The sequence below is a fragment of the Pelophylax lessonae genome (genome assembly GCF_965119305.1).
Source record: "Pelophylax lessonae genome assembly, chromosome: 5".
NCBI lineage: Eukaryota > Metazoa > Chordata > Amphibia > Anura > Ranidae > Pelophylax > Pelophylax lessonae.
The window spans coordinates 517400500-517544678 of NC_138772.1; the positions used below are offsets into that span (position 1 = coordinate 517400500).

A 144179-nucleotide genomic window follows, 5' to 3' on the forward strand; every position below is an offset into this window, starting at 1 on the left:
CCCCGGGGCTTCAGTCTTCACCCAGTCTTCCTTCTGGGTTCCTGGGCTGCGGCTGTTTGACTGGCCAAGCCGCGATGATGTCGCTCCGGTGGCACAGCTCTCAATGGACGGCATGTGCCAGTGACATCATTGGCGCTGCTAAAGTAAATCTCTCCTAAACGGTGCATGTTTAGGAGATATTCATAGTACCTACAGGTTAGCTGCCTTATAGGTTTACCTGTTGGTATAAATAAATAAGAAGCCTTTACTACAACTTTAAAGCGGTAGGATCCCGCTTTTTGACACTTTTAACTACAGGTAAGCCTATAATAAGGCTTACCTGTAGGTACAAATATATCCTAAACCGTCACTGTTTAGGAGATATTTGCAGTGCATGCAGCCGCTCACGCGAGCGGCGCATGCGCTATGAAGGTCCGAGGGGGAACTTCAGCTTTCCTTGCCGGGAGCTTGCCAGAAAATCACTCCCATGAGCATGCACAGGAGTGACGTCATCGCGGCTCCGGCCAATGACAGCGCCGGAGCCGCCGAACCCGAAAGAGTCGCCGAGGGATCATGGCAGCGCCCGCAGCGGTGTCCGGGGGTCTGTGTCGGGGCTTCGTTCTAAGGTAAGTAATACATAATGAGCTAGTATGCGATGCATACTAGCTCATTATACCTTTTTGTCTTGCAGGTTTTTTTTTTTTTTTTTTTGGGTATACAACCGCTTTAAGGAGATTCATTCTCGAGTTGTTTCTTGGACTAAAATGTGAGGAGGAAATCGAGCATTTTCAGTTGTCACCCAAACAGGAAGAGATGTGATATTTTTTTGTGAGGACATCTGTTCTGGTGAAGGGAATTCCCTGCACCCCCTCCCTGTTTTTCTTTTTTTTACTGGACAGGAAATGAAGAGAAGCACAGAGATTGGGGGGGGACCTGACAAGTTTTAACCACTTCCCTACTCTATCCATGGGAAAAAAGGTGGGTCTCTAGTTCTACATATAGATGTGTAAACGCGTAGGTCACGTATATGTACATAGTTTACTTTTCCCCTTGTTTAGACTTAATTTACACGCTTACAAGCATGTATACATACATGCATGAATACACATTTTAGCATGCATGTAAAGCGCGTGTTCCTATACACAGATTTTTGGGGTTCTGTTTGGCAAATGCAATGATTGCAGTAAATGCAATGCAATGTTTACGCATCTGTATGAGTGGCTCAGTTGAAAACAATGCAGCTGTGTTAAGGTCTGAAGCTGAAAAACACTCGTTTATGCGTTTTTGTTTTGTTTTTTTCGACCTAGTGAATGAGACCGAAGTCTTGATTTCTGATGAAGGACACATTCAGATGTTTCTATCAATAACCACTTAATGACCACCCTATAGCAGATTTAGTGCTACAGGGCGGCCATTCTGTGCAGAATCCTGTATATATACGTGGTTCTGCATTTCCACCCAAGGGTCGCACGTCGCTTCTGCCAGATGCTGATCAGCGGGTGGCGGCCAATGGATGTCCGCTGGCATTGGCTGATTGTCGAGGAGAGAGGCTGGAGGGAGTGCTGCATATGTAAACAAGACGGAACTCTGTTCTGATAGCGGGGGAGTGATGGAGCAGGGAAACAATCCAGCACATTCCTTTGTAAAAGCAGCACATAGTACACACAAGCACTGGTTGGGCACACAACCCTTTGCTTTCCCCTGATGTTTAACCCTTTCCCAGCCAGTGTCATTAGCACAGTGACTGTGTGTATGTTTTAGCACTGATCACTGTATTAGTGTCCATGGTTCCCACAAAGTGTCAGTTAGCGTCCGATTGTCTGCCGCAATATCGCAGTCCTGCTAAAAATTGCAAATCTTTGCCATTACCAGTATAAAAACCAAATTCTAATCTATATCACATAGTTTGTAGACTCTATATAAGTTGTGTGCAAACCAATCAATATACACTCGCTGGGATTACTGAAAATATGTAACTGAATACAGATTGGCCTAACTTTATGAAGAAACTTTGATTTTTGATTTTTACATTTTTTATTTATGGAATATGTTTTATAGCAGAAAGTAAAAAAAAAAAAATTTTCTTTCTTTTTAATTGTTGGCCTGGTCGTGAAGGAGGGGGGGGGATCTTCCAGGAGGTCAAGTGGTTAAAGACTGTCCATAATGTAAATAGGAGCTCCAATCCCCCCCCCCCCCCCACCACCATTAATTAAAAGTCAGCAACTACAAATGCTGAAGCTGCTGACTTTTATGTTTAATCAATGTTATTGCTTTATTTTTTTGAGATGGTACAAAACACATAAGCAAGAACCATAGAAATGAAGTACGAACGTATCTAAGGAGGGCAATCAGACTAAATCCTGTATATACAGGTCATGTATAACATGGCCACAAAAACCATACACAAGCCAGGATTCATATAAGTAAGACAAACATTCCTCCTGCCCCAAGTTAACAAAGTTCATATTAGGTCTGATAACACGAGTCCTAAAGGTGGAAAATAAAACAATTCTCCAAAATAATTCATCCAAGGTAAAGCAGTTCGAGCCGGTTCACACTACTCCGACTTGTCAGGCGACTTGGTCACCTGACAAGTAGCGCTCCATGCTGTGCAATGGAACCGTTCTTAGAAAAAAGGTTCCTGCGCTACTTTTCGGTGAAGTCGGAGCGACTTGCATTGACTTCTATTATGAGAAGTCGTTTGCAAGCCGCGATGAAGTCGTGCTGCACAGGTGACTTCAAAGTCGGGGCGACTTTGAGTCGTGGTAGTGTGAGCCGGCTCTTATAGCGTGGCTGTCAGACTTAAAAGTCACCACTGAAGCCCAGTGTAGCTGCTGACTTTTAATATAAGGACACTTAACTGTCCAAGGATCCAGCGCTGTCCTCACCCAAGCCGTATCTTCAATCTGTTTCAGGTCCAGGCACCGGCCTCTTACATATAATGAAAACCAGCAGTGCAGCCGACCTCCCACTGTGCCTGCGTGACCAAAGCTGCGTTTTTGTGAATGGTCCTGCAGTCTTCTGGGACCTGTGATGTGTCCCAAAAGGCTGCGGGGGGGGGGAGGAGGAAGTGGGAGTAGATACCTGTCAAAACCAGTTACCCACTACCCCAGGGCTTGACAAACTTGCTTTGAATCTAGGAGCCAGCAAAAAAAAGTTGGGAGCCAGTTTTTTTTTTTTTTTTTTACCCAACAAATCTTACGGGTGGAAAATGTAACATGTTCCCGAAGGTGAACTTCTCCTTTTAATCACATACCGACCAGCCGCCGTCAATATAAAGGTGGCAGGTTCCCGCGAATGGCTGTACCTGTATGGCAGTTTGCGGGAGCAATCCTGGGGGCACACGCGCCCACTCACCATCATGGCAGCTGATCCATGGGGCCAATGACTGCAATTGCCGCCTGGCACCTGCGATCGCTCCCCGTGAAGAGAGAATGGCAGTCTGCTGTTGTAAACACAGCTGACCGTTTCTTCTCTCTGCTATCAACACAGAGCTCCTGTGTTCCTCCTATTTAGTAACACAGATCTGTGTTTATTTCACAAGCCCATCCCCGTCAGTTAGAAAATACCCCCGAGGCTCACATTTAACCCTTTGATTGCACCTGGGTTAACCCCATTCCCTGCCAGTGTCATTATTACAGTAACAGTGCATATTTTTAGCACTGATTAATTACTGTAGTAATGTCACTGGTCCCCCCAAAAGCATCAAATGTCAGGGGTCCAATCTGTCCGCCGCAATATCGCAGTCCCGCTAAAAATCGCTCATCTCCGCCATTAATAGGAAGAAAAAAAAAATAGACAAATCTTTCCCCTAGTTTGTAGACGCGATAACTTTTGCACAATCCAATCGAAATACGCTTTTTGGGATTTTTTTTTTACCAAAAATAATTAGCAATATACAAATTGGTCTAAAACGATTTACATTTTTTTGATTCTGAATGTTATAAAGCAGAATGTTAGTTTTTTTTTTTTCAGAATTGTCGCTCTTTTTTTTATTTTTTATGTTTATAGCGCACAAAATAAAAATAACACAGGTGATCAAATACCACCAAAAGAAAGCTATATTTGTGGGGAAAAAAGGACATCAATTTTATTCAGGTACAGCATCGCACGACCGCGCAATTTTCCATTAAAGTAACGCAGTGCCAAATCGCACAAAATTGACTGGTCATTAAAGGGGAAAATCCTCCGGTCCAGAAATGGTTAAACCTTTTGCTGCCAGAGCAGTTTTTTTTTTGCACACTTTTAAAAAATAATTTTGGCCAGAAGATTACATTAAAACCCCCAAACATATATTTTCTGAAAGCAGACTCCCTAGAGAGTAAAATAGTTGCAGTTCCAATTTTTTATGTCACATTATATTACCACAAAAGGTAAAAAAACACAATAAAAGTTAATGTTAGGGGGGCACAAAAACGCAATAAGTTACCCAATTTTTTTGCAAAATATAAATGTAAATACATACCCAAGATGCAAAACCTTAAACATGTCAGTACCCTATATTTTCCATATGCCATGCATTAAAAGCCCCCTATAGGTCATCAGTTTAGTGTTGCAAAGGAGGTGTGGTGCTAGAATTATTGCTCTCATTCCAGCGTGGGCAGCTATATGGAATATGTATGGCAATTAACGCTTTCAGGCATAGGCACCCTGACGCGTATGTTTGTTCCTATATGTGGGTAGCAAGCCTCACATTTTTTTGGGGGGGGGGGGGGGGATTTGTGCTTGTGTGTAACTTTTAATTTATTACAATTTTCTTTATTTTTTTTTTGGTGACAAATTCTCTTTATTGAGACGTCCAGGACCCAGCATGTCTCCACTGAATGCAATGTATTACATTCTTTCCTGGCCTTGATGGCTGGAGGAACTGTAAACGGGGACCTGGAAGTCACATCACTTCCATGTCAACAACTAGAAGGGAGGAGTGTGTCCGCTCTACTCCCACCTGCCCCCTCTACCCGGCGGCACCTGCTATGCCTGTCCCGGGCCCACAGATGGGCAGGGGGAGCCTGCGATACATAGCAGGGCGATGCACGCAGGGTGTGGTGAGCATACGGACCGCAGCCTAGGCGCCAGGCCTAACCTTCTGGCACCTGGGGTTTGTCGAGCCTTGCGCTGCCCCCCCCCCCCCCCCCTTCAAATAAAAGTGCCAGTAATTAAAGGGGAGGGGAGGATGCAAAGAAACAGAGCTTCCCCTTTTTGGTTGAAGTTTTGCTTTAAAGAGGAATTTGATACACACACCCTGTGCAGTTTATAACTACCTTTTTACCTTTTCAAAAAACGATTGCCATGCTCTCCTGCAGCAATCCAGCGCTCCACTGCCACCTGCCCGGTTTCGTGCCGCTGGTTTCCCTTTTTTTATATCATCTGGAACTGACTTTCTCTTCTGGTTTTTGCAGCCGGCCCCGATGTCCTGCTGTCAATTTCATCCTCCGGCTTTTGTCCCTGCTCCCTCCAGGGATGTATGACTGGGGATATCACAGGGGGCTGCAGAAGCAGGGACGTGTGATTATCACCTAGGTAGGAATGGAAGCAACGCAGGCCAGAGTAAAAAAATGTACACAAACATTTAAATCAGCTTTTCGAATAGTTAAGAGGAAGAGTGTTGCTACTTAGGCAGTTCACGCATGCTCTGAAACCGGTTACTGCCCCCCCGCGTCATCACATTCGTGCGACCCTCCAGTGAGGTATGGGCTTCACTGCTGCCTCAATCGGACTGAGTCCCCTGAATGGTTCTCCCCCTAGTGTCATCTCCCGGCGGCTGGCCAGCCTCAGGGACGGAAACACAGCAGATGCCGAGCTATGAAGTTTTTAATGTGTCAATAAAATGATTTACTTCTGCTACACTGAGTGGCGCCTTTCTCTCTTTTCTGCCTGTTCGTGGGACTGTTGCTTCGGCCTAACGAAGATCTGCCCTCGATGTAAGCGCCGCATCTGTGACATCCATACCAGTTCAGCTGCACCTTATCCTTCATGACTGTACACTACAAAGCTTTTCATTTATTTTAGTAAAAATATGCTCGCCGCTGTACAGAACACTGGTGAGACCTCACTTGGAGTATTGTGCGCAGTACTGGAGGCCATATCTCCAGAAGGATATAGATACTCTAGAGAGAGTTCAGAGAAGAGCTACTAAACTAGTACATGGATTGCAGGAAAAAACTTACCAGGAAAGGTTAAAGGACCTTAACATGTATAGCTTGGAAGAAAGAAGAGACAGAGGGGATATGATAGAAACTTTTAAATACATAAAGGGAATAAACTCGGTAAAGGAGGAGAGCATATTTAAAAGAAGAAAAACTACCACAAGAGGACACAGTTTTAAATTAGAGTGGCAAAGGTTTAAAAGTAATATGAGGAAGTATTACTTTACTGAGAGAGTAGTGGATGCATGGAATAGCCTTCCTGCAGAAGTGGTAGCTGCAAATACAGTGAAGGAGTTTAAGCATGCATGGGATAGGCATAAGGCTATCCTTCATATAAGATAGGGCCAGGGACTATTCATAGGATTCAGATATATTGGGCAGACTAGATGGGCCAAATGGTTCTTATCTGCCGACACATTCTATTAATCATGCTGGGTGTAACATGGATTTTCTTCCTATTTAACATGTATACATAGACATTTCATAAAAAATTAGGTCATGAATATTTACTTAAAGACATGGAAAAGTCATGGAATTTTATTGGTAAAAATGTGTACGAGCCCTGCCTGCCTTATCTGTTGTCTCAGTTCCTGATTCGGCCGTCGTATATGTAGCCCACCCTGCGGGGTCTGCGGGCACGCTCCCTGAATTATCGGATAGTGAAGATGATTCCTCCACACCTGTAGCTGTGCACGCAAAGGCGCTGGTGGACGCACTGATTGTATCTGTGTGTGAAACTATTGAAAATGTAGGATGCAGCTGAAGCTGCGGCTGAGGTGGCTTTCCCCTTCGGCACTCACAAGCCATCTTGCACGGCAAAAGTGTTTCCAAATCCCTCCTATTGCGACAAATCTGGCAAAAAAGAGTGGGAGCATCCAAAACTTCCCTTTGTGGTTCCAAACACTTTGCGTGAGGTACCCCTTTGAAGAGTCCCTCCTTAAAAAGTGAACTGTATCACCGGTGGTGGACCCCCCGATTTCCAGGTTGAATAAGGCGACCATGATTCCAGTTGAGGAATCGCTGGTCTTTAAAGACCTGGCTGACAGGAAAGCAGAGGCTGTGGCCCGCAATATGTTCACTGTTGCTGGTCGGCGCTTAAGCCGGTCTTCACAATTGCCCTGGTGTCGCAAACTGACCAAGTGGGCTAAACATTTGCGCCGTAACCTAGAGGGTCCACCAGTGTCTTTGCTGAACTGGGAGACCAGTTAGTCCAGGGGCTGCAGTTTATCTGTGATGCCTCTTTGGATGCGGCTCCCCTGATTTCTAGACTGTCTGTTTCAGCAGTGGTACTTAGGCGCGTATAGTGGCTTAAGTGTTTGGTCTGCGGACCAGACCTCTCAAAAAAATTCTCTTACTGATTTACCCTTTCAGGGTGATCGATTGTTTGGAGCTACCCTGGATGACATCATTGAGTCTCACGGGGGGAAGAATACCTTTCTTCCACAGGCTGGAAAGGGTAAGAAACCTTGTCGCAGATGTGGCCCATCTTTCTCTGCTCACAAGACGTTTTTTCGTCTCTAAGGGTCCACTGACAAGGGTTCAAAACCTTTCAAGTCCTTTTTAGGAGGTTCCAAGCAGCCCTGGTTTGGCAAGACGAGTGTGTGTTTCTCTAGACTCGCGGACAAGGCTCCTTCAGCATGAAGGTGCGCCCTGACCTGTTCTGGGGTGGGGGGGGGGGGGGGGGACGTCTTCACTGGTTTCCCGGGCCTGTAGACCCCTTTGGTAAACAACAAATGGGTCCACGAAGTGATACAATCTGGCTACAAGATCGAATTTCGTTCTTACCCTCCAGGAAAGGTTCTTTCCTTCCAATGCTAGTCTGTCCCTAGACCAATTGCAAGCTCTCTTTGGGGTGGTACAAGACCTTCTTCAGGGTGCGATTGTCCTGATTCCAGCCTCAGACTGGTTTCAGGGTTTTTATTCAAACCTGTTCACAGTCCCGAAGAAAGAGGGCAAAGTATGTCCAATTCTGGACCTCAAGGCCCTGAACTTCTTTGTGTGGGTACAGAAGTTCAGAATGGAGTCCATTTGCATGGTAGTGGCATCCCTACATCAGGGGGATTTTCTTGCCTCTTATTGACATAAAGGATGCTTACTTGCACATTCCAATACGCTTCCTCCATTTTGCTGTAGGAGAGGAGCATTATCAGTTTGTGGTGTTACCCTTTTGTCTCGCCTCTGGTCCTTGGGTATTCATGAAAGTGTTGGCCCCTTTTCTGCCATTCCTACGTCAGCGAGGGATTGCAGTACTGGGATATCTGGACGACCTCCTCTTGAGAGCAGAGAGTGTATTGGCAGCCCTGGAAGAAGCCGGCATTCTCTGGTGGGCAGAAAGCTTTGTTCCGGCTCTCTACCATACATATTTCAGGAGTGGAAAACTGGCAGGCGGACTATCTGTTGGCAGGCGTTGGACCAAGGGGAGTGAACCCTTCATTCGGACGTGTTTTTTTTTTAGATATGTCTCCGGTGGGGCACCCCTGAGGTGGATCTATTTGCGTCCTGGCTTAACAGAAAGGTACCGAGGTTTGTGGCAATGTCTAGTGATCCTCTGGCAGACGCCACAGATGCTCTGGTGGCCCCGTGGGGCCAGTATCGTCTGATCTACACTTTCCTTTTTCTCAAGCTTCTTCCGTGGCTCTTGCGCAGAATCGAGGCAGAGGGGATTCCAGTCATTCTAGTGGTCCCAGACTGTCCTCGCCGGTCTTGGTACGCCGACCTAGTGGAGCTGGTTGCCGATGTCCCTTGGAGACTGCTTCTTAGGGCGGATCTGAATCCACTAGTGCGGTCTCCTTTATCGCCCTGGGATCTGAACTTGGTGCTTTCAGTTCTCCAGAAGCCTCTCTTTGAAAATATTTGGGAGATTCCCCTGCTTACGCTGTCCCAGAAGGTGGCTTTTTTTGTGGCGATCACCTTTGCTCGCGTGGTGTGGGAACTGGCGGTGTTATCTTGTCGTACCCTTTACTTGGTGGTTCTTCGCCCGTGTCTTATCGTTCCTTCCTAAGGTAGTCTGATTTCCATTTTTAAAGCTGTTGTATTCCCCCCCCCCCAAAAAAAAAAACCTGCAGGACAATGGCATAATGTGCTAGTATGCATTGCATACTAGCACATTATGAAATACCATAGAACGAAGCCCCCATACACTTGACCCGACACTGCTGAGGGAGCTGACATGTTCCCTCTGCGTCTCTTTGGGTTTCAGTGGCTCCGGCGCCGAGTGGCCGGACCGTGATGACGTCGCACATGCGTGCAGGAGTTAACTTTCCGGCATGGAGTTCTGAAGGTCCGGCAAGATACGCCGGACCTTCAAAGTATGTGCGCCGCTGGTTTCAGCGGCTGCATGCAGGTTGAATATCTCCTAAACAGTGCAGGTTTATGAGATATTAATTTTACCTACAGGTAAGCCTTATTGTAGGCTTACCTGTAGGTGAAAATAAAAAAGCGGAGTATACTACTGCTTGAGTGAACACATTGCGTTGCTTTCCCTGTGTCCCAGACCTAAACATCCTAAGGAATTTGCATTGCATGCCCTGAATGTGGTTTGGGCGATTTGGGTGTATCTGGCAGCTACGGAGTCTTTTTGGAGGTCAGACTCGCTGTTTAATCACAGATGGGCCAAGAAAAGGGCTGTCCGCTTCTTCGACCATTTACAAATGAATTAGAAAGACAGTGACTCAGGCCTATTCGATCAGAGGTTGGGTTCCTTCTTTCCCTATCAAGGCACACTCTCTACGTGGGTGCTTAGTTCTTGGGCCTTCTGTCATCAGGTGTCAGTGGCACAGGTTTTGCAAGGTGGCCATCTGGTCGTCCGTGTACACTTTAACTAAATTCTATAAAGTGGATGTGTTGGCATCTGCAAATGCTTTCTTTGGTCGCAAAGTTTTGTAGGCTGCTGTTTAGAGGGTTGGTTCCCTCTTTCGGGGAGTATTGTTCAGGTTTGGCTCCCGTTTGTTTTTTTTGTTTTTTTTAGCTTGTTTACCAGGTGGATTGTTTAGCCTGGGGATTTTTTTTGTCCCACCCCCCCATGTTTGGCACTGCTTGGGGACGTCCCAGTGGTTCAGAATCCTGGAGCGCTGTCAGTCAATGAACGAAAGAGAAAATGGGACTTTTGACGTGCAGTAAAATCCATTTCTCAGAGTTCATTGGTGGACACAGCACCCACCCTTCTTTGGAGATGTTACTTCTGACACTGCTTTTTACAAAACTGAAGACCTGTAGCAGAGAACGGGAGTATACCACCTAGGACTACCCATAGGCGTACCCAAGTTTTTTTTTTTTTTTTTTTTTTTTCTGCCTAGTGTCATTCCCCTGTAGGGGGCAATATAACCCAATGGTTCAAAATCCTGGAGAGAGAGTTGTCTATCAATGAACTCAGAGAAATTGATTTTAGGGTAAGTCAAAAATCCAATTTTTCGGGGGAAAATACTTTTTTGAATTTTAATGCAAAAAACACAATACAAAACCCAATTTTTTTTGTAACATTTAAAGGTGATGTTAAGCCAAGTAAATAGATACCAAACATGTCCCGCTTTAAAATTGCACATGCATGCAACGGTTAGTTTTACTATCCATAGTTGACGCTTTTTCAGGTTACCACTTAAGATTTACAGTGGTTGTCTGGTGCTAGAATTACTGCCCATGATCAGATGTTTGCAGCGATACCACACGCGTGGGACATGCGGGATCAGTGTGCGTGTTCGCCTTTGTGTGCTTGCTTTCATTTTTTTGCTGCCACAAGAAATGTAAACCTCCTTTGTGACAGCAATAGGCACGTGACAGGTACTCTTTATTGAGATATCTGGGGTTTAGAAGACCCCAAATCCCTCCTCTGCCCAAGATCAGCGTTTTTGAATACTTTTGATTTTTAAAAAATATTCCGTTGACATACGGATAAAACGAAAGTGATGTCAGGTTATCGCTTCTGGGTTACCATAGTGGAGACCTGATCCCAGCTTTGTTTGGGTGTCTGACTAGCTAGCTGGCTGATAGCTTGGGTCTCCCGGTGGGATGGGAGAGTGTAAGCAAGCAGGGGGAGGGGGGAGCGTCCCCTCCTGCTGCTTGTAATCGTAATTGAGCGGCTAGTTAGCCCCTCCAATTGCTTTTACATGAGAACCGACCACTAAAAAAAAAAAAATGCTAGGTACGGGATTTGGCGCCAAGTTGAAGGTTTTTAAATGGATTGGGGAATGATTGGACCCTGTCTGCTTTTTGCTTCTATGCAGGGTTATGTTGGAGACATTTTTTTGTCACTTTCTCTTAGCAGACAGGAAGTGAGGGAAAATCTGCAACTGGGACACAGACAAAAAAAAAATAAAAATCTGGGGTTCCGTTTCTTCCAGTGTTATGCCTAGTACACACACTGAGAAAATTGGATAAAACTGCGATCGTACGATAATCTGATTGTTAGTACGCAGCTTTCTAAAGCTGGTCACGACTGTTCATGCGAAATATGCAAAGGGACAAACATGAAAAAGTTTCTCGTACAATAACCGAACAAACGATTTTCGTGTTTTTTTTTAATAATATTTGTATGAGAAAGATCGAGTGACCAAGACCACGCTTGCTTGGAAATAAAAGAATACATTACAGCACATGTGTCAAACACGAGGCCCGTGGGCTGAATCCGGCCCTCCAGGCTATCTCATGTGACCCTCGCACCTCTCCTGCACCTGTGGGAGAGCTCCAGTATTGCTTTTGGTCCCCCTCCAGACCCTGCACTTTCTGCTTCCCAGCAATGCCCCCAGCCTTTTCTCAGCAGCAGCACAAGATAAGGAGGAGCACTGTGATGTAAGGGAGAGTGGAAGACTCTTGACTGCTGATGGTGGGGGTGCTCTTGACATCTGGTGTAAGAAGGGGGGGGGTACTCTGGTCTTACAGATATATCCGGCACTTTCAGGGTAATCCTAATGCTGATGCGGCCTGTGATGAAATTGAGTTTGACACCCCTGCATTACACTATAAATACATGACAAAATTTCCGAAGTTGTATTCGGTCATACGAGAATTTTCGTAAGTTTAATAACCTCTTCGTTTTTAATATGAAAACTAGCATGACAAAAAAAAAAATGGACGCTCATTTGTCTGATATTCTTATCGTGTGTACGAGGCATTATGTTTGGAGAGCTTCTTTAATTTCCTGTCTGGCCTTTTTTTGGTAACTTTTACATAATTCTATGCGCTGCAGCGCACAAATGGAACAGATCCACCATGTCCAGCATATTGGTGTGGATTAAAACCATAGGACCTAAAGCAGATTGCTTTGTTCTTGCGTTGGGCAATGCCGTTGAACACTCCCTGGTGTGACTGAGTCTTAGGTCCGGTTCACACTTATGCGAGTGCAGGAAGGCTGCGAATCTGCAGCCTGTTCCCGCATCGCGCATGCACCCCCGGCAGTTCACACTGCCATATGCGATACGCTGGGGGTGTCAATGTAATCTTAACGACACCCCCAGTTTGATCGCATATCGCAGTGCGATCGTGCTGTTCGCACAGGATCGGATCGCACAAGTGTGAACCGCTGTGCGATCCAATCCTGATGCGGCTTCCAAAAAGGGTCCCTGTGCGTGTTTGCTGCGGTGCGAATTTAGCCATACAAAGTGTATGGCTAAACTCGCACCGCACAGCCGATCGCATGTAATGAAGGAGCAGTGCGCTCCGACATTACATGCGAACCCGACACTCGCAGAAGTGTGAATCGGGGCTAACTACAGATCTAGACAACTGTAGAAATCTGACTAATTCTAACCCGTCATTTCTCAATCCAAACTTAGAACAAAACATTCTGGCTTGGCGTACACTTTGTCCCCCTGGGTGTGAATACTTGCTAAATACTAAAGGGAGAACTGAAGAGTGCTTGCATCATGCTACGTATTGCCTGTACAGACCGCCTTTTGCTAATAACATTAACCTTTGTACCTTAACATTTAGCATATATATTTTTATCTGTGCCAGAGCTGCCAGGACGTTTCATCTGTGTTTACTGCCAGGAATACTCTTCACAGAGCAAGAATACTGGAGCATTGTTCAACACAGGTTCTGTTCTTTCAAAGTGGTCTTTATTGTTTAACCACTTAAGGACCAGGCCTTTTTTCTGGCACTTTGTTTACAAGTAAAAATCTGTATTTTTTTACTTGGAACCCCCAAACATATATTTCTTTAGCAGAGGCCCTGGCCTAGAGAATAAAATGGCAGTCATTGCAATTTTAGTACATAGATACCTAACATGTCACGCTTTTAAAATTGCGCGTGTTAATGGAATGGCACCAAACTACGACACCTAAAAATCTCCATAGGCAACTCTTTTAAAAATTTCTACAGGTTACCAGTTTAGAGTTACAGAGGAGGTCTAGTGCTAGAAATATTGGTCTTGCTCTGACGTTAGTGGTGATGCGTCATGTGTGGTGCGAACACCATTTAGGCAGTGACCTACGTATGCGTTCACCACTGTGCAAGAGCATGAGGGGCGGGGCCTTTAAAAAAAAAAAAGTTTTATTTTATTACTTATTTTTTTTTTTTCACACTGTCCCTTTTAAAAAAAGTTTTTGATCATTTTTCTTGTAAAAATCCCTTGCGATAACAAAACGGCATGACTGGTCCTTTTTTATGCAGAGATCTGGGGGTCTACTTTTAAAAGCAAAAGCTAAAGTTTAAAAAAAAAAAAGCTGTGTTTACATTGGGCGGAACTGGAAGTGATGTCATGCTGTTGCTCCAGTCCTCCTAGGCCATAGAGATGGGCTGAGGCCATCTTTCCTTCACTCGTCTGTGACCAGCTGCCGCCAGCATCGATTTGGTTCCTGGAGCTGCCGATCAGCCCGGGAACCACTGGAAAGTGTGTGTGTGTGTGGGGGGGGGGGGGGGGGGGGTTGCTTCTGAAAGTGATCCAAGTGGTTAAACTGTATTCCTGTATTGCAATGCAACCAGGTAGTGTTGGATAGTCGTATGAAAAGTGTCCACCTGGGTTATTTTTATTTTATGTTCGTTCATTAACGGACACAGCTACTGATCTTCATAACCATTGGGTTATACTGCCCCCTACAGGAATAGGACACTAGGCAGAAAATGAATCTGGCTATGCCTATGGGCAGTCCCAGGGGGTATACTTCTTCTCTGTGCTATAGGTACTCAGTTTTATTCTGTCTAGTTAGGAGTAAGGACCTAGTTCCTTGCTGGGATCTCTGGTCCTTGCAAATTTTTTTTCTTTTTAGATGGAACTTTTTTTTTTTTCTCCTGTTTTTTTCTGTGAGATTTACAATCAACTGTCAGACTGGGCAACGGGCTGTATAATCTAGATCTAGTGGTCACCCCAGTCTGGTAGACCTCAGCTCCGCTGCGACATAGCACCACTGAATGACGCCTCGCGAGGTCGCATACTACTGGGTTTCGGCCCGCATCGCAGCCTTCCTCCTGGCTGACAGCCCCCCCCCCCCCGTTGCTATGGTGAGGGGTACTTTTTGCAGCGGTGCCTATCTGGTTCTTGGTATGGCGAGTAGCTGTCCCCCCCTCTCCCCCTGGAGGGTTTTGGAGTGGACATGGGCCCCTCCTTGGGATGGTCAAACCCCCGGGTTCCCCTCCTTCCCATCAGGCATCCCCTTTCATCCCATCCCACCCCTCCACCCCCACATATGCTGGGGCTGTGTGGGTGGTCTGGTCCACATCCTGGGGTGGGGGCAGGGTGCTGTGCTAGCGATGGGGGCCGGGGGGGGGGGCGCCGCTGGCGAGCAGAGGATCAGCTGTGCGGGGGAGGTTGTACCTAGTTGGGGCTCCTGCCTGGATCTTTTCTTGAGGCCTAGTGCCTTTGCTTTCGTTGCCTCCGATTTTTCATTTTAATGAAGACGTGTTGCCTTCCCTGTGTCCCAGGCCTAAACATCCATAGGAAATTGCCTTGCATGCCTTGGATGTGGTCTGGGCAATTAGGATGTACTTGGCAGCTATGGAGTCTATCCCGATTCTCGGCGTAACATCCTCTTTCACATTATGCAAAAAATTGGGCTAACTTTACTGTTTGTTTTTTTTTTTTTATATACATTAAAGTGTATTTTTTCCCATCAAAATGCATTTGAAAGATACAGTGTGACATAAAATATTGCAACGATTGCCATTTTATTCTCTGGGGTCTCTGCTAAAAAAAATATATATGTTTGGGGGTTCTAAGTAAAAGGCTAAGGACTCGTTCACTTCACACACGATCCGCTGATCCCCCACTGAGCAGGCAAATGACAGCTGTGTGCGGAGACACAGCTGTCAGGTCCCCATTCATCTCTATGGGGGGAATCGGATGGGAATAGTCCGTCTGTCAGTTCTGATCCGATCCGATAGACGGATGGAAAATAGGGTTTCCATCCGTCCGGTTTTGACAGTTTGGATCGGATGTCAGCGGACATGTCTCCGCTGATGGCCGTTGCCCCATAGGGATGCATGGGGCGTCCGTTAAGATCCACCAAAAAAACTAACAGGCATATCTGAACGGATGTGTGAAAGGGGCCTTAGTCTTTAAAGCGGAGTTCCACCCAGGGGATACTTTTTTAATAAAAATACCCCCGGGACAGTCAGGGCTAGTACATTTCACAATGGCTAGCCTCTGATCTGTCCCGGGTTGCACTTACCTTTTTAGGAGAAATACTTACCTTGAAAAATTATTCTCCGGCGCTGCCATCTCAGGTGTGGGCAGCTTGAAGCCAGCGCGATCCTCTTCTGCGTCCTCTTCGGTCCCACGATGCACTGCACCGGCCCCGACGTCACTTCCGGTGCGCGCGTGTCATCCCTCCACAGCTTCTGGGTATGCCCAGAAGCTGTTTAGAAGGGAATGACGCGCGCGCACCGGAACTGACGTCGGGGGTGGTGCAGGCGCATTGATTCCTGGGAGCGATGATGTTCAGCTCCCAGGAATCATTGCAAAAGCCAGGAAGTGACGAATTGCCGTGGCCGCCGAGGGGAGGAAGAAGGAAGTAAGGTGAGTATATTTTCTCTACAAGGTAAGTAAAAAAAAAAAAAAAAAAATTGCGATTATCCATTTGTTTTTCAGGTGACCCGGAGCGAGAAGATGGAGGAAAGTATAAATTTAGGGTGGAACTCCACTTTAATTGTTTAAACTGACCTCATTTACAAACCGAGGTTCATCCATTTGATCTAAAATAACCAAATGCTACATTGTTATTGTTAATTCTCTCCCAGCGCTGCGCAATGTTCACAAACATTTTCTGGAGGCTTTTTTTTTTTTTTTTTTTTTGACAGCTGTGAGCAGAGAACGGCATTGCACTGTATGAATCCTGGAAATGCTGGATTAGGATTGTGAGGGGGGTTGATTAGAGTTTACGTTTTTTGTATTATTTTAATGATTAATCAAGCCCAACCCCTGAAAAACAACCCCACACCATAATCTACCCTCCACCGAATGATAAACCCAAATTACAGTTCCTCTTCCACAACTGCTTAAAGCAGAGCTCCAGGCTCACTTCTAAAAAAAATTAAGTTTGTAGCTACAAATACTGTAGCTGCTGACTTTTAGTATAGTATAAGGACACTTATCCAATCGGCTTCAGGAGCAGGTGCCGGCATCTGAAGGGAAACTGTAAAGTCTTACAGGTTCTCAGCCGGCTTCCTGCTGCGCATATGTTAGTCACGATGCACCTTGTGAATATTCCCGTAGTCTTCTGTGACCTGCGATGTATCCCAGAAGATTTGGGAAGGAGGGGAGCCCAAAATTCCGTCTCACTAAGACGTGATCTAACCCGGGAGTGGTTACTTGACAGAACCAGGTACCTGCTCCCCCCTCGCCCCCAAAAAGTGCCAAATGTGTCAGTGGAAGGGGGAGGGTGCAAATAAGCCTTTTGCCTGGAGCTCCGTTTTTAAAGTAGAGTTTTGTATGAACATCTAGATACACTGTTGAAAGACATATGTTTATTTTAATTTTTTTTTCTTGCTAAGGTATTTGCAGTTAGGGCTACCCACTCCTAGGCTCTATTCACACATAAACGTAGCAGGAGTGCCATTTAGCGTTTTATTTGTTCACATGTGTCATCACCTGGGGCAGCCCATACTTGTTGTGTCCTACGTGCAACAAATACCCTAAAGTAGCCCCTTTTTGGTTGTGGAGTTTTGGACACTTTTTTTTTAATGCACGTTTTGGCTCCCCTGTAGTGCAAAAAACACAGAAAAATGGGTGCCTGCTACCTGTGCTTGCATTACGAATTAATGGCACCGCAAGTTTTTTCCCAAAACGCCCATTTTTCTGTGTTTTGTTGTGCATTTAGGTCATGAGCAAGTATGAATTCAGCCTTTGGCCCCTTTCACACTATCCGTCCGTAGGACGGATTCAGTTTTTCTCAGCAGGGAATCGAGCCGCCGATCCACCGCTGAGCAGGAGGATGACAGCTGTGTCTCCGCGCTGTGTGCAGAGACACAGCTGTCAGTTCCCCATGCATCTCTATGGGGGAAATCGGATGGGAACGGACCGCCTGTCCGTTCTCATCCGATCCGCTGGACGGATGGAAAATAGGGTTTCCCTCCGTCCAGATTTGACGGATCGGGTCGGATGTCAGCGGACATGTCTCCGCTGCCACCCGATGCCCCATAGGAATGCATGGGGGGACCGTTCAGATCTGCCAAAAAAACGAACAGGCGGATCTGAACGGTCCGCATGTGTAAAGGGGCCTAACAGTTCAGACTCATCTGTCATGCTGCACAGCCAGGATTGACGAATCATGGCTATACAGTGTGACAGGAATAAAGACATTCCCTGGAATTCATAAAGACTGGCTCAGACAGATTTTGCGAAAGTCTCTCTCATGCATTCTAAAAGTGGCGCTGAGTGTGCCAAATTCATGTACCTGTCTAGAACTTGTACTTGAACACGGCTCATGCTGCACCACTTTTAGAATGCGCTCAAAACACTTTTGCATAATCTGTCTGAGCCACTTTTTCTCTGTATACCAAAAGAGTTGTTCCTAATTGGCTCCACGTTTACATTTGGCACATTTGATGTGACCTATTGAATTTGGTGCACAAGTCGCTGTCAGAAAGGTGTTGCAAATGCTACATGAATTTGGCGCAATACATTAACCAGAGGGATTAATGCCAGAAAAGTGGTGCAGCAGCTTTATTGAATTCCTACAATGGTCTCTGCAGCGCCCTCCCTGCTCCCCTTATAGTTTCTTTGGCTGTGGTCCCTCGCTGCTTCTCCCTGTGTTGCAACTGGCTGAACTACCCAGCACTTCTGGGTGTGGAGGAGAATGTGATCCCCCTCCCCTGTGTTAGTGCTTGGGTGCAGCAGCCAATCACTAGGCCCAAAACTGTTGCATCTCAGGGAGTGAGGTCACTGCTCACCTAGGTTTTTGACGCAGCTAATTTTAAGGCTGACTGTAATAGAGAGAAGATTTTGTGGGAATATAAGCGGGTCGGTGTCTGGGAGGCCCATTACAGGATCACTTTTCCCTGCATGGATAAGGTGACTGTGCCTTTTTAAGGGCCAATTTGGTCAAACTACAACCTAACATTTATTTATTTGGATGGGGGAATCTTAAACCCACACAGGCATGAGTTAAACATTTACTTAGTTCCTAGTGTTGTAAGTGAGTTCTCCTAGTTACTGTGTTGGCCACTTTCTTGAAGCAGGTAGGCACAGTTAGAAATCCATGAGAGACAGAAATGCCCACTGAGTGACTTTACTAACCGGTGCCAAAATCTGAAGGGATTGCTTTCTCTTTTTAATTGTATTCCATGGAACAGTTGGCATTTTCAAAGACTGCCAGTGAACTGCTGGAAGGCCGCAAAATGGCACATAGACTTGTAACATTAAGGGGTCATTTAAATCTCAATGAGCTGCCCCTGAAATGGGGCTGAATTGTGTTTGTTTTGGGTAGTGGTATCAGAGTGGTACCATGAGGACAAGGAGAAAGGGCAATGATAAGTTTGACTTTATGTAAACATCCCTTGTAATATAAATAAGCAGGACAGGTTCTCTTTAATGTGAGATCTGGGGTCAAAAAGACAGCAGATCTCACATCTAAACTAAAAAGCAAAAAAAAAATAATACATTTTCATCATGAAAAAAAATAGGCCCTTTAGGGCCGTTGGGAGGAAGTGACATATGACAGTATAGACACTTATTTTTAATGTTTTATATGGCTATACCCAGTGGTGTATTTAGGTTTTGTGCTGCCCTAGGCCTGACTAAACTTGAGAACCCCCTAATTTAAATATGACCACCCCTTCCTGTTAAGGCCAGACCCCTTCCTGTTTATGACCCGCCCTGTCATCTGTAGACCACAACCACAGTCTCAATGCCCATAAGTTTGGCCTCACCAGTGCCCATAAGTTCGGCCTCACCAGTGCGGCCTCATTTACTGCCCATCAGTGCGGCCTATCAGTGTCCCATCAGTGCGGCCTATCAGTGTCCCATCAGTGCGGCCTATCAGTGTCCCATCAGTGCGGCCTATCAGTGTCCCATCAGTGCGGCCTATCAGTGTCCCATCAGTGCGGCCTATCGGTGTCCCATCAGTGCGGCCTATCGGTGTCCCATCAGTGCGGCCTATCGGTGTCCCATCAGTGCGGCCTATCGGTGTCCCATCAGTGCGGCCTATCGGTGTCCCATCAGTGCGGCCTATCGGTGTCCCATCAGTGCGGCCTATCGGTGTCCCATCAGTGCGGCCTATCGGTGTCCCATCAGTGCGGCCTATCGGTGTCCCATCAGTGCGGCCTATCGGTGTCCCATCAGTGCGGCCTATCGGTGTCCCATCAGTGCGGCCTATCGGTGTCCCATCAGTGCGGCCTATCGGTGTCCCATCAGTGCGGCCTATCGGTGTCCCATCAGTGCGGCCTATCGGTGTCCCATCAGTGCGGCCTATCGGTGTCCCATCAGTGCGGCCTATCGGTGTCCCATCAGTGCGGCCTATCGGTGTCCCATCAGTGCGGCCTATCGGTGTCCCATCAGTGCGGCCTATCGGTGTCCCATCAGTGCGGCCTATCGGTGTCCCATCAGTGCGGCCTATCGGTGTCCCATCAGTGCGGCCTATCGGTGTCCCATCAGTGCGGCCTATCGGTGTCCCATCAGTGCGGCCTATCGGTGTCCCATCAGTGCGGCCTATCGGTGTCCCATCAGTGCGGCCTATCGGTGTCCCATTAGTGCAGCCAGCAGTGTCCCATTAGTGCAGCCTATCAGTAAATCATATCAGTGGCCATTAGTACAGCCTTATGTCACTGGATTAGTAGGATTACTCCTTTCTTTTAAGATATTTGGACTTGTTTTTGCTGCCACTGATTGTAATTATGGGAATATTTCACTTATTTGTATAATGACTAGGAAGTTCATTGTCGTTTATACAAATACGTGGAATAATTAGTGGCAGCAAACACAATCCAAATATCTTATAAGATAGGAGTAATCTTACTAATCCAGTGACATATTGCGATAGGACATATGAGGTGAGCAAGTCTAAAATATTATTGCCATCATATACAATTAAGTCTTAATTGCATATGATGCAATTCAATATGCTCGCTCAAGGACAAGGATGTTTAAAGAAATTAAATTCTATTATTGACATGATGCCTGCCATACCTGAGGGTGGAGGAGGGTGGGCGGAGCATGAGGCTGCAGTGGGGGCTGTGGGGCCAGTTTTTTATTAAGTGTGGTCGGCAGCCTGTCTGAATGTCCTGATCGGCCGGTATTCTCATACCAGCAGGTAGCAGTGTGACCACTTTATGGGGGTGCCACAGTGATTTGCCTCCTGGACCCTGCCCTTGGCCCAATTTTCCCCATAAGACTGGCACTATACTAAAAGTGTAGCGCAACGCGGCGTGGGACCCTTCTCATGCGAAAGCCAGGAGCAGGCTGTTTTTTTTTCGTGCAGGCTGCAGCTTTTTTGCTGCTGCCCTGCAAAGTGCCGCCCTAGGCCTGGGCCAAGATGCAGCACTGGCTATATATGTAAAAGGGGTCAGCCTGAAGTGACCTAGCAGGACTTCATTTTCATAGTAAAGATCCACTGTAATGAAATGAGTAAATGGGTGGTTTAATCACATTGCACTTAAAATTATTGTGGCTCCATTTTTCTTTGTTATATCCTTCCTGATTTATGGAACTCAAACTTTAAAAGGAAGAACTGGTCTGGTTACTTATTTAAAGCGATTGTAAGGTTTTAGTTTTATTTTTTTTAAACACTTAGCATGTCATACTTACCTGCTCTGTGTAAAGGTTTTGTCTCATGTTGTTTTTTGACAGCACCTACCTGTTCCTGTCGTTGCCAGCATAACAGATCTGCACCACTCTAGTTTTTCATCCACTTTACATTGGCGATGAATACAGCATGTTGTGGTATCTGGATGCAGAGGTCATTAATGCCAGCATGCTGGTTCACATGACAATAGCCTTAATATTTGCATACCTGCAAATTCATACATTTATTTTTGGGAACATATAAGGTTTTATTTGGTATGCTGTCTTAATAAAAAATATGTTCATTGTTTTTTATTATAGGCTGACAAATGTCCAAAATGAAGGGGAAAAAAAAAGGGGGGGGGGGGTGAAATGTATTTTTGTTTTTAATTCCCTAATTGTATTTGGCAATGACAGTATTAAACAGAGGCTGAAGGTTTATCTCTATATTTCTATTAGACCTCTGAAGGTTTGCTCAGATATCTGGCACCAAGCTGTTAGTAGCCAATCATTTTAGCCCAGTTGTGAGGTGGGGCTTCCATGAATCAGACTTTTTTTCAGCATATCCTACAGATACTTGATTTGTTTTGAGATTTGAAGGCCAAGTTAACACCATGAACTTGTCTGTAGTCCTCAAACCATTCTTGAATTCATCAGACTAGGCCAACTTTTTCCATTGCTCTGTGGTCCACTTCTGATGCTCGTGTGCCCACTGTAGGTGCTTTTGGCTGTGGACACAGGTCAGTATTGGCACCCTGACCAGTTCGTGGCTACACAGCTCCACTTACAGCAAACTGCGATGCATTGTGTGTTCTGACACTTTTCTATCCGAACCATTATGAACTTTTCCAGTGGTTTGAGCTAGTGTAGCTCTTATATTGGATCAGACTAGCTCCCCATGTGCCCCCAATGAACCTTGGCCACCCATGACCCTGTCGCCAGTTCTCCTTCCTTTGTCCATTTTTGTCAGTCCTGACCACTGCATTTTGAGAACATCCCATAAGAGCTGCAGTTATGGAGTTGTTCTGGCTCAGTCGTCTAGCCATTACAATTTAGCCCTTCATACCGCATTATATTATTTTTCTACAGGACTTGTATAGCGCCAACAGTTTGCGCAGCACTTTACAACATGGGGGCAGTACAGTTACTATACAATTCGAAACAGGAGGATACCATATGTGCGCCATAGTCAACAGGAAGTGAGGAGAAATCTCCTCAGTGGGACATGGGGGGGGGGGGGGGCTGTTAAACATTCCCTACTTTTGACCTTCGATAACTACATTTTTTCAATGTTAATTGGGTCGACATAAAGTGGTTGTAAGTGAAAATGTATTCTTTTAGTAATGCACATGTCTTTGCTTAACTGCTCTGTGCAATAGAATTGCACAGAACCGCCCCGTTCCTCTTCTTCTCGTGTCCCCCACAGTGCTCCTAGCTCCTCTTCTCCTGCTGGTGGCCCCAATAGGGAGCTGATCCCCAGGGGGGTACTCATACGTGCTCACTCCTGAGAACAGCAGCTGCGTCCATTGGCACACAGTGGGTTGCGGCCCTGCCCCCCGCTCCCTTGTCACTGAAGTGGAGTAGCAGGAGCCAATGGCTCCCAATGCTATCATTATGCCCAGAGAGGAGGGACAAAGCCAGGAAAGCATAGCGCTGCATTGTAATGGGTCTCAGATAAGTATAAGTGAGACTGTTTTTACCTTCATGCATAGAATGCATTAAGTTAAAAAGCCGTGAGGCTTTAGAACCACTTTAATGTTATGTATATGTGGGGTCTCTATGTAAAGGTTGTAAAAATACTGAAACCTAAAATGCTTATGTTGTATTGAATATTGCATTCAAGAAAACTTTACATGTAAATTTAGTCATTTTTCAGTTCTCACCTGAAACCTATAGTTGTGTGATGGTTGCATAAAATATCGATTGCTATCCTTGGCTAATACCTGTCTCTTTCTTTTGCAGGTATCCTGGCATCTACCGTTGTGCTGGTGTTATCACGTAGAGCGCTTTTCAAATTTTACACCATCAGTATGGCCCTCGTGATTGCTGCAACTTCAGTGTTGGTTAATTATTATACCACTTTGCACATGAACTCCAACTCTGCTTATAAACTGGAACCCCTTCCTCCTAGTGGCCCATCGCTATGGATGCCACTAATTGTCTTACAGCTCATATTTGGTATTGGTTTTGTCACATTGCTGGAGATCCAGTCCACCTACTCCCAGCTCATCATAGTGGATCTTTTAGTCCCCAGTGTTGGGTTTGTCCTAGAACTTCCAGCTGATGTTCAAGAGACCTTAGTTATTATTTCTGGCCTTGTGCTTGCCATTTATACTACAGTATGCCTGTTGCTCAGGTTTAAGTGGTTCTATTATTCCACAAAATATACAGTGCTCCTGCTCAAACATATGTACCAGGTTTATGGAATACAAGTGATGATTGAAGATGCCTGGAAGAAGATTCATTTTCCTGATGTACTTCGAGTGTTCTGGCTGACCAGGTTGGCCACCCAAGCTGTATTTTTAGTCTACATGGTGAAAGTGTCAAGCGCCAACGCTGGAGAGGCATCTTACTCTTTACCTTGGAATGACTTTTGGGAACTTGTCTGCACCCTCATAATCAGTGGTTGTGATTCCACTTTGACCGTGCTGGGTATGAGTGCAGTGATTTCGTCTATGGCACACTATCTGGGACTAGGAATACTCGCCTTTATTGGCTCTACTGAAGAAGAGGACAAACGTCTAGGTTTTGTTGCTCCCGTTCTGTTTTTTATACTGGCCCTACAAACTGGCCTGAGCGGTTTACAGCCCGAAGAAAGACTCGTACGCCTTTGTCGAAACATGTGCCTTTTGTTGACAGCCATCTTACATTTTATCCATGGAATGACCGACCCAGTGTTAATGTCACTCAGTGCCTCCCACGTGTCTTCTTTCCGTAGGCATTTCCCAGTGCTCTTGGTTTCGGCCTTTCTTTTTGTGCTTCCAATCCTGCTCAGTTGTGTCTTGTGGCATTTCTATGCCCTGAATACCTGGCTGTTTGCTGTGACGGCCTTCTGTGTTGAACTTTGTTTGAAAGTAATTGTATCTCTGACTGTGTACACACTGTTTATGATTGACGGCCACTACAGTGTAGTGTGGGAGAAGCTGGACGACTACGTTTACTATGTGCGCTCAACTGGCAGTATCATTGAGTTTATTTTCGGAGTCATTATGTTTGGTAATGGAGCCTACACCATGATGTTTGAGTCAGGAAGCAAAATCCGAGCCTGCATGATGTGTCTTCATGCCTACTTTAATATATACCTTCAAGCAAAGAACGGATGGAAGACGTTCGTCAACCGTAGGACAGCTGTCAAGAAGATCAACTCACTTCCTGAAGTGAATGTTTCTGAAGCGAATGAAATAGACGATGTCTGTGCCATTTGCTATCAGGAGTTCCGCACATCCGCCCGTGTTACGCCCTGTCATCATTATTTTCATGCACTTTGCCTTCGTAAGTGGCTGTACATTCAAGATACTTGCCCAATGTGCCATCAGAAAGTATATATTGACGATGAGCCAAAGGAGAGCTCAGCCTTTTCTAACAACAATGGAAATCTTGCCCCCAATGAGGAACCCATTCCAGATATTGGAGATGGGGAGCTGGAGCAGGAGCTTAATGATCATGATCTTAGTGATGATGATGAGGAAGAGGAATGGATAGCCGAGCAGCACCATTTAGCCGACGAGGAAGAATTTATCAATGATGATCATACTTTGGGGGACTGAACTTTATTTATTTGTTTCTCTTTGCTTTTGTGTGTCAATACAAAACATCGAAATATGGGTTTTCTGATGCGTTCTTTTCCTTTAGTTCTTTGAAGTATAACTAAAGGCAAAACTTTGGATAGAGTGGTAAGGGAATAGGTCAGGTTTTAATTGCTGTCTGTCTCTTTTAGAGCGATTCCCCCTCTGTAATTGTTCTGATTATTAGTGTAACTGGGAATGGTAAAACCTAAATTTTTAGGTTGTCACCAGAAGAGAAATAGAGGAGAAATCACCCATTGGGAACACTTGTTCCCATGAAAGTTGTCAAGGGGGCCTTCCCTTGCATTGGAAAGATATCCTTTCACTTTAGGCCTCGTTCACATGAGTGTTTATATCCGTGCCCTGAACACACAGCTGCTGCTCCAAATGTATCCATGCGGGTGTACGGACCTGAACGCACTCCAGGTGAGTTTGGGGGCACACCCACACGGATGGCATATTGGGGCACAGTGCCTGTGTCCGTGCAGCTGCTATATCCCTATAAGCATGAATGGGTCTGCCAAAACCGGAATGCCTAAAACATCCATGCACCCCATGCCAGTAAAACATCACCCTGCATGGGGCACAGATGTAATTGCCCTATGTGAATGAGACCTTACAGGAGAAGGCAGTGAAGGGAAATCTCCCTAATGAGACAGATTGCTGACAAACCTGACAATGTTTGTGACCATTTCCTACTCTATTCCAAATAATACAGTGTTTGGCTTTGGATATACTTTAACTCTGAAAGCACAATCAGAATCTTGAAGCAAGGCCTGGATGGATAGTGTCTAAGTGCTATTGTAAATATATTTCTTGGTCTCTTTTGTGACCTAATTAATTAAAATGTGTACATTCTTGTACATGGAATAAAAAAAAGTTGATTTTGCATCACTTGTTGTCTTGAAAGCCCATTAAACTGTTGCATCCATTTTATTCTCATGAGCTAGTCCCAGCACTAGTAGTCAGATATGGGTGCCTCTGTTGGCATGGCATACGTAAGCAAATGTTTAACCTCACTGGGGTTTTTTTTTTTGTTCATATACAGTGCATCCAGGAAGTATTCACAGCACTCCACTTTGTTACATTACAACCTTCTTCCACAATAGAGTAAATTCATTATTTGCCTAAAACGTCTACAAACAATACCCCATAGGGACAATGTTAAAAAGATGTTTATTTAAAATCTTTGCAAATTTATAAAAAAAAAAAATCACTTGTACATAATTATTCACAGCCTTTGCCATGACACTCAAAATGTTTAGCTCAGGGGCATCCTGTTTTCACTGATTATCTTTGAGATCTTTTTACAACTTGCTTGGAGTCCATCTGTGGTAAATTCAGTTGATTGGACATAATTTGGAAAGGCACACACCTGTCTATATAAGGTCCCACAGTTAACAGAGCATGTCCAAACACAAACTAAGCCATGAAGTCCAATGAATTGGCTGTAGATATCTGAGACAGGATTGTATTAAGGGGACAGATCTGGGGAAGGGTACAAAAATATTTCTGCAGCATTGAAGGTCCCAATAAGCACCGTGACCTCCATCCAAAAATGGAAGAATTGCAGAACCACCAGCACTTTTCCTAGAGCATACTTCCTGGCCAAACTCAGTAATTGGCAGAGAAGGGCCTTAGTCAGAGAGGTGACAAATAACCTAATGGGCACTCTGACAGAGCTCCAGCATTTCTCTGTAGAGAGAGGAGAACCTTCCAGAAGAACAACATCTCTGCAGCAGGCCTGTAGGGTAGAGTGGCCAGACGGAAGCTACTCCTCAATAAAAAAACACGACAGCTCGTCTGGAGCTTGTCAAAAGGCTCCTGAAGGAGTCTCTGCCCATGAGAAACAAAATTCTCTGGTATGAACTCTATAGCCTGTATGCCAAGTCTGGAGGAAATTAGGCACAGCTCATCACCTGGCCTATACCATCCCTACAGTGAAGCATGGTGGTGGCAGCATCATGCTGTGGGGATGTTTCTAAGTGGAAGGGACTGGGAGACAAGTCTGGATCAGGGGAAAGATGAATTCAGCAACGCACAGAGACATCCTTGCTGAAAACCTGCCCCAGAAATCTCTGGACTTCAGACTGGGGCAAAGGTTCATCTTCCAACAGCACGACGACCCTAAGCATGCTGCCAAGATAACAAAGGAGTGACTGGGACAACTGTGAATGTCCTTAAGTTGCCCAGACTTGAACATCTCTGGAGAGATCTGAAAATGGCTGTGCACTGACACTCCCCATCAAACCTGATGGAGCTTGAGAGGTCCTGCAAAAAAGAATAGGAGAAACTGCCCATAGATAGGTGTGCCAAACTTATAGCATTATACAGACTTGAGGCTGTATTTGGTGCTTCAACAAAGTTTTGAGCAAAGGCTGTGAATACTTATGTACATGTGATTTTTTTTTTTCCCCCACTTTTTAATAAATTTGCAAAGATTTCAAAAAACTTCTTTCACAATATCATGGGGTATTGTTTGTAAAATTTTGAGGGGAAAAAAAAAAATAGGATTTTTGTACTCACCATAAAACCCTTTTCTCTGAGTTCATTGACAGGCGCTTCCATATTCTTCACTATAGGGTTATGCTACCCACTACAGGAGTAGGACTAGGCAGACAACACAAAAGCTTGGGTACGTACTACGGGCTGTCCTCAGCTGGCATAATCTCCTTTTCTGCTTAGAGATACTCAGTTTTGTAACAATCTGTAATAGACGCATAAAAGCTCTTTAGAGAGGTGGGTCCTGTCTGAACATTAGAGAAAAGGATTTTATGGGGAGTACCAAAATTCTATTTTCTCTTGTGTTCATTGACACACAGCTCCATATTCTTCACAATCGGGACATTCCAAAGCAGTGTCAAACATGAGGGGTGGGAAAACCAAACCTAAGATTAAATCCAATCCAGGTAATAAGAGCTCAACCAGAACAGGAACCCAACCTGCAATACACCCTCAAAAAGGAAAAACAGACCCTCTAAAATGCATCCTGCAAAACTTTGTGGCCAAAGGAGGCATCCTCAGATGCCAAAAATCCACTCTGTAAAACTTTCAAAAAGTATGCACCGACGACTAAGTAGCCGCCGTGCACGCCTGATGCTGGAAGGCCCAAGAGGCACTAAGAGTAGAATGTGCCATCACAGGGAATGGGGGAATAAGCCTGGGTCACCGGCTATCTGATCCATATGGAAAAGGTAGCAGAGGAAGCAGGAAGGCCTGTCCGTAATCACAAAAAGTGAGTCTGACCTCCAACATGACTCAGTGGCTGCCAAATAGACCCGAATAGCTCGAACAACACCCAAAATATGCAAGGCAAATTCCCTGGGATGAGCCTGCCTGTGACACAAGGATGGCAGCACAATGTCCTCATTCCAATGGAAATCAGAGACAACTGTCAGGAGAAACGATGGCTGTGGTCATAGGACCACCTGATACCTGTGAACCCTCAGGTAGAATGACAAGACAAAGCCGCCAACTCCTATACCCTGCGAGCAGTCACTTTTGTGACCGCTTAAGTAAAGTGATCTCCTGTATGTCTTCAAAGGAAGGTTTTTGAAGAACTGACAGAACCAGGTTCAAATCCCATGGTGGCAGAGGAGAATGTACAGGCAGGATTAAAGTGACAAACACCTTCAAGGTATGTATGCACCAATGAATGGGAAGCCAAATTTCTTTGCAAAAAAAGATTGGGAAGGCAGACACTTGACCTTTCATGGTGCTTAAGCCAGTTTCTGATCAACACGCCGTTGAAGAAAGGCCAAAACCTGAGCCACCGAAAAGAAACGAGGATGGACTCCTCAAACCTTACACCAGGAAATGTATGCCTTCTGCGTCCAATGATAAAGCTTTTGATAAATAGATTTTCTCGCCTTCAACGTGGTTGGAATCACTGAGCCAGACAAGCCCCTGTCCTTCAGGACCTGACCGGAAACAGCCAGGCCACCAAAGACAGCGACCGTAAAACAGGATGGAAGATTGGCCCTTGAGACAACAGATCGGCCCTGCGAGGAAGCCTCCAGGTAACGTTGGCGACCAGTCCGGAGCCACAAGAATGACTGAAATCTCTTTGGCCCTGATCCTGCGTGGAAGAAGTTGGAGCGGAGGAAAGGCGTAAATCAGATGGTACCCGCTCCATGAAGCCACCAGAATGTCCATGGCGTCTTCTAGAGGATCTCTTGACCTGGCCATGACCCTCAGCATCTTTCTGTTGAGCCAAGACGCCAACAGAACCACCTGGGGGGTGTCCCACCACAGACAAATTTGATGAAACACATCCGGAGGGAACATTCTGCCACGTCTGACGACTGAATTAATCCGCCTCCCAGTTTTCCACGCTGGAAATGTGCACAATCTGAGAGGATCAGAACGAACCGTTCTGCCCACCAGAGAACCCCAGATAGCTCCAGGGCCGCCAACACACTCTTGCCGCCCTGGTGATCATCCTAAGCTACGGCCGTGGCGTTGTGCAACTGAATCCTCACCAGGAGCCCCCGGAGCTACTCTGTCCAATGATCCAGGCATAGCCTGATCGCTCGAAGTTCCAAGACATAGATGGGCATCTGTAGCAAGGTTTAAGAGCGCAGCCACCAGACCAGAGAACATTTTATTGCACGACTCAGGAAAATTACCTTTTCCAGCGACTTGGACACTTGTCCCATTTGACCAGAATCTCCTTTTGAAGCAGTCTCGAGTAGAACTGTGCAAATGATGGACTCCATCAGGCCAAACATTCGAATGCATGTCCAAAGAGATGACCGCATGTGGGCTAGCAACAGTTAAATCGCAGAATGCAACCTCCAACTTTTCCAATGGAAGGAACATTCCAGCTAGAGCTGAATCCAGACAATCCAATCTCCTGGTTGGAACCAGGGGAAACTCCCGAAAATTCAGAAGCCACCCAATCGCCTGCAAAGTCTGGAGAGTAATTTCCACATCAGCCGACAGAGGCACTGCTCACAAGAAGAGGTTGTCCAGGTCCATCGCAACCCCTGCTGACGCAGCAACGCTAAGACCGGGGCCAACACTTTTGTGAAGAACTGAGGAGCAGAGGCTAGACTGAAGGGTAACGCCACAAACTGATAGTGCTCCTTTCTCACAGCGAAGCGGAGGAAACGCTAAGGCTGGGTGAAAATTGTAATGCGCAGGTTTGCATCTTTGACGTCTAAAGAAGGCAGGGAACCCCCTTGGTGCAGGGACACTACCACCGTCTGAAGGACTCCATCCTGAATTCTTTCACCACCACAAACCGGCATTGCCCTCCTTCCTGGGAAGCATGACTGGGTATGATTAAACCCACCCCTCTCCAAAAAACTTACTGGGACGATCATGCCCTGTGGCAACAACAGAGCTTGCAGCCTATTCAGGTGCAGGTGCAGGTGCACAGTGGAAGGAATCAACCCTTCCGCAGGACAAGAATGGAATTCTATCTTGCATCCGGATACACTTACCTCGTGGACCCACTACAGGTCGCTAACAGGGGAGGTCCACGGCCCCGGAAGCAACAAAGTAGTTCCCTTACCCCAGATATGGATAGGGGCAAACCTTCATGCCAAAGGGACCATGTCAGCAGATCTGGAGACTCCTCCTCTCTGATTTCCAGACCAAGGCCCCTAGAAGAGGCTTTGAGGGACTTGTAATCTTTTTTTATTTTTTTTTTTTTTGATGTCCCTAAGAGATGAAAAAACTTATGGGCTGAAAATGAAGTCCCATTCCGCAGGCGAGGCACCTTGCCCTTCACAGAAAGTGGAAGGAAGGTACTCTTACTCCCTGTCAGACACCTAATGATGTCATCCAGGGTAGCCCTAAAAATGCAATTCAATCAGGGCCTTTTTTGGGGGTTTGATCCCCAGACCAAAACCACTGCTGAGACAGATAGGTTAAAGACTCACAGGAATTGCATCCAAAGATACATCGCAGACAAACTGCAGACCCTGAACCAACTGATCCGCCAGTTTGCCATAGGAGGGGGAAACTGGCCGCACCCCATGGCCAGATGCAAAAGTGTTGCCCACATCTTCAGTGTCTGAGACACCAGAATGGAGGACAAAATAGGCCGCAATAAGGCACCAGCCAACGGACCTTAGAGATTTTGCCCACCTGTCAGCCGGATTCCTAAAGGCTGGGGATACTACCAGCGGAAACATGGTTGCCTTAGTCAGCCTGGAACTAGGGGAACCCACCGCCGATGGGACCTTCCACTTCCTCAGAAACAACAACTCAAGGGGATACCAGACAGCAAAGTGTCTTGGGGACTAGCAAGGCTCGTATAGGATGCACCCAGCACCTATAGACACAATTGTTAAAATAAGCTGGATAAGAGAATATCATAACAGCTTGTGAGTGACAAACGGAACAGATATGCTAGCAGCAGCCTCGGCTGCATCCTCCTACATAAATGGCACCTACATTGACACAATTAGTGCGTCTATCAGCACCTTTTTGTACAGTACAGCAGGCATGGAGGAATCATCCTCACTGATGGGTCAGGGAAACTCCTTCCTATCTGAGGATTTATGGCGTGTGGTCGCAGAGCCTGTCACCAAAAAGCCACCTCCACCAAGGACTCCAGGACCGCCGTCAGTGCATCGATGGATGGTTGGGATCCGGATGGCCCTGCAGCCTCCAAGAGGGGATCAGGTGGGGAGATGTGCTCCAAAGACTTCGAGTCCCCAGGGGGACCCCACAAAAAAGTGTAACACTGCTAAGGGATAACCCCCACCGCTCTGTCAGTCCACCCAGTTGCCAGCCACAGAGCACCAATCGATCCTCAGTAGAGAGGGAGAGGACCCCACCAGACTCACCACCCTGCAGCAACCAGTCACCGCAGCTACCAGGAGAATCTGCACTGCACGAACAGCGATCAGGAAATTAAAAGATCCAGGAGACTGCACCAGGGGATGAGGTGCTTCTTTGTCGCCGGCTAGAGAGCTCCACTGTCATTTTCAATGGCAAACCACTGAAAAATGGCCACCAGTCTACACAAACATGGCCGCTGTGCAATACGCACACAAGCTACAACAAAGTGGTGGCACCATGAGGCTCTCAGGAACCCAGAAGGGATGACTAGGCCTCAGAAAATGACACAGGCAGGAAGGGGGGGGGGGCCCTGCTCCCACCCTAGGCGGTGGACCAGACCACAGCCCCAGTGTCAGTGAAGGAGGGGAGTGGCGAGATGGCCCACAAGAACCACCAGACCAATAAGGGTGCATAACGGGAACCCAGGGTTTCGACCAGCCCATGGAGGGGCCCACAACCACCCCAAAACCCTCCAGGGGGGGGGGGGGGGACAATTACTTACCATACCAGGAACCAGGTAGGCACATCTCCAGACAGAACCTCCTCTCAATTGAAATGGGAGGCTGTTGGCCAGGAGGAATGCTGTGACTCGGGCCGAGACCCGGTCATATACGACCTTGCGAGGCGATTAACTTGCAGGCCAGCCCCCCTCCAGTTGGGGTTACATCGCAGCCGATCAAGCAACGGAGCTGAGGTCTGCGCGCGCTCGCTGGCCAGACTGGGGTGACCATTGGACCTAGATTATGTAGCTCGTTGCCAAGTCCGACAGTTAATTGTAGATCTCACAGGAAAAATCCAGGAGAAAAAAATTCTATCTAAAAAGAAAAAAGCTAGAGCAGAGAGAGAGTATACCCCCTGGGACTGCCCATAGGCGTAGCCAGACTTTTTCTGCCTAGTGTTCTACTCCTGTAGGGGGCAGTAAAACCAAGTGGTAAAGAGGATCAGGAGCTGTGTCTGTCTATGAACGAAAGAGAGAGAGTGCATTTTTTATTATTAAACAGGAACCGTCAAAATATTGCACCCACGATCAGCAGAGGTGCAGTTTCAGGCTCCTCTCTCTCCAGCAGTCAGCCCATACCTGCACAGGCTGTTAGCTTGTAAGCTGGAGGGAGTGTGAATGGACTAGGATTGTGCTAATTAGTACGCTTGCATTGCAAGGCTGTCTGCCACAGTGGCAGCTTTACAGTTGTTTCTCCTAAATAAATAAAAAGTTTTTTTATAAACCATACCTTCTTCAATTTGTTTGTTTTTTTGTTGAGGGTAATTTCCTGGGCCCCTAGGGTTAACATTAGGGGCCCAGGAGATGTCAGCACTGAGAAGAGGAGGGACTTCTTTTCCTTTTTCGGGGCGCAGGCAGACAAGCTTATGTGCTGCCATATAGTTCCGGTCACGGCCATCCACTGCCTAGGTTTTCACTGGCGGAGTGATATTTTTCTACACTGCTCCCTCAGTAAGTTCCACGGACAGAGGAAGAGACTGATGTGAGGTGGGCTGGAGGCTGAGAGGGCACTGCAGGCTTAATCCGATGGCTGGGGGAGGTGCACAGCCTCACACACTGACACTGACTACCAAGGAAGGAAGGTACACTCCCCGACTCTCCACTGTGTGCTTACCATCATTATGACGATCAGATCACAGCAGCTGCTCTGTCACAGTGTCACATTGCTGTTGGGTGCTGATTTTGTTAACTTTATGGCTGTACTGTGTTGCAGATTGTAAGACAGTACAGCCATAACAGAATCAGCAACCAACAGTGACACTGTGACAGAGGAACAGAGCAGCTGCTGTGCTCTGATCATTAGAATGATGGTAATCATAACCATGAGATGCTTGCTTACATTTCTGTTTGGAGGGCAGTAAATGGCTGAGCTGTGTTTTTAAGACCTCCAACAACTCCCCATAAGAGTTATTTGCCCAAGCTTTCCACTTAGATCCACCAGTCAATTTTTTTGTGCAGACCTCTATGTAGGTCTACAGAAATCCACATACACCACACAGTGGATAGGGGTGGACTGGTGATGGCTCTATGAATGGACAGATATAAATGGAAATGTGTCCATTTACATCAGGCTATGTTTAATCTGTCATGTTTAGGTTTGGAAAAATAGATAAGGACTGCTGTCTGTTTACATCCACCTAAATCTGGATATGTCCAGTTTCCGAAAAAAAAAAATGGAAAAGGAGTTCACCCTTGTCTATTTTTCCAGACCTAAACATGACAGATTAAACATAGCCTGATGTAAATGGACACATTTCCATTTATATCTGTCCATTCATAGAGCCATCACCAGTCCACCCCTATCCACTGTGTGGTATACGTGGGCATAGACTGAACTAGCACAGAGGTTTTAACACTGCCATCTATGCCGAGAAGCTCCAGTTCAGCAGGGAATCCACTCATGGATCCCTTGCTAAGCAGATGTTTCAAAGAGCCTTTATGCTGGAAAGGTAGCGGGATGGAAAGTACATATGTCACAACTGCAAAGCTTTTTGCACAGCAAAAATTGTCCCCATTGGACCACCCACCATGTTGCCTACTGGCCACGATCCTATTCAACTGTTATCAGGATTTTGAAGTGGTTAACAGGTGCTGAAGAGGTGATACAATGCCTCCTCCCACCAGCCAAATGCTCTCTGAAGAGAGATCTGAATGCAGATCACTCTTCAAAGAGCAATGCTAGTGTGAAATAGCTCATAAAGATTTTAAATAATTATAATTGCATGCTTCAGCTGATTTAAAGGCATCATAGATGTACTTTAAGGCTTCAAGGATAAGTTCACCTTTTAAAAAAAATAATAAATGCACATTTTTTTGCAGTTAAAAAAATGTGCATTTATTTTTTTTTCTTTTGGAGCCTGTAAAGCATTGCACCAGCAATCAGCAGATCCCTGGTGCCATGTAGGTCTTCTTCAGATCGTCAGTATATCTGTGTGCCTGTACATCCCGTATGGGCTTGCAGATACACTGACAGGAAAAAATCAAAGAAATACCACGGTGCTCCACAGCACCATTGTAGTTCTTTGAGAACTACAATGGCGGGGGGAGAGGCGGCTGCAGGATTTGGAACATGTTACATGTTCCACACAAAATCGGGTGGTTAGGGTCAACCTATGCTTTAAAGAAAATCTACAGTATGCCTTAAAGTCATCGGCAGCATTCTCATTAAAAAGGGATGATCTCAGGTGTCTTTGAACACTAGTCTAATCAAATTTATAACAGGCAGGAGAAAAATAAATATCACTTGAGGACCAAGGCTGCATTTTGTTGAGGTGGGTGGGGTCAGGGTGGGGCCCGCTGAGGTGGGCGGGGTCGGGGTGGGGCCCGCTGAGGTGGGCGGGTCGGGGGGCCCGCTTAGGTAGGCTGTACGGGGCCCCGTGATTTCTAACAGCGGCCCTGATGGTGGCCAATCAGCTTCTAACTTCAGCTTGTTCAATTAAGCATTGACAATAAAAACTGGAAGCTGATTGGTTTCTATGCAGAGCTACACCAGATTTTTCACACTCCAGTTTTAGTAAATGAACCCCTCATGTCTCTTAGTAATGACTGTGTACTAGGGAACGAACGATTATCGGCAAGCCGATATATCGAGGGCCGATATTGACTTTTGCTGATATATCTGTATCAGCCCCGGAACTGCCCGATATTCCAAATATTGCTCATGTAAGGGTAAAATGATGTCACATAGCATAATTCCTTTTACAAATGTTATTGAGTATGCCACTCACATATGTACAAATTAAAGATATAAGCAATTCCACATTAGCAGATCGGTATCTCTCACCCACTTGCCGCAAGTGACAACCGGGTGATACCGCTCCGTCCGGCATGCAATGACAATCTCGGAGGTCACGTGGTCAAGCTGGGAATGACCACACAGGTGTCCTCCGAGATCGTATGCAGGACGGCGCGGTATCACCCGGGTGTCACTTATGGCAAGTGGGTGAGAGATACCGATCTGCCAGCAGATCTGCTAATGTGCAATTGCTTATATCTTTAATTTGTACATATGTGAGTGGCATATTCAATAGCATAATTCCGTTTACAAATGTTATGTGACATCATTTTACCCTTACATGAGCATCACCACCTAATGGTTGGAGGAGAAGACCAGTCTCGGACCCTGACATAGGATGTACAAAATATCGGCCCATACCGATATGCGATGACCAAAATATCGGTATCTGCAACGAAAAACCGATATTGGTCGATCCATACTGTTTACCAATGTCACCACGCTGTGTCTTAAGATGTTTCAGCATCATCATAGTTTCATATGTTGTGGGAGTAAAGATCAAGATGGAGTATTGTTCTTTGGTTCAGCTCAGGCTTATTTCTGTATAAGTAAAGGCCCGTACACACGTACCGATGGTCGGCATACAAATGTTCCTCTTTTCTCCCCGGGATGTCGGTGTCTGCTGAAAAGTGCAAAGACAGCACAAGGACAGCACAAGAATTTTGTCCGCCGACTGCAGAAGTGATGTCATGTAATGGTTAACTTTCCCTGTGTTTTCTATTTTCTGAGCATGCCCAGTCTTGCAAATCTGCGGTCTGTCGGCCGAATTGTGTACTGACAGGCGAACAATCATCCGTTCTGGTGTCGGCATACAAACATTTTCATGTTTGCAAGAAAGACTTTTGTCCACGGATTGTGCGCAGACATCTGTCGGAGGCACCATACTAACACGCGTACAATCGGCAGATCCTTCGTCCACCGACGTTTGTATGCCGACGATCGGTACGTGTGTACGGGGCTTTAGTGAGATCACCCGTCATAGATATTGCCAAAAGTAAGTGAAAGGAAGCATGGACACAGGAACTGTGTAAGGTTTGCATAATAGCACACACTAGGAGAGATTTACTATAACTGGAGCACTCAGAATCTGGTGCAGCTCTGCATAATCACCAATCAACTTTTAAGGGTCCTTTCACACGGGCGGGGCGCCCGGCGGACTCCGTTTTGCTCAGCAGGGATCGATCCGCCGATCCCTGCTGAGCAGGCGGATGACAGCTCCAGCTCTGCTTAATGTACTGAGACAGACCTGTCAGATCCCTGCTCTCCTCTGTGGGAGATCGGATGAAAATGGACCACCTGCCCGTTTTCATCCAAACCGATCCTCCAGACGGATTTCACGGCAAGAATCGGATTGGAGCGCAGCGGGTGTCATCGGACATGTCACCGCTGACATCCGCTGCGCCATAGAGGTGCATGGAGCATCTGATCAGGTCTGCCTGATAAGACTGACAGGCGGACCTGATCGGAAAGCCCGTGTGAAAGGGGCTGAACTTAAAGTGGAGTTCCACCCAAAAGTGGAACTTCCGCTTTAGGGAGTCCTGACCCCCCGACATGCCACATTTGGCATGTCATTTTTTGGGGGCGGGAGTGGGTACCTAGTTTTGACAGGTACCCGCTCCCACTTCCGCTCGGAGCGCCGCGGCGCCCTGAGCGGAAGTTCTCCTCTCACCCTCCCTCCCTGCAATCTTCTGGGACACGTCAGAGGTCCCAGAAGATTGCCGGCCAATCACGGCGCGCAGCGCGACTCGCGCATGCGCAGTGGGTACCCGGCTGTGAAGCCGCAAACTGTAACAGCCGGGTGCCCACAGCAGTGATGCCGGCGCCGAGGATCGAGGCTTCGGGCGGCCGCATCGCTGGACCGTTGGACAGGTGAGTAAATGGCTGGAACTCCGCTTTAAGCTTGTTCAATTAAACTTTGACAATAAAATCTGAATGCTGATTGGTTACTATGCACAACTGCACCAGTTTTAGTAAATCCTCCCTACCATGTTTCGGGGCTCCCAAGACACTATGAATGGAATGCCCCCCCCCCCCCCCCCCCCCGCTTACCCTTTTTAAAGTGACCATGTGCTAACATCAAACCTAAGAAGAGGTCAGTGAAACTTTTATAGCTGAGCTATTTTATTTCCTTGCTAAGAAATCCATGAGCACTTCTTGTTTATTCTTACACATTATAACCTGTGCTCTGCCTAGCCTTACCTTTCCTTTGTCTCACTGCCTAATCCCTTTATTTGCCCATGGGGGCAAAAAAACAAAACAAAAAAAACAACAACCTGTCCCTCACATTGCAGCACTTAGGCCTGGCAATTGGCTACTCAGGCATGCAGTACTGAACTATGGGAAGAAGTGGAAATAGCCTCACGCTCCCCGTATGTCAAAGTACCACCTATTTATATTCACATCTGCAGTTAACATGCTATAAGCAGCATCAGGGGCTAGCATATAAAGTCGAATTGCAACTTTAATATCACTTTAAAAAAATAGTTTGGACCAAGCTGGCCCAAATTTAACTATTTCTATTACATAACAAAGCAGCCGCTGTGTGTGTTGCATTGTACTGTAGGTAGCATTAGCTCCCTACAGTATAGTAATGTTGTACTGTGTTCTGCTCACAGTACTTCCTGTCTGCTGCTGGGTTTAAAGACAATGGGGCTCAGCACTTCTTCACCATTCAGGAGAAGCCTTCTGTTTTTACCAATTAAAGTGGAAGTAAAGTTTAAAGTGTTACTAACCCCAGGAGCCTACATTCACTATATCTGGTCTCCCACAGTACACAGAAATGCAATTATTTTAGTAAATATAAACTGCTATATACCTTTTCTCATCAGTAGTCTTCTATAAGTGTCTGGCCAAGCACTGGTTAAAGCCTGTAGGAGGAGTTTTCATTCTCCTCTGCCTGTCCTATGAGGCAGCAAGACCCCTGACCCTCTGTCTGGACAGTGCTGATTGGCCCTGTGCTAATCACAAGCACTCTTCCAAGAAAAAAACTCTAGCTATACACACCAAACTGAGCATGTGCAGGTTGCCCCCAAGGCTCTGTTCTATCAGGAGATGGATTAGGGACTGTGGAAGAATGGGAGGATCAGAGAAGACGAGATCAAACAGCCTTTCACACAGTGAGTATAACAAGCATGCTTTACTGGATATACAGACTGATTTTACTGTTGTGAGTTTAGTAACATTTTAATAAAAAAAAAATGGCTGATAGGCAGGGTATTTATGACAGAAGAGACCCTATTGGTCTCTCCTGCTATAAAGGCATCCTCCTGCCTGTCAGCTGTTATGTACACTGAGCCACACATGTGTAGCTCAGAGAACATTTATGGCCCAGAACCGCGCCGTGGCGGTGGAACTCCTGTTCGCCTGTGTGGGAGTGACGTCATCGCGGCCTGGCCTATCAAACAGCCGAAGGCACGGGACCCGAAAGGAAGACTGGGCGATAATGGACGCTCTGGGGGGCCTGCAGGATTGAGCCTACCCCAGCGCTGGAGGGCACTGTTTCACAGGTGCGTCTGCCATAGGCCTCTTACACACAGGCGCACCGCCCGGCGGATTCCGTTTTGCTCAGCGGGGGATCGATCCGCCAATTCCCACTGAGCAGGCGGATGACAGCTCCGTCTCCGCTCTGTGTGCAGAGACGGAGCTGTCAGATCCCCGCTGTCCTCTATGGAGGAATCGGATGAGAACGGACCGCCTGTGTGTTCTCATCCGATCCTCCAGACGGATGGAAAAAAGGGTTTCCATCGGTCCGTATTTCACAGATTGGATCGGATAGCAGCGGGTGTCAGCGGACATGTCTCCGCTGACACCCGCTGCCCCATAGGGATGCATGGAGCATCCGATCCGGTCTGCCTGAAAAACTGACAGGCGGATCGGATCGCCCGTGTGAAAGAGGCCATAGTGTACTAATATGCTGTGCATACTAGCACATTATGGCATAACCGACCTATGGGGCCCTAAAAAGCAAATTGTGTAGTGGACTTTACTTCTGTTTTAATACAATGTATCCTCCGATTGGCTGGAGTGGAGAAAGGGGGTGGATGATTTCACTATTTCCACCCTAGCCAATCAAAATAAACCTTGTATATTCATTGATAAAAATACAAGGCTTCTTCTGAAGGTCCGAGAAACACTCCGCCTGACTTCTCTTCAATGTCTGCAGCAGGCAGACAATCACCCATACTGCTGCCAGGACATAGCCCAGTGTACTGTATGTAGCTAATGCTACTACACTATATTACTGTACAGCCACAGCCGTATCATTACACAATGGGAATAGTTTACTGGGGCTAACAAACTATTTAAAGTGATATTAAAGCTGGAATTCTACTTCAAACCTATTGCTTTGCCCTGTATTGGTAAAAAGCAGGTTCATTGTAATTGAGCCCCTAAACAAGTGTAAAAGTGCATGATCTCTATGATTAATGGAGGTTACTGCAGGGTACGGACTTAGTCCACACATCAGCAGACCAAATATGAATACAACTGGAATTCTGGTCCACCATTATGTGGGCATGCACTAACATGCGGTGGAACTTCTGTTTATCATAGAGATGATGCCTGAGAGTCAACAGAGCTTATTATTCAGATGACCTCTGTTAGCCCATGCTAAAACTACTGATGCTGCATAATCATGCATTTTTACATGCTTTTTTATGCAGTTTCATGCTTCTTTTTTGTTTTTGTAGGAGGAAGGGACATTTAAGCTGTTAAGCACAAAGCCCTTCAAGTGTAAAGTTGGTGCAGCCATTGTGCCTGCTCCTCCTCCTGCCCAATGACAGAAGCCTTTGTATTGTGTGACCTCGTTCACAAAATACAAAGGCTTCTGTGAATGGGCAACAGAAGGGAGGAGCAGGCATAGCCTCTCCTCTCTCACAGACTCAAGAGTGGAGTGTATCCTCTAGCAGAGCTTTAAACCTGTCATGGCAGGCAGATATTAGGACTTAAATTTTTTGTTGAATTCAAGTTTTAAGTCTATGGGGCCATCTATGGGGCCAAATATGCAGTATGTTGCACTAAAAGAAGCACCTGCATCTTTTCAAAAACCGCACTGCACCATGTTGCATTAATGTTAATTGGCACCAATGTGTTCTCCAGTATCGTGCAGTGCAGATGCAGGAAAAATCGCACTAGTGTGAATGGGGCCCACATGGAACCTGAAAAGAAGTTACTTTTTAATAAGTTGGAGTCGAAGTACTGGGTGAGCTGAGCTGATGTATCTATTCTATTTATCCGGGAAGAAGACTTTGCTAGTGTTGTTGTAGAAGGTTTTGGCGAGCTCCTCTGGATCTTCTTCTCTGACTGCCGCAATAATCTCCAGGACTTGTCTGCAAAATCATGAACAATGTTTTTATTAGAGATACCTGTCAGGCAACCAAGCACCAGGAAAGCTAAAGATATCTGCCAGAAAAAATATATTTGCAGTTTCACAGTAGCTTTATCGCATCATCTTTTACAGAAGGACTTAAGCCTTTGTCTTGGGTCTATCTGACTATTATAGACTAAGTAAGGAGAGACAATTTTACAGTATGCGTAAACTATATTATCAAAAGTATTGAGACACCTGCCTTAACACGCACGTGAACTTTAATGGCATCCCAGTCTCAGTCCGTAGGGTTCAATATTGAGTTGGCCCACCCTTTGCGGCTATAACAGCTTCAACTCTTCTGGTAAGGCTATGCACAAGGTTTAGGAGTGTATCTATGGGAATGTTTGACCATTCTTCCTGAAGCGCATTTGTGAGGTCAGGCACTGATGTTGGAGAGAAGGCCTGGCTTGCAGTCTCCGCTCTAATTCATCCCAAAGGTGTTCTATCGGGTTGAGGTCAGGACTCTGTGAAGGCCAGTCAAGTTCCTCCACCCCAAACTTGCTTATCCATGTCTTTATGGACCTTGCTTTGTGCACCGGTTTGCAGTCATGTTGGAACGGGAAAGGGCCATGCCCAAACTGTTCCTACAAAGTTGGGAGCATACATTGTCTGAAATGTCTTGGTATGCTGACACTTTAAAGTGGATGTAAACCCCCACGTATACCCAGTGAAGTGAACAGCCTCAGACGATGCACAGAGATGAAACAAATCTCCCTACATAAGTTTTACTTATGTATATCTGTGCAGTCTTCCCTTTTCTACACTCTTTGAAAAGTGCAGATCATGTTGGGAATCTTTCTTCCCCATTCAGCAGTGGGTGGGGAGTATGGGCTTATACAGTGTATGAGCTGATTGGAGGAAAGGCACAAACTCCTCCTCCACATAGACAGAGGAATGAAGGAACATGGAGAGCTGTAGCCTGAATAGATTATCTCTCTGCTAAGCTACCTCTATGCTTTCTCCCAAACAATATTTTCAGTTGCTGTTTATCTCATGTGTTGGAGAGCTTGTCAGAAGTGAACCTTGCTTTGTGCACTGGTGTGCAGTCATGTTGGAAGAGGAAGGGGCCATCCCCAAACTGTTCTCACAAAGTTGGGAGCATGAAATTGTCCAACATGTCTTGCTATGCTGACACCTTAAGAGTTCCCCTCACTGGAACTAAGGGGCCAAGCCCAAGCCCTGAAAAACAACCCCACACCATAATCCCCCCTCCTCCAAATGAAATGTACCAGTGCACAAAGCAAGGTTCATAAAGACATGGATGAGCGAGTTTGGGGTGGAGGAACTTGACTGGCCTCCACAGAGTCCTGACCTCAACACGGTAGAACACCTTTGAGATGGATTAAAGCGGAGAATGTAAGCCAGGCCTTCTCGCCCACACAAATGCACTTCTGGAAGAATGGTCAGACATTCCCATAAACACGCTCCTAAACCTTGTGGACAGCCTTCCTAGAAGTGCTGAAGCTGTTATAGCTGCAAAGGGTGGGCCAACTCAATATTGAACCCTACGGACTAAGACTGGGATGCATGAAGTTCATGTGTGTGTAAAGGTAGGCGTCCCAATACTTTTGGTAATATAGTGTATGTCCGGCAAATCCAGAACTTGTTCACACTGTAGAATTTTCTCATGTTCTTCTAACCACTGCTATGCACTATACATACATGAGATCGCTCAATTCACATTCCCCAGCTGGGGTATTGAGCTAGGCAACTATACTGAACAACAATCAGCGCTAAAGGACAACAGGGACTATCAGTCCATATTAGGAAAATACATTTTCAAGACAAATTCTTCCGATATTCCAGAACCGACTTTTTTTTCAAATATTCCCAGTAATGGATAGGCTTTACTGCTGTCTTCAGACTGTCTAAATCCTTACACACATGGCTAAAACAAAAACAAAAAAAGGAGGGTGTACCGGCCTCGGGCATTACCATAAAACAAATGAATAAAAAAAACTGTGAATACATCCAAGGACAATGCTCTAGTGATGCCTACCAACAGGAGGTAAAGCTTACAGGTTTCAAGGGCAGAGCCCTCTTCATCAGAGCTACTGGTGAAGAGGGCTCGGTCGTTGAAATGCGTACACTATACCTCCTATTGGTAGGCATTACTAGAGCATTGTCTTTTTTGTTTTAACCATTGAGCTAGGCAGGCAAATGTTAGTTTGTATATGAGTACAGCCCATAAACCACAGCTGTCGCCAGACTTAAGTAATTGAACACAGTTAAATGCTATTCTGTACCAGACACAATGGGGGAGATTTACTAAAACTGTAATGAGCAAAATCTGATGCAGCTCTGCATAGAAACCAAACAACTTCCAGGTTGTATTGTCAAAGCTTAAAGTGATTGTAAAGGCAGAAGGTTTTTGGCTGGGTTCACACTTATGCGAATTGGAAGTTGGTTTACCTGCATCCAATTTGCATGTCAGGAGCCTGTGACCGGCTCTCAATGGAGCCGGTTTACACAGCTCTGGGACGGTGCGGAGCGAATTGCATAGGAGTCCTGTGCGTCTTCTGGTCTGTTTCGGGTCTGAATTCAGCCAAAAATTTGGACCGAAATCGGACCTGAAACGGTGAACAGGGATGCACCGGACCCCTGCCATGAGCCACTCTGAATAGTGTGAGAAACCAGCCTCATGCATCAAGATAAATAAACCTTCTGTGTGCAGAAGCCCCCCTAATACTTACCCGAGTTCCATCTCGGTCCAGCGATGTTGCAGGAGAAACTGGGCCGCTCGGGACTCTCTCTCCTGATTTGCTGTAACACAGTAGCGGCGCCATTGGCTCCCATTGTTGTCAATCAAAGTCAGTTAGCCAATGAGGAAAGAGAGGTGGTGGAGCCAAGCCACAGCACGGCACGGCTGCTCCCATAGCAACACTCAACACGAGGGAGGAGCCAGGAGTGCCAGCGAGGGACCCGAGAAAAGGAGGATCCTGACTGCTCTGTGCAAAACTACTGCACAGAGCAGGTAAGTTTAACATGTTTGTTATTTTTAAATAAAAACTAACGAGACTTTAAAATCCCTTAAACTGAACTTAGAAGCTCATTCGCTACCATGCAGAGCTGCACCAGATTCTGAGTGCTCCAGTTTTAGTAAATCAACCCCAATCTGAACAGAGTCTAAGACCTCATTCACACAAGAAAGAAGTGTGCTACACCGTATGTGTCATTTAAAAAGAATGTGCTGCCAGTATGCCTCAACCCGCAAAAAAAGAAAAAAAGGTTTTACTGCCAATGATCTGTTAATGGTCTGTACACCTCTATCACTTACACAATGTGGCAAGGCTCATTCCTGTCCTTCAAGCAATGACCTGCCTCCCATTTCTTCTTTGTTGGGAAAGTGGTTTTCACATACTTGGACCCAGCGTGTGTATTCTTTACTCCACACCAGGGGGCGTCTGTTCATAACACAGAAAATGGCTGTTACGTCAGTTTTATCACAGACATATATAGAAAATTAAATAGCATATATTTGAGGACCTTTTTGCACAGTTATTTTGTATTCAGCATTTTATCTGGATGCTGCTGTATGTATATACTGTATCACCATTTATTGTGTTTTGCTAACAGGATATGTTTTCATATTATGGTGGAATAGATACACAGGTTGTAGTAGTAGAGCATGGCACATACAGTACTGTGCAGGAGGTTTAGACAGGTGTGAAGCAATGCTGTAAAGTAAGAATGCTTTCAAAAAAATATTTCTCTTTCGGTCATTGATGGACACAGCTCCTGATCTTTTTGACCATTGGGTTATACTGCCCCCTACAGGAGTAAGACACTAGGCAGGAAAAAGCTTGACTACGCCGCCTATGGGGCAGTCCCAGGGGGTATACTCCCCATCTCAGCTATAGGCACTTAGTTTTCTTCTGCCTAGTCAGAAGTAAGGACCTAGTTCCTTTCTAAGATGTCTGGTCCTAGCAATTTTTTACCTTTTAAATTGAACTTTTTTCTTATCTTTGTTATTTTGTTCCTGTGAGCCGATCTAGTACGGCTGGTCACTGATGCTCCTTGGAGACTTACTCTCAGGGAAGATCTGCTGTCCCAAGGGAAAATCTTTCATCGTCGCTGACTTTAACGACTTGGCTGTGAAAGGCTAGAAAATCTACCTCTAGGAAGATCTACCATCATACTTGGAAAACGTACATTGCGTGGTGAGTGTGTTGGGGTTCTCCCTCGCTCCTTTTCGATGGCTCGGATCTTAGCTTTCCTCCAATGGGGGGGGGGGGGTTTGCAGGGCATGACCTTGAGTACCATCAAGGGCCAGGTTTCGGCCTTGGTGTTTTTTTTTTTCAACGTCCACTGGCCACACATTCCTTGGTAAGTACCTTTATCAGGGAGTTCGACACTTGGCTCCTCCGATGCGGTCCCCATCGCCGCCGTGGGACCTTAATTTGGTGTTCTCAGTGCTCCAGGAACCTCTTTGAAAATATTCGGGAGGTTCCCTGCTTACGCTGTCCCAGAAGGTGGCCTTTTTGGTGGCTATTACTTCTGCACGCAGGGTATCGGAGCTGGCGGCGTTGTCTTGTTGTTTACCTTACCTGGTGGTTCACAGATATAAGGTGGTTCTTCATCCCTGTCCATCTCTGATTTCCATTTTAATGACGACATTGTGTTGCCTTCCCTATGTCCCAGGCCTATACATCCTAAGGAAATTGCCTTGCATTCCCCGGATGTGTTTGGGCAATCAGGGTGTATCTGGCAGCTATGGAGTCTTTTAGGAAGTCAGACTAACTACTTGTCCTCAGGGATGGACCTCGGAAAGGGTTGGCCGCTTCTGCTGCAGCCATTTCAAGATGCCTCAGACAGATAGTGATTCAGGCCATTCAATTAGGGGTCAGGTTCCTCCTTTCCCTGTTAAGGCGCACTCTACTCGGGCGATTAGTACCTCCTGAGCCTTCCGTCATCAGGCATCAGTGATGCAGGTTTGCAAGGTGGCTACCTGGTCATCTGTGCACACTTTCACATAGTTTTATAAAGTGAATCTGCGGATGCTTCTTTTGGCCGCAAGGTTTTGCAGGCTTCTGTTTAGAGGACCTGGTCCTCTTTGAGGGTGTATTGTTTTTTTCAGGTAGGTTCCAGTTGTTTATAGTTGAGCTCCATGTTACCTGGTTGGCAACAGTTTAGCCTTGGGAACTTTTTCTTGCTGTTCCCACCCCTCATGTTTGACACTGCTTTGGGACGTCCCAATGGTCAAGAAGATAAGGAGCTGTGTTTGTCAATGAACAAAAGAGAAAATGTGATTTTTGACTTACGGTAAAATCCATTTGTCTGATGTTCATTGACAGACACATTACCCACCCCTCTATGGAGTTGGCTTTCTTCTGACACTGCTTGTAACAAAACTGAATGCCTACAGCTGAGAGTGGGAGTATACCCCTTGGGACTACCCCATAGGTGTAGTCAAGCTTTTTCCTGCTTAGTGTCCTACTCCTGTAGGGGGCAGTATAACCCAATGGTCAAGAAGACAAGGAGCTGTGTCTGTCAATGAACCTCAGAGAAATGGATTTAACGGTAAGTCAAAAATCCCATTATTGTAATTGTTTATTTTTATCAATTTACAAAATGCAAAGTGATTGAACAGAAGAAAAGTCTAAATCAGATCAATATCTGGTGTGACTATCCTTTTGGATTTGAACCAGCATCAGTTCTTACACTTGCACCAAGTCAGGGATTTTGAAGGATTAGAGTCAGATGTATAATAAACCAATTATACCAAGCAGGTGCTAATGATCATCAATTTTACATGTAGGTTGAAACACAGTCATTGACTGGAACAAAAACAGCTGTGTAGGAGGCTAAAAACTGGGTGAGGAACAGCCAGACTCTGCTACAAAGATGAGGTTGTGAAAGACAGTTTCATGTCACAGGCAGGACTGAGCACAGCAACAAGACACAGGGTAGTTATACTGCATCAGCAAGGTCTCTCCCAGGCAAAGATTTCAAAGCAGGCTGGGGTTTCAAGATGTGCTGTTCAAGCTCTTTTAAAGAAGCACAAAGAAACAAGAAACTTTGAGGTAGACACAGCGGTCGGCTAAGGAAACTTAATGCAGCTGATGAAAGACACCTCATGCTTACTTCCCTTCAACATTGGTAAGGAGTCACTAAAAAAAGGCGGCTAAGTCAGATATTTACTGCCCTCTAACCACTCCCCCTTAAAGGAGGCAGAAGGGGGTGTACACATGCCGTGATGCTTTGCGGCAGATAACTTTCCCCATCACAATTGCAAGCCAGTACCACCTGCCAAACATGACTCATTCAAATAAACAGGGCCAGGTTTTAAAGGGCTAAAAGAGGCAGTGAGGAAGCAACATAACTCCTCACTGCTTGCCAAAGATCCTCTTACAAGCGATTCACCGTTGATCGCTCTTTAGAGGGCGGCACGAAGTGTAAACAAGCCCAAAGGGAGTCAATTACATGGAGCTGTCATAAATTGTATTTACAGTGCATACAGAAAGAATTCACATTGCTTCACTTTTTCCACATTTTGTTAAGTTACAGCCTTATTGCAAAATTGATTAAATTCAATATTTCCCTGAAAATTCTACAAGCCACACCCCATAATGACAACATGAAAAAAGTTTGTTTGAAATCTTTGCAAATTTATAAAAAAAAACATGTACATAAAGTAATAAAATGAGGAAAAGGGAAGGGGGAGGGGAATATAGGGAATAGAGCTCTAATTGCCTACCAACTGAATTCTTTCAGACCCCTATGAAGACCCTCATACCCCTACATGAGCCTTATGCTCTAGCTTGGGCATGGGTTTTGCTCCCTCAGTTCCCATCTGGACTTATTGCTGGACGGCTTGCAACCTCACCGACAGCTAACACTCAATTGTGAGTTTTTTCTCAGTTATTTTTCCCCCCCTTGTTTTCGGATACAGTATTATATATCCCTTCCAGATATTGGGACCAAGCATGCTCCTGATGAAGTGAATTTTTCACGAAACGCGTTGAGCATTAGAAGGCAACCCACAACTGCAAGCTCTACTATACACTCCATCATCTGTTTCCGAAAATTATCTACATTATATACATACATCCAATATGCTACCTTATTATTATTGTTATTTTTTTATGTACTGAATTATCATTTCAGTACCTCGATTATCGTGTATTGTTTCATTATATAATTCATTAATTTTCTTCATATGTGTTTTCCATTCAGATATACTGTTGTTACCCGATATGGATCTGTTAAAAAACGTATTAAACGTTAATTTATCTACTTTCTTTGTGCTTACCAGCACAGGTTTCTGTACCATTATACACTGGGCGCACCTCATACAAAGTCCCAACCTTTTTGAACACTATGTGTTCCTATTTTATACACATCTACATAAGTATTCACAGCCTTTGCCATGACACTCAAGGTTGAGATCAGGTGTATCCCGTTTCCACTGATCATCCTTGAGATGTTTCTACAACTTCATTGGAGTCCGCCTGTGGTCAATTAAGTTGATTGGACATGATTTGGAAAGGCACACACCTGTCTATATACAGTCCCACAGTTAACAGTGCATGTCAGAGCACAAACCAAGCCATGAAGTCCAAGGAATTGTCTGTAGACCCCTGAGACAGGATTGTATGTAGATACAGATCTGGGTAAGGGTACAGAAAAATGTCTGCAGCATTGAAGGTCCCAATGAGCACAGTGGCCTCTATCATCCACAAATGGAAAAAGTTTGGAACCACCAGGACTCTTCCTTGAGCGGGCCGTCCGGTCAAACTGAGTGATCCGGGGAGAAGGGCCTTAGTCAGGGAAGTGACCAAGAACCCAATAGTCACTCTGACAGAGCTCTATCGTTTCTCTGTGGAGAGAGAAAAACCTTCCAGGAGAACAACCATCTCTGCAGCACTCCACCAATCAGGCTTGTATGGTAGAGTGACCAGACGGAAGACACTCCTCAGTAAAAATGACATGACAGCCCGCCTGGAGTTTGACTAAAGACACCTGAAGGACTCTCAGACTATTAAAAAAAAAAAATTCTCTGGTCTAATAAAACAAATATTGAACTCTTTGGGCTGAATAGTAAATGTCATGTCTGGAGGAAACCAGGCACTGCTAAACACCTGGCCAATACCATCCCTACAGTGAAGCATGGTGGTGGCAGCATCATGCTGTGGGGATGTTTTTCAGGGGCAGGAACTAGGAGACTAGTCAGGATTGAGGGAAAGATTAATGCAGCAATGTACAGAGACATCCTTGATGAAAACTTCAGAGCGCTCCGGACCTCAGACTGGGGGCGAAGGTTCATTTTCCAACATGTCAACGACCCTAAGCCCACAGCCAAGATAACAAAGGAGTGGCTAAAGTACAACTCAGTGAATGTTTTTGAGTGGTTCAGCCATAGCCCAGACTTGAACCCGATTTAATATCTCTGGAGAGATCTGAAAATGGCTGTGCACCGATGCTCCCCATCCAATCTGATGGAGCTTGAGAGGTCCTGCAAAGAAGAATGGGAAAAACTGCCCAAAAATAGGAGTGCCAAGCCTGTAGCATCATACTCAAAAAGACTTGAGGCTGCAATTGGTGCCAAAGTTGCTTCAACAAAGTATTGAGCAAAAGCTGTGAATAACGGAATTTTTGTAAAATCTTACCTGTAAAATTCCTTTCTCTGAGTCCTCCGACAGTCGCCGCCTCTTCATATTCGTCACATATGGGGTATTAGACTTTGCTCCGAAGGAGTAGCTAGGCAACAGAATATGTTAACAATAAAGCTTTAACATATCCCACCCTCAAGGGGTGGTCCCCTCAGTCAATACCCTCCTACTTCCTGCAACCATATCTCAGTTTTAGTGGAATAGCAGTAGAGTATACATTCAAACCCCAAAAGAGGGGCGGGGGCGGCGACTGTCGGAGGACTCAGAGAAAGGAATTTTACAGGTAAGATTTTACAAAAATTCCGTTTTCTCTTACGTCCTCCGACAGTCGCCGCCTCTTCATATTCGTCACATATGGGGACGTCCCAAAGCAGTGCAAACATGAGGGGTGGGAAACGCATCCGCGCCGAAAGGCAACGCAGTCTCCACATCAAAGAAAGGAACCTTACCAAAGGAAGGAAACCAGCTGGGCAACAGCAAAAATAAGTGCTCAACAGGAGCAACAACCCAGGAAAAGACAAAAAAAACCAGGGAATACAAAGATATCCCAACAGCCAGGAGTCCCCAACAAGGGACCCTATGGAACAGCCGCACTAAGAACCTTGCGGCCAAAGGAAGCATCCGCCGATGCCTGAACATCTACTTTGTAGAATTTTGTGAAAGTGTGCACGGTCGACCAGGTCGCCGCCTTACACACCTGGGATACAGAAGCCCCATGACGGCAGGCCCAAGACGTACTCAGTGATCTAGTAGAGTGCGCCTTCACAGGCACAGGGGGAACCTTCCCCTGCAAGGCATAGGCCTGTTCAATGGTCTGCCTGATCCATTTGGCGATGGCAGAGGCCGAAGCCGCCATGCCCTTCCGAGGACCCTCTGGAAGAACAAACAAGGAGTCCGTCTTACGAAAAGACTCAGTCGATTTAAGGTAAACCCTAATCGCCCGAACAACATCCAGAGAGTGCAATCTCACCTCCTTTGGATGTTTAGGCTTCGTGCACAACGAAGGCAAAACAATATCCTCGTTAAGATGGAATTCCGAAACTCGTTTCGGCAGAAAAGAAGGATTAGGTCGCAAGACCACCTTATCCAAATGAACAACCAGGTACGGAGACTTGCAGGACAAAGCCGCCAGTTCCGACACTCTGCGAGCCGAAGTGATCGCCACCAAAAAGGCGACCTTTTTGGACAACAGAGACAACGAGATCTCCCTGATCTGTTCAAAAGGAGCACGTTGTAACACAGAAAGAACTAGATTCAAGTCCCAGGGGGGCAAAGGATCCCTCCTAGGAGGAACCAGATGCCGCACACCCTGAATAAAAGTGCCAACCAAGGAGTTGGAAGCCACGGGACGTTGAAACAGAACGGCCAGCGCAGACACCTGACCCTTTATCGTGGCCAGCGCCAAACGCTGATCGACACCCGTCTGAAGGAAAGACAGCACACGGGAAACCGAGTACGTGCGGGGTGAAAACCCCCTGGACTCACACCAGGCAAAATAGGCCTTCCAAGTACGGTAATAAACCTTTCCCGAGGAAGACTTCCTCGCGTTGATCAAGGTATGAACGACCTCTGGAGAGAGACCCTTCTCCTTCAGGACCTCGGTCTCAACAGCCAGGCCGTCAAAGCCAGCGACTGTAAAGCAGGATGGTAAATCGGTCCTTGAGACAGTAGATCGTCTCGAAGAGGCAGACGCCAGGGGGCGTCGACCGCCAGATTCACGAGGTCTGCGTACCAGGACCGGCGAGGCCAGTCCGGTGCCACAAGAATCACCGTGCTGCGTTCCGAGTGTAACCTGCGAAGGAACCTGGACAGCAACTGAATCGGTGGAAAAGCGTACATCAGCCTGTACTGATGCCACGGGGCCACTAACGCGTCCGACGCGTCTGCCCGAGGGTCGCGCGTCCTTGCCACGAACCTCTTCACCTTGTAGTTGAGGCGAGACGCGAACAGGTCCACATCTGGAAGACCCCACTTCGCGCACAACATCTGGAAGACAGCCGGATGGAGAGACCATTCCCCCTGATCCAGGGTCTGGCGACTCAGATAGTCCGCCTGCCAGTTCTCCACTCCCGGAATGTGAACCGCCGTTATCGCCGGGACATGAGTCTCGGCCCAAGACAGAATGTCGGCCACTTCTCGAGCCGCTCGGGCACTCCTGGTGCCCCCTTGGTGGTTGATGTATGCCACCGCCGTGGCATTGTCCGTCTGCACCCGAACCGGGCAGCCCTGCAGCCGGTCCGTCCAGCGATGAAGACAGAGCCTTATCGCACGCAATTCCAGAATGTTGATCGGGAGGGAAGACTCCCCCTCCGACCAGGTCCCCTGGGCGGACAGAACGCCCAGAACACCACCCCAGCCCGACAGGCTGGCATCCGTAGTGATTATCGTCCACGAGATCGGACGAAACGACTTGCCCCCGGACACCAACGGGGACTGGAGCCACCACAGAAGGTTTACCCTGGTGCGATGACTCAACGAGATCTGAAGATCCAGAGATTGAGGTCGCCCGTCCCACTTGGACAGGATCTCCGCCTGGAGACCCCGCGTGTGAAACTGAGCGAAAGGAATCGCCTCGAAGGCCGAGACCATCAATCCCAGACATCTCATACACGTCCGCAGAGACGAGTGTGGAACGTCCCTGAGGGACCTGACTTCCTCCTGAAGAGTCCTGAGCTTGTCTTCCGGCAGGAAGACCTTCGCCTGCACCGAGTCCAGTATCATTCCCAGATAGGGAAGACGAACCGACGGACTCAGTGTCGACTTTGGAACATTTATCGTCCAACCGAACTCCTGCAGAGTTTGCATTGTGACAGACAGGCCCTTCTCCAGACCCTGACTGGTCGCAGACCGAATCAGAATGTCGTCCAGATACCCCAGGACAGAAATGCCCTGGGCCCTCAAGAATGCCAGAACCGGTGCAAGCACCTTGGTGAAGACCCGCGGAGCCGAGGCGAGCCCAAAGGGCAACGCCACGAACTGGTAGTGATCCTCCGCAACGGCAAATCGAAGGTATCTCTGATGCCCCTCGAATATGGGGATGTGAAGGTACGCATCCCTCAAATCGATGGAGGCCATGAATTCCCCCGGAACCAGGGCAGCCACCACCGAGCGCAGGGACTCCATGCGGAACTTGCGAACCCGCACAGAGCGGTTCAGAGCTTTCAAGTCCAGAATCGGACGAACCTTGCCCTCCTTCCTGGGCACGGTGAACAGATTGGAATAAAACCCCCGAAATCTGTCCCGATGAGGCACCGGAACCACCACACCCTGAGCCCTCAGGTCCCGCACCGCCAGGTGCAGATCCCGCAGGCGCTCTGGAGACAGTTGTAGATTTGAGGGAAAAAATCTGCTCTCCGGCCGAGAGAGAAACTCGATCTTGTAACCAGATCGAACGATTTCCAGAACCCATCTGTCCCGCACACGGGCCAACCAGGGCTGAAGAAAACCGAGCAAGCGTCCCCCCACCCCAAAACTGGGTGAGGGCGCCCCTTCAGGCCGAACTGTTATGGGCCGCAGGTCCGGATTGGCCGGACTTCTGTTTCCCAGACCAGGGCTTCTTCTGAGAACCTTGGCCTTTGAACGGTTTGCCCTTGTAGTGCGGCCGAAAGGCACGAAAGGACCCCTGAGGGGGCCGAAAATTCGTATGCTTCTTCCCAGAAGCCCCCTTAGCCTTGGGGAAATGGGGCAAGAGAGTGCTCTTACCCCCGGTGATCCCCTTAATCAACACATCCAGGGACTCCCCAAAAAGGCGAGACCCATCATAAGGCAGATTGGCTAAGGTTTTACGTGAAGATTGGTCCACCGACCAACATTTCAACCAAACCAGGCGGCGAGACAACACCGCCACGCTGTGCACACGTGCAGCCAACGGAATCAGGTCCAGGTCCGCATCACACAGATACATGACACCCTGGTGGATCTGATCCACCATATCCAGGGTCGCCGGAGAGGCCGAATCGGCCACTAGGACGCGCCTAAGCATCTGCGTCCAACTTGCGATCGCCTGGGCCGCCATGAGAGAAGCAAACAGAGCCTTAGGCATAGAACCCGTAACAGAATAAGTATGACGGGCAAGAGACTCCAGTCTCCTATCCGTGGCATCACGGAAAACAGGGGAACCCTCTGCAGGAATCGCAGTGGCTTTGTTCAAAACCGCAATAGCATGATCCACTGGTGGAGGCACACACCACCGTTCATCAGTGGCAGGCGAGAAAGGATAACGCAGCTTGAATTTACTCGGTACCGCAAAAGGTTTGCGCAGATCGCGCCATTGATCCTTAACAGCGCGCTGAAAATCAGCATTGCAGGGAAAAACCTGCGGCGTCCTGCGTTTTCTCTGCGTCCCATAAGCCGCCAAGGCAGCGGGAGGACACACTTCGTCCTGCAAACGCAGCGTTTGCTTAATGGAAGCAATCAACTCATCCATGATTGCAAGCTCTTCAGGCGAGCCAGGGGGAGAATTATCGACCCCCTCAACTTCAGCCTCCACCTCAGACCCCACTAGATCAAGAGAGGAGCGGGACCCCGATAAGGGGGTCCCTGCCAGAACAGCCCCATCACCTTCACCCTCAGAATCAGAGGACAGAGCAACTCTGGCCCGTTTAGTAGATTGAGCAGCCACCAGCATTTGCACCTGGGCAGCAAGGCCAGCCACAATAGTGGCTAAATCCCCCCCTGGGGGGGAAACAGCGGTCCCCTGGCTTTCCACCAATACTGTGGGAAACTTGCCCTCCTGAGAATCCATTGCCCCTGTATGCCAGACAACCAAGGGTTAACCGCCCCCTTTTAGCAAGCGCGGCAAGCGCAGCCCACCGCACCACACTCAGGCACAATGAGACCCCCCACAGGGAATATACAGACTGAATACAGGCAATGGCAAACAGGAATAGAAGGATAAAACCTGAGGAGACCCCGCTGCTGCTGCTGCCTCGATCGGTGTTCCAGGAAAGAGGAAGTGATGCTGCCAGGGCGCTCTATGTAAGCCTATGGAGGCTACAAGAAAATGGCCGCCGTGCATGTAAACCATGCGGCCGGAGCGGGCGCCGGTAAAATGGCGTCGTTTGGCGCCGAAATCGCCGCTCCATAATGCATAAAAACACACACAAGCTTATCCCATTATATGGATACATGTTAGATCGCCGCAGCGATCGCTGTATATGCCCCAACATGCCATAAAAACATGCCCCACAGCACACAGCTCCTCACACTGCCCAGCCTGACACACACAGTGTCACACAGCTCCCCCCCCCCCCTTGCAGCCCACAGCATGCAGCCGAGAGATAGGGAGACAAGCAGTGTGAATAAAGGCAGGTTACACAGTCCCAGACTGAGACCCCCCCCAGACAGACAGGTCCCCACATAGATACACTTACCTCACATGGCGTGGGGAACCCGCACAGGCGAACAAGCCGCTGCACATGAGGCAGGGAGAGTCGCAATTCAAGACGCACACAATGGCGGTTAAGAAACCGCACAGCGTCCGGTGAGGTAGCCACCTCACCAATCATCCCTGCACCGAACAGGGATGGGTCGTTCACCGTGCCAGGAGCGTTACCTGGCTGAACGCTCGATGGCAGACTGGGAAGCCACTGACCCACGACCTGCGATCAGGGGGATCAGCCCGAGACCCAGTCCGCATGATCCTCTTCGTCCGAAGAACTAACTAATGCTGACCAAAATAACAGCTAAGTAAAGGTAGAGAAAAAAACTCAAACAAAATATTAAAAAGAAGAAAGAGTCTGGGACAAAGAGTCCCAGCACAGAGAGAGCCAGCCACTCCTGACAAGCTAGACATTAAAACTGAGATATGGTTGCAGGAAGTAGGAGGGTATTGACTGAGGGGACCACCCCTTGAGGGTGGGATATGTTAAAGCTTTATTGTTAACATATTCTGTTGCCTAGCTACTCCTTCGGAGCAAAGTCTAATACCCCATATGTGACGAATATGAAGAGGCGGCGACTGTCGGAGGACGTAAGAGAAACTTATGTACATGCGATTTTTTTTTTGTTTTTTTTATTTTTAATAAATTTGCAAAGTTTTTTAAACAAACATCTTTCACATTGTCATTATGGCGTATTGTTTGTAGAATTTTGCGGAAAATAATGAATGTAGTCCATTTTGCAATTAAGCTGTAACATAACAAAATGTGGAAAAAGTGAAGCGCTGTGAATACTTTCCGGATGCACTGTATATTGATACTAGTTGTCACATGAACCCTTATGTTCTATTGGTTCATATTATGTTATTTTGAGAGGCGTATTTATACAAACTGGTACGATGTTTCTGCTCTTATACAGTCTTTTAATACTTGGAATGTCTGACTTTAAAAGAAAACTACCATTATCCTACCATTATCCTACAAAAAGTCTGAGATGCTGCAGTATAAAGCTCACCTGTCTCGATCATCAGTCTCTCACTGGGGATGGTCTTCAGGACCTCCAGGTTTTCTGCAGTTTTCAATGAACTGTGAAATGAGAAATGAAAACCTGTAAATGATACCATCCCCCTGTCCATACAGAATAAGTGCAGCTACCCACCAGTGTCTTCATTTTGCCTTTTTTATAATACATGGCAAGAATGATATCCCCCTATGTTGCTATGGCTATTTTAGTGATTTTTATAACATCAATATAAGAATGATGCATTTAGTTACATGTATTGTTTTTAGAAGCTAGGCTTCCCCTATTCATATGCTAACCACCTAAACAGGAGGCATCTCCACAATCGGCTATTGTATTCTGACCGCTGGGACCCACAGCTATCAGAATACTCTTAACAGTGACTGTAGTGACTGTTAGCCTGTCAGCCTGTAATACCAAGTTTCACCTACAGCTAGCAAAGCATGCAACATCTGAAACAGCTGTTTCCTATGCGATCCTGACCTCTTATGCTATAATAATTCTCTTAATAAGCTTTGCTTGTGTTTTATTATATACAGATACAGTAAAACCTTGGATGGAGAGTAACTTGGTTTGAGAGCATTTTTCAAGACAAGCAAAATGTTTTAATAAATCTTGGCTTAATAAACAAGTGATGTCTTTATATGCAAGTAGCGTCACAACTGAGTATAAAAGAGAAGAGAGGCGCCTCTAAGTGTAGTAATATGGGAACATTTAAAGAAGGTTCAACATTTAGCAACTCACATGGTTAATGATTGAAACAGGCACATCTAAGAATGCAGGCATCCGGGTTAAAACTGTCCACATAGACCATCCTCTGCACCGCTATAGACATCATCCCTTCCACACTGCGCTCCATGAGCATTTCAAGCCTCGCTTTCAGATCGCTCTACTGCAGGGTGGTCTTCTCGGTTACGATTGCAGACTGACAGCGGTGAGAGCTGGCTGTGCAGAGGATGGCATATGTGGACAGCGTTACCCCAGATTCCTGCACACTTAGATGTCCCTCCTTTAATCATGTTAAATGTTGAACCTTAATACAATGTAACCATATTGCTACATTTAGTCCCGGTTCACACTGGGGCAACTTGTCAGGCGACTTAGCCGCCTGACAAGTCGCGCTCCATTCAGTGCAATGGAACAGTTCTAATTGGAGCAACTCAAGTCGCTCCGATTCAGAAAAAGGTTCCTGCACTACTTTGGGGCGACTTGCATTAACTTCTATAAGAAAAGTCGTTTGCAAGCCCCGCTGAAGTCACGCTGCATGAGGCGGCTTCAGAGTCGGGCAACTTTGAAACCGCCCCAGTGTGAACCCAGCCTTAGTGGCACCTCTCTTCTCTTTTATACACTATAGCTCTACTTGGATTTTACTTCTAATCCCCTTGTGAAGGCGCCATTTGTAGATGAACATTTTATGGTTACACAATCACATTCCTATAATTTTTTTATATGGACTATAAATATACTGTATACTTTGCAGGACCTCTCATAAATAGACTGTATATGAAAGCGAAATACTTCACTTCTTACCAGCCATTGATGCCAATGTAGAGATTCAGATCTATTATAGCTTCTGCATCTTCTTTGGTTCCATCAAATGAATGGACCTAAATATACCATCATTTAGAAAAGACATAGATTTATTTATTCGATACAGGTATTTATAAAGCGTTGACAATTTATGCAGTACTTTACATATTGTACATTCACATCAGTCCCTTCCATCAAAAAGCTTACAAGTCCAAGGTTCCCATCTGACATACATATAAGACGTGACAATCTAATTCCCAGAATGGACAGGTAATAACTCTGTCATACACCTCTGCATACTTCAAAAGATTGGATGAAATTGAAGATGGAGTTCTTTCTGATCTTCTGTCAAGATTTGAGGCACCATCTTTGCAGAAATCTCTCATTCTCAAATTATCCATCGCTGCACAATTTCCCTATTCATGTTTATTCTTCTGCCAACATTCGCATACTCAATCTTCGATCTGAGCGTACGTCTGCACTCTAACCACATTTGCATCCGTCCTTTGTGTTTTTTTTTGGCTGCCCCATTCTTGTGTCATTGTGGACATCTTGCTGCTCCTCCTTAAAGTATGTTTGCCTTTAGGAACATGTTACATGTTCCACCAATTTTTATGGTGTAACATGTAACATGTTCCCACTGCTGCAGCCACTGCCCCCTTCACTGCCTCTAGTGACAGCAAGCCAGGATACTTCCCCCCCCCCCGCAACAAGTCTGATGCTGCATCTGTCCCCCGCCAGCTCTAAGAGTGAGAACTGAGCGATTAAAGACTGCTGATCACTCAGTTCTCCATGAACAGAGAGCTGGTGACTGTTATTCACCAGCTGTCTGCTCAGCCCTCCCTGCTCACTGGAGCGCTGGGCAGTAGAGGGGGCGAGAGCAGCTGGCTCAGGCTCTCAGCGGACCATAAGAGGCAGGTGCCAGTTCAGGCATCTGGGTGGATCCCAACCATATGGTCACCATCTTTCCCCAGCCTGGCTTGGCTCTGTGACTTCAGCCCGCTGTCTGCTGAAGATGGGTCAAAGGAGTGCAGAACAAATTGCACTCCTGTGAGCCACAGAAGTACAGCCAATCGAGCTTTGGCTGTACTTCTCCTTTATTTGAACAAGCTGAAGTTGGAAGCTGATTGACTACCATGCAGAACTGCACCAGATTTTTTTAATAAATATATATATATATATATATATATATACAGGGCTTTTTTTCAGCAGGAACGTGGGGGAACGCAGTTCCGGCACCTCCAGTCTGAAGGTATGCAATGGCAAAGGGATGCTAGGGTCAGTGGGGTGAGCTGAATGGCCTATTGATTCTGGCTGCTGGGGATCTATTGTTTCTGGGGTTAATCTATTGTTGCTGGAGGGCATTTTGTTGTGGGGGGGGGGGCTACTGTTGCAGTGGAGGATTTATTGTTGCTTGGGGGAACTATTGTTGTTGGGGGTCTATTGTTGCAGGGGAGGATTTATTGGTGGGGGAGGCGATTGTTGCAGGGGAGGATTTATTGCTGCTGGGGGGTCTATTGTTGCAGGGGAAGATTTATTGGTGGGGGAGGAGATTGTTGCAGGGGAGGATTTATTGTTGTTGGGGGTCTATTGTTGCTGTTTGCAGGGGATCTATTTTACTGTTTTTTCTATTGTTGCAGGGGAAGATTTATTGTTGCGGGGGGGGGGGGAGGCCTATTGTTGGGGGGGTCTATTGCTGCTGATTCCAGGGGATCTTTTTTACTGCTTTTCTAGTTATCATTAACAAACTCTATACAAATTACCTAGAACCACAACATGATACTTGGTTCTGTATTCTCTAAAAGGGGGGGGGGGGGTACTGGGATGTGGGTAGTGGGTGGAGCCAAATGACAGCACTCGGAGGTGGGTAGGGGTGGAGACAAGGGGTGACTCAGAAGAGGGGAGTACCTGCACCTATTCTCGGAGAAAAAAAGCCCTGTATATATATATATATATATATATATATATATATATATATATATATATATATATATAAAGATACATCTCTTTACTATTTTTATACCAGTGCATTCTCCATTTTTGGTGAATCAACCACAGATTGGATAATTACTGTCTAACTGAGCTAGTCCTACAGTGTGTGCGTTCACAAAAATTTGGAATGAGCTCTATATTGTAGCATGTTTTAGCGCCAAGGATTGATGTGGTTTGTTCTGGGCATTTAAAGCTCTGGGCTATATAAATAATGGAAATACATGCGAAAAACAGGACTTATCCGGAATCAGTCTTGATTTCCACTTATACTCACCACTCCTCCAACGCATCGATCCCGATTCCTCCCCATAATATCTGTAATTAAAGAAAACAAGAACCTAAAGAAGTCTCATCTCTACCAACTGAGCTAACCAGGCAGACTGAAAACAAATAAGTACAGAATTTGATCTGTTAAATATCGCATCTATTAAAAAAAAGACATCAAGGTGTCATACCTAGACCCTCCATCTGTTCTTGATAGCTACAATAAGTTCAGCAAACTTTACATGGGTGGTATTTAGGCTCCAGAAACCGACTCCCTACGGCAGTGATGGCAAACCTTGGCACCCCAGATGTTTTGGAACTACATGTCCCATGATGCTCACCTACACTGCAGATTGCATGAGCATCATGGGAAATGTAGTTCCAAAACATCTGGGGTGCCAAGGTTTGCCATCACTGCCCTACGGCCTCTAGCCAGGGCTACTGGACTTGGAAAGGAGACCTGCACTTTGGGTCTTATATGTGCTTCCACTGCTAACCTCTTCTTTCCTGCCTGACTGTCATGTTGGTCTATTCAAGACTTTAATGACCAGAAAAGAGTATGAAGATCAGCAATTCTAACTTTACTAACTGCATTGCATGTTTTAGCTCAGTGGTCCTAAACTAGTGAACCCAGAGACAGCAAGTTGTTTTAATGGGGGAATTTAGCAATGGCAACTTTTGTACTTTTTGTTTTTACACACACACATCCCTGGCTGCTGTAGAGTATAAATTAGGGATGGGCAATTCATTTTTGCCACAGGAGAAACTGGGACTATTGTGGAAGATCGAACTCTGCAAACCCACAAAAATGAGCTATATGTTTGAATTATGCTGCATGTCAGGAACAGTTAGAGCTACACAGACCCCCAAATCAGTGCATGCTTTTACAGAGAGTAGGGTGTCCTTTCCTGGTGTTCTAAAAACAAAAAAAATCCCATGTACATAAGTATTCACAGCCTTTGCTCAATACTTTGTTGAAGCACCTTTGGAACCAATCACAGCCTCAAGTCTTTTTGAGTATGATGCTACAAGCTAGGCACACCTCTTTTTGGGCAGTTTCTTCCATTTTTCTTTGCAGAACCTCTCAAGCTCCATCAGGTTGGATGGGGAGCGTCGGTTCACAGCCATTTTCAGATCTCTCCAGAGATGTTCAATCAGGTTCAACTCTGGACTTTGGCTGGGCCACTCAAGGACATTCACAGAGTTGTCCCATAGCCACTCCTCTGTTATCTTGGCAGTGTTCTTAGGGTCGTTGTCCTGTTGGAAGATGAACCTTCGCCCCAGTCTGAGGTCCAGAGTGCTCTGGAACAGGTTTTGTATAAGGATGTCCGTACATTGCTGCATTCATCTTTCCCTCGATTCTGACTAGTCTCCCAGTTCCTGCCGCTGCAAAATATCCCCACAGCATGATGGTGCCAGCACCATGCTTCACTGTAGGGATGGTATTGGTCAGGTGATAAGCGGTGCCTGTTTTCCTCCAAACATGACACTTGCCATTCAGGCTAAAGAGTTCAAACTTTGTTTCATCAATTTGTAGAAACATTTCAAGGATGATCAGTGGAAACAGGATGCACCTGAGCTCAATTTTGAGTGTCATGGCAAAGGCTGTGACTTTGTGTACTTATGCACATGTAATTTTTTTATTTTTGATAAATTTGCAAAGATTTAAAACAAACTTCTTTCACATTGTCATTATGGGGTATTGTTGTAGAATTTTGGGGAAAATTTTGGCACATAAGGCTGTAACATAACAAAATTGTAGAAAATGTGAAATGCTCTGAATACTTTCCGGATGCACTGTATGTATTCCATTGGGGGGCAGGTAATAAGCCCCCTCCATTCCAAATGTGGTGCTATAGGGCATATGGGAAGGTATCAGCTGCGTCTTTTTTGCTATAGAGCAGAATTCTCCAAACTGCGGCCCTTTGTTTGCTTTTATCAAACCCTTGGGGCACTATTTCATCCACTGATACCAACAATGGGGCATAATTCCTACCTCTGACACCAACGATGGGGCATTGTTTTTTTCCCACTATCTGCCTCTGCTAAAGTCTGAAGGACAGTCAACTGTCCCTTTGTTTAGAAAGTTTGGACTTCTGCTATGGAGTCACCAATCCATAAAATAAAAAAAAACCACCAAGCACATGTCTAGGGTAGATCAGAAATAGTACTGGCAATGCAGATCCCAAGAAGTAAGTGCAACTTTAATATATATATGTGTTTTATGACACTCACCTAAAAATTCTTTGTGTGAGTTCCGACAGTGCAGGAACATGGGCAGTTTGGAGTGCTCGGCCAAATGAAACTGCTTCTCAAAATACCTTTCCAGAGAGAAGAAAAGGCGTACACACAGTTACTTTTCTTACTCCACTGGGGACAAAATATAAACAGTTGCAGATCTTGGGCATACAGCTTATGCCTTGAAAACCTTTTCATTGGGCAACTTTGTGGCAAATGTAAAGTTATGCACTTGGGGGCTAAGAATATGCATGCATCACACATACTAGGGGGAGTCAAACCTGGAGAATTAATAATAGCATGCAATGCCAAGCTGCGGTTTCCAAAGCAAGCAAAGTCCTTTCTTGTATGAGGAGAGGAGAGAGAGAGAGAGAGAGAGAGAGAGAGAGAGATCATTTTGCCCCTGTACAAATCATTAGTAAGACCTCCTCAGTTCTCAAAAAGGATATCGGGGAACTGGAGAAAGTGCAGAGAAGGGCAACCAAACTGATAAGAGGAACTGAATTTATTCTCTCTTGAGAAGAGGAGATTAAGGGGGGATATGATCAATATGTATAAATGCATAAGGGGTCCATTTAGTGAACTGGTGTTGAGTTGTTCACTTTAACCACTTAAGCCCCGGAGGATTTGGCTGCTCAAAGACCAGGCCCTATTTTGCGATTTGGCACTGCGTGACTGTAACGGACAATTGCGTGGTCGTGCGCCACTGTACCTAAATGAAATTGACTTCCTTTCTTTCCCCAAAAACAGAGCTTTCTTTTGGTGGTATTTGATCACCTGTGCGATGTTCATTTTTTGCGCTATAAACAAAAAAAGAGCGACAATTTAGAAAAAATAAAAATTGTTTTCTGCTACATATTTTTGGTAAAAAAAAAAAATCGCAATAAGCGTATTTTGATTGGTTTGCGCAAAAGTTATTGCGTTTACTAACTACGGGAAAGATGTAATTTTTATTGTTTTTTTTTTTTAACTAGTAATAGCGGCGATCTGCAATTTTTTTTGCGGGACTGTGACATTTTGGCAGACAGATTGGACCCCTGACTGACATTTTTGACACTTTTGGGGGTACCAGTGACATTACTGCAGTAATCAGTGCTATAAATATGCACTGTTACTGTAAAAATTACACTGGCAGGGAAGGGGTTAACTATTGGTGATCAAGGGGTTAAGTGTGTCCCTAGGGGTGTGATTCTAACTGTTAGGGGGCGTGGCTAGTGAAGTAATCACAGAAACATAAGATCCTACATAGCAGGATCAAATAGCCTCTGTGCTTACATCAGGGAGAATGACAGACGGCTGTGTTTACATCGGAGCCGCCGGTCACACGCGTAGGCTAGGCAGAGAACGAGCGGGGGCCCCCTACAGGCTCGCGGGCGAGCGACGTACCCAATACGTCACTTTGCCTGTAGGGGGCTGAATGCCGCAGTATATAGTCGTGCGGCGGTCGGCAAGTGGTTAAGGTCATCACAGAGGACAAGAGGGCCCTCTTTACGTCTAGAGGAAAACAGATTTCGTCTCCAAATACAGAAAGGTTTCTTCACAGTAAGAGCTGTGAAAATGTGGAATAGACTCCCTCCAGAGGTGGTTCTAGCCGGCTCATTAGATTGCTTTAATAAAGGCCTGGATTCTTTCCTGGGTGTACATAATATAACTGGGTACTAATATTCATAGGTAAAGTTGATCCAGGGAATATCCGATTGCCTCTCGGGGGATCAGGAAGGAATTTTTTTCCCCTGCTGTAGCAAATTGGATCATGCTTAGCTGGGGTTTTTTTCCCCTTCCTCTGGATCAACTGCGGGTATAGGATTGTGTATATGGGATTGTATGGTTGGGTTTTCTCTACTGTTTTTTGTTTTTTATTGGTTGAGCTGGACGGACTTGTGTCTTTTTTCAACCTGACTAACTATATAACCTTATCAAACAACCCTGGGCTTACACCGTATGGTCTGCTCCCCTACCACTGCTCCTCGGCTCACACAACAACTGAGGTCTCTCCAGCTATTATCTTAAAGTGCCCGCACAGACCCACCAACAAACCCAAAATCGATAGTCACGGTAAGCTTAAAGTGCACTGGTGCCCAGACTATGTACAATAAACTACTCACAAATTCTTATCAAGCAGTAAATGAGCTTAAAAATAAAGCCTCACTCACCTCTCTAGCTGCTTGTAATGTGATATAATTCCTTCTCAAAAATCACAACAAAGACTCTATGGCTCCATTCACATCTCAGCGTTTCGGAATAGCAGGCGACTCTGCCCACGATGCCATTTTTCTAATGGCACCCCAATCGCGGTGCAATTTTGCAGCAGTTGTCGCAGGATAATTTGCCTTGCAAATCGCAACATGCGACGCTGTCTCCCAAAAGAAGCTCCTGTTCCTTTTTGAGCAACAAGCTTCACGAGTTGCGATTTTTGACGTAATTGCAGAACGAATTATCACATGACAACTGCAGCAAAATCGGGGATTTGGGTGCCATTAGAAGTAATGGCAGCCCAAATGCGACCCGCGTTTTGTTGCGATTCTGGAATCGCAGTCAGAATCGCCTGCGATTCCAGAATGCCCAGGTGTGAATGGAGCCTAAAGTTGGGTTTCAGTCAGTTTGTTTATATTAGAGGGCTGGCAGCCTGCCACAATTTTGTGCTGCTGAGATTTCAATGTCTGTGTTGTGAATTTTGAATAATAATTTCTCCACAATGCCTATATGTACAAAGGTGAATTAGAGTTTGTTTTTTCAGGTACTTTTACTGCTTGTAGAATATCTAAATATTTTGGTGTGTACAAAATGGGCACAGGTTCACTTTCAATGCAGGTAACTAACATTTCAGAGCTCAGGTTTATCAATCCCTTGCTCTGCACCTTAAAAAGGTTTATCTTCTTAAATTTATTACAGGTATTTTTATAGAGCCGTCAATTTATAAAGTGCTTTATATATACACTCACCGGCCACTTTATTAAGTACACCTTGCTAGTACCGGGTTGGCCCCCATTTTGCCTTCAGAACTGCTTTAATTCTTCCTGGCATAGATTTAACAAGGTTTTGGAAACATTCCTCAGAGATTTTGCTCCATAGTGACATGATAACATCACACAGTTGCTGCAGATTTGTTGGCTGCACATCCATGATGGGAATCGCACGTTCCACCACATCCCAAAGGTGTTCGATTGGATGAGATGTGGTGAGTGTGGAGGCCATTGGAGTACAGTGACCTCATTGTCATGGTGAAGAAACCAGTGGTGAGATGATTAGAGCTTTGTGACATGGTGCATTATCCTGCTCAAAGGAGCCATCAGAAGATGGGGACACTGTGGTCATAAAGGGATGGACATGGTCAGCAACAATACTCAGGTAGGCCGTGGCGTTTAAACGATGCTCAATTGGTACTAAGGGGCCCAAAGTGTGCCAAGAAAATATCCCTCACACCATTATACCACCACCACCAGCCTGACCTGTGGATACAAGGCAGAATGGATCCATGCTTTCACGTTGTTTACACCAAATTCTGATGCTACTAGCTGCTTGCTGTGGGGGCACTTAACAGGAGGGAGGGAGAGGCCAGGATCACAGAAGAGGGACCCGAGAAGAGGAGGATCCGGGCTGCTCTGTGTGTCCACTTCACAGAGGAGGTAAGTATAACATGTATTTTATTTTATAGATATAAAAACGAGACTTTACAATTCATTTAAGCCTTGGTACAGACACACAAGTTGACACACAGGTTTGGCAATTAAAGGTTAATTTCCTACATCTGTGGCTTTAATTTTCAACTAGTGTCTGTGTATAAAATAGTCAATGAGTTTGTAAGCTCCCACATGAATGGACTGAGCAGGCTAGATACTGAGCCATGGTGAGCAGAAAAGAACTGTCAAAAGACCTGCGCAACAAGGTAATGGAACTTTATATAAATGGAAAAGGATATAAAAAGATATTTAAAGCCTTAAATATGTCAGTCAGTACTGTTCAAACACTTATTAACCACTTGTCAACCACCCCACGCAGATTTACTGCGCCAGGGTGGCTCGGCTGCACATAATCACGTAGATCTACGCGATTATGTGCACGTGGTCTCGGCGGCGCGCGTGCACCGCCTGAGCCGTGCTCCGGCTGTGATTGTACAGAGCGGTAGCCAGACCATGGGAGGAGCGGGCTCGATTACCGCAGGCCTCCAACGATCTTCAGAGAAACTGACAGGAGAGCCGCCTGTCTATGTAAACAAAGCAGGCGGCTCTCCTGTAATATAGGCACAGTGAGATTGTGTGTCTTAGCTAAGCTGAACCACCGATCTCTGTGTGCCTGTCACAGAGCCACCCCCCACAGTTAGCAAGCACATTTAGGCTTACATTTAACCCCTTGATAACACCCAGTGTTAACCCCTTCCCTGCCAGTGCCATTTATACAGTAACAGTGCATAATATTTAGTACTGATTACTGTATTAATGTCACTGGTCCCCAAAAAGTGTCAAAAATGTCAGTTAGGGGTTCGATCTCTCTGCCGCAATGTCGCAGTCCTGCTAAAAATCGCTGATCGCCGCCATTACCAATAAAAACCAAAAAATAAAAAGTCCAAAAATCTATCCTGTAGTTTGTAAACGCTATAACTTTTGCGCAAACCAATTAAAATACACTTTTTGGGATTTTTTTTTTTACCAAAGATATGTAGCAGAATACAAATTGGCCTAAACTGATAAAAAAATGTTTTATTGGGCATGTTATAAAGCAGAAAGTAAAAAATATTGTGTTTTTTTTCAAAATTATCGCTCTTTTTTTGTTTATAGCGCAAAATCTAAATACCGCAGAGGTGATCAAATACCACCAAAAGAAAGCTCTATTTGTGGGGGAAAAAAAAGGACATCAATCAGTATTTGGGTACACGATTTTTAGTTAAAGTAACGCAGTGCCGAATCGCAAAAAATGGCCTGGTCATTAAGGGGGTAAAACCTTCTGGAGCTGAAGTGGTTAAGAAGCGGAACATTCAGGGATATTTTGATACCAAGCCAAGGACAGGTAGACCAAGAATGATTGCAAGAAAGATGATTGGAGGAGAGCAGGCTGAGTTCCCAGCACAGGTAGAAATAGGAAAGCAGAGGGACTGGCAGGAACACCGGGGATCTCACACAAAGGAAGCAATACAAAGAGAAGAGGATAGTTTTTTTCAAGTACATGGTACAGCAGGCACCTATCAGGAATATGAAATGTTGGGGTAACATTCTTACAGTTATTGGACATGTGTCATGTTATCAACAAGCCCTAACTGCTGCAAGTCATGGACCTTCTTTTGGAATAAGATTATTAAAATGTCTCTTACTTTAGTTGTGTTTCCTTCGGACAAAATTCCAGCCTGTCAAAGTCTATCAGAAAAAGAAAAAAAAATGTTATAAAAACAATTCTGAATAATTAGCAGCTACTGGCTTTAAAGATATAAAGTGTAACCATCCAATAGGAGGAGTCGGTCAGAAAGGCTTGGTCAAGTCTATGCCGGTGTGACTGTGTATCACAATTAGGTTCCTTTCACACGGGCTTTCGGCCCGGCAAGCTCCGTTTTGCTCAGCGGGGAGATCGGTCTGCAGATCCCCGCTGAGCAGGCAGATGATAGATCCGTCTCCACTTACTTTGCAGAGACGGAGGTGTCAGAGCCCCGCTCTCCTCTATGGGAGATCGGATGAAAACGGGCCACCTATCCGTTTTCATCTGATCCTCATGATTTCCTAAATTTCATGGACAGAATCGGATTGGATAGCAGCGGGTGTCAGCGGAGATGTCTCCACTGACATCCACTGCTCCATAGAGGTGCAAGGAGCATCCGATCAGGCCTGGCTGAAAAACTGACAGGCGGACCTGATCGGAAAGCCCGTGTGAAAGGGCCCTTAGGGTAGCCCAATCATTTCAACTGCACAAAAGAAACGGAGGCACAGTAATATTTTTAGTACAACACATGGCAATAGTTACTATGCATTGCAGTGTGCATATGTTGGCTGGTGCATTTGAGGTGGTATTAAGAATGAATAGCACTGCAGTGTACCTGCTGAAACATGGCGTGTTTACATGCGTTGTGTACGATATTGCATCACATAAGGGCTCTTTCACACGGGCGATCCGATCAGATCCGCCTGTCAGTTTTTTAGGCGGATCTGATAGGATCCTCCATGCAGCTCTATGGGGCAGCGGGTGTCAGCGGAGACACCTCCGCTGACACCCGCTGCCATACGTATCCGATCCTGTCTGTGAAATCCGGACGGATGGAAACCCTATTTTTCCATCCGTCCAGGGATCGGATCGGATGGGAGCGGACAGGCGGTCCGCTCTCATCCGATCCCCCATAGAGAGCAGCGGGGGCTGTGACACCTCCCTCTCCGCACTGCAAGCGGAGACGGAGCTGTCATCCGCCGGCTCAGCGGGGATCGCGGATCGATCCCCGCTGAGCAGCACGGATCCGCCTACGGAGGCGGACCGTGTGAAAGAGGCCTAAGGGCTCTTTCACACGGCCGATCCGCTTGTCCGCAAATCATCCTATTTTTTTTGCGGATGATTTGCGGACATAATGTAAGTCTATGGCATTGCGGATGTCAGCGGATGGAAATGACTATTAAATATGGAGACAATCCATAAATAAAAATGGGGGTTTAGTCCCACCATATGGCCATATCGTGCTCCCCATTTTTATTTATGGATTGTCTCCATATTTAATAGTCATTTCTTTTGCATGGTTGCACTATTCTTTTTTAATATACATGTTGCTTGGTCCATAGCGGCACCGGCTTTAGATATACATGTTCAGGGTTTGCTCCCCCAATTTTTTGCTTGTTTATTATGTATTCAGTCTGACCAGACTTCTGTGGTTTAGCATCCCACCCCCACACACACCTGTACTCTATCAGTGTCCACCATCAAGTAGATATAGGAGGAGTCCTTTGTAGTGCATTAGCACATCCATCCCAGCAAGGAGTGTTGTCTCCAAGGGTTGGAGAGGCTGGATTCACCCCTTTTCTATGGATAGTGTAGGACCCACTGATAATGGGGTACTTTGACGCAGTGGTGGGCTTGAGCACGATATGGCCATATGGTGGGACTAAACCCCCATTTTTATTTATGGATTGTCTCCATATTTAATAGTCATTTCTTTTGCATGGTTGCGCTATTCTTTTTTAATATACATGTTGCTTGGTCCATAGCTGCACCGGCTTTAGATATACATGTTCAGGGTTTGCTCCCCCAATTTTTTGCTTGTTTATTACAGAGTTTTACAATGCCTCATGGGATGTGTAGTTCCGCAACAGCTGGAAGGTCGTAGTTTGAAGATCCCTGTTCTAGAGGATCCCTGGATCACGGACTAAAAGAAAGAAAATCAGTCGACTTCCCCATCGCCGCTTGCAGCATGGATGGAGGAATCTTCACTGTCAGCTGCTTAATTCAGACAGCCGCGGCACCTGTGGCTGCCTGAATACCATAGTGCTGCAGAATGGTGACTGCATCTGACCATTTGGCCGATAACTTTTGTCAAGCAAGGCGGTGCTTGCAGGGGCAACCTTAGCTTGATTCCTACTAAATTAAAGCGGTAGTAGGGACACCATACTGTGTCAGACCTTCAGAGCTCTGTGCCAGAGCCAAGTGCTGCGCCGTAGTAACGTTATCAAGGCCGTGACCACTCATACAGCTGGAGCCCGTGAACCCGGAAGGAAGACCGGGGGATGATGGAAGCCCTGTAAGCTGTGACAGCGCACCACTGGAGGGCTTCGTGCTAAGGTAAGGTAAGTATTTCATAATGTGCTAATATGCAATGCATGCTAGCACATTATGCCATTGCCTTGCATGGGATTTTTTTTTTTAAGTGCCACGGTTTAAAACCGCTTTAACCTAAATATTAGCGTTCCGTGGGGCCTTTAACCCCTTCACTACCGCTATACATATTAAAATAGGTGGAGTGATGGATGTTTACTTCCTGAGTGCAGTTCATAAATGGTACTTCAGAAAATATACACAGGAGGCCAATCATCACACAGCTCAGATCACACAGCGTACAGAGCCAATCCGAATCATCATAGGGTTTACAAATATAAACACTCTAGTAGTGTTTACATCTGAGACTCCTCCCCTTCTTGAAGTATTTATGAAGATTACATGAGTGAAAGGAGCAGCAGAATAACAAAAGGTTACATTATTAATAATTAGTAAGGATTCAAATCATTAAATATTTAAAGATCACAAGACTGAAAGGAGCAGCAGATTAATGATGAGGGATTTGAACTGATTGTGGATTTTTTTTTTCATACTCCCCCCCGTCCTGTACATCCTATCTACAGTGAGGGAAATAATTATTTCATCCCCTGCAGATTTTGTAAGTTTGCTCACTTACATAGAAATAAAGGATCTATAATTTTTATCATAGGTGTATTTTAAATGATATACAGAATATCAACCAAAAATCCAGGGAAAAAACATAAAACAAATGCTATAAAATAAGTATTTGGTCCCCAAGCAAAACACAACTTAGTACTTGGTGGAGAAACCCTTGCTGGCAAGCACAGAGATAAGACGTTTCTTGTGGTTGGTTGCCAGGTTTGCACACATCTCAGGAGGGATTTTGGCCCACTGTTCCTTACAGATCCTCTCTAAATCCTTAAGGTTTCTTGGCTGTCGCTTGCCAACTCGAAGTTTCAGCTCCCTCCATAAGTTTTCTATAGGATTAAGGTCTGGAGACTGACTAGGCCACTCCATGAACGTAATGTGCTTCTTCTTGAGCCACTTCTTTGTTGCCTTGGCGGTATGTTTTGGCTCATTGTCCTGCTGGAAGATCCATCCACGACACATCTTCAGTGTTCTGGCTGAGGGAAGAAGGTTCTCATCCTAAATTGTACGATAGTTGGCCCTGTCCATTGGCCCCTCAATGGGGCAAAGTCGGCTTGTACCTTTAGCAGAGAAACAGCCCCAAAGCTTCATGTTTCCACCTCCGTGCTGACTGTTCTTAGGGTCCCTTTTCTCCCTCGAAACACGGCAAATCGAGTTAATGCCGAAGAGCTCAATTTTGGTCTCATCTGACCACAGCGCTTTCTTACAATTCTTCTCTGGATCATTTGGATGTTCATTGGCATGACAGTACATGTGCCTTCTTGGGGAGAGGGACTCGCCATGTTTGGGGGAAGAAAAATGCTGACCATGACCCTAAGAACACCATTCCTAGAGTCAAGCACGGAGGTGGAAACGATATGCTTTGGGGCTGTTTTTCTGCTAAGGTACAGACTGACTTTGCTGCATTAAGGGACCAATTGCCGGGCCATGTATTGTAAAATCTTGGATGAGAACCTTCTTCCCTAATCCAGAGCACTGAACATGGGTCATAGATGGGTCTTCCAGCACGACAATGAGCCAAAACATACCGCCAAGACAACAAAGAAGTGGCTCAAGAAGAAGCACTTTAAAGTCATGGAGTGGCCTAGTCAGTCTCCAGACGTTAATCTTATAGAAAATTTATGGAGGGAGCTGAAACTTGGAGTTGCCAAGGCACAGCCAAGAAACTTTAAGGATTTAGAGAGGATCTGTAAAGAAGAGTGGACCAAAATCCCTGAGATGTGTACAAACCTGGTCACCAACTACAAGAAACGCCTTACCTCTGTGCTTGCCAACAAGGGTTTCTCCACCAAGCACTAAGTCGTGTTTTTCTTGGGGGTCAAATACTTATTTTACTCACTGAACTGCAACTCAATTTATAATATTTGTGTCATGTGTTTTGTCTGGAGTTTTGGTTGAGATTCCGTCTCTATCATTTAAATTGCACCTATCATAAAAATTATAGACCTTTCATTTCTCTTTAAGTGGGCAAACTTTCAAAATCAGCTGGGAATCAAAAAATTATTTTCCCCACTGTATATGCCGTCTCTGAATATTAACCCTTCACCTCCCTTATCCTCCACATTAACCCCCTGATCTCTATCCTCCTCCTGTATGTGACCTGCAAATTAATGATTCTGCTGTATCTAGTGCACTAATACTAAGCGTCATGGTTTAACCTCCTCTAGACCAGCATTTTCCTGTATATCCCAAAAATTGTAGCAAAAATGAGATTACCATGGGGTCATGGCTTCTGATCAGGAACCAGCGGGACAAGCTCCCGATCATGTGACCACTGTGAGAAATACAAATACAGTGATCGCATTATAAAGGAGCCGCGCTACCTCCCCATTAAAGGGCCACTAGTATGTGGTGTGAAGGAATTAAATACCCCCAAAATAAAACTCTACCTGTCTCAAAAATATGATGTAAGTGTATGACAGAGTAATTGTCAGTCAAACTACCAAATGGCCTGGTAATTAAGGAATGTATGCAGGTTGGTACTCAAGTCATTAAGTTCTTAGAATACTACTGCCTTAAAGAGGAACTAAACCAATTTAGTGGTTTTGATTTAATGGTTTAAAAAAAACAGGTAAATTCCTATCCAGCATGCTGGGGATGCTAACTGTCACATTGGTTGTGCTCTCATCTAAACTGTCAAACCATGAAATGGCTGGTGTGACAACCGATCACATGTGCAGCATCAGGGCAGTTGCAAATCAAACAGAGACTAAGATGGCAGCTTCCGTTGGCTGAAAAGGATAGGAGGGTTTACTTCCGCTTTAACTCCTGAAATCAGAGCCCTTGTCAATTTTACCCCAATGTGGGTTTTGTAAATTGTTGTCACCCTTTACTTTTTATAGCCCTATGGTACAGCACAGTAAGGGAATCAGGAGAGAATATGCATCACTTTACACACTTTAGGGCAGGCTCCCATATATCATATCAGCTGCAAATTTAACCGTTTGGTTGAAGCTCCCCTTCAGGCACCGTGCTGTGACTTACCCAGACCGCACTCTCCGACGGCTACAACTTTTTCTCTGTTGTCCTCGATCAGTTTCTGCAGGTTGGATAAATACTCATCAGGATCTCCACCCTCAAACTCCCCGCACCTGGTGGGGTGGCAGCCGACCGTACTGTAAAATCGATCTAAAAAGATCACATGGTTAGAGAACTCCTCGCTGCATTAAAACTCAAAAACAATTATTTTATTATAGGTTTGAGATAATGCCTACCTGTCTGCAGTAGAATTTATATACACTGAACAAAATTATAAACGCAACACTTTTGTTTTTGCCCCCATTTTTCATGAGCTATACTCAAAGATATAAGACTTTTTCTATGTACATAAAAGGCCGATTTCTCCCAAATATTGTTCACAAATCTGTATAAATCTGTGTTAGTGAGCACTTCTCCTTTGCCGAGATAATCCATCCACCTCACAGGTGTGGCATATCAAGATGCTGATTAGACAGCATGATTATTGCACAGATGTGCCTTAGGCTGGCCACAATAAAAGGCCACTCTAAAATGTGCAGTTTTGTCACACAGCACAATGTCACAGATGTTGCAAGTTTTGAGGGAGCGTGCAATTGGCATGCTGACTGCAGGAATGTCCACCAGAGCTGTTGCCCGTGAATTGAATGTTCATTTCTCTACCATAAGCCGTCTCCAAAGGGGTTTCAGAGAATTTGGCAGTACATCCAACCGGCCTCACAACCGCAGACCACGTGTAACCACACCAGCCCAGGACCTCCACATCCAGCATCTTCACCTCCAAGATTGTCTGGGACCGGCCACCCGGACAGCTGCTGCAACAATCGATTTGTATAACCAATGAATTTCTGCACAAACTGTCAGAAACCGTCTCAGGGAAGCTCACCTGCATGCTGGTCATCCTCATCGGGGTCTTGACCTGACTGCAGCTCGTCGTCGTAACTGACTTCAGTGGGCAAATGTTCACATTCGATGGCGTCTGGCACTTTGGAGAGACGTTCTCTTCATGGATGAATCCCGGTTTTCACTGTACAGGCAGATGGCAGACACAGCGGGTATGGCCTTGTGTGGGTGAGCGGTTTGCTGATGTCAACGCTGTGGATTAAGTGGTCCATGGTGGCGGTGGGGTTATGGTATGGGCAGGTGTATGTTATGGACAATGAACACGGGTGCATTTTATTGATGGCATTTTGAATGCACAGAGATACCGTGACAAGATCCTGAGACCCATTGTTGTGCCATTCATCCACGACATCACCTCATATTGCAGCATGATAATGCACGGCCCCATGGTGCAATTCCTGGAAGCTGAGAACATCCCAGTTCTTGTATGGCCAGCATACTCACCGGACATCGTCACCCATTGAGCATGTTTGGGATGCTCTGGATCGGCGTATACGGCAGCGTGTTCCAGGTCCTGCCAATATCCAGCAACTTGGCACAGCCATTGAAGAGGAGTGGACCAACATTCCACAGGCCACAATCACCAACCTGATCAACTCTATGCCAAGGAGATGAGTTGCACTGTGTGAGGCAAATGGTGGTCACACCAGATACTGACTGGTTTTCGGACCCCCCCCCCCCCCATACAGTAAAACTGCACATTTTAGAGTGGCCTTTTATTGTGGCCAGCCTAAGGCACACCTGTGCAATAATCATGCTGTCTAATCAGCATCTTGATATGCCACACCTGTGACGTGGATGGATTATCTCGGCAAAGGAGAAGCGCTCACTAACACAGATTTGTGAACAATATTTGAGAGAAATAGGCCTTTTGTGTACATAGAAAAAGTCTTAGATCTTTGAGTTCAGCTCATGAAAAATGGGGGCAAAAACAAAAGCGTTGCATTTATAATTTTGTTCAGTGTATATATTTTTTTAACCACTTTACAACCGGCTCACGTAGATTTACTGCGACACTCTGCCGCTTACAGGCAAAGCGACGTAGACCTACGTCGCTCGCCTACGAGCCTGTAGGGGGCAAGCGCGCGCCGGCGCGCTCCCGCCCCCGCTCATTCCCTGGAGAGCCAGCACTTGCGACCGGCGGCTCCGATGGCCGTCGGCCACTCGCAATCTCCCGCAGGTGAGGGAGAAAGACAGACGGCTGATGTAAACACAGCCGTCTGTCACTCTCCCTGAAGTGATCACAGAGGCTATGCGATCCTGCTATATAGGATCGCATATCTCTGTGGTTATTTCACTAGCCACGCCCCCTGACAGTTAGAATCACGCCCCTAGGGGCACACTTAACCCCTTGATCACCAATAAAGTTAACCCCTTCTCTGCCAGTGTCATTATTACAGTATCAGTGCATAAGTATAGCACTGATTACTGTAGTAATGTCACTGGTACCCCCAAAAGTGTCAAAAATGTTAGTCAGGGGTCCGATCTGTCCGCCGAAATGTCGCAGTCCCGCAAAAAAAAAAAAAAAATTGCAGATCGCCGCCACTAGTTAAAAAAAAAAAACAATAAAAATGATATAAATCATTCCCGTAGTTAGTAAACGCAATAACTTTTGCGCAAACCAATCAAAATACGCTTATTGGGATTTTTTTTTACCAAACATATGTATCAGAAAACAAATTGGCCTAAAATGTTAAAACATTTAGATTTTTCCATTTTTTTTTTGAGAATTTCATATAAAAAAAAATGTGAAAAATATTGTTATTTTTTCAAAATTGTCGCTCTTTTTTTGTTTATAGCGCAAAAAATAAAAATCGCACAGGTGATCAAATGGAAAAAAAGGACGTCAATTTAATTTGGGTACAGCATCGCACGACCGCGCAATTGTCTGTTAAAGTCACGCAGTGCTGAATCGCAAAATAGGGCCTGGTCTTTGAGCAGCCAAATCCTCCGGGGCTAAAGTGGTTAATTGCAAAGCTTGTCACCAGAGATCCAGAAATGGCATTTTATGATGCCGGCTGACAACACAAATCCGCTGTCTTACAATTAGCAGCATTGCTGGGCATACTCCTTTAGTGAGCAATTGAGCCTTCAGGTTTGCACATTGACTCCTGAAGACCAGCTCAATGGTACACTGAAGGTGTGATCAGATGTGTGTATGTCATGGCAAATTACAAAGAAAACCTTGAAACATATGCAGTTTATCTCTACAACACATACATATTTATACAACACATGCAAGTTCAGAAAAATAGCTATTGATCTGCCAGAAATCCAGTGTGCTCCTGACATGCGGTTTATGCTTTTAACACAATGCCCCTGCTGCATTGAAATCCCCACCAGAGTAGTCAGCCCTGCCAGCTGGCAGGAGTCTCTCCCACCACATTGCCAGTTTATCATTCCATCCAGCCAAATGCTGGTTGTAAAAGAGAACAAGAATAAACATTTTCTATATACTTAAAGGGTAACTCCGTTTTTGTGGAGAAAAAAAAAATCAAGTAAAGAAAAAATAATATAGCGTATACAATTGCGACACAAATCATATTGTAATTGAAAGTTATTAAAAATGACCTTTCCTTTTCAATCTGCAGCTGTTGTAATTTTCTGAAAATGCAATGCAATATGGCCGCCTGGAGCTGTTCTTTACACAGAATGTATACTGACCACACCCCCAGAGACATAATTTCCTGCTTCTGTGATTGGCTCACCAATTTTCCCAGAAGTCTACACTAAGATACAAGTCAGATTTCTGGCATCCCCTGCAACAAAAATGTCATTTTTGGTGAGATACTTCCGATAGGAACACATCAAAGGGATGCAGGCCCAGCAGATTTCCTCATTAGTGCTCTGCAACTGCCACAGCTGATAGATAATTATGAAACCACTCCCAGGGAGAGAGGGGGAGAGGAGAACTCGAGGTGGCCCGAGCAGAAGTGGGAGTGGGTACCTGTCAAATCTAGGTACCCGCTTCCCCTCCAAAAATATGACATGCCAAATATGCATCCCGTGTGCCATGTATGCAATCTCTGACCATCCTGTGTGCCATGTATGCAATCTCTGACCATCCCGTGTGCCATGTATGCAATCTCTGACCATCCTGTGTTCCATGTATGCAGTCTCTGATCATTCCTTGTGCCATGCATGCAATCTCTGACCATCCTGTGTGCCATGTATGCAATCTCTGACCATCCTGTGTGCCATGTATGCAATCTCTGACCATCCCGTGTGCCATGTATGCAATCTCTGACCATCCTGTGTTCCATGTATGCAGTCTCTGATCATTCCTTGTGCCATGCATGCAATCTCTGACCATCCTGTGTGCCATGTATGCAATCTCTGACCATCCTGTGTGCCATGTATGCAATCTCTGACCATCCTGTGTGCCATGTATGCAATCTCTGACCATCCGGTGTGCCATGTATGCAATCTCTGACCATCCTGTGTGCCATGCACGCAGTCTCTGATCATTCCTTGCGCCATGTATGCAATCTCTGACCATTCCCTGTGCCATGTATGCAATCTGTAATCATTCTGTGTGCCATGTATGCAATCTCTGATCATCCCTGTGTGCCATGTATGCAAACTCTGACCATCCTGTGTGCCATGTATGCAATCTCTGACCATTCTGTGTGCCATGTATGCAATCTCTGATCATTCCTTGTGCCATGTATGCAATCTCTGACCATCATGTGTGCCATGTATGCAATCTCTGATCATTCCTTGTGCCATGTATGCAATCTCTGACCATCCTGTGTGCCATGTATGCAATCTCTGATCATTCCTTGTGCCATGTAGGCAATCTCTGACCATCCTGTGTACCATGTATGCAATCTCTGACCATCCTGTGTGCCATGTATGCAATCTCTGATCATTCCTTGTGCCATGTATGCAATCTCTGACCATCATGTGTGCCATGTATGCAATCTGTAATCATTATGTGTGCCATGTATGCAGTCTCTGACCATTCCTTGTGCCATGTATGCAATCTCTGACCATCCAGTGTGCCATGTATGCAATCTCTGACCATCCCGTGTGCCATGTATGCAATCTGTAATCATTCTGTGTGCCATGTATGCAGTCTCTGATCATACCTTGTGCCATGTATGCAAGCTCTGACTGTCCCGTGTGCCATGTATGCAATCTGTAATCATTCTGTGTGCCATGTATGCAGTCTCTAACCGTCCCTTGTGCCATGTATGCAGTCAGGAGTCCTTAAAGCGGAAGTTCCACTTTTGAGTGGAACTCCGCTATGTGGTTACGGTTAAGAAAAAAAGAGGGGGGGGGGGAAATGCACTGGACTGCATCAAAAACGCACATGCAGAAAAGCATTCGGAACGCATCTGGGCTTCGTTTCTATGGTGTGAACCGGTCCTAAGTCTATATGAGAAGCGATAAGAATTTATACCATTGGTTCGGGCAAGTTCGATTGCTTCTTTGCTCTCCTGCAGGTTTCCTCCTGTGATCATAAACTGAAAAGTAGAAGATGAAGTTTTAGGTCTAGGAAAGTCAGCTTTGGTCATACACATCATTATTCAGTTGTTATTATCAGATATATTAAAGCAGACCTACGAGCAATATCCTCCCCTGGCCATCTGCTGACTATCCTACCCTTTGAGAAATTGCAAATGCAAAAACAAAAACCCAGATCAACTGTGATCACATGACTGATTTATCTGTGTTTAACCACTTACGGAGCGCCCACCGCGTATTTACGTCACTACTCCAATGTTAAATACCGGTGTTATGGCAGCAGATAGCATTTTCTTACACGGTGGGCGGTCCGCTTTAACATAAAGCCACAGGATCGTCTTTATGGGCGGCGAGAAAGGTGCCCACCCCCCTCCCGCCACTTCATTTTCCCCACTTACAGGAGCCGCCAGGGAAGACGATACGATCCCCTCTCCTGATGGGTAGGAAGTCGACTGAAGGCAAAATGGTCATGTTACTTCCCAACGGCCTTAAGTGCCAGTTCACATATACGCGATGCGGGAACCCTGCGAATCCACTGCGTGTTCCCGCATTGCATTGAAATCACAGGCAGTTCACACTGCCATATGTGAGTCGCTGGGGGTGTCAATACAAAGTTAATGACACCCCCAGATCAGTTTGCATATCACAGTACGAACTGTCAGTTCGGACATGAATCGGATCGCATTGGTTTGAACCACCAGGCGATCCGATTCTGCTGCGGACCCAAAAAAGGGTCCTCTGCGTGTTGTGTCCGAATCCGATGCAAATTCAGCCATACAATCTGTATGGCTGAATTTGCATCGCACAGACATCGCATGTGATTTTCAGAGCAGTGCACATCAAATCACATGCGATGTCTGTCACTGCTATAGTGTGAAGCGGGACTGAAGAGCCAAAATTTTTAAAAAAAAAAAACAAAACTTTTTGGCCCTTCAGTCCCGCTTCACACTATAGCGGTGACAGACATTGCATGTGATTCAGAGTGCACTGCAAAAAAAACAAGGATTTTTTTTTAACTTCTTTTAAGTGTAAATATGAGATCTGAGATCTTTTTGACTCCGGATCTCACATGAAAGAGGACCTGTCATGCTTATTTCTATTACAAAGGATTCTTACATTCCTTGTAGTAGGAATAAAAGTGATAAAAACATTTTGTTTATAAGGGACAGTGTAAAAATAAAAAGTAAAATAAATAAGAAATCTCACGCACAGAAGAAAACGCATATGCAAGTCGCTCCCACATATGTTAACGGTGTTCAAACCACACATATGTGGTATTGCTGCAATCTCTAGAGCGACAGCAATAATTCTAGCACTAAACCTCCTCTGGAACTCTAAACTGGAAACCTGTAAAAAAAATTGAAAGCGTTGCCTATGGAGATTTTTAAGTACCATGGTTTGTCGCCATTCCACCTGCGTGCGCAATTTTAAAGCATGACATGTTAGGTATCACTTTACTCTGCGTAACATTATATTTCCCATTATAGCAAAAAAATGAGCTAACTTTACTGTTTTCTTACTTTTTAATTAAAAAAATATATTTTTCCCCAAAAACATTCCGTTTGTATGACCGCTGCGCTAATACAGTGTGACATAGTATTGCAATGATCTCCTTTTTATTCTCTAGGGTCTCTGCTAAAAAAAAAATAATAATGTTTGGGGGGTTCTAAGTCATTTTCTAGCAAAAAATACTGATTTTAACTTGCAAACAACAAGTGTCAGAAATAGGCCTGGTCCTTAAAGCGGAGTTCCACCCTGGAATACTTTTTTTAATAAAAATACCCCCGGGACAGTCAAGGCTAGTACATTCCACAATGGCTAGCCTCTGATCTGTCCCGGGTTGCACTTAACTTTTAGGAGAAATACTTACCTTGAAAAAGTATTGTCCAGCGCTGCCATCTCAGGTGTGGGCAGCTTGAAGCCAGCACGATCCTCTTCTGCATCCGCTTCCGTCTTCTTCGGTCCCACGATGCACTGCACCGGCCCCGCCGTCACTTCCGGTGCGCGCGCGTCATCCCTCCACAGCTTCTGGACATGCCCAGAAGCTGTTTAGAAGGGAATGACGCGCGCGCACCGGAACTGACATCGGCGCCGGAGCAGGCGCATTGATTCCTGGGAGCGATGACGTTCAGCTCCCAGGATTCATTGCAAAAGCCAGGAAGTGACGAATCTCCGTGGCCGCCGAGGGGAGGAAGAAGGAAGTAAGGTAAGTATATTTTCTCTACAAGGTAAGTAAGAAAAAAAAAAGTTGCGATTATCCATTTATTTTTCAGGTGACCTGGAGCGAGAAGATGGAGGTAAGTGTAAATTTAGGGTGGAACTCCACTTTAAGTGGTTAAAACTCAACACATAGGGAGTCTGGGATCACAGTCTCAGCAAAAGCCTGAAAGGAAGGTGAGAGGGGAGCCATCATCCACAGAGCTGTGTCACAGAAGGTGGGCACTTCCTCGCTTACTTATTTCATGGGTTGGGTAACAAAAGAAAATTTTAAAATGGCAGTGTACGTGTTGGCAAAATCATATTCAGCACATCTCTACAATACATGCACAGTTCTCCATGTTTTATCTCTTTAACTACTTCCCTACCGGGGCAATTCTGACACTTCTCTCCTACATGAAAAAAAAACATAAATTTATTTTGCTAGAAAATTACTTAGAATACTCAAACATCATATATTTAGCAGAGGCCCTAAAGAATAAAATGGTGTGTTTTGCAATTTTTTTATGTCACACAGTATTCGTGTAAAAAAAATACATGAAGCAAGGCCACGCTTACCGTCAAAAAGAGAAAAAAAAGTGTGGAAAAAAAACAACTATTTATATAAGACCCGCTGCTACTCAAATGTCCCAATAATCAAAAACAATTTGTTATAATAAATCAAGAATAAGTAGCACTGAGTACTAAAGACCTTATTTCAGAACCCGGTGCAAAAAAGGTTTAAAGATGGGATCATTTACTGAAAACTACAATCCATATCAATAATACATAAAGTGCAAAATGTGCCTAAATAAACATATCATATAAACAGTAATACAAGTAAATGCTACAAGTGAATATCCACATAGACAGCGCTATGTCATATACTGAAAGTTCAATAAAGCAATGTCCATACACTGCGAGCTTGCAAATTGTAAGCAATTGTAAAAGTCCAGATGGAAGAAAAACAGAACGTGTATCCCAAGCTGGAAACCAATAGGCAGGCTTCTGTGTCAAACCACCCCTGTGCAAAGAGAGATCATGAGCGGCTTACCGGAATACCATGACCATTTAATTACAAAAGGTCATAATGCGCATGAGGTCAGATACAGGGGCATTGTCTTAACAGCAAATGATTTGTATATATCCCGGCTCCTACGCGTTTCGTCATACACTGTTCCCCTGATGAGATTGGTGTATGATGAAACGCGTAGGTTCCTCTGATGACGTCTGTATGACGACAAACGTAGGGACGTAGCCTACATCACGCTTTGAACAGCCCCCTTTGTACTGTTGCCGGCTGCAGTTTTTTCTGTCACAAGCTTGATGAAATCTTCTGTATCCAAGTGCATTATCGGATGTTCTTAAACATTAGGTATGCCAGTTTTACACTATGCACTGACTTTTCTTCCATAATTGTTGCTGTTTGAATGAGGATTGAGAAGGAATTTGCAAGCTGTGTCTGAACCGGGGATATATACAAATCGTTTGCTGTTAAGACAAGCACCTGTATCTGACCTCATGCGCATTATGACCATTTGCAATTTAATGGTCATGGTGTTCAGGTAAGCGGCTCATGATCTTTCTTTGCACAGTGGTGGATTGATACAGAAGCCTGCCTATTGGTTTCCAGCTTGGGACACGTTCTGTTTTTCTTCCATCTGGAATTTTTCTATTGCTTACAATTTGCACGCTCCCAGTACATTATATGCACATTGCATTTTCAATATATGATATAGCGCTGTCTATGTGGATATTTACTGTCTGACATAATTGGTGCAGCAGTTGAATTGGAAACTGCCCTCATTACATACTGGTAGTAGTGGTGGAGATTGCCCTCATTACATACTGGTGGTAGTGGTGGGGACTGCCCTCATTACATACTGGTGGTAGTGGTGGGGACTGCCCTCATTACATAGTGGTGGTGGGGGTGGAGACTACCCTCATTACATACTGGTGGTAGTGGTGGGGACTGCCCTCATTACATACTGGTGGTAGTGGTGGGGACTGCCCTCATTACATACTGGTGGTAGTGGTGGGGACTGCCCTCATTACATACTGGTGGTAGTGGTGGGGACTGCCCTCATTACATACTGGTGGTAGTGGTGGGGACTGCCCTCATTACATACTGGTGGTAGTGATGGGGACTGCCCTCATTACATACTGGTGGCAGTGGTGGTGGAGACTCCCCTCATTACATACTGGTGGTAGTGGTGGGGACTGCCCTCATTACATACTGGTGGTAGTGGTGGGGACTGCCCTCATTACATACTGGTGGTAGTGGTGGGGACTGCCCTCATTACATACTGGTGGTAGTGGTGGGGACTGCCCTCATTACATACTGGTGGTAGTGGTGGGGACTGCCCTCATTACATACTGGTGGCAGTGTTGGGGACTGCCCTCATTACATACAGGTGGTAGTGGTGGGGACTGCCCTCTTTACATACTGGTGGTAGTGGTGGGGACTGCCCTCATCACATACTGGTGGTAGTGGTGGTGGAGACTGCCCTCATTACATACTGGTGGTAGTGGTGGGGACTGCCTTCATTACAAACTGGTGTTAGTGGTGGGGACTGCCCTCATTGCATACTGGTGATAGTGGTGGGGACTGCCCTCATTGCATACTGGTGGAAGTGGTGGTGGAGACTGCCCTCATTACATACTGGTGGCAGTGGTGGTGGGGGTGGAGACTGCCCTCATTACATACTGGTGGTAGTGGTGGGGACTGCCCTCATTACATACTGGTGGCAGTGTTGGGGACTGCCCTCTTTACATACAGGTGGTAGTGGTGGGGACTGCCCTCTTTACATACTGGTGGTAGTGGTGGGGACTGCCCTCATCACATACTGGTGGAAGTGGTGGTGGAGACTGCCCTCATTACATACTGGTGGTAGTGGTGGGGACTGCCTTCATTACAAACTGGTGGTAGTGGTGGGGACTGTCCTCATTGCATACTGGTGGTAGTGGTGGGGACTGCCCTCATTACATACTGGTGGTAGTGGTGGGGAATGCCCTCATTACATACTGGTGGTAGTGGTGGGAACTGCCCTCATTACATACTGGTGGTAGTGGTGGGGACTGCCCTCTTTACATACTGGTGGTAGTGGTGGGGACTGCCCTCTTTACATACTGGTGGTAGTGGTGGGGACTGCCCTCATCACATACTGGTGGTAGTGGTGGGGACTGCCCTCATCACATACTGGTGATAGTGGGCGTGGAGACTGCCCTCATTACATACTGGTGGTAGTGGTGGGGACTGCCTTCATTACATACTGGTGGTAGTGGTGGGGACTGCCCTCTTTACATACTGGTGATAGTGGTGGGGACTGCCCTCATTACATACTGGTGGTAGTGGTGGTGGAGACTGCCCTCATTACATACTGGTGGTAGTGGTGGGGACTGCCCTCATTACATACTGGTGGTAGTGGTGGGGACTGCCCTCATTACATACTGGTGGTAGTGGTGGGGACTGCCCTCTTTACATACTGGTGGTAGTGGTGGGGACTGCCCTCATCACATACTGGTGGTAGTGGTGGGGACTGCCCTCATCACATACTGGTGGTAGTGGTGGTGGAGACTGCCCTCATTACATACTGGTGGTAGTGGTGGTGGGGACTGCCCTCATTACATACTGGTGGTAGTGGTGGGGACTGCCTTCATTACATACTGGTGGTAGTGGTGGGGACTGCCCTCTTTACATACTGGTGATAGTGGTGGGGACTGCCCTCATTACATACTGGTGGTAGTGGTGGTGGAGACTGCCCTCATTACATACTGGTGGTGGTGGTGGGGACTGCCCTCATTACAAACTGGTGGTAGTGGTGGGGACTGCCCTCATTACATACTGGTGGTAGTGGTGGGGACTGCCCGCATTGCATACTGGTGGTAGTGGTGGGGACTGCCCTCATTACATACTGGTGGTAGTGGTGGGGACTGCCCTCATTACATACTGGTGGTAGTGGTGGGGACTGCCCTCATTACATACTGGTGGTAGTGTTGGGGTCTGCCCTCATTAGATACTGGTGGTAGTGGTGGGGACTGCCCTCATTACATACTGGTGGCAGTGGTGGGGACTGCCCTCATTACATACTGGTGGTAGTGGTGGGGACTGCCCTCATTACATACTGGTGGCAGTGGTGGGGACTGCCCTCATTACATACTGGTGGCAGTGGTGGGGACTGCCCTCATTACATACTGGTGGTAGTGGTGGGGACTGTCCTCATTGCATACTGGTGGTAGTGGTGGGGACTGCCCTCATTACATACTGGTGGTAGTGGTGGGGACTGCCCTCATTACATACTGGTGGTAGTGGTGGGGACTGCCCTCATTACATAGTGGTGGTGGGGGTGGAGACTGCCCTCATTACATACTGGTAGTAGTGTTGGGGACTGCCCTCATTACATACTGGTGGTAGTGGTGGAGACTGCCCTCATTACATACTGGTGGTAGTGGTGGGGACTGCCCTCATTACATACTGGTGGTAGTGGTGGGGACTGCCCTCATTACATACTGGTGGTAGTGATGGGGACTGCCCTCATTACATACTGGTGGCAGTGGTGGTGGGGGTGGAGACTGCCCTCATTACATACTGGTGGTAGTGGTGGGGACTGCCCTCATTACATACTGGTGGTAGTGGTGGGGACCGCCCTCATTACATACTGGTGGTAGTGGTGGGGACCGCCCTCATTACATACTGGTGGTAGTGGTGGGGACTGCCCTCATTACATACTGGTGGTAGTGGTGGGAACTGCCCTCATTACATACTGGTGGTAGTGGTGGGGACTGCCCTCTTTACATACTGGTGGTAGTGGTGGGGACTGCCCTCATCACATACTGGTGGTAGTGGTGGGGACTGCCCTCATCACATACTGGTGATAGTGGTGGTGGAGACTGCCCTCATTACATACTGGTGGTAGTGGTGGGGACTGCCCTCATTACATACTGGTGGTAGTGGTGGGGACTGCCCTCATTACATACTGGTGGTAGTGGTGGGGACTGCCCTCATCACATACTGGTGGTAGTGGTGGTGGAGACTGCCCTCATTACATACTGGTGGTAGTGGTGGTGGAGACTGCCCTCATCACATACTGGTGGTAGTGGTGGTGGGGACTGCCCTCATTACATACTGGTGGTAGTGGTGGGGACTGCCTTCATTACATACTGGTGGTAGTGGTGGGGACTGCCCTCTTTACATACTGGTGATAGTGGTGGGGACTGCCCTCATTACATACTGGTGGTAGTGGTGGTGGAGACTGCCCTCATTACATACTGGTGGTGGTGGTGGGGACTGCCTTCATTACAAACTGGTGGTAGTGGTGGGGACTGCCCGCATTGCATACTGGTGGTAGTGGTGGGGACTGCCCTCATTACATACTGGTGGGAGTGGTGGGGACTGCCCTCATTACATACTGGTGGCAGTGGTGGGGACTGCCCTCATTACATACTGGTGGTAGTGGTGGGGACTGCCCTCATTACATACTGGTGGTAGTGGTGGGGACTGCCCTCATTACATACTGGTGGTAGTGGTGGGGACTGCCCTCATTACATACTGGTGGCAGTGGTGGGGACTGCCCTCATTACATACTGGTGGTAGTGGTGGGGACTGCCCTCATTACATACTGGTGGTAGTGGTGGGGACTGCCCTCATTACATACTGGTGGCAGTGGTGGGGACTGCCCTCATTACATACTGGTGGTAGTGGTGGGGACTGCCCTCAAAACATACTGGTGGTAGTGGTGGTGGAGACTGCCCTCATTACATACTGGTGGTAGTGGTGGGGACTGCCCTCAAAACATACTGGTGGTAGTGGTGGGGGTGGGGACTGCCCTTATTACATGCTGGTGGTAGTGGTGGGATCAGAGATTGTCGCTGACACACAGCGCACTAGAGAAGGAGGGCAGGAAGCAACAGTCTCCTTTGAAAAAAATAAGTCAGCAGCTACAAAAACTGTAGCTGCTGACTTTTAAAAAACAGCTGCTCACCTGTCCCACAATTCAGTGGTGTGCTCATCCCAGTCAGTTTCACCCACTGTCTTATTTCCTCAGTGCCAGCATCTCAACTATGTGCACCCGGCTGTGACAGGTCGTTTCACAGCCGGGTGCCCACTGCTCATGTGCATCCTAAATGGTGGATGCAGTCTTCTGGGACCTGTTATGTGTGCCAGAAGACTGCAGGGGGGGGAGGGAGGAGAACTTCCGCTCTGATCGCCGGCCCTAGTCAGTCGGAGTGGAAGTGGGTGGGAGGGGGTACCTTTCAAAATCGCATACCCCACGCCCCCTCCTTAAAAGTGCCAATTTTTCAAGAGGAGCGGGGGGGGGGGATAGAGCCCATAAAGCGGAACTTCCCCTTTTGGGTGGAGCTCCACTTTAAGACGACTGGCCTTTACCATTTATAAGAAGCCAGAGGATTGTTTAGCCCACCAGATCTCACCAATTATTGAAATATATGTAAGCTGGACCTTTAAATAAACATTAGGATGCTAAAAGAGATGTTCAAGTACGGGTTCATGCAATAAAAGAGTTTTCTGAGGTCAGATTGCTCTTCTATTCTTCCAGCCACCACCTTATTTATGGGAATGTAATCAGGAAAGTGATAATATCTTACCTTCTGCACTCCAATCTTCACTGCTCGTTCAATGATGTCGGCAAAGTCATCTGCCACAATAATACAAACATATAATTAGAAAATCATCAAACTTGCACTCTGCGTGTTGTCTTTGCAGTCTACACACACCAGACCTTCTGCATAAAACCCAACTGGAGGCACATTAAAGGAAAACTCTGGTATTATCTTATATGCAAACAAAGTTTTATGTTATTTACGGTTGTTAGAAATCTGCAGCCAGCTATGACTTTTGAAAAATCCAAAAACTTCAAACTTCTCTTTCTTGCAACCATGGCACTAGTGCCAGCATCTGTTCTATGGGCACCCGGCTGTGACAGCTTGCAGCTTCATAGCCGGGTTCTCACTGCGCATTCATGAGCGGCGCTGCGCTCTCTGACTGGTTCCGCAGTCCCAGAAGAAATCAGGAGGGAGGCAAGAAGGAGAACTTCTGCTTCCGATCGCCTAGGCGGAAGTGGGAAGTGGAAGTGGGAGCGGGTACCTGTCAAAATTGGGTACCCGTTACCCCCCTCCTCCCCAAAAGCTCCATTTCATTACCAGGAGATGGGGAGGAGGCCTTAAAGAGGAAATTCCCCTTTTGGGTGGAGCTTGGCTTTAAGCCTGGGAAACTGGATATGAGACACTAGGACCCTCTGCTTTCTTTATATGTTTGTTTTTTTGTCATTCAGAGGTATGGAAATGGTGTAAATGTGAAGATTATAAATATTGGGCTGGCGGTTTATGCAACACTGAAGGGAGTTCCAGGATGGGTTATATTGATTAGTCAGTGAATTTGGAACAGAACTGCCACACTGTCAAGTCCAAATATTTGTTTGGTATATAATTTAGAAAGCCAACGCACTTCATCAGATCTACCATATAACACAAAAGAAAAAAAAAACTAATATAAATTCCTAAATAAAATCATTGTAACACAATTCAAAAAGGTATATAGAAAGATCCAATATTGACTGTGGCATAATGAAACCCCAGCCCCCGAGATGCCAATAAAAGAGACCCAACCCCTGAGATGCCAATAAAAGAGACCCAGCCCCTGAGATGCCAATAAAAGAGACCCAGCCCCTGAGATGCCAATAAAAGAGACCCAGCCCCTGAGATGTCAATAAAAGAGACCTCAGCCCCTGAGACATCAATAAAAGAGACCCAGACTCTGAGACGTCAATAAAAGAGACCCAGACTCTGAGGTGCCAATAAAAGAGACCCAGACTCTGAGGTGCCAAGAAAAGAGACCCAGCCCCTGAGATGCCAATAAAAGAGACCCCAGCCCCTGAGATGCCAATAAAAGAGACCCCAGCCCCTGAGATGTCAATAAAAGAGACCTCAGCCCCTGAGACATCAATAAAAGAGATCCCAGCCTCTGAGGTGCCAATAAAAGAGACCCCATCCCCTGAGGTGCCAAAAAAAAAGAGACCCCATCCCCTGAGGTGCCAATAAAAGAGACCCCAGCCCCTGAGGTGCTAATAAAAGAGACTCCAGCCCCTGAGGTGCCAATAAAAGAGACCCCAACCCCTGAGATGCCAATAAAAGAGACCCCAGCCCCTGAGATGTCAATAAAAGAGATCCCAGCCCCTGAGGTGCCAATAAAAGAGACCCCATCCTCTGAGGTGCCAATAAAAGAGACCCCAGCCCCTGAGATGTCAATAAAAGAGACCTCAATAAAAGAGATCCCAGCCCCTGATGTGCCAATAAAAGAGACCCCATCCCCTGAGGTGCCAATAAAAGAGACCCCATCCCCTGAGGTGCCAATAAAAGAGACCCCAGCCCCTGAGGTGCCAATAAAAGAGACCCCAGCCCCTGAGGTGCCAATAAAAGAGACCCCAGCCCCTGAGACATCAATAAAAAAGACCCCAGCCCCTGAGATGCCAATAAAAGAGACCCCAGCCCCTGAGATGTCAATAAAAGAGACCCCAGTCCCTGAGGTGCCAATAAAAGAGACCCCAGCTCCTGAGATGTCAATAAAAGAGACCCCAGCCCCTGACATGTCAATAAAAGAGACCTCAGCCCCTGAAACTTAAATAAAAGAGACCCCAGCCCCTGAAACTTAAATAAAAGAGATCCCAGCCCCTTAGATGTCAATAGAGAGACCCCAGCCTCTGGGATATCAATAAAAGAGACCCCAGACCCTAAGATGTCAATAAGGGAGACCCCAGACCCTGAGATGTAAATAAAAAAGACCCCAGACCCTGAGATGTAAATAAAAAAGACCCCAGACCCTGAGATGTCAACAAAGAGACCCCCAGACCCTGAGGTGCCAATAAAAGAGACCCCTGCCCCTGAGGTGAAATAAAAGAAATTCTAAGAGACATGGCTGCCTTGAATAGTGGCCCTATATGGGCCCCATGGTAATGAGGGTTTTATTTTATTTTGCCAAAGGTGTTGCAGGCTAATCAGGTTTACCTTGATGCTTTTTTGTTCCTCTGTAAATGCCTCTAAACATCGGATCTGTCAGATTTATCCCGATATCTAAAACAAACGTAAAAATAACTGTAAATAAATGGAAGTAGTCTTATTCATAAATTACATAAAATCAATACATTAACCATTCATCCCAGTAACATGGATCCTTCCACCCCCCTCCTGCATATGGATAGGACAGATACACCATCTCATCAGCAGAATGCCCACAAGTTTTCTATAATCCCGGTGACCATTCTATATTATTTCATCAAATAAGATTATAATCAAGGTGGACAAACGACTGTATAATGGATAACCAGATAATCAAATCTAAGAAGATTATATACACCAGGGCTTGACAAATTTTCTTTGAATCTAGAAGCCAGCTAAAAAAGTTAGGAGCAAGTTTTTTTGGGTTTTTTTTTTTTTTTTTACTAACATGGCTTTTTTTTTTTTTTTCTGACGACGGAGATGGCAGATCTTGAATTTGCACATGGAGGGGACTGGAGCCGGGCATACTTCTGGGTGGGGTGGTTTAAGGGGATGGGTGTCCCTTTGGGGCTCTTGGAGTGTGGGGATTGGACACTTGAAGCTGTTGGGGCTGAGGTTTTTGATGTGTGTGTTGGGGTGTGTGGCATGCTGGGTGGCCTGGGCTCTGCTCACCTCCCTGCTTGTCTATAGCGCATGCACGGGGACTGGCGGGAAGGAGGAGGGGTGATTCATGGTGCACAGGGATTGGCTGGTGGAAATGGGAGTGTAAGGGGGGGGGGGCTTTTCTGCACAGTGGTGGCGGGTCTGCTTGTTGAGGGGGCAGAGGGTGTACGGGGGTGCCAGTGTGTGGAGGAAAACTTTGGCTCTGCTGCAATGCTGTGACAAGGTCATTTGGTGCCCGGGGTGAGAATGCAAAACTGGACCACCCCAATCTTACGTTTTTTTTGTACATCATAAACAATACCTAAAATCCAGACCATTTTGGGTTTATGTCTCTGAGGCATGATAGGTTTAGCTGCACCCTCAAAAAATTCTACATGCTGCAGTTTTAGCATCTTGCTCAGTCTGCCCAGGACTTCCCTAGGAACAAAACAGAGCTGCAGGTTGTATATGACTTGAAGTCTTTTGCAGGAAAAGTAACAACCCATAAACATTAGCTGAGCATTTTTGCATGAAACAGTAAACATGGCAACTTATTTAATGTACCTTACATCCCAGACAACCCACTCCCATGCCGGCCTGCTCTCTCTCTCTGGCCCGGGAATATCAACTTAGGGTGGCGGGGGACAGGAACGGACGTTCACCTATCAGGCGGAGAGAGCTCTGCCTAAGAAGTAGTACGGCTTTTAGGCTTCTTCTTGCATCCAGTGAAGTATTGCACAGAGGGCCCAGTCAGCATTCCGCTCCCGCACCGCCCTAGCTCCCTGGCCTGGGAATGCCATCATCTTAGAGGGGCGGCTAGTACTGACGTTCACCTCTCAGGTGGAGATAATTTTCCCTGACAAGCAGTACGGCTTTGAGGCTTCTTGTGCTGCTGCAGGATCTGTTGCTCGGGCATAAAGTGTTAGGCATCCGGGCAGATGGCAGACTTTAGCAGCATACGTGACAGCAATAGGAATGGCAAGGGTGACTGGGCTGGCAGAAGCCCAGGCGCCAGGACCCGGTTTCTGGTCACCATGGCGACCTGGGGTTTGTCTAGCCCTGGTATAGACATACTGTAATATGGGGTCATCTTTATTCCAGTTGTAAAGGGGAAGTGTGTGGAGTGCAGCTCAGCAGTCTACTGAGTGTAGATTGGTTATATTAAAAACACCCGGGGGAAAGTTATGGGTGTATATGATGAATCCCTACACTGGGGAATGTGATAGAGGTATATGGTGAATCCATACATGGGGGGAATGTGATAGAGGTATATGGTGAATCCATACACTGGGGAATGTGATAGAGGTATATGGTGAATCCATACACTGGGGAATGTGATAGAGGTATATGGTGAAACCCTACATCGGGGGAATGTGATAGAGGTATATGGTGAATCCCTACACCGGGGGAATGCGATAGAGGTATATGGTGAATCCCTACACTGGGGGGGGGTGATAGAGGTATATAGTTAATCCCTACACCGGGGGAATGTGATAGAGATATATGGTGAATCCCTACACTGGGGGGGGGGGGTGTGATAGAGGTATATGGTGAATCCCTACACTGGGGGAATGTGATAGAGCTATATAGTTAATCCCTACACCGGGCAATGTGATAGAGGTATATAGTTAATCCCTACACCGGGCAATGTGATAGAGGTATACGGTGAAACCCTACATCGGGGGAATGTGATAGAGGTATATGGTGAATCCCTACACCGGGGGAATGTGATAGAGGTATATGGTGAATCCCTACACCAGGGGAAATGTGATAGAGCTATATGGTGAATCCCTACATCGGGGGAATGTGATAGAGGTATATGGTGACCCTACACAGGGGAATGTAATAGAGGTATATGTGAATCCCTACACCTGGGAATGTGATAGAGGTATTTGGTGAATCCTTACACTGGGGAATGTGATAGAGGTATATGGTGAATCCTTACACTGGGGAATGTGATAGAGGTATATGGTGAATCCTTACACTGGGGAATGTGATAGAGGTATATGGTGAATCCTTACACTGGGGAATGTGATAGAGGTATATGGTGAATCCCTACACTGGGGGGATGGGATAGACATATATGCTGAATCCCTACACCAGGGGAATGTGTTAGAGGTATATGGTGAATCCCTACACCGGGGGAATGTGATAGAGGTATATGGTGAATCCCTACACCAGGGGGAATGTGATAGAGGTATATGGTGAATCCCTACACCAGGGGGAATGTGATAGAGGTATATGGTGAATCCCTACACTGGGGAATGTGATAGAGGTATATGGTGAATCCCTACACTGGGGAATGTGATAGAGGTATATGGTGAATTCCTACAACGGGGGAATGTGATAGAGGTATATGGTGAATTCCTACAACGGGGGAATGTAATAGAGGTGTATGGTAAATTCCTACACAGGGGGTACTTTGCTGCATTTTTGGATTTAGGTACACACTGGGGTGTACAATTACACGTGCCACATCACACACCGCAAACCTTCATCAGAGCTTTCCAGCACAACACTGCCAACATACCACACACATCTGGAGTTCTCCTTTACAATAAATAGCATTCCCCTGGGCATCTATGGTGGGAGGATTGGGAGGTGCAGTCCATGGAGCAGCCCCCCACTATATGAATAAATGGAGTAGCCCCTCACTATGTGAATAAATGGAGGCAGTGGGGCGATTGGGGGTGCAGTCCACGGAGGAGCCCCCACTATATATGAATGAATGGGAGGATTGGTCAATGGAGGAGCCCCCACTATATGAATAATTAGTGTCAGTGGGAGAGATGGGGGTGCAGTCCATGAAGGAGCCCCCACTATATGAATGAATAGGGTTAGTAGGAGGGAGATTGGGGATGCAGTCAACAGAGGAGCCCCCACTATATGAATGAATAGGGTCCATGGGGAGATTGGGGGTGCAGTCCACGGAGTAGTCCCCACCCTATGAATGTATAGGGTCAGTGGGAAGATTGGGGATGCAGTTCACGGAGGAGCCCCCACTGTATGAATAGGGTCAGTGTGGGGAATGGGGGTGCAGAACATGTAGGAGACCCCACTGTATGAATGAATAGGGTCAGTTGGGGGTGCATTCCATGGAGGAGCCTGCTCTATATGAATGAGTAGGATCAGTAGGGAGATTGGGGGTTCATTCCATGGAGAAGCCCCCACTATATGAATGAATTGAGTCAATGGGGGGATTGGGGGTTTGGTCCATAAGGGATTGGTGGTTTGGTCCCTGGGGGAGCCCCCCAACTATATGAATAAATAGAGTCAATGGGGAGATTGGGGTTTGGTCCATGAAGGAACCCCACTATATGGAGTAAGTGGGGGGATTGGGGGTGCAGTCCATGGAGGAGCCCCCACTATATGCATGAATGGAGTCAGTGAGGGGTATTGGGGGTGCCGTGCATGGAGGAGCCCCCACTATATGCATAGCGTCAGTGGGGGGACTGGGGGTGCGGTCCATTGAGGAGCCCCCACTATATGAATAAATGGAGACAGTGGAGGTATTGGGGGGTGCAGTCCATGGAGGAGTCCCCACTATATAGATGAATGGAGTCAGTGGGGGGATTTGGGGTGCAGTCCATGGAAGAGCCCCCACTATATGGATGAATGGAGTTAGTAGGAGGATTGGGGGTTCAGTCCATGGAAGAGCCCCCACTATATGGATGAATGGAGTCAGTGGGGCGATTAGGGGTGCAGTCCATGGAGAAGCCCCCCCCCCCACCCGCACCATATTAAAGAATAGGGTTAGTAGGGGGATTTGGGGTACAGTACATGGCGGAGCCCTCACTATATGAATAAATTGAGTCAGTGGGGGGGTTGGGAGCAAGTCCACTGAGGAGCCTCCACTAAATGAAGAATGGAGTCAGTGGGGGGATTGGGGGTTTGGTCCATGGGGGAGCCCCCACTATATGACTAAATGGAGTCAATGGGGGGATTGGGGGTTTGGTCCATGGAGGAGCCCCCACTATATGAAGAAATTGAGACAGTGGGGGGATTGGGGGTTCAGTCCATGGAGGAGGCCCCACTATATACAGTAGATGAATAGAATCAGTGGGGAGATTGGGGGTTCAGTCCATGGAGAAGCCCCCACTATATGATGAATGGAGTCAGTGGGGGGATTTAGGGTGCAGAACATGGAGGAGCCCCCACTATAAGAAAAAATGTAGTCAGTGGGGGAATTGGGGGTGCAGTCTATAGAGAAGCCCCCACTATATTAATGAATAGGGTCAGTGAGGAGATTGGGTATTCAGTCCATGGGGGAGCCCCCACTATATGAATGAATGGAGTCAGTGGGGAGGGGGGGGTTGGGGATGCAGTCCATCAGTCCATGGAGGAGCCCCCTACTATATGGAGGAATAGAGTCAGTGAGGGGGGGGTGTTGGGGGGTGAAGTTCATGGAGGAGGACCCCACTACATGGATGAATAGAGCCAGTTAGGGGAATCGGAGTGCGGTCCATAAAGGAGCCCCCACTATATGAATGGGGTCAGTAGGGGGAATGGGGGTGCAGAACATGTAGGAGACCCCACTATATGAATTAATAGGGTCAGTGGGGGGGAATGCGGTTGCAGAACATGTAGGAGCCCCTACTATATGAATAAAATCAGTGGGGGGGGGGTTGGGGTGCAGTCCATGGAGGAGCCCCCACTATATGAATGAATGGAGTCAGTGGGGTGGGGGGGTTGGGGGTGCCGTGCATGGAGGAGCCCCCACTATATACATAGCGTCAATGGGGGGATTGGGGGTGCGGTCCATTGAGGAGCCCCCACTATATGAATAAATGGAGACAGTGGGGGTATTGGAGGGTGCAGTCCATGGAGGAGTCCCCACTATATAGATGAATGGAGTCAGTGGGGGGATTTGGGGTGCAGTCCATGGAGGAGCCCCCACTATATGGATAAATGGAGTTAGTAGGGGGATTGGAGGTTCAGTCCATGGAAGAGCCCCCACTATATGGATGAATGGAGTCAGTGGGGGGAATTAGGGGTGCAGTCCTTGGAGAAGCCCCCACCATATGAACGAATAGGGTTAGTAGGGGGATTTGGGGTACAGAACATGGGGGAGCCCCCACTATATGAATAAATTGAGACAGTGGGGGGGTGGGGGATGCAGTCCATGGAGGAGCCCCCACTATATGGATGAATAGAGTCAGTGGGGGGAATGGGGGTGCAGAAAATGTTGGAGCCCCCACTGTATGAATGGAGTCAGTGGGGGGGATTGGGGGTTTGGTCCATGGGGGAGCCCCCACTATATGAATAAATGGAGTCAATGGAGGGATTGGCGGTTTGGTCCATGGAGGAGCCCCCACTATATGAACAAATGGAGACAGTGGGGGGATTGGGGGTTCAGTCCATGGAGGAGCCCCCACTATATACAGTAGATGAATAGAATCAGTGGGGGGATTGGGGGTTGTCAATGGAGAAGCCCCCACTATATGATGAATGGAGTCAGTGGGGGGGATTGCAGTGAAGTCCATGGAGGAACCCCCACTATATGAATGAATAGGGTTAGTAGGGGGATTTGGGGTGCAGTCCATGGAGGAGCCCCCACTATATGAATAAATGGAGTCAGTGGGGAAATTGGGGGTGCGGTCCATGGAGGAGCCCCCACTATATTAATTAATAGGGTCAGTGGGGAGATTGGGGATTCAGTCCATGAAGGAGCCCCCACTATATGAATGAATGGAGTCAGTGGGGGGTTGGGAATGCAGTCTCCATGAAGGAGCCCCCACTATATGGAGGCATGGAGTCAGTGGGGGGATTTGGGGTGCGGTCCATGGAGGAGCCCCCACTATATGAATAAATGGTGACAGTGGGGGGATTTGGGGTGCAGAACATGGAGGAGCCCCCACTATACGAATGGAGTCAGTGTGGGGGGTGGGATGCAGTCCATGGAGGAGCCCCCACTATATGAATGAATGGAGTCGGTGGGGGCAGTCCATGTAGGAGACCCCTCTGTATGAATGAAGTGATTATTCACACACAGAATGGGGGAAGAGCAGCTGTCAGATCTCACCAATGAACTTGAAGAGTGCCATGGTAGATCCAGCGTGGTTCTCGCTCTCTCCAATCCCATCATGCCCTGCTACATCCTATTTTTGCAGCACATGGGTGTACAAAGATGGCGGCGGCAACATTCCTACTATTAAAACATACTAATTTTAACTATAATCATTGATACCAGTCACATATTTATTAGAAAGCGCCAGCTTTCATCCCATCGCTGTAGTTTGGAAACATTGAGGATGTCTCTCCCTGTATTATTTTTGGTCTACGCGAAAATGGCCGCCTCCTCGCCACTCTGTATTTTCATTGGAAGACACATTCTATCAGCGCTCTCCTTCCGGTATGTAGGGTCAGCAGGCAGCCAATCACTGATCAGGCCGCAATGAGTTTGAAATGTCTCCATGATAGAAGCCATGTTTGTTAAGTGGAATGTCCTTGAAGAATACAGGGCGAGGTCTCCTAAAAAATGGCCACCCCCTACACACAAAGGCTAACGTGCTGAAGACATATTGTATTCCAGGATATGTTTGGGGGGATCACGTGTCAGCAGTAGACCAATAGAAACAGAGGACGTTGTGAACTCGGCTCAGGAGCCTGGAGGAGAGGGGGGCAAGATGGCGGGGTACCTGACCCACCAGCAGAAGGTGCTGCGGCTGTATAAGAAGGCGGTGCGGCACTTGGAGTCCTGGGTGGTACACAGGTAATGGAGGAGGAGAGGGACCGGGGAGAGCGGACTGTGCGGGGAGGACACCCAATGACAGGAGGGGGAGGGGTGTGACTTGTAGTAAAGAGGACCTGTAGGTGACCGAACCAATCCCTGACATGAACCAGTGTACACTGACAGTGTCATATTTCAGAAAACTCCATCTCTTCTCAGTATAAAGCCCTCTCTGATCTCCAGTCACAGTGACTCTGTCTAGGCTGAGATGATGCCATCAGTCTGCTGCAGGCAGGAGGGAGCATTTCCTCAGTCCCCCCCCCCCCCTCCGCAGCAGGGGGGCTGATCTGTGTCCGCTATTGGTGAACACGGCCTGCAACAGGCAGCAGAATTCTAATCATTGTGTCATCTTAATGTAGATGGTGCCCTTGGGTGATACCAGAACAAAGATGGCGCCGCCGTCATCAGAGTAGTTCAGTGACACTGTACTACTCTAAAGTAGGGATGGGCCGATATGGTTTTTCCAGGGCTGATGCCGATATTTTGGTAACCATGTATCGGCCGATTATTCTGCACATTCAATCCCACATCCAATGCAGAGCGAGCGGTGCCCCCCCCCCCCATCAATGCAGAGCGAGCGGCTCCCCCCCCCCATCAATGCAGAGCGAGCGGCTCCCCCCCCCCCATCAATGCAGAGCGAGCGGTGCCCCCCCCATCAATGCAGAGCGAGCGGTGCCCCCCCCATCAATGCAGAGCGAGCGGTGCCCCCCCCATCAATGCAGAGCGAGCGGTGCTCCCCCCATCAATGCAGAGCGAGCGGTGCTCCCCCCATCAATGAATGCAGAGCGAGCGGTGCCTGCCCCCCCCCCATCAATGCAGAGTGAGCGGTGCCTGCCCCCCCCCCCATCAATGCAGAGTGAGCGGTGCCTGCCCCCCCCCCATCAATGCAGAGTGAGCGGTGCCTGCCCCCCCCCCATCAATGCAGAGTGAGCGGTGCCCCCCCCCCATCAATGCAGAGTGAGCGGTGCCTCCCCCCCCATCAATGCAGAGTGAGCGGTGCCTCCCCCCCCCATCAATGCAGAGTGAGCGGTGCCTCCCCCCCCCATCAATGCAGAGTGAGCGGTGCCTCCCCCCCCATCAATGCAGAGTGAGCGGTGCCTCCCCCCCCATCAATGCAGAGTGAGCGGTGCCCCCCCCCCATCAATGCAGAGTGAGCGGGGCCCCCCCCCCATCAATGCAGAGTGAGCGGTGCCCCCCCCCATCAATGCAGAGTGAGCGGTGCCCCCCCCCCCCCATCAATGCAGAGTGAGCGGTGCCCCCCCCCCCCATCAATGCAGAGTGAGCGGTGCCCCCCCCCCCCATCAATGCAGAGTGAGCGGTGCCCCCCCCCCCCCCCCATCAATGCAGAGTGAGCGGTGCCCCCCCCCCCATCAATGCAGAGTGAGCGGTGCCCCCCCCCCCCATCAATGCAGAGTGAGCGGTGCCCCCCCCCCATCAATGCAGAGTGAGCGGTGCCCCCCCCCCCATCAATGCAGAGTGAGCGGTGCCCCCCCCCCCATCAATGCAGAGTGAGCGGTGCCCCCCCCCCATCAATGCAGAGTGAGCGGTGCCCCCCCCCCATCAATGCAGAGTGAGCGGTGCCCCCCCCCCCCATCAATGCAGAGTGAGCGGTGCCTCCCCCCCATCAATGCAGAGTGAGCGGTGCCTCCCCCCCCATCAATGCAGAGTGAGCGGTGCCTCCCCCCCCATCAATGCAGAGTGAGCGGTGCCTCCCCCCCCATCAATGCAGAGTGAGCGGTGCCTCCCCCCCCATCAATGCAGAGTGAGCGGTGCCTCCCCCCCCATCAATGCAGAGTGAGCGGTGCCTCCCCCCCCATCAATGCAGAGTGAGCGGTGCCTCCCCCCCCATCAATGCAGAGTGAGCGGTGCCTCCCCCCCCATCAATGCAGAGTGAGCGGTGCCTCCCCCCCCATCAATGCAGAGTGAGCGGTGCCTCCCCCCCCATCAATGCAGAGTGAGCGGTGCCTCCCCCCCCATCAATGCAGAGTGAGCGGTGCCTCCCCCCCCATCAATGCAGAGTGAGCGGTGCCTCCCCCCCCATCAATGCAGAGTGAGCGGTGCCTCCCCCCCCATCAATGCAGAGTGAGCGGTGCCTCCCCCCCCATCAATGCAGAGTGAGCGGTGCCTCCCCCCCCATCAATGCAGAGTGAGCGGTGCCTCCCCCCCCATCAATGCAGAGTGAGCGGTGCCTCCCCCCCCATCAATGCAGAGTGAGCGGTGCCTCCCCCCCCATCAATGCAGAGTGAGCGGTGCCTCCCCCCCCATCAATGCAGAGTGAGCGGTGCCTCCCCCCCCATCAATGCAGAGTGAGCGGTGCCTCCCCCCCCATCAATGCAGAGTGAGCGGTGCCTCCCCCCCATCAATGCAGAGTGAGCGGTGCCTCCCCCCCATCAATGCAGAGTGAGCGGTGCCTCCCCCCCATCAATGCAGAGTGAGCGGTGCCTCCCCCCCATCAATGCAGAGTGAGCGGTGCCTCCCCCCCCATCAATGCAGAGTGAGCGGTGCCTCCCCCCCCATCAATGCAGAGTGAGCGGTGCCTCCCCCCCCATCAATGCAGAGTGAGCGGTGCCTCCCCCCCATCAATGCAGAGTGAGCGGTGCCTCCCCCCCCATCAATGCAGAGTGAGCGGTGCCTCCCCCCCCATCAATGCAGAGTGAGCGGTGCCTCCCCCCCATCAATGCAGAGTGAGCGGTGCCTCCCCCCATCAATGCAGAGTGAGCGGTACCTTCCCCCCCATCAATGCAGAGTGAGCGGTGCCTCCCCCCCATCAATGCAGAGTGAGCGGTGCCTCCCCCCCCATCAATGCAGAGTGAGCGGTGCCTCCCCCCCCATCAATGCAGAGTGAGCGGTGCCTCCCCCCCCATCAATGCAGAGTGAGCGGTGCCTCCCCCCCATCAATGCAGAGTGAGCGGTGCCTCCCCCCCATCAATGCAGAGTGAGCGGTGCCTCCCCCCCATCAATGCAGAGTGAGCGGTGCCTCCCCCCCATCAATGCAGAGTGAGCGGTGCCTCCCCCCCATCAATGCAGAGTGAGCGGTGCCTCCCCCCCATCAATGCAGAGTGAGCGGTGCCTCCCCCCCATCAATGCAGAGTGAGCGGTGCCTCCCCCCCATCAATGCAGAGTGAGCGGTGCCTCCCCCCCATCAATGCAGAGTGAGCGGTGCCTCCCCCCCATCAATGCAGAGTGAGCGGCGCCTCCCCCCCCCCCATCAATGCAGAGCGAGCGGCGCCTCCCCCCCCCCCCCCCATCAATGCAGAGCGAGCGGCGCCTCCCCCCCCCCCCCATCAATGCAGAGCGAGCGGCGCCTCCCCCCCCCCCCCCCATCAATGCAGAGCGAGCGGCGCCTCCCCCCCCCCCCCCATCAATGCAGAGCGAGCGGCGCCTCCCCCCCCCCCCCATCAATGCAGAGCGAGCGGCGCCTCCCCCCCCCCCCCATCAATGCAGAGCGAGCGGCGCCTCCCCCCCCCCCATCAATGCAGAGCGAGCGGCGCCTCCCCCCCCCCATCAATGCAGAGCGAGCGGCGCCTCCCCCCCCATCAATGCAGAGCGAGCGGTGCCCCCCCCCATCAATGCAGAGCGAGCGGTGCCCCCCCCCCCCATCAATGCAGAGCGAGCGGTGCCCCCCCCATCAATGCAGAGCGAGCGGTGCCCCCCCCCATCAATGCAGAGCGAGCGGTGCCCCCCGTCAATGCAGAGTGACCAGTGCATGGGGATTAGGGTGTCGCCTGATTATACAAAGAGCAGGGCTCTTCTGCTTACCTGGCGTGGGCGGCGGGCACTCTCATATGAAGTGACCGGCTCTCAATAGATGCGGTTCACACATCTCTGGGGTGGCCGCGGAGTGCACTGAACAAGGGTCCTGTGCTTCTGTGGCTCAGTTTCTGGTCTGAATTTGGGCAAATATTGGGTCCATATTGGCCCCCAAAACGGTGAACAGGGACGCACCGGACCCCCTGCTGCAAGCTGCTCCGCAATTAGTGTGAACCCAGCCTTAACCACTTGCCGACCACCGCAAGTACATATACTGCGGCGGTCAGCCCCTCACAGGCAAAGTGACGTACCGGTACGTCACTAGCCTGTGAGGCTCTGGGGAGGGAGCGCGTGCCGCCGGAGGCGCGGTCACGGCCCCCAAACCCCCAGCCCCCCCGCGCGTGTGAGCAGCTGACCTGATGTCCGCCGCTCACTCACGATTGTCCGTGACAGCGGGAGAAAGGCAGGCGGCTAATGTAAACAAGCCGCCTGTCATTCTCCCCTGTGTAGGAATAGTGATCATACGGTTCTACTATGTAGGACCGTTGATCACTGTTCCTACGCCTCAAGCCACAGCCAATCACAGTTAGAAACACGCCCCTAGGGACACACACAGCCCCTCCCTCTCAAATAAAGTTAATCCCTTCACTACCAGTGTCATTTTACAGTAACAGTGAATATTTATAGCACTGATTACTGCAGTAATGTCACTGGTAACCCCAAAAGTGTCAAAAATGTCAGTCAAGGGTCCGATCTGTCCACCGCAATGTCGCAGTCCCGCAAAAAAAATCGCAGATCGCCGCCATTATGCGTTAAAAAAAAAACAACAAAAATGACAAAAATCTTTCCCTTTGTTAGTAAACGCAATAACTTTTGCGCAAACCAATCAAAATACGCTTTTTGCAATTTTTTTTTTTTTGGGAATTTCATATAAAAAAATGTGAAAAATATTATTTTTGCAAAATTGACGCTCTTTTTTGTTTTGTTTATAGCGCATGATCAAAAAATCGCACAGGTGATCAAATACCACCAAAAGAAAGCTCTGTTTGTGGGAAATAAAGGACGTCAAATTAGTTTAGGTACAGCGTCGCACGACCGCGCAATTGTCCGTTAAAGTCACACAGTGCTGAATCGCAAAATACCCCCTGATCAGGAAGGGGGTAAAATCTTCCGGGGGCTTAAGTGGTTAATGTACTGTAAGCGGGCGACAAATGGTGACATGTTGGTTATCTATTAATTCGACACAACATTCATCTTTTATATTTTACCCCAAAAAAAATGGGTAACCTATTGCATTTGTGTGCCCTAAAATTAATTTCTTAATTCTTGTATATTTATTATTGAAAATTTGCACTTGAAAAACGGTTACACAATATGTATTCTGCTCCTTTGTTTTTGTTAAAAAAAAAAAAAAAAAAACCCAATTGGCATATATTGATTGGATGGCACAAAATTAAAAATGTATTTATTTAATTCTTTTATTTATTTGTTACTTATAATGGGGGTGATCAGTGACACAATTTTTTTTTCTTTAGATTTCTTTTTTTCCTGTTAGATTTATTAAAACCATATAATATGAGGTCAAATCTAAACACTTTCAATTTGTATGCAATTTGGCAGGCCCTTGCACTACATAGAAAAGGTAAATCTGAAGGAAATCTACCAACAAAAGTTGGATAGTGTGTATCCAACTTAACAAGCCTACAATCGGCAGATCGGACGTTGGCCAACAATCTGTGCGTGTGTACGGGGCTTCAATCTAAAGGAAATCTACCAACAAAAGTTGTATAGTGTGTATCCAGCCTTATAGCGTGACTGTGATATTGCTACAGACAAATCGAACACTTTTTGGGGACCAGTGACACTAATACATTTTCACTGTACTAATGACACTGGCCGGGAAGGGGTTATCAGTGGCAATCAAAGGGTTAACTGTGTTCCTAGCCAGTACTTTCTCACTGTGGGGGAGGTGCTTTTACAAGGGGAAGGCAAAGATCTGTGTTTCTGCTTTACAGGAACACAGGATCAATGCCTTCCCTATTGACAGAATGGTGACCTGCCTAGTTTACGCAGTTCTGCCGTTGTGTTGAACAATTGGCGCTTACCGGCGGCCATAGAATCCACATTACCTGCCGGTGGGCTTCTTCTGTGTGTGATCACATCGGGAGTGGGGCACACCCGGAAGTGTTAGATCAGGTACTAGGTACGTGATCTGGCGCAGAGTGGCCACTCTGGCGCAGTAGATGTATGATGGGCGGTGGTAAACCATACAGATCTCTTCCTGGTGTGTGAGTCTCCTGATCAGTGAGGCGATTCTGACTTTTAGTATTCTAATGTCGGGGAAATCCTTCAATTGTTTTTTTGCTTTCCTCATCACAGACCTGAATTCCGCTACCAGGCCTGTCTTCTGAGAGCTCGCTTCGAGGAGCATAAAGATGAGCAGGATATGGTGAAAGCCACCTTACAGCTGAAGGCTGGAGAGGAAGAATTCAACAATCGCCAGCACCCCATGCCATACATCTTCCCCGATGCCCCGGGAGGAACCTGTTATGAGAGATACGACTGCTGGAAGGTCAGCACACACATTACTGTGTGACAGGGTTTGCATTCTGGATATACCACTATATGCACATCCAACAGGGAGTTCTGATGTTGGGGCTAGAACTCTTAATTTACCGGTCTGGAAGCACTTCTATTACACCCTGGCACCATAGGGGGTTTTTAAGAGGAACTTTAGTTTGTCTTCAAGGGTAACTCCACTTTTGTGGGGGGAAAAAATGGCAAATAAAGAAAAAGATGTTTCCTGTTCTAAGGTGACAACCATTCAGCGACAGCATTGTCCTATTTTACTGCATTCCCACAAGCCACTAATCTCAGTGCACTGGCACACTATGCTATATTCAGTAAAATGGTAAAAGCCATAGCACAGTCATGCCATTTCCACTAGCACACATTTTTAAAACATGGTGGTGTGCTTCACAAATGTGCGTAGGGCTCCTGAAGCCAGCGGTGTAAAATTAAAGAGGAAGTAAACCCTCCTCTGACACTTGTACCTATAGGTAAGCCTTATCATAGGCTTACCTATAGGTACTGTAAATATCTCCTAAACATGCACCGTTTAGGAGATATTTACCTTACATGCAGCCAGTGACGTCACTGGCGCATGTGCTCTGAAGGAACGGCCGCTGGTGCCGTTCCTTCAGAGCCCCGTGCCGTGACTGTCGGCTCTCGCGCGCGTGCGCAGGAGTGACGTCACCGCGGCTCCGGCCAATCAGATGGCCGGATGCCGTGATCCCGTAAGACGGGCGACTGGACATGTCGCCTGTCATAGAGGTGAGTGAGCGGCACGGCGGGGGGGCTCGTTCTAAGGTAAGTATTGCATAATGAGCTAGTATGCGATGCATACTAGCTCATTATGGCTTTCTCTTGCAGGGTGGAAAAAAAAAAAAAAAATGCACGGGTTTACAACCTCTTTAAAATGAATAGTGGAGTAGGCTTTACCCCATTGCAGTATAACTAGGCTCTGTGAGAACTCCGCTTCTAAGTGTTCTGTAAGCGTTTGGTTTTTTTGATTTAATGTTGTCAATAGGGATTGACCGATTATCGACAAAGCCGGTATATTGGGGGCCAATATGCACTTTCCCCGATATATCGGAATCGGCCCCGGAGGTTACCGATATTACTGATATTTATTGAAAGTGCTGTACTGGCGTGATGCCTGCAGCTAGAGGCATCGCCCTGGTATCGGCGTCCATAGCCAACGGTCGGCTGTCTTGTAATGACAACCGATGCGACTGAGAAGCCACTAGGCTTTCATTACAAGGAGCGGGAGGGGACGTCCCCCCTCCCGCCGCCTTCTGTGGCTCGCCCGGGTCTCCCGTCCCACCAGAAAACCCGGGCAACCAGCCTGCACGGCACTGAAGACCCTATCAAAGCCGCATTCAGCTCTGATCGTGTCTCCATGTAAAAACCCGGAAGGGATGTCATGACATCACTTCCGGGTACTCGGCACCAAATTAAAAAAAAATTACAGCCTTCAAAACAGCCAAACTTGGCGTTTTGAATGCTTTCAAGTGCAGAGGAGGGGTGTGGGATCTTTAGACGTACCCCCCCCCCCTCCTTCCGGGTCTCCTGTCCCACCGAGAGACCCGGGTAACCATCCTGCACGGCCGCCAAAGACCCGATCAAAGCCGCATTCAGCTCTGATTGGGTCTCCATGTAAAAACCCGGATGTCATGACATTGCTTCCAGGTACTTGGTGCAAAATTAAAAAAGATTACAGCAGTTAAAACAGCCAAACTTGGCGTTTTGAATGCTTTTAAGTACAGAGAAGGGGTTTTGGGGTCTTTTAGACCTCCCAGATCCCTCCACAACCGTACCTGTCAAAAAATAAAAATAAATAATAATTTTTTTTTTTTAATGTACGAAAATATCAGCCGATACTAATATACATTGGCCAAAGTATCTGTATCGGCAATAAAAAAAACGATATCGGTTGATCACTAGTTGTCAACATATGTCCTTTTTTTGTGACGGTATATAATATTGTTTTTCATTTTAATCTAACTTGTGTTGTGCAGGTTCCAGAGTGGGCCTTGGACTATTGGCACCCATCAGAGAAGGCCATGTACCCAGATTATTTTGCAAAGAGAGAGCAATGGAAGAAACTTCGGGAGGAAAGTTGGGACCGTGAGGTCAGTGTCTGAGTGTCACCATGAGCCCAAACCCTGTGAACGTAATCACTACTTGGTGTTCAAAACACACAAATTGTCAGGACGTATTTGTTGCCTTTGGTCATAATGCCAGCCATATGCCAGGCAGTTCAGCCAGCTTTCCATTGTAAAAATAACTGAACAGATTTCTACAACCAACCAATGTCCCTGCCTTAAAGCCAGGCTGTCAGGAACCAATCACATAGGGGGTTGATGTACTAAAACTGGAGAATGCAAAATTTGGAGAAGCTGTGCATGGTAGTAAATCAGCTTCTACTTTCAGCTTGTTAAATTAAGCTTTGACAATAAAACTTGGAAGCTGATTGGTTTCTAATGCAGAGCTGCACCGAATCTTGCTCTCTCCAGTTTTAGTAAATCAACCCTCTATAGTTACTAGTCATGTGATCACCAAAAGATCATAGTGATCCCATGATTTTTACAAAAAAAAGCTAGCCCCCCCGGCTTTTGTACTGGCGTTGTGTCTCTGACAGAAGCAGTTGGCAGGCTTCAGCTCTTAACCACTTTACCACCGGAGGATTTTGCTGTCTTCCGTCCAGGCCACTTTTTGCGATTCGGCGCTGTGCGACTTCAACTGACAATTGCGCGGTCGTGCGACGCCGTACCCAAACGAAATTTACGTCCTTTTTTTCCCACAAACAGAGCTTTCTTTTGGTGGTATTTGATCACCTGTGCGATTTTTACTTCTTGCGCTATAAACAAAAAAAGAGCGTTTATTTTGAAAAAATAACAATATTTTTAACATTTTTTTTTATATGAAATTCCCCCCAAAAAAGATGTAAAAACCAATTTTTTTAAAAATTTTTGGCCAATTTGTTTTATGCTACATATGTTTGGTAAAAAAAATCGCAATAAGCGTATTTTGATTGGTTTGCGCAAAAGTTATTGCGTTTACTAACAAAGGGAAAGATTTCTGTCATTTTTGGTGTTTTTTTTTTAACGCGTAATGGCGACTATCTGCGATTTTTTTTTTTTTTTTTGCGGGACTGCGACATTGCGGCGGACAGATCGGACCCTTGACTGACATTTTTGACACTTTTGGGGGTACCAGTGACATTACTGCAGTAATCAGTGCTATAAATATGCACTGTTACTGTAAAAATGACACTGGCAGGGAAGGGGTTAATTTTATTGGAGAGGGAGGGGTTAATGCATGCCTGGTGCTTACTGACGTGTAGGGGGGGGGAGGAGGTGACTGTGTGAGTCATGGACAGATCGGATGTCCAGCTATGCTGAACAGTCCGATCTGTCACTCCCTGTCACTATGGAGATCCGCCCGCTGTGTTTACACACAGCGGGCGGATCTCCAGACTCGATCCCCGACGATCGGGTAAGAGCAGCGGCGATCGCCGCTGCTCCTCCCCTGGCCCGACTCCCGCTGTGAATGAAAACAGCGGGAGCGAGCCTCCGGCGGTGCGCAAGCGCCGCCCAGAAGGGGGAGTGTCTAACGACGTTAATACTACGTCGCTGGACGATAACGAACCACTCTGCCGCAGTAGTATTACTGTGAGCGGTTCTAAAGTGGTTAAACATTTAAAGTAGCATTAAACCCACAGAGTTTCTTTAGCTTATCACATGGAGCACAAAAATATAAACACTCTCCAGTAAACTATTTGTTAAAATTATTTTCCGTTTTCAACCTTAAATCCTGCTGGTTCCTACTCTCTCAGTGCTGCTTCCCTGAACTTCCAGGTCTTAACAGGAAAGAGTTAACAGTGGACAGCGCAGTCTTAAGTCAGTCTGTTTTGCTTGGCTAAATTTGGCCTGGTCTCCTAGGCATCAACAACCCCCTGGTCATAAAAGGGGAAACGCGCTGCCAGCTGGCTCTCAAGTAACACTAAAGCTTTCTGAAAGTGTGTGTGTGTGTATGTATGTATGTGTGTGTGTATATATGTATATATATATATATATATATATATATATATATATATATATATATATATATATATATATATATATATATATATATATATATATATATATATATATATATATATATATATAATATGGTGTGTGTATATATTAGAGAGAGAGAGAGATATACTCAGCCTTGTGTATATAAATTCTTATCGCCTACTATTTACACCCCATGGAGTGTGGAGAATAGGGCGCTCTGAATGACAAGGAGACTGACAAACAGTACATGACTGCCTCTTGATATGTGATTAATGCACCACAGCAGCACTTCAGAAGAGGGAAGCACACTCTATAGGTAAAACAAAGCAGAGAAGAAGGTGCTTCTAAGTGCAATAATAAAACACTTTAATGACTAGGAAGGGTTAAAAACACTTACAGGATGAAAGTAAAAAAAACAGGCATAGCAATGAATCCATAACGCCCAGCGGGATGCCACCTGGGAGTAAAGACAGCGGCATATGGAAGTTTCAGCCGACCAGCTGGTGGGAAACACTGTGTCTCTGATCCAGGAAGGAGAGCTGTGCTGTCAGGAACAGCATAGGATCCAGGCAACTAGAAGTGACGCCAGAGTGGGTGGGACATGTTTCAGAGCATGCCCAGTCTCTCCTGCTCTGAAACATGTCCCGCCCACTCTGATCTAATTCCCAGTTGTCTGGATTCCATGATGGCCGTGACAGCACAGCTCTACATCTTGGATCAGAGACACAGCATTTTCTCACCGCTGGTCGGCTGGAGCTTTCACATGCAGCGGTCTTTACTTCCAGGAGGCATCCCACTGGGCGTTATGGATTCCATTGATACGCCTGTTTTTTTTTTTTTTTACTTCCATCTCTTAAGTGTCCTTGTCAGTAAAGTGTTTTATTAGTCACAAAAGATGGGAACATCTAATCTCGGCCCCCTATAGATGAAACCTACCACGGCGCCTCGGCAAACAAACACAGAAGCAGGGTAAATGACACTCTGATCTAGAATTCAATATTAAAATGCACTGATGCTAGCCAGCATTAAAAATGCTTAAGATATATAAAATAGTCCAAATCCCAGGGATGAGAAAGACATGTGGCGCATAAATAACCCCGTGTTGGGTGAGGTATAACAAGTGGGAAATCAACAGTTCAAGAAAGTTCATATCATAAAATCCAATCCGGGAAACACTTGATGAAAACTGCCGTCCACCACACCGCGTGAGAAAGTGTCACCACTTCCTTAAAGTCATAAACTTACCAGAACTCTGGCAATATAGCGCGTATCCAGCACACCAGTTCAGGGGCTGTATAATTAATTTCCCAGGGTCAGCAGCAGCTCAATATGAATCCATGAATAAAACAAAATTGGAAAAAGCCATAGCGTAATAATGTAACCACAAGGCTTTATTATTCAAATTCCACTCACATGTTCCAATAAAACAGAAAGCGATTAATCAACCCCTCAATGTCCGATGACAAATCCAGGTAGCGCAGAACCACCCCCGAAAGCAGTCTCCAAAACACCGCTCGTCTCTCCAGGGACCGTAACGTCACTTCTGTTAGGCGTCTAGCGTGTATAAACAAATCTCATTGCCATGCAGCTATGTCCCAATGTGTTTCGTCATTACGACTTAGTCTTGGGAATCTCAAGACTAAAGGCCTGTACACACGATAAGAAAATCTGTAGGGAAAATTTGTCCGACGACCGATCTGCCGATTTTCGGATTGTTAGTATGGTGCTTTTGACAGCGCAAAAGTTATCGCGTTTACTAACAGAGAGATTTTTGTCCTTTTTTTTTTTTTTTTTTTTTTGCGGTACTGCGACATTGCGGCGGTCAGATCGGACCCTTGACTGACATTTTTGACACTTTTGGAGTTACCAGTGACATTACTACAGTAATCAGTGCTATACATATGCACTGTTACTGTAATCATGACACTGGCAGTGAAGGAATTACCTGTATTGGAGAGGAGGGGTTAAGTGTGTCCTAGGGGCTTGTTTTTAACTGTGATTGGCTGTGGCTACTAGTGTAAGAACAGAGATTAGCGGTCCTACATAGTAGAACCGTCTGATCTCCATTCTTACACAGGGGAGAATGACAGGTGGCTTTGTTTACATTAGCCGCCTACATAATAAACAGGCAAAAAATTTGGGGGAGCATACCCATGTATTTCTAAAGCTGCTGCAGCTATGAACCAAAAGACATGTATATTAAAAAAGAATAGCGCGCAAATGCAAAAGAAATAACTACCAAATCTGAAGACAATCCATAAATAAAAATGGGGGTTTGGTCCCACCATATGGCCATATCGTGCTCAAGCCCACTACTGCGTCAAAGTACCCCATTATCAGTGGGTCCTACACTATCCATGAAAAAGAGATGAATCCAGCCTAACCCTTGGAGATAATACTCCTTGCTGGGAAGGATGTGCAAATGCACTACAGGGGACTCCTCCTATATCCACTAGATGGTGGACACTGATTGAGTACAGGTGTGTGTGGGGGGGTGGGGAGGGTTGCTCAACCTCGATAGTCTGGTCAGACCGAATACATAATAAACAGGCAAAAAATTTGGGGGAGCATACCCATGTATTTCTAAAATTATTAGATAATATTTAGAAATACATGGGTATGCTCCCCCAAATTTTTTGCCTGTTTATTATGTATTCGGTCTGACCAGACTATCGAGGTTGAGCAACCCTCCCCACCCCCCCACACACACCTGTACTCAATCAGTGTCCACCATCTAGTGGATATAGTAGGAGTCCCCTGTAGTGCATTTGCACATCCTTCCCAGCAAGGAGTATTATCTCCAAGGGTTAGGCTGGATTCATCTCTTTTTCATGGATAGTGTAGGACCCACTGATAATGGGGTACTTTGACGCAGTAGTGGGCTTGAGCACGATATGGCCATATGGTGGGACCAAACCCCCATTTTTATTTATGGATTGTCTTCAGATTTGGTAGTTATTTCTTTTGCATTTGCGCGCTATTCTTTTTTAATATACATTAGCCGCCTGCCTTTCTCCCGGTGTAACGGATGATCGCGAGTGCCCGGCGGACATTGGGTCCGCCAGGCACACGCGCGGGGGGGGGGGGTCCATGACCGCGCCTGCAGCGGCACGCGCTCGCTCCCTACAGCCTCACAGGCTAGCGACGTAGTACTACTGTGAGGGGCTGACCGCTGCAGTAAATAGTCATGCGGCGGTCGGCAAGCGGTTAAGGGAGTGGTGGCACTTACTCACGCGGTGTGGTGGACGGCAGTTTTCATCAAGTGTTTTCCCGGATTTGATTTTATTTACATATCTTTCTCATCCTTGGGAGCTGGGAGTATTTTATATAAAGTTTGTTAAAGACCGTGCAATGTACAGAGCGCACCCAGAGAGGAATGTGTGTTTGTTTTTTTTTTTTTCGTTTTTTTTTTCCTCTCAACAAATATGGAGTTAGGCTTTAAGTCCTAATGTTGTATTATGCGGTGCATACTAGAACATTATCACAGACTGCCTACAGACGGGACCCTCCAACGCATGTGTGGCTCAGATCACATTACCTGCTGACAGGCAGGGGGGACAGTTATGACCTCTAGGGTCTCTTCTGCTATAAAAAGCATGCCTGTCAACGGATTTTGTCATTACTGACTTTAACCTTAGATGTTTTATAATGCCGTATCTGACAGCCGTGGTAACATCCGATGCAGGGACTGACTGCTAGTTCAACTGTTTTAAATAGTATCCAGAGCATGGAGCGTCATTCTATTGAGTTTCTGAATACAGGTGGTGGTCAGGAAGGGATTAAAGTAACATTCCCTGTAACCTTAAAATAGTTGTAAACCTCAGACATGAAATATGAACAAAGCATATCCCTCTATAGCAGGGATTCCCAAAATACGGCCCTCCAGCTGTTGCAGAACTACACATCCCATGAGGCATTGTAAAACTCTGACAGTCACATACATGACTAGGCATGATGGGAATTGTAGTTCCTGAACAACTGGAGGGCCATAGTTTGGGAATCCCTGCTCTATAGTGTGTATTTGTCTCAATCCAGAGCACCAAGTGTCATTTCTTTCTGCTGCTTTGTTCCTCTGCTATCAGCATGAATCACATCTGACCAGTTTTCCTGACATCAAGAAAAAAAAAAGGTGACCGGAGCAAACAGCCTGTGATTGAGAGCCTCAGTGCTGTTCCTGTGTGCTGCATTAAGGGGGTGTGTCTCTTCCCACCAATCAGCTATCAGAGCTCTCCTCACTGAGCTCTGCAGTGTAGTTGCAGCTCACCCCTCTCCTGTTTCCTAAAAGCTCAGACAAGCTTTATAAATTCTGCTCTTTGAATGGATGTAAGGAAGAGAAGACTGCAGATAAACGGCTACAACTTGGGCTGCATTCACATGTCAGCGTATTGATCGCGGGCAGAATCACCGCGATTCCGCCCGCGATCCGGAAATCATTGCAAATCGCGGGATGCCTGTGCGTTGCCCGTCATTTGCAATGGCACCCCAAACGCTGTGCGATGTTGCCGCGATTTCTGCCTGCCGAATCGCGGTAACATCGCGCAAAAAAAACCGCGGGACGCATTACACCCAAAAAAGTACAAGAGCTTCTTTGGAGCGTAATTCGTCCCGCAATTTTTTTTGCGCGATGTTACCGCGATTCGGCAGGCGGAAATCGCGGCAACATCGCACAGCGTTTGGGGTGCCATTGCAAATGACGGGCAACGCACAGGCATCCCGCGATTTGCAATGATTTCCGGATCGCGGGCGGAATCGCTGTGATTCTGCCCGCGATCAATACGCTCACATGTGAATGCAGCCTTATGTTGGAGGATTCTTGCGTCTCAAATTTTCCCTCCACCTGGGGTAGCGCCCTGGATTAAGCCATGTGTTATTAATCGGAGTATATCGTTTTGTCTTCCCTCAGGTTCAGCAGCTGTTGGAGGAGACCCCACCTGAAGGACCGCGCACGGAAGCTCTGCCGCCAGCCCGTAAAGAGGGCGATCTTCCTCCATTCTGGTGGGAGTATGTGACCCGAGCTCGCGCGAAACCTATTTAAAGAGCCAGCTGGACGTCGTATCTGCCTGACACCAGGGATGTGATAAACGTTTGTCAGCTCTAAACATTGAAATCGCTCTATTTTTTGCAGCATGTAATTTATAATTCAACTCCACTTTATTCACCAATATCCATTAAACAACTTCAATCCTAAGGAAATATCCTTCCAATTACTGAGTATTGGGCTTTTATTAAAACATGCACGATCGATATTACAGATGCATGAACAAAACACGTAATGGGTGCTGACATGAAGACACAAAAACATTTCCTGTTGCTGCAAAATAGCAGTTTGCTGAATGAGAGTGAAAATCTGTAGGTAGGTGTGACCCATACAGAAGACTTCTGATTTCTAGGGAGTGAATGTGCAAAGCGGGGAATCTCATTTACTGGTGAATCTTTCACTGTATTTATAAAATGCGTTCATCAGGAAGATTCATTGGCTCCGGTGTAAGGCAAATATGAGCATCGTTCTTTTATGTTAACCACTTCTGGACCGGAAGGATTTGCCCCCTTAATGTCCAGGCCATTTTTTGTGATTCGGCACTGAGTTACTTTAATGGAAAAATTGCGCGGTCGTGCGACGCTGTACATAATTAAAATCGGTCTCCCCCCCCCCCCCCCCCCCCCCCCCACAAATAGAGCTTTCTTTTGGTGGTATTTGATCACCTGTGTGCTTTTTTTTTTTTTTTTTTTTTTTTTTTTTTTTTTTTTGCGCTTTAAACAAAAAGAGCGACAATTCTGAAAAAAAAAAAACGTTATTCACATTCTGCTATATAACATTCTCCCCCCCCCCCCCCCCCCCAAAAAAAAAAATTAAAAATCAAAATTTTCCATCCTTTTAGGCCAATTTGTATTTTGGTTAAAAAAAAATCCCAATAAGCGTATTTTGATTTGTTTGCGCAAAAGTTATCACGTCTACAAACTAGGGGAAAGATTTATGTCATTTTTCTATTTATTTATTTATTTTTTATTAGTAATGGCGGCAATCTGCGATTTTTAGCGGGGTTGCGGTGGACAGATCGGACACCTGACCGTTTTGACACTTTTTGGGCGGACCAGTGACATTACTACAGTAATCAGTGCTAAAAATATGCACTGTTATAAGTAATTATGGTAGAGAAGGGGTTAACCTAGGGGTGATCAAAGGGTTAAATGTAAGCCTAGGGGGTGTTTTCTAACTGTGGGGGATGGGCTTGTGAAATGACCACCTCTGATCCTATATAGAAGACTAGAACTAAAACTAGAGGAAAGGCGGTTTAACCTTAAAGTGCGTAGGGGGTTCTTTACTGTCAGAGCAGTAAGGATGTGGAATTCTCTTCCACAAGCAGTGGTATCAGCAGGGAGCATCGATAGTTTCAAAAAACTATTAGATGGGCACCTCAAAGACCACAACATACAGGGGTATTCAATGTACGGTTAAAAGCAAACACACATCATAGGTTGAACTGGATGGACTGATGTCTTTTTTCAACCTCACTAACTATGTAACAGGAGCTGTGTGATCATTGCAGAGAGAAGAACGATCGGCTGTGTTTGTCCTTCTCTCTCAGCGGGGAACGATCGCAGGTGCCTGGCAGCAATCACGGCCGCCGGCCCTGTGCATTGGCACCCCCGCTCAACAACCCCGGCCCCCAAGACCCCACGCACTTGTATGTTATCTTGTGAGACATTCTGCAGGGGTCTGCGTTTTCTTTCATTGCCCAGTCACAGGCCATAAGAGGGACACCAGACCTGTGAACGTTACTGAACTGCAGCAGCAGTAAAAGCTCTGGTCTCTTTCCCCGACAGGGTCGTGCTGTGTGGCGCAGCTTTATAGATTTCACAGCTGGATGGACAGAAATACAAACCTAAAACGGCCTTCATATGTATTTCATCCGTGTAGTTAACGGTTTTACCTTTTTATTAAAGTGGATCTTCACTCTCCCAGTGAACATCGATATATTTTAGATCCTCCTGTTGCTAGCATTAGTAAATAGATAGGAAAGTATATCATATTTACTTGTAAAAAAAAAAAAAAAAAAAGGTTTAATACATTTCTTCAGTTACTTCCTGGTTTCTTGCCTAGGCAAATTTATTTCATACATCCCAGGAGTCTTTAGAGGAGGAGGAGGGGGGGGGGGGGGGTTCTCAGTTAAGCATACAATCAAGCCTGCATGCCTGAGCTGAGGGCAGATGGATCCCAGGAAGTAAATGCTACATGAATCATTTTGGTCCTACTCAAGATGGCCATGACCAGAAATGCTAGGGGGGGGGGGGGGTTTTCAAAGTTATTTCTCAACAAATTAATGCATGAAGACATGGATGGATGAGGGGGGGGGGGGTGTTGCTTCAAAGATTAATGAATTAAATAGTTTTGGGTTTGTGCTCAGATACAGTGAAGATTCTCTTTTAAAAATTATATTTGACCTGGTAAGGCCTCTTGGATATAGATGTAATAATTGACTGATGTTTTATGCAGGATTTTACTAACAGAGAAATTAAAAGCCTTACAGGCGTGTAAACATACGCATGCATAAAAGATCCTTTATGGTCTCCCCAGTCCAGTCAGCGAGCCTCTGGTCTGCAGCACCACCATTCTGATGGTGCGGTGGTCTGCCTGGAGTGGTTGCCCACCTGGTTTCCGTGGTGTGGTAAATAGTGTCGTTCCCCCCCCCCCCCCCCCCCCCCCGGTGGTCTTTTGGGGTGGACATGGACAGGGTGATCCTCTGTCTAGACTCAATTTCATTGGGGGCCGCATCAGTATTATGTTTGCCCTCAAAGGGCCGGTTAGATCTGTAGGATTAGATGTCCAGAGCACCCCACGCACCCTTACGTGAGCTGTCATGAGCCCCCCCACCATAAGAAGTCAAGAGTCACCCACCATTCCTTACATTGCAATGCACCCCTCTTACCTTGTGCTGCTGCCAGGAAAAAGATGCGGGTGGATCTGGGAAGAAGTGCAGGGTCTGGAGGAGAACCAGAGGAGGGCTGGAGTCAGCTTCCAGAGTCTGCTGCATGCTGAGACCCAGGGAGGCAGAGGCAAGGTGGTTTGGTTGCACAGAGAGGTGCAGGATCTGTAGGAGTTCTGCCCTCCTCTCTGCTGTGGACTGCTGAGAAGGTAGGGGGGGGAAAAGATGAGCCTTTCTGCAGCTGCACAGAGGAGTGCAGGATCTGGCAAAGGAGTTCTGTTCTCTCTGCTGCCGACTACAGAGACAAGGTGGAGGCAGAGACAAGGGGGGGGGGTGCTGCAGGAGAGGTTCAAGGGCCACATTAAATGGCCTGGAGAGCCACATTCGGCCCGCGGGCCTTGTGTTTGACACCTGTGGTCTAGACAGTGCTGATTGGCCCTGTGCTGATCAGCTGCACTTTCCCAAGAAAAACAAAATACTCTAGCAATACACACCATACTGAGCATGTGCAGCCCGTCCCCTGGCTCTGTAAATATCAGGTTTTGGAGAGTGGAAGAAGGGGAGGATCACAGAAGACAGGATCAAACAGCCTTCATACACAATGCGGAGGAATAACCCCTTAGATTCCACAGTGAGTATAACAAGCATGCTATACTGCATATACACACTGATTTTACTGTTGTGGGTTTAGTAACACTTTAAGGTAAAATATGTTTAGGTTTTAGAACCTCTTCAGCCCCAGAAGGATTTACCCCCCTTAATGACCATGGGTATATGTGAAATGGCACCCCAAAATACATTCTGCTGCTTCTCCTGAGTACAGGGATACCGCGTAAAGGACCGGAAAACCAATCCGCACTTTCTGGCTTTCTAAGGGCGTAAATTGTTGATTTCGCTCCTTACTACCTATCACACTTTTGAAGGCCATGAAATGCCAAGATGGCACAAACACCCCAAAATTTTTTTTTTTTTACACCCTGCAAGAGAAAGACCTAATGAGCTAGTATGCATCGCATACTAGCTCATTATGCAATACTTACCTTAGAACGAGCCCCCGCCGTGCCGCTGACTCACCTCTACGACGGGCGACATGTTCACTCGCCCGTTTTCCGGGATCGCGGCATCCGGCCATCTGATTGGCCGGAGCCGCGGTGACGTCACTCCCCGCGCACGCACGCGGGAGCCGACAGTCACGGCACGGGACTCTGAAGGAACGGCACAATCGCCCGTTCCTTCAGAGCGCATGCGCCAGTGACATCACTGGCGGCATGTAAGGTAAATATCTCCTAAACGGTACATGTTTAGGAGATATTTACACTACCTATAGGTAAGCCTTATCATAGGCTTACCTATAGGTACAAGTTATAGAGGAGGGTTTACTTCCTCTTTAAGCCCCGGAGGATTTGGCTGCTCAAAGACCAGGGCCTATTTTGCAATTCGGCACTGCTTGACTTTAACGGACAATTGCGCAGTCATGCGACGCTGTACCCAAATGAAATTGACGTCCTTTTTTTTTTCCCCACAAACAGAGCTTTTTTTTGGTGGTATTTGATCACCTGTGCGATTTTTACTTTTTGCGCTATAAACAAAAAAAGAGCGACAATTTTGAAAAAATAACAATATTTTTCACATTTTTTTTATATGAAATTCCCCCCCCAAAAAATGTAACAATCAAAATTTTTTAACATTTTAGGCCAATTTGTTTTCCGCTACATATTTTTGGTGAAAAAAATCGCAATAAGCATGTTTTGATTGGTTTGCACAAAAGTTATTGCGTTTACTAACTACGGGAAAGATTTGTAATTTTTATTGTTTTTCTTTTTAACTAGTAATGGCGGCGATCTGCGTTTTTTTTTTTTTTTTTTTGCGGGACTGCGACTTTGCGGCGGACAGATCGGACCCTTGACTGACATTTTTGACACTTTTGGGGGGACCAGTGACATTACTACAGCAATCAGTGCTATACATATGCACTGTTACTGTAAAAATGACACTGGCAGGGAAGGGGTTAGCTTTATTAGAGAGCAAGGGGTTAAGTGTGTCCCTAGGGGTGTGCTTCTAACTGTAAAGGGGCGTGGCTTTTGATGTAACCACAGAGACATACGATCCTACATAGCAGGATCGTATGATCTCTGCTGTTACATCAGGGAGAATGACAGACGGCTTTGTTTATATCAGCCGCCTGCCTTTCTCCCTCTCCAGCAGGAGATCGCGAGTGACCGGCAGACATCGGAACCGCCGGTCACACGTGCGGGGATGGCCGTGAACGAGCGGGGGCGGGAGCGCGCCTCCGGCGGTGCGCTCACGGGCGAGTGACGTACCCATACGTCACTTTGCCTGCACGGGGCTCACCACCGCAGTATATGTTCTTGCGGCAGTCGGCAAGTAGTTAAAGGGTGTTAAAAAATGAATTTGCAAAGACACTATAATTTTCTGAAATCATCAAAATTCAAGTTGTCACTTTCATGAAATATGGAAGTGTTGTGTACATGCCCCAGAAATCTAATTTGGGTCGGTGTGACTGGCTCACTGCTGAGATACAAATCAAATTCCAGGCATCCCCTGCCACAGGAGATTCATTTTTGTCAAAGTTTCTCCACTGTAAAAGGATGCAGAAAGTGCCGCTTTTCACATTACAGCACTCCGATTGCACCAGGTTGCATCACCAGATTGCATCATTTTGCCCCTCATTTTTCCCTTTTTTTTTTCTTCTTTATCCCTTTTTTTTTTTTTGCCCCTTTGTGAGACCTGGATGGGTTTTTTATTTCCTTTGATGTTATCTACATCTCTCTGCTGATTTCCTGAATACACCTACCTATGGGAGCTCTCAGGGCTCTCCTGTACTGAAGTCTCCATTTGTGATTTTTCTCCTTATTGAACTGTTTGGCTTTCGTCACCCCTACCACTCTGCATCAGCCATTGACTGTGTGGTGGGGTCCCCCCCCCCCGTTGTTGGGTGGAGTGCCCCCCGTGCCCTATGTTCGCGGACTAAGGTGACTGTTCCTCCTTTTCGACTGCGAACGCTGTTCTTTTTGGTTCAGGGATGAAGCTGTACCAGGGCCTTGTTGTTCACCTGGTCGGCAGGGACTATGTTTTTTGGGACTGTTTGTTTTTTTCCTTTTTTGTTTTTTTTGTCATTTTTCTTTTTTTTTTCGCTTGGCTGCTTGCTCACTGCACCATCTTTTATACTCAGGTCTATTAGTATATGTTATGTATCTGTACCGTTTATTGCTCATTTTCGGGTCCGTTGTGGTCATGTTAAATTGTGGGGAGTGTGTGGTGTGGGGACCCCCCTGTCCGGGGCTGCTGCGGTGCCTCATCCCTGTTCTCCTGTGGTCAACTTACGTCCGATCCCATGGCAGGGCGTATTAAGCTGCTTTCGTGGAATGTGCGGGGCCTCAACAATAAATGTAAGGGGGTTTTGCTTTTCAAGTATCTCCAATCCCATAAACCGCATATTTTGTTCCTACAGGAGACGCATCTGCTTGGCAGCTCTGTTCTTGCGCTGCGGCGGCGCTGGGCGGGGCACTCTTTCCATGCCACATACTCCTCTTATGCTAGGGGGGTCTCTATCCTCATTAACAAATCTCTGCCTTGTCATGTTGAACAGGTTATCACTCCCCCGAAGGGACAATCTGTCATCCTAGCTCTATGCTTTGAAGCTAAGCTCTATGTTTTTGTCAATGTCTATGTTCCTCCTACCTTCTCTAGCTCTGTTCTGTACGAAATTTATGACCGCCTGGCTGGGTTCTCCACTCCGGGGATCTTTCTGGCTGGAGATTTCAATAACATCCTGGATGGGGTGCTAGACACATCTAACCCGCACAGGCAGGTTTGCCCGGACTTTGTAAACTGGGCTTCTGCCCTGCAATTCACTGAGATCTGGCGGTGGAAGAATCCACACCTTTGCCATTTCTCACATGTGTCAGCGCCCCATCACTCAGGGTCACGTATTGATCTTGCGTTCTGCCCTCCTTCGGCTCTCCCATATGTGGTGTCTGCCGTGTATCTGCCCTCTGGCCTCTCGGACCACTCCCCGCTGGAGTTGGAGCTGGGGGGCCGGAGGGGGGGGGGGGGCGAATGCTGGCGGTTGGGTACTAGGTGGCTGCGGGATCCTGGAGTGGAGGAGGCAGTGCAGAACAAGATTTCTCAATATTGGGAACACAATGCCGATACTGCCTCGCCTTTGACTTGCTGGGATGCATTTAAGGCCACTATACGTGATGACTACATTAGTGCTATCAAGACGGCCAGGGTGGAGGGTGCTGCGGAGTTGCTGGCGTTGGAGGAGGGTGTGTCGCTGGCTGAGTCTGAGTTTGCCTCGGATCCGTCTTCTGGGGCGCACTACTCCCTGGCCCTGGCTCAGAGGGCACTGCATCTGCACGTGTCCTCGGCCGCTTTGACTGAGGTCGGCACGCTTAAAGCCAAAATCTTTTAAAGTGGGGACAAGAACGGGAGACTCCTGGCTAACCTGGTGGCGGATTCTAGAGCACAGACTGGTTCCCCTTATTCAGTTAGAGGCGGGCGGTACCGCCTCAGATCCAGCTGTTATTCTAGAGGAATTTCAGAAATATTATCACCGGTTATACTCGGTGCCCTCCTCTCTGTGGGACGTGGTGGACCTTGGGTACCTTGGGGAGTTCTCCTTGCCGACACTGTCGGAAGAGAAGGCGGACTTCTCCCTGGAGGAGGTGGAGACGGCTATCCGTTCTCTTCCTCCCGAGAAAACCCCAGGTCCGGATGGCCTGCCGGGGGACTGGTACAAGATGTACATTGCTGACTTGGCCCCCAGGCTGCGCAGTCTCTTTCAGGCTTGCCTGGAGACTGGGGTGCTGCCGTACTCATTGTTACAAGCCCATATAGTTCTAATTTTGAAGCCTGGTAAAGAAAGATCCCATGCTCTGCTCGGCTTATCGGCCGATTTCTCTCCTCAACTATGATTTAAAGATCCTCAGGAAAATCCTTGCCACCAGGTTGATGAAGGTACTTTCGTTCTTGGTCGATATTGATCAGACTGGATTTATGCCGGGGAAATCCACTGATATCAACATCCACCGGGTGTACACACATTTACAGGTCCCTGCGGAGTATCCGAGCCAGAGAGTATTGGTCTCCTTGGACGTTGAGAAGGCATTTGACTCCGTCGCCTGGCCTTACCTCTGCAAGGTGCTTTGGTCATTTGGCTTTGGTCCTACTTTCCGTAAATGGATTGATATTCTCTATAGCCAGCCTCGGGCACAGATCAAACTGGGGGGCAGGGTGTCGCCTGCCTTTGATATCCGGTGCGGTACCCGCCAGGGGTGCCCGCTTTTGCCGGCGCTGTTCTCGCTGGCGGTGGAGCCCCTGGCGAGGGCAATTCGTGGGTCGGGGGGATTCGGGTGGGGTCCCTGGAGGAAAAGTTGGCATTGTATGCAGATGATATCATCCTGTTCCTTCGGGACCCGGGCCCCTCCCTCCGGTCTGTTCTAGCCCTGCTCACGCGCTTTACCGAGCTATCGGGCCTCCGGCTCAATTGGGAGAAATCTCTTGCTCCCGGTTGACGCGGACGCCTGGGCGCGGGCGGACCCCTCTCTCCCATTGTGCTGGGCGGACAGTGACAGATACTTGGGAGTTACTATCTCCCCTAGGGTGCAGGACTTTTGTGAACTCAACCTTTCCCCTCTCCTCCAGTCTTTCAAAGATAGGCTCAGGGCTTGGGCGAATCTTACGTTGACATTGATTGGGAGAATTAATCTTGTCAAGATGAAGCTGCTGCCCCCTTTATTATATATTGTGCGCCAGTCCCCGGTGGGGATCCCGAAGCGGATCTTTAAACAGTTTCATTCCCTGATGACTGCCTTCCTCTGCGGAGCTCGCCCCCCCAGACTGCGCCTATCTGTACTGTAGCGGCCCTGGACTCATGGGGGTGTGGCTTGCCCAGACTTTTTTACGTACTTTGTGGCTGGTTTACTAACTCACGCCCACAACTGGCTTGTCTCTGATGACACTAATTCTGCAGTGGTACTTGAGGCGGCCCTGCTTGGGTCCTATGAGGCGCTGCGTAATGTCCTTTTCCGTGGACCCAGGGCTCTGTATCCCCTTACGGTCTCCATGAGGGCGGTCATTAGGGCTTGGAAACTGGTCTCTCTCTATGCCAAATCTGACCTTAGTTGGCTGTCTCCGAACCTCCCCCTATGGCGAAACCCGGAACTGCCTGAATTTTACTCCATCCCTGATCCGTCTCTTTGGGCCACTAGGGGAATTCGGTGTATTTCCCACATCTTTCAAGGGGGTGACCTTCTTAGTTTTGACCAATTGAAAGATTTGATCTGCCCAACTCCTACTTTTTGCGGTTCCTGCAACTCCGTCATGCCTTCCGGAATAAGTTTGGGGATTACCCCCCGGATTTGACTCCGGCGGACTTTGAACTGGTCCTCCGGGATGAGGACCTTAAGAAACCACTCTCCTCCATTTACAGATCCCTGATGCCTAGTGTGCATGTGGGTCTGGAGAAGTTGCAGGAGTTTTGGGTGGCAGAAGTGCCGGAGCTGGATTCAGAGGACTGGGAGGACGTATGTGACTATCCCTTCAAACATTTAGTCTCCTTGAGGGACCGCTTAGTTCAATTCAAGATTTTACATAGATTTCACCTCACGCCTTCCAGATTGCACAGGGTGTCTCCTGACGTCCCGGATGTATGCTGGCGTTGTGGCTCTGGAGCCCCTTCCTATGCTCATATGATCTGGCACTGTCCGTCCCTGCAAAGCTTTTGGTCTGAGGTTTTGAGTTTCATTACTAGGTTAACTACTATTGCTGTCCCAGCTGGAATTTAGACCGGTATCCTTGGGCTTGTGAATGCGTTGGCCCATACTGTAGCCACTCGCACCCTTTTGGGGCTTTTACTTTTTTATGCTAGGAAGTTGGTGGCGATGTGCTGGAGAGAGCCGGGGGCCCCGGGTCTATCTCAGTGGAAGGCCTTAGTGAATTCGATGGTGCCATTATACAAAGCAGTTTACAAGTACAGGGGGTGCCCAACCAAATTTCACAAAGTCTGGGACCTGTGGTTGGAAGCTACTGAGATGCGGATGAGCCAACCGTTCCAAATCCCATTGTGTCTTTGACTGCCGAGTAAGTTGTGCCTGGCTATGTAGACTGATGTGATATGTTTGCACCTCCCTGACCACACTGGACCGTGCTGTCCTTATTACCTGAATGTTGGAATGTAGGTACTCAGACCTGAGCTGCTCATGACCTTCTTAGAGCTGCAGCCTTGTTGGGGGGTTGGTGGGGTTTATTTTTACTTTTACTTTTAAGTTGTTTTTTGGTGGTTATGTTATGGCTTTATGTTGTTGAGCCTGGGTATGCCCACACGGCTCTGTTTTGTATGCAGTTTTTTCACAAAACTTCAATAAATAGAAAAAAAAAAGGATTATTAATACAGAAATGTTGGCTTACGAAAAAGTATGCCCATGTACATTATAGTATATCATACTTAGTCGGGACTCCTTTTTCATGAATTACTGCATCAATGCGGCGTGGCATAGAGGTGATTAGCCTGTGGCACTGCTGAGGTGTTATAGAAGCCCAGGTTCTTACTCTTGACAATACCTCACAGATTCTCTATGGAGTTTAGGTCAGGTGAGTTTGCTGGCCGGTCAAGCACAGTAATACCATCATCATTAAACCAGGTATTGGTACATTTGGCATTGTGGGCAGGTGCCAAGTCCTACTGGAAAATGAAATCAGCATCTTCATAAAGCTGGTCAGCAGATGGAAGCATGAAGTGCTTTAGAATTTCCTGGTAGAGGGCTGCACTGACTTTGGACTTAATAAAACACACTCTACCAACATCACCCGATCCCATGGCTCGCCAAATCATTAGGGACCGTGGAAAATGTTGCATTTCATTGGAAACCAAGGTCCCTTGGTCTGGAGGCTGGAGGAAGCGGCACAGAATCCAAGTTGCATGAGGTCCAGTGTGAAGTTTCCACAGTCAGTGATGATTTGGGGAGCCATGTCATCTGCTGGTGTTGGTCCACTGTGTTTCATCAAGTCCAAAGTCAGCGCAGCCCTCTACCAGGAAATTCTAAAACACTTCATGTTTCCCTCTGCTGACCAGCTTTATGGAGATGCTGATGTCATTTTCCAGCAGGTACCTGCCCACACTGCCAAATGTACCAATACCTGGTTTAGCGATCATGGGATCACTGTGCTTGATTGGCCAGCAAACTCGCCTGACCTAAACCCAATAGAAAATCTGTGGGGTATTTTCAAGAGGAAGATGGACACCAGACATAACAATGCAGACAAGCTGAAAGCCACTATCAAAGCCACCTGGGCTTCCTTAACACCTCAGCAGTGCCACAGGCTGCTCGCCTCCATGCCACGCCGCATTGATGCAGTAATTCATGCAAAAGGAGCCCTGACCAAATATTGATATATTGCATACTATACTGTACATAGACTTACTTTTTCAGTGAGCCAACATTTCTGTATCAAAAATCCTTTTTTTTAATTTTTTTTATTGGTTTTATGCACAGCTTTTTTTTCTCCGAGAATAGGTGCAGGTACTCCCCTCTTCTGAGTCACCCCTTGTCTCCACTCCCTACTCACCTCCAAGAGCTGTCCTTTGGTTCCACCCTCTACCCACCTTCCAGTACCCCCCCTCCCCCCCTTTTAGAGAATACAGAACCAAGTAACATGTTGTGGTTCTAGGTAATTTGTATGGAATTTGTTAATGATAACTAGAAAAGCAGTAAAATAGATCCCCTGGAATCAGCAACAATAGACCCCCCAACAACAATAGCCCCCAACCAACAATAAATCCTCCCCTGCAACAATCGCCCCCCCCCTCCAATAAATCCTCCCCTGCAACAATAGACCCCCCCAATAAATCCTCCCCTGCAACAATAGGCCCCCCCAACGACAATAGCCCCAAAGCAATAATAAATCCTCCCCTGCAACAATCCCCCCCCCCCCCACAATAAATCCTCCCCTGCAACAATAGACACCCCCCCACCAACAACAATAGTTCACCCAAGCAACAATAAATCCTCCACTGCAACAATAGCCCCACCCAATTAAAAAAAACAGGAAAAAGGCTTTTGTGATTTTAAAAACTTGGGCAGGAGGTGAGACTGCATCCGGGTGGAGACTTGAGGTTTGGGGCCCCCTCTTCTTGTGCTGTTTGATGCGCTGAGTCGCTGGGAATTGTCCTCCAACTGCGCTGAGTCGCTGGGGGTTGTGCTACAATTTGTGTGACATTGTATTGCTTCCCCAATGCTGTCCTGGTGCGCTGTCACTGGGGGTTGTTGCTCCAACTTATGTGCTTACACATGGTATCATCCACTAACGGCCCTTGCTCTCCAACTGCTCTACATACTAAGGAAACCAATATTGTATATAAACCCCTCCAATTACAAAGCTTTCCAACTTATGGAGACTTAAATTTTAAACCATTAAAATCTTTCTTATTGGCTTGTATATCACTTCCCAATCCTTCCGGCTCTATAAACCGTCCAGAAACCCAAATTATTCACTTTCTACCAACCCTGAGCTGACAAAACCCATTACCCAGAATCCTTTGCGAAGATATGCAAATGAGCAGGTGCATCCAGCTAACTGGTAACTGTCACCAGTGTGATGACAGCCCAACCTGCATGTTTTCAAACGGCTGCTGCTGTAACTGATCACGTGCGGCACCATGGCAACAGCAGGTCTGATCAGAGAACTCGGTGGCCCCTTCCTCAGCTGGGAATGATTGGAGGGTCTGCATTCCTTCTATCAATTCACAGAGATTATCAGATTTTTTTTCTCAAAAATCCTGCCCCCTCCTGGCTGCCATTTACATTGCGCTTCTATGGGGTTTAAATGGAGGAGAGCTGTTTGGGGATGGTGATTAACCCTTTTACTGCCGCTGACATACGCCATACTTCAGCAGCAGTAGGGGGGTTACACACACTGCAGGAGCCGGGAAAGTGTGCAAATCTGCAAGCCGCCTATTGGCTGTCAGAATGAAAAGGATCGGGTGGGGCTGTGCACTTTCACACACCTTGGCAGCACTGGAGAGCACCAGCAGGGGGCATAAGAGGAGGAGGATCGGGGCTGCTCTGTGCAGTACCATTGCATAGAGCACGTAAGTATATCATGTCGCCCTAACGTTGTATAGTGCTGCGCAAACTGTTGGCACTAAATCCTGTATAATCATAATAATAATGTATATTATTTAAAAAAAATTTTTCCTTTAAAACCACCTTAACCACTTCAGCCCTGGAAGATTTTACCCCCTTCCTGACCAGGGCCTATTTTGCGATTCGGCACTGCGTGACTTTAGCGGACAATTGCGTGGTCGTGCAACGCTGTACCTAAACGAATTTGACATCCTTTTTTTTTCCCCACAAACAGAGCTTTCTTTTGGTGGTATTGGATCACCTGTGCAATTTTTACTTTTTGCGCTATAAACAAAAAAAGAGCGTCAATTTTGCTAAAAATAACAATATTTTTCAAATTTTTTTATATGATATTCCCAAAAAAAAAAAAAATGTAAACATCAAAATTTTTTAACATTTTTGGCCAATTTGTTTTATGCTACATATGTTTGGTAAAAAAAAAAAAAAAAATCGCAAAAAGCGTATTTTGATTGGTTTGCGCAAAAGTTATCGCGTTTACTAAGGGAAAGATTTTTGTCATTTTTGTTGTTTGTTTTTTTTAACGCGTAATGGCGGCGATCTGCGTTTTTTTTTTGCAGTACTGCGACATTGGGGCGGACAGATCGGACCCTTGACTGACATTTTTGACACTTTTGGGGTTACCAGTGACATTACTGCAGTAATCAGTGCTATACATATGCACTGTTACTGTAAAATTACACTGGTAGTGAAGGGGTTAACTTTTTTTGGAGAGGGAGGGGCTGTGTGTGTCCCTAGGGGTGTGGTTCTAACTGTGATCGGCTGTGGCTAGAGGTGTAGGAACAGTGATCAACGATCCTACATAGCAGAACCGTATGATCACCATTCTTACATCGGGGAGAATGACAGGCGGCTTGTTTACATTAGCCGCCTGCCTTTCTCCCGCTGTACCGGACGATCGCGAGTGCCCGGCGGACATCGGGTCCGCCGGGCACACACGCGGGGGGGTCCGAGACCACGCGGGAGCGTCCGGTGGCGCGCGCTCACTCCCTAGACCCTCACAGGCTAGCGACGTAGCCCTACCTCACTCTGCCTGTGAGGGGCTGACCACCGCAGTAAATAGTCGTGCGTCGGTCGGCAAGTGGTTAATTCATGTGAATGTGTTTGTATTTTCTTGATGCAAATGTTGAGCTCTTCTGTAACAACAAAAATAACTCCTTTATAGATTGTTTTAATGAGAATTTAGGTGATAATAAAAATCAAGATTTTTAGAAATAAATAATTGGATTTATATGTTGCACTAAATCCTGTATCATAATAATAATATAATAATGTTTATTATTTTATCAACCATTTCCATACCAGGTGAATTCTGGCATTCCTCTCCTACATGTAAAAATCAGCATTTTTTTTGCTAGCAAATTACTCAGAACTGCCAAACATAATATTATATATTAGCAGAGACCCTATGGAATAAAATGGTGGTCATTGCTATTTTTTATGTCACACGGTATTTGCACAGCAAGGTTTCATCACAATTTTTTTGGAAAAAAAACACTTTCATGAATTAAAATAAAAAACAGTAAAAAAAAAAACGTAAAGTTGGCCCAATTTTTCTGTATAATATGAAAGATGATGTTACGTCGAGTAAATAGATTCCTAACATGTTACGCTTTAAAATTGCCCGAACTCGCTGAATGGCGCCAAACTTCAGTACCTAAAAATCTCCATAGGCTACGCTTTAAAATTTTTTACAGGTTACCAGTTTAGAGTTACAGAGGAGGTCCAGTGCTAGAATTATTGCTCTCACTCTAACATTCGCTAGGATAACCCGCATGTGTGGTTTGAACCTCGTTTACATATGTGGATGCGACCTACGTATGCGTTCGCTTCTGTGTGTGAGCGCGATGGGACAGGGGCGTTTTAACTTTTTGTTGTTTATTTTATTTTAATTTTTTTTATTTTTACACTGGGGGAGGGGCCAGGAGAGCCGAAGAGGGACCCAAGAAGAAGAGGATCTGGGCTGCTCGGTGAAAAACCAACTGCAAAGAGGAGGTAAGTATTACATGCTGGTTATTTTTAACTAAAAAAAAAAAAAAAAAAAAAACTGAGACTTTTACTTTAACCCCCTCCTTCCCAAACCTATTCTGACACTTCGCTCCTACATGGAAAAATTATTCAGAACCCCCAAACATTATATATATTTTTTCAGCAGAGACCCTAGAGAATAAAATGGCGTGTGTTGAAATTTTTTATGTCACACGGTAATTGCACAGCGGTTTTTCAAACGTAATTTTTTTGGGAAAAGAAATATTCATAAACTAAAAAAAAAAAACAGTAAAGTTAGCCCAATTTTCTCTTTTATTTATTGACGGACACAGTTCCATATCTCCTTTGACCCTTGGGTTATGCTTCTCTCCATAGGAGTAGGACTAGGCGGAAACAAATTTGACTACGCCCCTAGGGCAGTCCTAGGGGGTGTACTTCCCACTTCCTGCTATAGGACCTCAGTTTTTTCTGCCTAGTCAGGAATAAGGATCCGGTTCCCTGCTGGGATCTCTGGTCCTGGCATTTTTTTCCCTTTTTAAATGGATTTTTTTTAAATTATTTTATTATTTTCTGTTCCTGTGAGAATTACAATCAACTGGGCCAGGCACTGGATATCTTAGATCCTTACGGCCTCCCAAGTCTGGCCAGCGAGCGCAACCTAACTTTAGCTCTGCGCTAGGTTGGCCGCGACCAGGACATTTTTTTCTCCGAGAATAGGTGCAGGTACTCCCCTCTTCTGAGTCACCTCTCGTCTCCACCCCCTACCCACCTCCGAGCGCTGTCCTTTGGTTCCACCCTCTGCCCACCTCCCAGTACCCCCCTCCCCCCCTTTTTAGAGAATACAGAACCAAGTATCATGTTGTGGTTCTAGGTAATTTGTATGGAATTTGTTAATGATAACTAGAAAAGCAGTAAAATAGATCCCCTGGAATCAGCAACAATAGAACCCCAACAACAATAGCCCCAAGCAAAAATAAATCCTCCCCTGCAACAATCCCCCCCCCCAATAAATCCTCCCCTGCCACATTAGACCCCCCCCAAAAAAATCCTCCCATGCAACAATAGATCCCCCCCCCAACAACAATAGTTCGCCCAAGCAACAATAAATCCTCCCCTGCAACAATCCCCCCCCCCCAATAAATCCTCCCCTGCAACAATAGACCCCCCAACAACAATAGCCCCCAAGCAATAATAAATATTCCCCTGCAACAATCCCCCCCCCAATAAATCCTCCCCTGCAACAATAGCCCCCCCCCCACAACAATAGTTCGCCCAAGCAACAATAAATCCTCCACTGCAACAATAGCCCCACCCACTTAAAAAAAACAAGGAAAAGGCTTTTGTGGTTTTAAAAACTTAGGCAGGAGGTGAGGCTACATCCAGGTGGAGACTTTGTTTGGGGCCCCTCTTTCTGTGCTATTTAGTGCGCTAGGTTGCTGCGAAGGGTCCAGCAACTGATGGGCTCACAGATGGTGTTATAATTCCACCATGCCTTTGCTCACAGATGGTGTTAATTCCACCATGCCTTACTGGTGCGCTGAGTTTCTAGGGGCTGTGCTGCAATTTGTATGCTTGCACATTTGTATTACTTCCGCCATGTTATCTCTGGTGCGCTGTCACAGAGGGTTGTTGCTCCAACTTATACATGGTGCTTACACATGGTACTTATGTGCTTACACATTATCATCCAACCACAGCCCTTGCTCTCCAACTGCTCTACATACTAAGGAATCCAATATTGTATATAAAACCCTCCACTTACAAAGCTTTCCAACTTATGGAGACTCTAATTTGAAACCATTAAAATCTTTCTTATTGGCTTGTATATCACTTCCCAATCCTTCCAGCTCTATAAACCGTCCAGAAACCCAAATTATTCACTTTCTACCAACCCTGAGCTGACAAAACCCATTACCCAGAATCCTTTGCGAAGATATGCAAATGAGCAGGTGCATCCAGCTAACTGATAACTGTCACCAGTGTGATGACAGCACTCAGCCCAACCTGCATGTTTTCAAACGGCTGCTGCTGTAACTGATCACGTGCAGCACCATGGCAACAGCAGGTCTGATGAGAGAACTCGATGGTGGCCCCTTCCTCAGCTGGGAATGATTGGAGGGTCTGCATTCCTTCTATCAATTCACAGATATCATCAGATTTTTTTTTCTCAAAAATCCTGCCCCCTCCTGGCTGTCATTTACATTGCGCTTCTATGGGGTGTACATGGAGGAGAGCTGTTTGGGGATGGTGATTAACCCTTTTACTGCCGCTGACATACACCATACATCAGCAGCAGTAGGGGGGTTACACACACTGCAGGAGCCGGGAAAGTGTGCAAATCTGACAAACCGCCTATTGGCTGTCAGATGGAAACGATCGGGTGTGGCTGTGCACTTTCACACACCTTGGCAGCACTGGAGAGCACCAGCAGGGGGCACAAGAAGAGGAGGATCGGGGCTGCTCTGTGCAGTACCATTGCATAGAGCAGGTAAGTATAACATGTCGCCCTAACGTTGTATAGTGCTCTGCAAACTGCTGGCACTAAATCCTGTATAATCATAATAATAATGTATATTATTTTATTTAAAAAAAACATTTCCCTTTAAAACCACTTTAATTCATGTTAATGTGTTTGTAATTTCTTGATGCAAATGAGCTCTTCTGTAACAACAAAAATAACTCCTTTATAGATTGTTTTAATGAGAATTTAGGTTATAATAAAATCAAGATTTTTAGAAATAAATAATTGGATTTATATGTTGCACTAAATCCTGTATCATAATAATAATATAATAATGTTTATTATTTTATCAACCATTTCCATACCAGGTGAATTCCGGCCATCCTCTCCTACATGTAAAAATCAGCATTTTTTTTGCTAGCAAATTACTCAGAACTGCCAAACATTATAATATATATATATATACATACATACATACATACATACATATATATATACATAGGTTATATATATATATATATATATATATATATATATATAAATTAGCAGAGACCCTATGGAATAAAATGGTGGTCATTGCTATTTGTTATGTCACACGGTATTTACACAGCAAGTTTTCAAACACTATTTTTTTGGAAAAAAAAAAAACACTTTCATGAATTAAAAAAAAAAAAGTAAAAAAACAAAACCGCAAAGTTGCCCCAATTTTTCTGTATAATATGAAAGATGATGTTACGTCGAGTAAATAGATTCCTAACATGTTACGCTTTAAAATTGCCCGCACTCGCGGAATGGCGCCAAACTTCAGTACCTAAAAATCTCCATAGGCTACGCGTTAAAATTTTTTACAGGTTACCAGTTTAGAGTTACAGAGGAGGTCCAGTGCTAGAATTATTGCTCTCACTCTAACATTCGCTAGGATAACCCGCATGTGTGGTTTGAACCTCGTTTACATATGTGGATGCGACCTACGTATGCGTTCGCTTCTGTGTGGGAGCGCGATGGGACAGGGGCGTTTTAACTTTTTGTTGTTTATTTTATTTTAATTTTTTTAAATTTTTACACTGGGGGAGGGGCCAGGAGAGCCGAAGAGGGACCCAAGAAGAAGAGGATCTGGGCTGCTCGGTGAAAAACCAACTGCACAGAGGAGGTAATCTAGACAATATAAAATGGCGTGTGTTGAAATTTTTTATGTCACACAGTATTTGCACAGCGTTTTTTCAAACGCAATTTTTTGGGAAAAGAAATATTCATAAACTAAAAATTTTCTCTTTTATTTATTGATGGACACAGTTCCATATCTTCTTTGACCCTTGGGTTATGCTTCTCTCCATAGGAGTAGGACTACGCCCCTAGGGCAGTCCTAGGGGGTGTACTTCCCACCTACTGCTATAGGACCTCAGTTTTTTCTGCCTAGTCAGGAATAAGGATCCGGTTCACTGCTGGGATCTCTGGTCCTGGCAATTTTTTTCCCTTTTTAAATGGAATTTTTTAAAATTATTATTATTTTCTGTTCCTGTGAGAATTACAATCAACTGGGCCAGGCACTGGATATCTTAGATCCTTACGGCCTCCCAAGTCTGGCCAGCGAGCGCAACCTAACTTTAGCTCCGCGCTAGGTTGGCCGCGTCCAGGACATTTTTTTCTCCGAGAATAGGTGCAGGTACTCCCCTCTTCTGAGTCACCCCTCGTCTCCACCCCCTACCCACCTAAAAGCACTGTCCTTTTGTTCCCCCCTGTGCCCACCTCCCAGTACCCCCTCCCCCCTTTTTAGAGAATATAGAACCAAGTATCAAGTTGTGGTTCTAGGTAATTTGTATGGAATTTGTTAATGATAACTAGAAAAGCAGTAAAATAGGTCCCCTGGAATCAGTAACAATAGACCCCCCCCCCCCACAACCCCACAAAAAAAAAAAAAAAATCTTCCCCTGCAACAATAGAAAAAAACAGTAAAATAGATCCCTTGTTATCAGCAACAATAGACCCCCAACAACAATAGCCCCCGGACAACAATAAATCCTCCCCTGCAACAATCGCCGCCCCCCCCCCAATAATTCCTACAACAATAGACCCCCCCAACAAAAATAGTTTAACCAAGCAACAATAAATCCTCCACTGCAACAATAGCCCCACCCACAACAAAATGTCCTCCAGCAACAATAGATTCACCCCAGCAACAATAGACCCCCCCCATACAACAGTAGCCCCCCCAGCAACAAGAATTCCCCTAAACAATAATAAATCCTCCACTGAAACAATAGCCCCACCCACAACAAATGCCCTCCAGCAACAATAGATCCCCCAGCAGCCAGCATCAATAGGCCCTTCAGCTCACCCCACTGACCCCAGCACCCCTTTGCCATTGCATACATTCAGACTGGAGGTTCCGGAACTGCGTTCCCCCACGTTCCCGCTGAAAAAAAGCCCTAGTTTTATGTAATATTCCAATTTTCTGAGATACTGAATTCTGGGTTGTCACTAGCTGTAAGCCTTATTCATCAAAATAAAAAGAAAGAAATGCTTGAAATCTATCACTCTGTGTGTGTAACGCATCTATATGAGTTTCACTTTTTGAATTGAATTACTGAAATAAATTATCTTTTTGATGATATACTAATTGTATGGGATGCACCTGTGTATACATATATATATATATATACATACATACACACACACACATGCATTCACACGCATGTGCACACACAGTATCTCACAAAAGTAAGTACACTCCTCACATTTTTGTAAATATTTTATTCTATCTTTTCATGTGACAACACTGAAGAAATGACACTTTGCTACAATGTAAAGTAGTGAGTGTACAGCTTGTATAAGTGCTGGTTCACACTACCGCGGCACGACTTCGGAAGCGACCTGTGAAGTCGCGTGCACCACGACTTGCACAGACTTCATATAATGAATGTCAATGAAAGTCACTCCGAAGTCGCCCCGAAGTAGTAGAGGAACTACTTTCTAAGTCGGAGCTACTTGAGTCGCTACTATTAGAACCGTTCCCGTAGCAGTGCATGGACCGCGACTTGTCAGTGTGAATGGGCACTAACAGTGTAAATTTGCTGTCCCCTCAAAATAACTCAACACACAGCCATTAATACATAGGCGTGCGCATGGTGTGTGCCGGGTGTGCCTGGGCACACCCTAATCACCCTGTGTCTGTTAGTGTAGGGCCAGCTGTCTCCCGAGATCTCCATCTTTGGCACTGAGGGTAGCGAGATACTTGGTGGAGAGAGAGGCGGCTGTGCTGTTGGCTCCAGCAGACAGTGAGGCTTGTCAGAGCCGCTCAGTGTGTGTGACACTGTCAGGTAATGTTACTGCTTGCAGGGGAAAACACCAGCTGTCAAAACTCAGGGGTGATGTCGGGGGTGGGCGGATCGAACAGCTATCAAACACCAGCCAATGGCATGGGGTCTGGGCGGCTGCTTCGTTTATGTGGCTCCGCCCCTTTCCTAAGCAGCCCAATCATTGGCTGGTGTTTGACAGCTGCTCGATCCCGCCCACCCCCGACATCACCTTGACAGCTGGGCTTTCTCCCTGAAAGCAGCTACATTACAGGACAGTGTCACACAAACAGTGGGGTACCAATGGGGGGGGGGGGAAGCACTGTGGGGTGTCAGCCGGCGTGCTCTGAGATCCCACATCGCAGGGTGAAGGCAGCTGCAGTGGCAGCTCCTTCAGTCAGTGCTGCAAGCGGGGGGCAGGGAAGAAGGGGGCGGAGCCTCAGCGGGAAGAAGGGGGAGGGGCATCGGCTGTAAGAAGGGGCGGAGCCTCGGCGGGAAGAAGGGGCGGAGCCTCAGTGGGAAGAAGGTGAGTGTGTGCCCATTGCCCAAGTGTGTGTGCTGGATAGGAGGGGGATGGGGTAGCTGCATATAGAGGAATTCATCTTTCCCTATTCTTTCTGCAGCTGCTGAATAACTGATTCTCCTCCTCTCCCTCCTGCAGGAAGAATAGGGAAAGATCAATTCATCTATATGCAGCTGCCCCATCCCCCTCCTATACAACTTCTTTTGCTGGCCCCCCAGTGCTCCTAATCCCCCCCCTGCTCTTCAGCCCCTCACAGTGCTTTTCATCTCCCTCCCCCCTATGCTCCCCCCCCCCCCCCAGTGCTCTCCACCCCCCTGGTTTTCCCTGCCTGTCCCCCCAGTGCTCTCCACCCCCTGCGCCTTCCAACCCCCCTACAATGCTTTCCAAACCCCCTCTTAATTCTCTCCAGCCCCCCCCCCCCCCCCACCGTGCCCTTCAGCTCCTCCAGTGCTCTCTGCTTCCCCTGTGTTTTACGGCCCCCTAGTGCTCCTATAGCAGTAGGTGGGAAGTACACCCCCTAGGACTGCCCTAGGGGCATAGTCCTACTCCTATGGAGAGAAGCATAACCCAAGGGTCAAAGAAGATATGGAACTGTGTCCATCAATAAATAAAAGAGAAAATTTTTAGTTTATGAATATTTCTTTTCCCAAAAAATTGCGTTTGAAAAAACGCTGTGCAAATACTGTGTGACATAAAAAATTTCAACACACGCCATTTTATTGTCTAGGGTCTCTGAAAAAAAATATATATAATGTTTGGGGGTTCTGAATAATTTTTCCATGTAGGAGCGAAGTGTCAGAATAGGTTTGGGAAGGAGGGGGTTAAAGTAAAAGTCTCTGTTTTTTTTTTTTTTTTTTAAGTTAAAAATAACCAGCATGTAATACTTACCTCCTCTTTGCAGTTGGTTTTTCACCGAGCAGCCCAGATCCTCTTCTTCTTGGGTCCCTCTTCGGCTCTCCTGGCCCCTCCCCCAGTGTAAAAATAAAAAAAATTAAAATAAAATAAACAACAAAAAGTTAAAACGCCCCTGTCCCATCGCGCTCACACACAGAAGCGAACGCATACGTAGGTCGCATCCACATATGTAAACGACGTTCAAAGCACACATGCGGGTTATCCTAGCGAATGTTAGAGTGAGAGCAATAATTCTAGCACTGGACCTCCTCTGTAACTCTAAACTGGTAACCTGTAAAAAATTTTAACGCGTAGCCTATGGAGATTTTTAGGTACTGAAGTTTGGCGCCATTCCGCGAGTGCGGGCAATTTTAAAGCGTAACATGTTAGGAATCTATTTACTCGACGTAACATCATCTTTCATATTATACAGAAAAATTGGGGCAACTTTGCGGTTTTGTTTTTTTACTTTTTTTTTTTTTAATTCATGAAAGTGTTTTTTTTTTTTCCAAAAAAACGGAAAATTTATATCAAATACTTACCGTAATTTTCCTTTCCTGATGGACTCCATGGCAGCATACGTATCGGGTTTGGCCCCGCCTCCAAACCTACCCATAGGACCTCACTCCCATAAATCTTTGCTCCTGTTCAGCACACGTGTTCTGTAACTATCCTCCACAGAAATCCGGGAGGGAACTCCTGCTGCCATGGAGTCCATCAGGAAAGGAAAATTACGGTAAGTATTTGATATAAATTTTCCGTTTTCCTGACAGACTCCATGGCAGCATACGTATCGGGAAATAACTCGCCGTACACACAGGGTGGGCAGGTGCTGAACAGAAAAGTTTAATGCATTTTGTCAAACAGACAGGACTTGCAAACCGAAATTCACAGAAGAAAGAGCCGCTGGCTCAACACAGTAATGGGATAAGAAAGTGTTAATAGAGGACCACGACGCTGCTCTGCAAATGACTTCAGGAGCCACATGTCTGGATACTGCCCAGGAGGTAGAGATGCTCCGCGTCGAATGAGCTGTAACTACTGCTGGAGGGGTCAAGCCCTTAGCCCTATAAGCCCACTGGATGGTCTGGATGATCCAAGAGGAAATGGATCTCGTCGAGGCTCTTGAACCTTTGTTTTTTCCATAGAAGGTAACAAAGAGATGTTCTGATTTTCTGAAAGAGGAAGTGGCATCTAAATATTTCTTAATACACACTCCAACATCCAGCGGATGAACCGAAGATTCTTCCTCTTCCTGTCTAAAGGTTGGTAATACTGTTTCTATGTTTTCATGGAAGACAGAAGTCCTTTTTGGTCTCGCATCCAGCATGGGGATGAGCACCACTCTGTCAGGAAAAAAGGTTAAGAAAGGCTCTTGTGTCCCAAAGGACCCAATTTCCGACACTCTCTTTGCTGAGGTTATAGCTACTAGAAACACTGTTATCAGTGTAAGCTCTCTTATGGTCAAGGAATCAGACATGTCCTGAATCTGACATGCCAGGAAATCCAGAACTAGTGGCAGATCCCACTTGGGAAACCTGGGTTTTCTCTGAGGTCTGATTCTCACTGCCCCTTGGAAGAATTGACGAATTAGGGCATGAGTGGCCCAGGAGATCCCTGTAAAAGCGGAAATAGCCGAGACCTGGACTCTGAGCGAACTCACTGATAGAGGCAAATCCAGTCCTGATTGGAGAAAACTCAATACATCCTGGATCTTAATTGAAGATTGAGGATCAGGCCTTGTATTCAGTTGTGCAGAAAATTTTTCCCAGATTCTCTGATACACCCTGTTCGTTGAGCTTCTTCTAGCACTAAGTAATGTCGAGATTGCCGTTTCTGGACAGCCTAAAGCCTGTAACCTCCTCCTCTCAACATCCAGACCCTGAGATGTAAACGGTCTGGGCACGGATGGAGCACAGACCCCTGGGACAACAGATCCGGTCTGAAGGGTAGCGGAATTGGGTCTCGGACACTGAGTAGTGTCAGAAGGGGAAACCATGGCCTGTTCGGCCAGAAGGGAATCACCGCCACTACCTCCACTGGCTCCGACCTGAGTCTCCGAAGGAACTGCAACACAATCGGAATTGGTGGGAAGGCGTATGCCCTGTGGAATCTCCACTGATCCGAGAGTGCATCTATCCCTGATGCTTGTGGATCTCTGAATCTTGAGTAGTACTTCGGCAGTTTGTGATTGCAGGGGGAGGCGAAGAGGTCTACCTCTGGAGAAAACCCCAATGTTAGGATCCAGTTGAACGTTTCCGCGTGAAGGGACCACTCGTTGTTGTCCAGATCCACTCTGGACAAGAAGTCTGCTTTGACATTCTGGACTCCTGGAACATAAACCGCTGAAAGATTCGAGAGATTTTTCTGTGCCCAGGACATAATCGGCTCCACTTCCCTCAATAGGGACCAGCTGCGTGTTCCCCCTTGTTTCCTGATGTATGCCACTGCTGAGGTGTTGTCCAGGCGCAGCATGACAGGTTGGTCTTTTGTCAGGTGAGCAAATGCTCGAAGAGCTTGGAATGCTGCTCGGAGTTCTAGTATGTTGGATACTATTCCTCGAGTGGAAAACTCCCACCTGCCCTGTGCCACCTCCGACAGACAGTGGGCACCCCAGCCTATGTTGCTGGCGTCCGAGGTAACCACTACCCACGGAGCTGGCTTCAGAGAGTGGCAGTTCAGCAGGTGGTCTCTGCATAACCACCAGGGAAGACTCGCTCTCATTGAAGGGGTTAAGAAGATGCGTTGATCCAGATGCCACGTATCCCATTGCTGAAGGAATCCCTTCTGAAAGGGTCTCATCCTCCACAGGGCCCACTTCACCATGGGGACTACTGCGACCATAGTCCCGATCACCTTCAGGCATTGACGTGCCTGAAGATGAGAGGATGAGAGGGCAAAGCGAATCCTGTCTCGAAGAGTCCCTATCTTTTCCTCTGGAAGAGAGATAGTCGCCTTCTCTGTGTCGAACAGAGCGCCCAAGTAGATCAGGGACTGAGTTGGAATCAGGTGACTCTTCTCCTTGTTGAGTAACCAACCAAACTTCTGGAGAGTGGACACGACCTGCTCCAGATGAACTAATAGTTGATCTCTGTCTTGGGACAACAGGAGTAGATCGTCCAAATAGTGGTGAAGACGGATACCTTTCAATCTCAGTAGGGCTACCACAGCCAATAAGATTTTTGAAAAGGTCCGTGGAGATGTTGAGAGCCCGAATGGGAGACAGATAAACTGAAGATGTAATCCTCCCACTTCGAACCGGAGAAACCTTTGAAAATCTTCGTCCACAGGGACATGAAAGTAGGCGTCTTTCAAGTCGATGGACACCATCCAATCTGCCGGCTGGACTGACTGCTGTATGGACAACAGGGTCTCCATTTTGAACCTTTCTTTTTTTATGAATTTGTTCAAGAAGGTCAAATCTATTACTGGTCTCCATGATCCGTTCTTCTTTTGGACCAGAAAGAGCGGAGAATATATACCTTGGCCTCGCTCGGACTCTGGAACGGAGATGACAGCCCCTTGAGCAATGAGAGCTTCGACGTAAGAAAACAAAATCTGACGCCTTTCTTCTAGGCATGGTATGGCAGTAGGCAGGAACCTTGAGCCTGGCCTCTCCTTGAAGACCCACCTGTGGCCTGAAGACACCGTCCTGACGGCCCAGGGGTCCTGAATCGAAGCCGCCCAGACATGTCGGAAGGAGCGTAGACGCGCACCCACCCGACATGTCTGAGCGGGCCCACCTTCAAAAGGACTTAGTGGGCTCACGGTCCCCCGAGGAGACATTCTTTGTCGTCTTCCTGGAAGACTGTCTTGATCTCCAGTTCCGGTTGAACTCCCGACCAGGTCTATAAGAACGAGCTTCCCTGGCCCGGTCAGGCACAAATTTTCTGGTAGGCTGTCCTTTCTTGACGTTGAACTGGCGCCGATCCTGGGGAAGAAACCCAGACTTACCGCCTGTAGCCCGGGCTATGGCCTCGTCAAGTTTATTCCCAAAAAGGGAGGACCCCTCAAAGGGAATACGGCACCAAACTTGCTTTGATGCCGGATCCGCAACCCAAGGGCGGAGCCAAAGAGCTCTCTTAGCTGTGACCGAGGACAGCATAACTCTTGCCAATAGACGGATCAAGTCTATGGAAGCCTCCCCAAGGAACGACGCGCCCAGCCTAAGCTCCTGGATTGGAGCGCTTCTGGCCACCTCCTCCGAAACCGATCTGACCGATTCGTCTACCACATCAGCCCAAGACTCCATGGCTTTGGATAGAGCAGCCAAAGCCAGGACTGGTTTACAGGCCATACCTGCTGTAAGGTAGATTCTCTTCAAATCAGAGTCCATCCTTCGGTCCAACGGGTCTTTAAATGAGACCGTATCCTCTAATGGAAGGGTCACGTGCTTGACCAGTCTCATGACTGCTGCGTCAACTAGGGGAGGAGACTCAAGATGTTTCACGTCATCCTCTTTGAAGGGGTAAAGTTTAGCCATCTTGGATACTAAGGAATTCTTTCGTTCCACCTTTTTCCACTCCTCTAAGACGATTTCACCCAACTCTCCCAGGAAGGGAAAATTAACACGCTCCTTATTGAGCTGTTTAAAGTACTTCTTCTGCTTGGGAGGGGGAACAGCTGACTCTTCCCAATTTAAGGTCTCTCTGACCGCTTTAACCAGGGAAGGCACCAAGGAATATTCAAAACCCAAGCAGGGATCTTCATCTTCAGAGTCGCTACCCGACAAGAGCATCGACTGATGGCTTGTGTGGGTCGACTCGAAATCTTCCTGTACCTGTAGTGCTACAGGGGAAGGGCTTGGGGAAGCCATTGCAGTGTCTTGAGAACGACTGACACCCAACTCTGCCAAAGAGTCCTTTACCACTCTCTTGACCAAAGCCTCAATGCGTTGATCAGAAGTATCCCTTTCTCCCGCAGCCTGGGAGAAACATCTGTCACAGAAAAGCTTCCTCTCCGGGACACTAGCGCCACAGCCTCTGCAACCTGCTTTGTCAGGTCTCTGTGCGTGGCTGGCTGAAGTGGACGCTTTACGATGATGTGAGCCCGAACGGGACTTTCCAGTAGAGTGCCGGTGGCGAGAGCTTGAGCGCCTTTCACTTCTTTGAGAAGAGTGCCTAGTCTCTGAACGAGGAGGGCTGTGAACAAGAGAAAAAACAGAAAAAAACACAGACAGGAAGCTAGGAACACTTGAGTTCCTACCCCCACCCCCTATAACCCACAACCCCACCAAGAAGCCCCAAATACCTGTTAGGGGCGGGCTGACCACCGGAGGGCAAAGTAGCTTCCATTCTGATGCTGACCTACAAGAATGAGCCGGACAGCATGTCAGAAAAACCAGCAAGCGGGGGGGGGGGGGGGGGGGGTTGCTCCCAAACTGGGGCCAGTACTCACCAGGAACCAAGGTTAGCAGGCAGAGCGGCAGCGCACAGCAAAAAGACCACAAAACGAACGATTTCCGTATGTGTAACACCCAATATCAGCAGTGTGTACAAACACAACACTGCTGACAGCTCTGGGGTTTAAATATGGCGCCTGGTGACGTCATCAGCGATCGCCACCGACGCCAGCTTACTGCGCATGCGCCGTGCTTACACTGCGCATGCGCGAGAACCAAGCCTCGATCCCGAGGCGCCGCACATGCGCAGTAGCGCGCACCGGAGGCCGGTCAGGAAGTGAATCGCTGACCGGCCCCGGACCACTAGCCACCAGGGAAGGCAGAAGAAAAACCAGGTAAGACATAAAGGCACAAGCAAGCAATATATAAACAAAATAGCTGCCATGGAGGACTTTGTACTCACGGACCGCAGATCACCAGGGATGGATGCACACACCGGACTTATCTCATTCTTAGGGTACCGGCCACCCGCAGCAGCTGGGCTTTTTGGCCAAGGCTGCATACATCTTCGCCCCTACTCCATACCCCGCAGCAGCTGGGGCTTATTGGAGAGCTCCATACCCGACTGGTAGAGCCATCCATCACCCGGAATCCATCTTCAGGTAGGATATCAGGTAATCCTTTGGAGGACAAAAAAAGAACACGTGTGCTGAACAGGAGCAAAGATTTATGGGAGTGAGGTCCTATGGGTAGGTTTGGAGGCGGGGCCAAACCCGATACGTATGCTGCCATGGAGTCTGTCAGGAAAATAGTGTTTGAAACCTTGCTGTGTAAATACCGTGTGACATAACAAATAGCAATGACCACCATTTTATTCCATAGGGTCTCTGCTAATTTATATATATATATATATATATATATATATATATCCTATGTATATATATATATTATAATGTTTGGCAGTTCTGAGTAATTTCCTAGCAAAAAAAATGCTGATTTTTACATGTAGGAGAGGATGGCCGGAATTCACCTGGTATGGAAATGGTTGATAAAATAATAAACATTATTATATTATTATTATGATACAGGATTTAGTGCAACATATAAATCCAATTATTTATTTCTAAAAATCTTGATTTTATTATAACCTAAATTCTCATTAAAACAATCTATAAAGGAGTTATTTTTGTTGTTACAGAAGAGCTCATTTGCATCAAGAAATTACAAACACATTAACATGAATTAAGGTGGTTTTAAAGGGAAATGTTTTTTTTAAATAAAATAATATACATTATTATTATGATTATACAGGATTTAGTGCCAGCAGTTTGCACAGCACTATACAACGTTAGGGCGACATGTTATACTTACCTGCTCTATGCAATGGTACTGCACAGAGCAGCCCCGATCCTCCTCTTCTTGTGCCCCCTGCTGGTGCTCTCCAGTGCTGCCAAGGTGTGTGAAAGTGCACAGCCACCCGATCGTTTCCATCTGACAGCTAATAGGCGGTTTGTCAGATTTGCACACTTTCCCGGCTCCTGCAGTGTGTGTAACCCCCCTACTGCTGCTGATGTATGGCGTATGTCAGCGGCAGTAAAAGGGTTAATCACCATCCCCAAACAGCTCTCCTCCATGTACACCCCATAGAAGCGCAATGTAAATGACAGCCAGGAGGGGGCAGGATTTTTGAGAAAAAAAATCTGATAATATCTGTGAATTGATAGAAGGAATGCAGACCCTCCAATCATTCCCAGCTGAGGAAGGGGCCACCATCGAGTTCTCTCATCAGACCTGCTGTTGCCATGGTGCTGCACGTGATCAGTTACAGCAGCAGCCGTTTGAAAACATGCAGGTTGGGCTGAGTGCTGTCATCACACTGGTGACAGTTATCAGTTAGCTGGATGCACAGGCTCATTTGCATATCTTCGCAAAGGATTCTGGGTAATGGGTTTTGTCAGCTCAGGGTTGGTAGAAAGTGAATAATTTGGGTTTCTGGACGGTTTATAGAGCTGGAAGGATTGGGAAGTGATATACAAGCCAATAAGAAAGATTTTAATGGTTTCAAATTAGAGTCTCCATAAGTTGGAAAGCTTTGTAATTGGAGGGTTTTATATACAATATTGGATTCCTTAGTATGTAGAGCAGTTGGAGAGCAAGGGCCGTGGTTGGATGATAATGTGTAAGCACATAAGTACCATGTGTAAGCACCATGTATAAGTTGGAGCAACAACCCTCTGTGACAGCGCACCAGAGATAACATGGCGGAAGTAATACAAATGTGCAAGCACACAAATTGCAGCACAGCCCCTAGAAACTCAGCGCACCAGTAAGGCATGGTGGAATTAACACCATCTGTGAGCAAAGGCATGGTGGAATTATAACACCATCTGTGAGCCCATCAGTTGCTGGACCCTTCGCAGCAACCTAGCGCACTAAATAGCACAGAAAGAGGGGCCCCAAACAAAGTCTCCACCCGGATGTAGCCTCACCTCCTGCCCAAGTTTTTAAAACCACAAAAGCCTTTTCCTTGTTTTTTTTTTAAATGGGTGGGGCTATTGTTGCAGTGGAGGATTTATTGTTGTTGGGGGGGGGTCTATTGTTGCATGGGAGGATTTATTGGGGGGGGGGGGGATTGTTGCAGGGGAGGATTTATTTTTGCTTGGGGGCTATTGTTGTTGGGGTTCTATTGTTGCTGATTCCAGGGGATCTATTTTACTGCTTTTCTAGTTATCATTAACAAATTCCATACAAATTACCTAGAACCACAACATGATACTTGGTTCTGTATTCTCTAAAAAGGGGGGGAGGGGGGTACTGGGAGGTGGGCAGAGGGTGGAACCAAAGGACAGCTCTCGGAGGTGGGTAGGGGGTGGAGACGAGAGGTGACTCAGAAGAGTCAATTTGTATATCATCAAAAAGATAATTTATTTCAGTAATCCAATTCAAAAGTGAAACTCCTATAGATGCATTACACACACAGAGTGATAGATTTCAAACATTTCTTTCTTTTTATTTTGATGAATATGGCTTACAGCTAGTGACAACCCAGAATTCAGTATCTCAGAAAATTTGAATATTTCATAAAACCAGGGCTTTTTTTCAGCGGGAACGTGGGGGAACGCAGTTCCGGCACCTCCAGTCTGAATGTATGCAATGGCAAAGGGGTGCTGGGGTCAGTGGGGTGAGCTGAAGGGCCTATTGATGCTGGCTGCTGGGGGATCTATTGTTGCTGGCGGGCATTTGTTGTGGGTGGGGCTATTGTTTCAGTGGAGGATTTATTATTGCTTGGGGGAATAGTTGCTGGGGGGGACTACTGTTGTATGGGGGGGATCTATTGTTGCTGGAGGACATTTTGTTGTGGGTGGGGCTATTGTTGCAGTGTAGGATTTATTGTTGCTTGGGTGAACTATTGTTGTTGGGGGGGGGGCGATTGTTGCAGGGGAGGATTTATTGTTGGGGGTCTATTGTTGCTGATAACAGGGGATCTATTTTACTGTTTTTTTCTATTGTTGCAGGGGAAGATTTTTTTTTTTTTTTGTGGGGGGGGGGTCTATTGTTACTGATTCCAGGGGACCTATTTTACTGCTTTTCTAGTTATCATTAACAAATTCCATACAAATTACCTAGAACCACAACATGATACTTGGTTCTGTATTCTCTAAAAGGGGGGAGGGGGGTACTGGGAGGTGGGTAGAGGGTGGAACCAAAGGACAGCGCTCGGAGGTGAGTAGGGAGTGGAGACGAGGGGTGACTCAGAAGAGGGGAGTACCTGCACCTATTCTCTGAGAAAAAAAAGCTGTGCATAAAACCAATAAAAAAAATTTAAAAAAAAAGGATTTTTGATTCAGAAATGTTGGCTCACTGAAAAAGTAAGTCTATGTACAGTATAGTATGCAATATATCAATATTTGGTCAGGGCCCCTTTTGCATGAATTACTGCATAAATGCGGCGTGGCATTAGGGTGTTCAGCCTGTGGCACTGCTGAGGTGTTATGGAAGCCCAGGTGGCTTTGATAGTGGCTTTCAGCTTGTCTGCATTATGTCTGGTGTCCATCTTCCTCTTGAAAATAACCCACAGATTTTCTATGGGGTTTAGGTCAGGCGAGTTTGCTGGCCAATCAAGCACAGTGATACCATGATCACTAAACCAGGTATTGGTACATTTGGCAGTGTGGGCAGGTGCCAAGTCCTTCTGGAAAATGAAATCAGCATCTCCATAAAGCTGGTCAGCAGAGGGAAACATGAAGTGCTCTAGAATTTCCTGGTAGAGGGCTGCGCTGACTTTGGACTTGATAAAACACAGTGGGGGGGGCGTGGCTAAGCCATGGCGGAGTAGAGACACACATTTACTGAGCTCCCGGCTCTCTCTCCGACCCTAACCTAACCGGCATGTTTG

The 144179-nt window shown here is 46.8% G+C and overlaps 3 protein-coding genes across 3 annotated transcripts in view; 2 read left to right on the forward strand and 1 right to left on the reverse strand.

Annotated features, from left to right (window-relative positions):
- Positions 1-25147, forward strand: part of RNF139 (ring finger protein 139) — a 31671-nt gene extending 6524 nt beyond the window's left edge. Inside the window, exon 2 of the mRNA XM_082258538.1 lies at positions 23233-25147. Within this exon, the coding sequence (XP_082114664.1) occupies positions 23233-25037 (1805 nt within the window). The 3' untranslated portion in view covers positions 25038-25147. The remainder of the gene's footprint in view (positions 1-23232) is intronic.
- A 15721-nt stretch (positions 25148-40868) lies between these two features.
- On the reverse strand, positions 40869-96190 carry TATDN1 (TatD DNase domain containing 1; the record flags this gene model as incomplete). The annotated part of the gene is made up of 12 exons (XM_082257939.1): positions 96108-96190; positions 89453-89518; positions 87038-87087; positions 78174-78237; positions 72875-73018; positions 67353-67395; positions 62045-62130; positions 59820-59860; positions 57554-57630; positions 56018-56088; positions 44290-44416; positions 40869-40971 (listed from the first exon to the last, which is right to left on the reverse strand). Exons 1-12 carry the CDS (start codon positions 96127-96129, stop codon positions 40869-40871), a joined length of 894 nt encoding a protein of 297 aa, XP_082114065.1. The 5' UTR covers positions 96130-96190.
- A 448-nt stretch (positions 96191-96638) lies between these two features.
- Positions 96639-112384, forward strand: NDUFB9 (NADH:ubiquinone oxidoreductase subunit B9). The gene is made up of 4 exons (XM_082259632.1): positions 96639-96797; positions 102945-103137; positions 105146-105259; positions 112095-112384. The coding sequence occupies exons 1-4, from the start codon at positions 96712-96714 to the stop codon at positions 112224-112226; spliced, it is 525 nt and encodes a 174-aa protein (XP_082115758.1). The 5' UTR covers positions 96639-96711; the 3' UTR covers positions 112227-112384.
- Positions 112385-144179: the final 31795 nt, after the last annotated feature.

Bases quoted from the DNA above. Each gene is read 5' to 3' on its own strand.
- NDUFB9 (XM_082259632.1), top strand. From the start codon at position 96,712: ATGGCGGGGTACCTGACCCACCAGCAGAAGGTGCTGCGGCTGTATAAG. The intron at 96,798-102,944 runs GTAATGGAGGAG...TCCTCATCACAG, and splicing joins GAGTCCTGGGTGGTACACAG to ACCTGAATTCCGCTACCAGG. The intron at 103,138-105,145 runs GTCAGCACACAC...TGTGTTGTGCAG, and splicing joins AGAGATACGACTGCTGGAAG to GTTCCAGAGTGGGCCTTGGA.